Source organism: Aulonocara sp. 'chitande type north' Nkhata Bay, linkage group LG7 (assembly GCF_057382095.1).
Source record: "Aulonocara sp. 'chitande type north' Nkhata Bay isolate Kocher_YH1m ecotype deep benthic linkage group LG7, A_spYH_male_GT1.1, whole genome shotgun sequence".
Classification (NCBI taxonomy): Eukaryota; Metazoa; Chordata; class Actinopteri; order Cichliformes; family Cichlidae; genus Aulonocara; species Aulonocara sp. 'chitande type north' Nkhata Bay.
Genome location: NC_141350.1, coordinates 336,936 through 481,114, shown reverse-complemented (window position 1 = coordinate 481,114; position 144,179 = coordinate 336,936). Strand labels below are relative to the sequence as shown.

Below are 144,179 nucleotides of genomic sequence, written 5' to 3'. Positions count from 1 at the left end.
CCACACAGAAAGACCCCGGCCTGATGGTGGAATTGAACTCAGGAACTTCTTGCTGTGCGGCAACAGTGCTAACCACCGTGCCACCGTGCTGCCACCCTAGTAACTAGTTACTTTGAAAGTAACGAGTGTTACGATTCGGTGTTGTCAGTGTTTTGTTTTAGGCGTGACGGTTGTGTTTCCTGCTTTACTTTGAAAGTCTGTCTTATCTCCGTGTGTTCAGTTTACGCTTCCTTGTCTCGTCAGTTCTGATTTGCCCCAGCTGTGTTTCCCTCCTGTTGTCCATTCCCTGATTGCTCCCTCTATGTATTTAAGCCCTGTGTTTCAGTTTGTCATGGTCGCGATCTTCCCCCCCAGTTGTAAATAGTTTGGTGTTTTGATGCCGGGGTGTAACATAATGGGGGCTCGTCCGGGATCCGCTGGAGGGTCCGAGGGACCGCTCCAGCCTTCATCCGCCTTCGCTGGAGGGTCCAAGGGACCGCCCCAGCCTTCGTCGTCTTCGCTGGGGGGTCCGAGGCACCGCCCCAGCCTTCGTCCGCCTTCGCTGGAGGGTTCGAGGGACCGCTCCAGCCTTCCGTTTCCACTGGGGGATCCAAGGGGCTCGTCCAGCCATCAGCGTCGCCTGCAGAACAGCAGCCGGTGCCGTATGCGCTGGGCATGAATCAAACATTTTCTTTGGGGTTACATGTTTTAAATGTTTGATTTTTGGGTGGGGGGAACTGTTACGATTCGGTGTTGTCAGTGTTTTGTTTTAGGCGTGACTGTTATGTGTTTCCTGTTTTACTTTGAAGGTCTGTCTTATCTCAGTGTGTTCAGTTTACGCTTCCTTGTCTCGTCAGTTCTGATTTGCCCCAGCTGTGTTTCCCTCCTGTTGTCCATTCCCTGATTGCTCCCTCTATGTATTTAAGCCCTGTGTTTCAGTTTGTCATGGTCGCGATCTTCCCCCCCGGTTGTAAATAGTTTGGTGTTTTGATGCCGGGGTGTAACACGAGTAACTTGAAGTAACTGAGTTACTTTAAGTAACTAGTAATGTAACTAAGTTACTAATTTAAAGTAACTTACCGAACACTGCATATACACATTGTGTATTTTTGTCTTTGTGTTTCATTCCTCCATAACTTTTGCTACTAAATTATTTTGTTCATTATTTGTTCATCAGCACATTTAAGTTCTTTTTTTTTCAGTACTTCTCCAAAATCTTCATAGTAGAAAGATGTTGCTGTTGGACACAAATTGTTAAATGTTGTCATTGTGTTACTTAAATTTGTAAGTCTTAGTTCAAGCAGCATGATCAAAGGTCATGTGAGGGTTCTGTTTTCTTGTTTAGTAAGCTTCCTGCTTTTATGACCCTTTTGTGGGCAGGAGTTCACACAAACGCACCCCCAAACACAAACACACACACTCACGTGCACCTACGCACACACATGCAGATGCTCACACATACATGCACACATGCACGTATGTGGAAGCGCAGACCCAACAGTTGCTAACCTTTTTTTTCAAAGATTTAAAAAATTTGTTGTTTTAATTGTCACTTCGCTACATGTAGAGGGCATACAGGAGAATCGTAATGCTGTTTCTCTCTCACATTAGTATAAAAAATAAAAAAAGACAAGGAAATATATAGGGGTAAAATAGTGGTAGTTCACGTTATAAATGAAATAAATAAATAGTGAAATGTACCAAACAAATGACCAACAGCTGCCGGTATGAGAGTGGTGCAAATCATCATCATCATCATCATCATAGTTTATTTATATAGCACTTTAAAAACATACAAGGCTGACCAAAGTGCTGAACAACAGAAATATAAGAAATACAATAAGAATAATAAATCCGATAAAATAATAAACATAATAAAAACAATTTTAAAAAATCACTCTTTCCTTGCAGTTAACGCCATGTCTTCTACCACAAAGACACTGGTAAAGAGCACGGCCACACCCTCAGTGCAGTGTCCACATCTGCAGTTTGCACTCTGTGCATTGACTCTTGGATGCAGCACCCAGTGAATTCATCTCTTTCCCAGCAGATTGTCCCATTACTTCCTCAAAGCACAGTAGCATACAAAACCTTAAGCTATGCTTTCCCTTACTGCCTCTCCTTTCATATATGAGCAGTTTGTAGTGCAGGTGTAGCTGTGTGTGTAGGTGTGATCGGAGTGCAGATCAACCTCCTGAAGTGGAGCGATTCTTGTCGCTTTAAGTTATTAATAACAAACCTTAATCTTGGTGCCATATGTGCGTGCACATATTTATTTGTCTTTATTTGTCTGCCATCTACAGCGTTGGTGAGCATGTACTGTAGGCGTGTGTGTGTGTGTGTGTGTGTGTGTGTGTGTGTGTGTGTGTGTGTGTGTGTGTGTGTGTGTGTGTGTGTGTCTCACTGGCCCCCGGATGTACATAACATCATTAACAATGGAACCGTCATCTCAGTAAAGTGAAGTGGTCCATCTCTGTCAGCTTAGCTTCTCACCTGCTCACACACACACACAGACCCACATGTGCGCAGCGACAGGCACAAAGGACAGCTCAGCTCATAAATGTGGAGCAAGATATGAAAATGAGAACGCAAGGATAAATGAAATGAAACTACGGGACTCGACAGATGCTGTGCTGTCTGGATCTGCGTTTAGTTTTAGCTGCACACATTCAGCTGCTCTTCAGCGCCACATTAAACACACAGTCGTTAGCAGTGCCACAGAATTCTTTGACTATATTTCTACATGCATCTGTTAAACATTAAGTAGTCATTGCTCACTACACTGCAGTGTTTTGTAAATTACAAAAAGAAAATGAAGTGGTTACAGACACAAGTTTAAATTTCACAGATGTCTCTGATTACTAAAGCAACTCATGTGATTTTATTTTCTGTGAGTTTTTTCAGTCTTTGTGTAATGCACATCATAGTCAGTGTAAAAATCACATTCCTAACTTTGTAATTTCTTCCCTACCAGTTGTTCAGTGAAGAATATTGTACAACAGAAACAAAGTCTGCAGGGGTTTAATGAGCTTAATATTGGGACTAGGAAAAAGACTTGAAGCAAATGTGGATTTCATATTCAGAATCCAGGAAAATGAAACTTCCGGGTTGCAAACATCAAGCCACTATCGATGCAAAAAAGAGGCGCATTTGAAAAATGCACACTATTGCACAGTACTGATTTTTGATTACTTAGTGTTATTTGTGGTCTGAGTGAAGATCTCATAGATTTCTGACAAAATGGTTTGTTCTATAAACCAATTCCATTTAGTTGGGATGCTGTGTAAAATGCTCTTTAAATTAAAAAAAAATGCAAATGTTTACAACAGGACATAGAAAAGTGTTTAAACTGGGACATAGAATAGAATAGAATAGAATATTCTTTATTGTCACAAGTACAATGAAATTGAAAGATGTGGACTTCCGGTTTATGTGACTATGGCGTAGGTCGCACCGAGCGTAGCTCCTGCAGAGTCTAGTTATTATCTAGCATTTCCAGGCACATTTTGACGGGTTTTTTCTTTTTGTATAGTTCCGAGACAAGACTGTTTTTGCCTTTTGTGTTTACAATGTCGCGTAAGGTTAATAAGAGCGCAAGCACCTCTCAGCCGAACTTGCGGCCTGCTGCTAACACTGCATCCCCGCCTCGTGGTAAAACTTCGCCACGGCCTGGGTCACCCGACACGCCGCTCGTCGATACGGAAAAATTCACGAAGGCTGAACTCCTCTCTGAACTTCGTGAAGAAATTTCATCACTGTTTAAAAAGGAACTGACGGCAGCGTTTGCGGAGAATCTCACGTCTATCAGGTCCGACATACAGCAACTAAAAACGGACCTTTCCTCAGATATAACTACCATGCGGCAGGAATTCGCTGGCCTCAGGAGCACGGTTACGGGGATGGAGCAGTCTCTCTCCACATGTACAGATGATATTGTCCACCTCCAAGCCAAAGTTGATGCGATGTCAAAGGAGTTGGCCAAATTGGAGAATAAATGCGAGGATTTGGAGTCCAGGTCTCGCCGCAATAATATACGCATTGTTGGTGTGCCAGAGGAGAACGTCCTGTCCGCTACAGATGTGTCCGTGCTGTTGATGGAGGCATTTCAGCTTGGGAAGGAGCCGCTTGTAGACAGAGCCCACCGAACTTTGGCCCCCAAACCTAACACCGGTGAACGTCCCCGTGCTGTGGTTGTGAGGCTGCACTATTACGCGGACTGTGCTAGGATTCTCCAGAAGGCCAGGGAGCTGCAGAGAGTGCAGATAAATAATATGACCATTTCTGTGTTCCCCGACCACACCGCTAAGACAGCGCGGGCCCGTGCGGCTTTCAATGAGGTCCGTCGCCAGCTTCGCGGCATCCAGGGAGTCTGATTTGGGATCCTCTATCCGGCAAGACTACGGATCACTTATCAAGGAATGCAGCGCGACTTCGTCTCGCCAGATGAGGCCAAGGAATATATTAAGACAATAACCACAAGACAAAAGATATAGCAGGACAATGTTTGTCTGTTTGAAATAGCGTATGATCCTAATCCAAACATCATTGTGGTAAGCTAAGTTTGTTACTCTGCCAAACACTTGTTTTGTTTTACCTGTCTAATAGTAAAATATAATTGGGTTATTTTTATTTTATTTGTGCCTTTTAATCTATTGAGAAAAGACTCTGTTGGAGCTTTGGTTTGACACGGTTCGTTTCGTGGTCGGGAGCGTTTTTGTTCAGATTGCTCCGGGTGGGAGCGTGCACTGCCGTCTCCATCGTTTGGGGATGGGGGCTTTTGCTGTGCAGGGGGGAGGCGGGTGGGTGTGTTTGACGTGTTATTATTATTTTTATTCTGAAGCTGTACTTTTGTTGTTGTGGGTTTGCGTTGTGTGTTTGTGTGAGTGTGTTTTTCCCACTTGTTCTTTCTTTGGGGGTGAAGAAATAAGTATTTTCTCTTTTGTCTTTCTGCAATGATCAGCACTTCAGGTCAGTCCTTAGGCAATAGTGGTATTAGATTTTTAACTTGGAATGTCAAAGGTATGAATAGCCCAATTAAACGATCTAAAATATTTACGCATCTTAAACGTTTAAAGAGTGATGTAATGTTTTTGCAAGAGACCCATTTGCGAGATCGGGATCATCTTAGGCTCAGGTGCCCATGGGTGGGTCATACTTTCCATTCAATGTTTAATTCAAAAGCCAGGGGGGTGGCGATCTTAATAAACAGAAGGGTACAGTTTACAGCCTCTGAGATTAAAGCTGACAAAAACGGGAGGTATTTGGTTGTTGTAGGCCCCATGTACAATGTACCCGTCCTCTTAGTCAATGTGTATGCGCCAAATTTTGATAATCCAGGTTTTACAGATGCACTTTTGAGTAGTCTCCCTTCCCTTGATACTCATCTTTTGATATTGGGTGGTGACCTAAACTGTGTTATTGATCCTGCCTTAGATCGTTCGAATCCTCGGACCCTGACCCAATCCTCTATGTCCAAGTCTATTTCTGAGTTTATGTTTCAGAATGGTTTTGTAGATCCCTGGAGGTTTTCTAACCCTACTGCCAGAGCGTACTCTTTCTTTTCTCAGGTACATCAGTCCTTTTCGCGGATTGATTATTTTTTTGTGGACGGTTCCCTTATTCCAAAAGTACTGTCATCTACATATCATCCTATTGTCATTTCCGATCACGCACCACTTAGCGTTGACATCAAGCTCATAGCCCAGTCCTCTTTTTCCTCACCCTGGAGATTTAACTCTTTGTTGCTTTCGGATGAGGGGTTTGTTACCTTTATCAAATCCGCAATTGATGAATTTATGGTGTTTAACGACAGCAATACTGTTACGAGGTCATTGCTTTGGGAATCTCTTAAGGCATATGTGCGTGGGCAAATAATTTCTTTCTCTGCCCATTCCACTAAAAGCCACAAAGCCAAACTTCAAACTTTGACTACACAAATTTGTGACATAGATAGACAGGTTGTTGACAGTCCCACTCCCGATTTGCATAAAAGACGACTTGACTTGCAGACTGAATTTGATTTACTTTCTACGGCAGATGCTGAACGTCTTTTACTTCGTGCGCGTGCGACTTATTATGAATATGGTGATAAGCCCAGAAGGCTTTTGGCCCATCAGTTAAAACGTCAGGCCTCGTCTCGATTAATTTCCCAAATTAAAGATGCGGCAGGCAACTCGGTCTCTGATTCAAAGGAAGTAAACGAGGTGTTTAAGACGTACTATTCCTCCCTATATGAATCTGAATCTGCTGCTGACGCCTCAGAGATGGATTCTTTTTTTAACGGTCTTACAATGCCCACTGTCGATCCTGTTATAGCTGAACAATTAGATGCCCCTCTTAGGCTGGATGAAATTGTGCATGCAATCAAGACCATGCACAATGGTAAGGCACCAGGACCTGACGGGTTTTCAGTTGAATTTTTAAAAACTTTTATAGACAAGTTAGCCCCACTACTTCTTTCAGTGTATAATGAATCTTTTGAACGTGGTCTATTGCCCCCTACATTGTCTCAAGCACTAATTACTGTTCTCTTAAAGAAGGGTAAGGATCCTACGTCTTGCACCTCGTATAGGCCTATTTCACTGCTGAATGTTGATGTTAAAGTCTTGGCTAAAATTTTAGCAATTCGCCTTGAAAAGGTTCTTCCTACTATTATTTCAGATGAACAGAATGGCTTTATTAAAGGCCGCCAGCTGTTCTTTAATGTCCGCACGCTTTTGACTGTCATTCTTTCCCAACACTCAACCACTAATCCAGAAGTAGTTATCTCACTTGATGCTGAGAAAGCTTTCGATCGTGTAGAGTGGAGCTTTCTCTTTGCGGTCTTGCAAAGATTTGGTTTCAAGGACAGATTCATTTCATGGATTCGACTGTTGTACAGGGCACCCCAAGCCAGTGTCTATACAAATGGTGTTTCCTCTGGCTACTTCTCATTGTCACGCGGGACGAGACAGGGTTGCCCCCTGTCCCCCCTACTTTTTGCTATTGTAATTGAACCCCTATCTGTAGCTTTGAAGGCCCTTCCTCATTTTCGTGGTATTTCCCGGTCAGGCCTTGACGTAAAATTGTCTTTATATGCAGATGACCTGCTTCTATATGTTTCTGATCCCTTATCTAGCATACCATCGATTGTGTCTCTACTAAACAAGTTCGGCTCTCTGTCAGGTTACAAAATAAATCTTCTTAAAAGTGAATGTTTCCCCATAAATTCTTTAAGTCTTACACTTAAACAATCTGACATTCCTTTTAGACTTAGCCCTGCTGGCTTTAAATATTTGGGAGTTAACATGACTCGTACTTTGTCTTCTCTATACTCTTCCAATTTCTCCCCTTTAATGACTCAAATTCAATCAGATTTTCAGAGATGGAAATTGCTACCTTTGTCCCTAATTGGTCGGATCAATGCTGTAAAGATGAACATTTTGCCTCGATTGTTATTTCTGTTTCAGAGTATTCCTATATTTTTACCTAAAGCTTTTTTCAAAAAGTTAGACCAGCTAGTTACATCGTTTTTGTGGGGAGGGAAACACCCCAGGGTGAGGAAATCATTATTACAGAGACTGACATTTGATGGTGGTCTTGCCTTGCCTAACTTTTTATTTTACTATTGGTCCTCTCATGTTCACAAATTGACCCATTGGCTTGAATCTCAAGACCTGCTGTGGTGCAAACTGGAACGCCTGTCGTGCACTTCCTCATCCTTAGAAGCTTTATTATTCTCTCCACTACCACTTAAGCCTTCTCATTTCACCCAAAATCCCGTGGTACAGTCTAGTCTAAGGGTCTGGTCACAATTCAGGAGTCATTTTAAGTACATCTCTGCGTCAGTACACATGCCCATCACGCAGAACCATCTGTTTACTCCTGGCCTCATTGATGGTACCTATGTACAGTGGAAGCGTCATGGTATTAATACATTTAAGGATCTCTATAAAGATGGCACTTTCTTAACTTTTTTAGACCTGTGTTCAGAAACAAATCTTCCGGCTACCAATCTATTCCGTTATTTTCAGGCACGGCATTGCACTTCTGCTCTCTTCCCCTCCTACCCTCTTCTCCCAAATGTCCAACCGTGGGAGGAATTCTTATCCCTTAAACCCAATAAGAAGTCAATTATATCTTTAATATATAAACAACTTATGGATTTAAATGTCCATTCCGTTGCTAAAATTAGGGGGGCTTGGGAGCAGGAGTTAGGAATAATTTTTTCGGATCAGCAATGGGAGAAAGCAGTATCCAATGTCCGTTATAGTACGTCCTGTGCCAGGTTACAACTCATCCAGTTCAAGGTGTTGTACAGGGTTTACTATTCAAAGTCTCGTCTGTCTGAGATTTACCCACAAGTGATGGATCAGTGTGAGAGATGTCATGCCACCCCATGTGACCTAGGCCATATGTTCTTTCTGTGCCCAAGACTCCATGGCTTCTGGAGTCAGTATTCAGTTATTCTTTCCAAAGCTCTTGGGACCCAAATCTGCATGGACCCTTTTCTAGCTGTTTTTGGGCTTCCAGTCAACACTGGTCTAACCGACCCTACACACTTCAAAATATTAGCCTTTACATCACTTTTGGCTAGACGTTGCATCTTACTCCTTTGGAAATCTTCAAAGCCACCTTCGGTTTCTTTTTGGTTTAGAGATGTGATGTCATCTCTTAAATTGCAAAAGATAGGCCTTGTGGCGAAGGGCAAATACAGAGAATTTTATTCTATCTGGGGCCCCTTCGTGGACTATTGCAAGTCATTAAACGCTCTACCAGCTGATTAATATCATGTCTCTTCCCCCCCCCCCCCCCCCCTTTTTTTTTTTTTTTTTTTTTTTTCTCCCCCTTTTGGGGTTTGTGTTTGTTTTGGGTTTCTTATTAGGTTTTGTTTTGTTTGTTTACTTAAGCGTGTGTGTAGATGTGCCTGTGTGTGTGTTATTGTGTCTGTTCATGTAAGAAAAACTAAAAAATATGTGAGGGGAACAGATTGTGTTGTCATTGTAAACTACTGTACACTTGTCTCTCAATAAAAATATTAAAAAAAAAAAAAAAAGAAATTGAAAGATGTCTCCGGTCAGTGCAACATCACGAAAGATAAATACTTAAAAACTATAATAGATATGATATAAAAGATAGAAATACATATAAAATACAGTGTTCTCATACAGTAAATACACCCAAGCAATCCAGGCCTAAGGCCCCATACAGACACTCAACATACAACCTAGTTGATATATCACTCAAACAATCAATCACTCAGTCAATTTGTTAGCGCATCCAACAAAACATGTCTGAAAGCATTCCAACATCAAGGGCACAAATGACAACAGGGGCAATGAAAGTCATCTACTTTTAGTAGCATTGAGACATGATATTGCAATTGGGTAGAAACTGTGTTTGAGTCTGTTAGTCCTTGTGTATGTTGTTCTATACCGTTTACCTGAAGGCAGCAGTTCGAACATGGAGTGTCCAGGGTGTGAGGTGTCCTTTATGATGTTATGGGCTCTTTTGAGGCAGCGGGAACTGTGTAGGTCTTTCAGTTTGAGGAGAGGGCAGCCGATTGTCCTTTGGGCAGCGTTGATTACTCCCTGGAGTGCTTTCCTCTGAGCCACTGTGCAGCTAGCGTACCATATGCCTATGCAGTACGTTAGTATGCTTTCGATGGAGGCTCTGTAGAAAGACACCAGCAGTCTCTGTGTGATGTTGTTCTTCCTAAGCACTCTCAGAAAGTACAGTCTCTGTTGTGTCTTTTTCAGTAGCTCAGAGGTATTCACACTCCAGGATAGGTTTCCCTCTATGCTGACTCCCAAGAAGCGGAAGTCTGCCACCCTCTCCACATAGTCGTCGCTGATGATTAGTGGTTGGATTTCTGTCTTGTGTCTTCTGTAGTCAATTATGAGTTCTTTGGTCTTTTTCGTGTTTAGGAGAAGGTTGTTATCCTTGCACCATTAAGACAGCCGCTCCACCTCATCTCTGTAGGCAGATTCATCTCCCCCAGATATGAGCCCCACCACAGTAGTGTCATCTGCGAACTTTACAATGGTGTTGCTCTGGTGGGCGGGGGTGCAGTCGTGTGTATAAAGCGAGTAGAGCAGTGGACTAAGCACGCAGCCCTGTGGCGACCCAGTGCTTAGATTTAGGGCTGGAGATGTGTAACGTCCCACTCTCACTCTCTGTCTGCGGTCGGTGAGGAAGCTATTGATCCACTTACAGGTGCTGTGAGGAAGCCCTAGGTCTTTTAGCTTGGCGTCCAGTTTGTATGGAAGAATGGTATTAAATGCCGAGCTATAATCCACAAAGAGCATACGCACATAGCTTCCTTGCCTCTCCAAATGTGTTAATGCTACATTGAGTGCTGTTGCTATGGCGTCCTCTGTCGATCGGTTTGCTCTGTAGGCAAACTGGTGTGGGTCAAGGCTGCTGGGTAGGGCTGCTGTGATGTGGTAACGCACATTTTGCTAAGTCAGTAAAATATCAGCTCATTTGGAATTTGATGGCAGCAACACATCTACACAAATGTGATGGGGCAACAAAATGCTGGAAATGCGGCACAAAAAGAAACAGCTGGAGGAACATTTTACAACTAATTAGGTTAAGTGGCAACAGTTCTGTAACATGACTGTGTGTAAAAACAGCATCTCAGAGAGGCAGAGTTTCTCCAAAGTAAAGACGGACAGAGGTTCACCACTCTGCAAAAATCTTTCAACATCAACATGGAATCATTTCACTCGCTGGGCCCTCGTCCTCATTTTAGGTTTTGTAGTGTTTCTAGTAGATAAAGGCGAATGGCTTGTGTGGTGTGAATGAGACACGGCGGGTCCAGGGATCATAGGTTTGAGCAATTTTATTCAATATTTGTCACACCACAACACACACCAACCCCTGAGTCCCTGTGTTTCTAGGCGGGTGTGATTAAGGATCCCGTGCAGGTGCGTCCGCCCTCCCTGCACGGCACCGCAGACCACGCCCCACCACAGCTTAATTGAGAAATGAGCTGTGGTTTGGGGAAAACCTCGATGGGGACTGGCGGCGGCTCTCGGACCTGGCAGATTCCTGTGTACTAATGAGAAGAAGGGAGTGAGGGTGGGGCATGGAAATGAGAACGAGCAGCTTGTAGAACTGGGGAGGTCATATATACATAAGATGCAGAAGGGGCGTGTTTGGAAGCATGGCCCCGCTCCTGAAATTCAGATAATTTATCTCCAATTCAGAATAATGTAATGTAGTTTGGTGCAGTGATAATAATGTTGAATCTCTCTTCACCTACAGTACATATTTTCAAAAGGTTCTGGAGAAATGTAAGGGACATGAATGCAGAAACACTGCTGTTTGTGGGCCAAAGCTCATTTAGAATGGATATGAGGAAAACTGTGGAAAACTGTCAGATGAATCCTAATTTGAAATGCCTTTTTTAAAAACATAGACAGTGTGTCCTCGAGACTAATGTGGAGAAGGACAATCTGCTTTCTTATCAGCAATCAATTTAAAAGACTGCATCTCTGGTAGTATGGCAGTGGATTAGAACCTATCGAATTGGCAGTGTGCAAATCTGGAAAGACACCATCAACGCTAAAAGGCATATACAGGTTTAAGAACAACAGCCTAGAAATGTCTTTTTTAGGGAAGGTCTTCCATATTTCAGCAAGACAACACTAAACTACATACTGCCTCTGTTATAACAACATGGCACTGTCCCAACATTTTTGAGATGTGCTGCTGCCATCAAATTCAAAATAAGGGAATATTTTTGTGAAATAGTAAAATGGCTCCCAACATTTTTGACAAAAATGAAATCTGATACCAGAAATTATGCCTTTTTTTTTCTTACACACAACCAGATGGTTAAAACAAAGACAAGAATCTTCAAAAGGTACATGAGCACAACTTTCATCCATTTTTCTTGCTATTAGTACGTCCACAAGTAGACACATAGTAAGGGTTATAAGTCATAAATTCTTAATATGTACAGAAAAACCAGACATCCACAACACACATGCACACCACAGTGCTCTGTAGGTCTTTACTTAATGAGTTTCAAAAGCTGCTCTCCCCTACTGTGCTGAACAGGGAGAGAAAGATGGACGCATTAGAGAGGAGATGAGGAAAGGAGGGGAGCAAAATGGGGAAGGAGGGAAGGGCAGACAGAAAGGAGGTGTAGATGAGGAAAATTGAAGTAGGTGGCACAGAGAGAGAGGGATGTGTCTGGATGAGTTATCACCTTATTTGTATTTGTTGGTCTTTGTGTTGTGCTATTTTGTACTGTTAAAATGATTCTTTCCATTCAGTTTGAACTTCTAACACAAATCTGGATCTAAAAGGGAAGCTCAACATGTACCGTACTCATGTTGCTTTTATTTAAATATAAATAAATACGCATTGTTGAAAACATGCAGTTTCCATCTGGGCTCACACACCCTTTCAATTCAATGTTATTTATACAGCGCCAAATCACAACAAGAGTCGCCTCGAGGCGCTTTATATTGTAGTGTAGATCCTACAATTATGCATACAGAGAACAACCCAACAATCATATGACCCCCTATGAGCAAGCACTTTGGTGACAGTGGGAAGCAAAAACTCCCTTTTAACAGGAAGAAACCTCCAACAGAACCAGGCTCAGGGAGGGGCGGGGCCATCTGCTGTGATTGGTTGGGGTGAGAGAAGGAAGACAGGATAAAGACATGCTGTGGAAGAGAGACAGAGGTTAATAACAGATATGATTCAATGCAGAGAGGTCTGTTAATACATAGTGAGTGAGAAAGGTGACTGGAAAGGAAAAACTCAATGCATCATGGGAATCCCCGGCAGCCTACGTCTATTGCAGCATAACTAAGAACCCTTCACAGGTAGAAGCCAGGTGTAAGTGAGCCAAAGCTAACTGGAAATACCAGTTCACTTCTAATTTGTTAAACACTGTCACCGTGTCACTGGAGTTGGACAATATCTTTCACAGAACATAGATTACACATGTATTGGGAAATGTAGCCAAGTACAGGATAGGGTAGGGGAAATTAAAGTAAGATGGAGAGAATGGGCCAATAGCTAGATTCGTAGGAGGGATAAAGTGAGTTGCGTGGAGAAGAATGACTGGAGCCACAGGTAAAGTTGCTATGAATTGTATTACACTATTTAGCAACAATTTAACAGCATTTCATGAACAGGAATGAAATCATAAAATAAAATACAGTGACAGCAATAATAATAATAACAATCAGAATCCTATCTGAGCTCAGATATGTCAGTCTTGCCGGCTTAACAGTCAGTGTTCAGTCAAGTCAAATTCAATAGGTCAAAAGTTTGTGATTGGTGCGATTTCGTCCTACCGCATTGTTGCAATTGTTCGTGAGAGAAGAGCATCCTGCCCTTCTGGGCCAACTCGGAATGGCTGTGGTTCGGTTCAAAGGGAAAGGCTCGCCATCTTCCTCGTCAGGAAGAGATCCAGGTCTCACGATCCCATAAAAAAAACCTAGCCTGTAAACAACAGGACTATTACTAATTCAGTTCACACTCTAATGATATACATGGCCATATGCAAATAATGTAAGTGCTATAACAAAACAAGCACAAAACATTAATTCTAATTTCTAACTATAGTATATACAGTGCATCTTAATCATGAATGCAATCTTTAAATCACAATCAGCTTATTCTATCATCAATGTGCACATTTCTATCAGAGATCAGAAATAAACCATAAACTATGGTAGATTTTTTTTTTTACAGCATTGCCCTTTAACTGAATTACAGGAGCCTTGCTTTACACTGCACATCAATGAAGCAATATATTATTTACACTCAATGTACAGAATAAAATTACCAAAAGAATATACAAAAACCCACAGGCTATAGTTTTACAGTATGTGGTAACATATCAGCACAGTAAGAATACACACGGACATCTATCCAGTGCCGCTCGAGCATCAAATGTAACAAAATAAAGTAGATTCATGACCTTTAAGATCAACATTAACTTATTCCATCATCTAATTTTAGTGCATTTAATATTCAACAAGTAATACTAGAACATCATCAGCACACAAGCTGAGTGCTCAAAATGGCTGAACTCCGTGAGAAACCCCGTGTGTTCTCCCACAGTGAAAACGTGGTCAGCTACAGCTGCAGCTATGAGCATTAGGCTAGTTAGCTTTTGAATTAGCCTGATTCGCCCAGCCCCAGTTTAACTCACCAGCACACTTCTAATGTTCAACTCTCAGAGAGGATCTTGTCCACTTCATCCGCTCCCGTGCAGATCTACAACATTGAAATTGGGCCATTATATTCCCCGTTAACTTCTTGTTAGCTTTTTAGCTTCAAGGTTAGCTTAACAGCTTCTGACTCACCGCGATGGTTTCAAGGTCCAAAATGTTCACAAATCAGGTCCGTTTCTCCAAGGTCCATGCAGATCTCCGGTATGGATATTTGCTCAATTTATCAAGTTAATAGTTATTTTCCAGCAAAAAGCTTGGCGGTGAAAATCAGCGATGGTCTCGTGCACCTCCGTCTGTCTCTGTGTCTGAGCACATATGATGGTACAGAGCAGGGGAAGGCGGGGATTGTTCCTTCCTAACCAGTAGGGGTGTTAAATATACTCTTTGGGGTTTTATTCTTATATTTATAGTATTTATCTTTTATTATTGATTTATTTTTTGATCAACTCAGTGATTAACAGAGTAATGATAAATCCCAATTAACAATAACATGTTGTAGTCAAAGGAGCTTGCAAAGAAAAGCGTCTGGACTTCTTTAAGTTGCTTGAAGACGTTTCACCTCTCATCCGAGAAGCTTCTTCAGTTCTAAGGTCAAATGGTGGAGAGTCCCAGATATAAACCTAGTGGGAGTAACCCCCCACAGAGGGACAAAAGGACCCCCTGATGATCCTCTAATCGCCTGAGCCAAGGTGTGAAACTGCGCGTGGCACAACACAGAAGAGCCACCTCCACAGGACAAGACTCAGCAGTCCATCTGCATCTTAAGGATAAAGGACACTCTTTCGAGGATGCCAATGTTCACATTTTGGACAGAGAGGACAGATGGAGAGGAGTGAAAGAAGCCATCTATGTCCACTGTAAGCGACCATCTTTGAACAGAGGCGGGGTTTACGACACCAACTCTCTGCCATCTATAATCCAGTTTTGAGATCCTTCCCAGACGCCTTAACGCCCACTCACATCCTGGGCCATCTGACCTCAGGAATTCGCATGATAAGGTGGGGCCAGGTTTCACGATGAACACACCCGATTAGAGGATCATCAGGGGGTCCTTTTGTCCCTCTGTGGGGGGTCACTCCCACTAGGCTTATATCTGGGACTCTCCACCATTTGACCTTAGAACCGAAGAAGCTTCTCGGATGAGAGGTGAAACGTCTTCAAGCAACTTAAAGAAGTCCAGACGCTTTTCTTTGCAAGCTCCTTTTACTACAATGACCTGGATGACTGAGAACCTTCACAGACAACATGTTGTAGTGCATTACTGAGTCGTGTAAACTCACTGGGTTACAGAAACATAATAACTCCTCAGGCACAAACCTTCTGGAACTCACATATAAATATAAAGATCAGTGTCTGATCAATGGGAGACACATTTCAGGCACTTTAAGTGCTCTGAGATTACCATCCCATTGCTAATTGGCACATCAAGCTACCATGCAACATCTGACCATTAAAAGTAACTTTGAGGTTCATAGCACGGAGTCAGACTTGCGGAAGCATAAAGACATATATAAGTTAGGATAATGAACAAAAAATACCTTCCATGGCACTAAAAATGTCTCTTTATGTGGTTTTAAAATGTACGTTAACATTAACATGAGAAAGTTAACTTTTGTAACAACTAATGACAAGTGTATGCTGTTACAGTAGATGTCAATTAATCAAAATTCGGGAGGTTATAAAACCATTAAACTCACATGGATTTACATTTCGCCCTATTTATAAGCAATGTAATTTTTCACATTTGGTAAATGAACTGATTCTTATGTAACGCTTTTCTACTCACTTCTACTTATACAATATGCCACATTCACAAGCGCTTTCTTCTGCGTTTTTCAGTGCTTCCTAACTAACATTCACCCACATCTGCACTCTAATGGATGCTCCAGAGAGCACCATGGGGTTAGTATCCTGCCCAAGGGTACTTGGCATGCAGACTAGGGGAGCCAGTTTCAATCAGTAAGGCAAGGCAAGTTTATTTGTATAGCACAATTCAACAACAAGGTGATTCAAAGTGCTTTACAGAGACATTAGAAACAAAAACAAATAAAAAGGATGATTTAAAATTGATTAAAACAAGCAAACAAACTAACTAATTAACAAACAAACAAAACGGTATATAAAATCAAAACAGATAAAATCAGAACAATAGATAAAATCAGTAGTTAAATGTAAGTTTTGAAATTTAAGCTTAAAAGTGTGGATTTGGTGCTTTATTCAAATGCAGCTGAGAATAGGTGAGTCTTCAACCTGGATTTAAATAAACTGAGTGTTTCAGCTGATCTGAAGCTTTCTGAGAGTTTGTTCCAGATATAAGGAGCATAAAAGCTGAATGCAGCTTCTCCGTGTCTGGTTCTGACTCTGGGAACTGATAAAAGACCGGATCCAGATGACCTGAGGGATCTGGAAGGTTCATACTGGGTCAGGAGGTCACTGATGTATTTTAAAGTCTATCCTCTGACGGACAGGCAGCCAGTGTAAAGACCTCAGAGCTGGACTGATGTGGTCCACTTTTTTGGTCTTAGTGAGGACTCGAGCAGCAGAGTTCTGAATGAGCTGTAGTTGTCTGACTGATTTTTTAGGTAGACCTGTAAAGATGCTGTTACAGTAATCAAGCCTACTAAAGATGAACGCATGGACTAGTTTTTCCAGGCCCTGTTGAGACATCAGATCTTTTATCCTTGAAATATTCTTGAGGTGATAGTAAGCTGACTTTGTTATTGTCTTAATGTGTTTTTCTAAGTTTAGGTCTGCATCCATCACTACACCCAAATTTCTCGCCTGGTTTGTGGTTTTTAGGTGTATAGATTGAAGTTGATTGATTGATTGATTGATTGATTGAATCTTTATTTTGAACATGTTGAAAAAGTATAAAAAAATAGAATTAAAAGAGACAAATGAACAAAGCAAACAAAAGGAAAACGAGCAACCACAACTCCAAATAATGTCCATGTTCAAAAAGGAGCAGGAAGAAGCATAAGCTTATTTAATCCCACCCCTTTTCCACTATCTAGTATCAATAGACTACAGAAATACCTCCTTGCAATTACATTATATGTTATGTGTAATTTTTTTTATTTATTTATTTTTTTTAAATATATACACGTATATGTTTCTATCTATCCATACATACGTATATACACACATACGCACATATACACATTTTCAATAACCCCATTAACACCTCAAGGATACACAGCCTACAATTATATATATATATATATATATATATATATATATATATATATATATATATATATATATATACCCATACCAACAAACCCGTGCATGCGCACACACATGAAAATATTAGACAAGAACACCCTATCAAATCTCTACCTTTTCCCTGTACCCTGTAAAAACCATATCCTTAAACCGCTTTTTAAACTGCGCCATGCTTGGACATTGCTTCATATCTTTACTTAGTCTGTTCCACAGCTTCACTCCACACACAGAGATGCAAAAACTTTTTAATGTTGTACGGATGCGAGGATGTTTTAAATTTAATTCCCCCCTCAAATTGTATCCCCGTTCCCTTTTAGAAAACATTTTTAGAATATTGTCAGGAAGCAGGTTATTTATTGCTTTATATATAATTTGTGCTGTGAGAAAATGAACCAGATCTGTGAATTTTAGAATTTTTGATTTTAAGAATAGTGGATTTGTATGATCTCTGTAACCAGTTTTATGGATTATCCTTATGGCCCTTTTTTGTAATATAAAGATTGATGATAGCGAACATTTGTAAGTATTGCCCCAAACCTCTGCACAGTAATTCAAATACGGTGCAATCAGGGAACAATAGAGAATGTGGAGTGATTTGTGGTCCAGAATGTGTTTTACTTTACTCAAGATTGAGACACTTCTTGAAATTTTGTTATGTATATGATTTATATGAGACTTCCAGTTTAATTTATCATCTATAATCACACCAAGAAACTTATGTTCAAGTACTCTTTCAATTTCCACACCATCTACATGAATCTGCACTTGTGCATTTCTAAGGGAATTCCCAAATAAGATAATTTTAGTTTTACTTAGATTTAGCGATAGTTTGTTCCTGTTAAACCATTTTTTAATTTTGCACATTTCTGAAGTAATTGTATCCAGCAGCTCCTTTAGATTCCCCCCAGAACAAAAAATATTTGTGTCATCTGCAAATAATACTAATTTTAATATATCAGATGCCTTACAAATATCATTTATATAAATAATAAATAATTTTGGACCCAGTACAGAGCCTTGTGGAACACCACAAGCAATGTCCAAGCATGATGAGGAATGGACACCCAGCTTCACAAATTGTTTCCGGTCACTTAAATAATTTTTCACCCATTGCAGTACAACCCCCCTAATCCCATACCGTTCCAGTTTATTAATTAATATGTCATGATTGATTGTGTCGAATGCTTTCTTGAGATCCAGAAATACTCCAGCTGCATACTGTTTCTGATCTATAGCATTCGTAATCTCCTCAATTGATTCGATTAATGCCAGAGATGTTGATCTTTTTGATCTGAATCCATATTGACTGTCAGAGAGTAATTTATATTTATCTAAGAATTTGTCTAATCGTTTATTAAACAGGTTTTCTAGGATTTTGGAGAATTGTGGTAGTAAAGAAACAGGCCTGTAATTTGTGAAGTGGCGTCTATCCCCGGTTTTATACAGCGGCACAACTTTAGCTATTTTCATTTTGTTTGGCACTTTTCCCGTCTGAAATGATAAGTTGCAAATATATGTTAGAGGTCCTACAATTCCTTCAATGACCTTCTTGACGATTTTCATGTCAATATCATTACAATCAGTAGATGTTTTATATTTACACATGTGTACAATGTCAATTATTTCTTTTTCCTCCACTGATGTGAGGAACATTGAGTTAGGGTTCCTATCAATCAGGTTTTCACTACAGTCTACTGATGGCAGTGACTCAGGAATTTGTTCTGCCAGTTTTGGTCCAATATTTACAAAATAATGATTAAAGCTGTTGACCTTATCAGCAGTGTTTTCCATAATATTGCCATTATCGATAAAGTATTGTGGATAACTTTGTTGTCCAGAATTATTTTTAATGATACCGTTTAAAACATCCCATATTCCTTTCATATTATGTTTATTGTTGTTCAATATTTTACTATAATACTCCTTTCTACATACACGTAAAATATTGGTCAACTTATTTTTGTATTTTTTATATTTATTTTCAGCATCTTTTGTTCTTTGTTTTAGGTATTCCCTATAGAGTGTATTTTTCTTTTTACATGTATTTTGTAAACCCTTAGTGAGCCATGGTCTATCTGAATATTTGTGCTTTCTGTTGTATTTTATTGTTGGACAGTTTTTATCGTACAACTCCATGAATATTCTTAAAAATATGCCATATGCAATATCAATATCAGCTTCTTTGTACACATTGTCCCAGTCCTGATTTAATAGATCGTTCTTAAATGCAGTCATAGTTTCTTCTGTCCTTACACGTCTGTATCTCAGTTGTTCTTCATGCTGATTTTTCTTATAATTAGTGTCATAAACTGCAAAAACTGGTAGGTGATCACTGATGTCATTAATTAATATTCCGCTCACAATGTTGTTTTCCATATTGTTAGTGAAAATATTGTCAAGTAAGGTGGCACAATGTGGTGTAATTCTGCTAGGCCTGGTTATTTTAGGATGTAAACTCAAACTGTACATAGTGTTTAGGAATTCGTCGGTCATTTTATGCTTTTTTGGATTCAACAGGTCAATATTAAAATCACCACAGATAAACATAACTTTTTGATTTGTTTTAGAGAATATTTCCTCTATGAAGTCATTAAATACTTGAATACTAGAGCCAGGTGTTCTATATATACAGCTAATTATTACATTTTTTTCTTTTTCCTTATAAATTTCAATTGTTATACATTCTAGTAAATTATCAATTACAGTTGTCATACTTTCTACCACCTTGTAGTTTAGGTTTTTATCCACATACACAGCTACTCCCCCTCCACTCTTGTTCCTTCTATTTACAAAATTCACTTCATATCCCTCCAGTCCAAAGTCCATTCCTTTCTCCGCATTGATCCATGTTTCAGAAATGGCAATAATTCCAAATGGATTTGTCAACTCATTTAGATATTCCTTTATATTGTTGAAGTTGGCATACAGACTTCTGCTATTAAAATGGATTATTGATAATTTATTTTCCGTGTTGATGGTGTGCTTAAACTGTTCATCAGTGAAGTAGCAGCAGTTACAGCTGATGTTGTAGAAGAAATTATTTTCCGGGTCTATATCCTTTTCTAAGTCTAGAACATTATGGTCTGTGTATCGAAATGTTCTCAGTTCCAGATTATCATAAAGAGAATTCCAATGAGTTATGTTGATATTGTTGCCGGATGCAGATGAAGTTCTTTTGGACTGTGCCATGTGTTGTGTTGTGTGTCACGTCACATGTGTATTCATACCTCCAGAGTAAGTTGACCTCAGTATTTGTCCAGCTCTTCCATATTTCTGATGACCAACACTTTGGCTTGTTCCGGTGTTCCATTGAGTTTAATGAATACTTTGCAGTTGGTGGTCCATGTATTTTGAATTTTTCCCTGTTTCTTCAAGTAACGTGCTTTCCTGGCAATGTCCGCATTTCTTTTTATCAGATGTTCGTTCATGAAGACATCGGATCCTTTCAGTTTCTTTCCTTGTTTTAACAGTGCTGTTTTCTGTTTTCTGTTTGCAAATCTCACAATGATGGCTGGTTTGTCACTGTCATTTTTTCGGGGTAGAGGGTGGCAAGCCTCAATGTTGTTATAATCCACTTCCACACCTTTGGACCGTAGAAAGGTAACCACTTGATGCTCCGTGGAGTTGACATCTTCCTCTCCTGGCCCTCCTACATTGTCAGTGGCGACCGCCCGGGCGTATGACCGGGGTTTGATGCGAAGCCCCGTGATGATAACATCGTTCATCCGGGTGTACTGCTCCAAATCCGCCACTCTGTTCTCCAGGTACGCCAGCCGCCGATCCTTCTCAGCGTTCTGGATGCGGAGAGCCTTAACTTCAGCGACCAGGTCCAGGATGGCTTTCTGCTGCAGTTTGACAGTAGAAATCTCCTCTGTCATAAACTCCAGCGACTTCTTAATATCGTCTCCTTCCTCGGCTGACAGAACTTTTTTCGGGCCCATGCTGAGAGACGCTCTTGTAGCTTTGCCGTGACGACCGGCTAGCTAGTTGATGCTAGCGTCCTTCCTCTCACTCACCGCTACGGTTCAAAAACATCAACTTATGAGTTTTCAAGAGGTCGCAAATGACGAGCCACCACAGGTTTAGTACGCTGATCTTCAAAAAAGTCTCGAAAGTTAGAAAGACGTCAAATAGGTGTTGTAAAAATGCTTTATATCTTTCTAGTGCCGAGAGCTCGAAAAAAAAACTCCTCTTCACGTCGCCATGTTATTTTTTTTATTTATGTGGATGTTCTCTGGTGACCTGTAATCGTTTTTCTTTGGTGCCAAAGACTATTACCTCAGTTTTGTTTTTGTTTAGCTGGAGAAAATTGTGGCACAGCCAGTCATTAATTTCCTCAATGCATTTACCAAGAGCCTGTACAGGGCCTCGGTCTCCTGGTGACATTGTGATATATATTTGTGTGTCATCTGCATAGCTGTGGTAGTTTATTTTGTTGTTCTTTATAATCTGTGCCAGTGGGAGCATGTAAATGTTAAACAGAAGGGGTCCCAAGATGGAACCTTGGGGAACTCCACATGTGTTACTTGTCTGCTCAGATGTGAAGTTACCTATTGATACAAAGTATTTCCTGTTTTCTAAGTATGTTTTGAACTAGTTTAGTACAGTTCCTGAAAGACCTGCCCAGTTCTCCAGTCGTTTGAGTAATATGTTGTGGTCAACTGTATCAAATGCTGCACTGAGATCCAGTAAAACTAAGACTGACATTGTTCCACTGTCTGTATTCAGACATATGTCATTGAACACTTTGGTCAGAGCGGTTTCAGTGCTGTGGTTCTGTCTAAAACCTGACTGGAAGGCATCGTAGCAATTATTCTGTTTTAAGAAGTAACTGAGCTGTTGAGAAACTGCTTTTTCAATGATCTTACTTAAAAATGGGAGATTTGAGATCGTAGATGACCTGTTGTACCTCCTGAGCTACAGCCACCCTATTTCACATTATAATGACATTTCAAGTCATTATGGAGATGAAATAAAGAATAAATAAATCTTGTATGAATCAAGTGATCAGTTAAAAATAAATCAGTAAAATAAATACATATTTTGAAACACACTTTAGTGTCATAAACATGTATTTTTTATTAAGCATTTTTCATTAACCAAGATAAATCACAACAGCTTTTTTGATGGTTAGATGTAGAAAAGAAAACAAAGCATTCACCCGAGCTGCTGAGCACATGGAGCATAAAAGCCTTCGATGCTCTCCTGCCTAACTGCAGAGAAGCAAATCTCTACCACTAACATCAGCACAAAAACTACACCTGGAGTTTTTAAGTGTAATATGTAGGTGACCTAGTGCTTCTGTCCCATATTTTGCATTATGACTATTTACTGTGATGTGAACACAGCTTATATATTACCCCTACTAACGCTTAGTCAGAGGTGCTCAGTGATGGTTATTGAAGATGTGTTTGTTTGCTTTCTTGCTGCTGTGATTTTGCTCTTCCAGAAACATCTCTAGCAACGGACTATTGTGTAGCACACCCAGCCTCTTTCCACTTAACATCCCTCTCCTCAATGCTGCATTTTGTGTGAAAAGCACGTTGACACACCCGTGGCAGTCTTGACATGCGTAAATGTTCATGTTGCCAGTGTGTGTCATTACCTCTGTCCCTCTCCTTCTTTCTCTCTTTCTTTTTTTTTTTGTTGTTTTTGCAACTGCCCTCTGTTTTCTTCTGTCTTCCTTTGGCTCTGCATGCACCAACAGACAAACACACACAGACACACTTACGACCCCCCATGTCCCATGTGCTGGTCCTGGCTACAGCTCCAATTACCTGGTGGCTGCAGCAGTAGGCCCCTAAATAGATTGTAGCACCAAACAGGCATGTCTGCAAAGGATCGCTCAGTGGGAGACGAGGAGGAAGAGGGGTTGCTGGGCTAGAAAGAAGCTGGAGGACGAAAAAGCAAGGGGAGAGTAAGCAAGAAAGTTGGGCTACAAACGAGGCGAGAGAGAGAAGAAAAAGAGGTTGTCTAAGCATTTGGACTGAACAGGGAGGAAATGTCCCTCATTGCAAAGTAAGTAAAGATCAAGAAAAGAAGGCACATTTATCTCCATTTTGCTAAATCCACTTGACATGTCATACAAATTTAAAGCCATAACTTGCAGGTACATGTTACATAGTTGATTTGTGAATCCGTTTCTCTCAATCTCTCTGTATTTTATGTCATCGTCATCATTCCCACTCTGTATTTTGCTCTCCCGTCTTTTACCGTAATACCCCTTTTCTCCTCTCATCCCTCCTGTCTCGTTTCAGCTCGTGAAGGATAAGAGGAGAGAATGAGGAGGAGGAGGAGACAGAGGAAAAGGAAAGCTAGCAGAATAAGGGCCACGAGTGGGTGAGAATAAAAGGTGGGTGAGAATGAAAGGAAGCTGTCATTTCCTACAGAGCTTAAGAAATGATCTTACTGAGCCTAATGCACGATACAATTTGTGTGATTTATACAAAATAGAAATAAAAGCAAATTGGCATTATTGATCTATTTTTGTATCCAAAAACAAAACTGCCACATTAAAGCAAAAAACATCATGAAAACCTGCTGGATACATTCAACAGTCTTAATAAAACTGCAGCGAAAGCTTTTTATTTTTATTTAAATCTCTATCTTTAGTAATGTGTTTCAAAAATTAATGGCCAATGTTACTACAATCAGAAGGAGAGTAGCTGTTCTGTCTCTTTATGTTGGCTTGAAATCACATAAAAATAGAAAATAATTCGTTATTGACACAACATTATTTGAACAGCAATACTGTCCTATTAAGCAAAATCAGCCTTGCATTTATTACACAAATGCAGGAACACTTTACTTTGAATCTTTAACATCACACAATCACATTGATAATTGTATATTAATACACATAGTGATATATATCAGTGTAGTGTGTCAACAGTCACACACTTTGTATTGTTATTACATTGTGTTTTTGACTACAAGCCACATTCGCCCATTTGTGTGCTTTCTGTCACACACGCTCGCACTCTAACGGACGCATCAGGGCAGTTTGGGGTTCAGTATCTTACCCACGGTCACCTCGACGTGGGGACTGGTTTAAACCACCAACCATCCTGTGGGAAGACTGCCTGCTTAAAGCCAGACTTCTCCAGCCACCACATTACACGCCATGAAAATTATATCTTTAAATATATTTACATCAATACATCATTAGATATAGTGTAATAATACATAAACATTATGAATATATGAAATGCCACATTAATGTCAACTCCATCCATTTTCTAGCACTCGGGGGAGTAGCAGTCTACAAAGAAATAGACTGGCATCCTCCCACGAGCCACCTCCTCTAGCTGTTCTGGGGGATACCAAGGATTTCCTTAGCTAGCCAATAGTAATAATGTCTTATCATAACTGCACTACTGTATAGCTCTGTGTAAATAATCATTCTGTACATACGATAATTTTTAACCCTACAACTGTTTACAACTTGCATAGTTCCCATTTCTGTATAACTGTATATCTCAGATATACAGTTATACAGTTATTTATTTCATATTCTGTATAGTTTTTCATATTTATATCCTGTTCATAGCCTGTACATAGCTTGTACTCACTACAGCCTGTACATACTTATAGTTATAGAATATTCACAACATACTTCATACCGTGTACATTATAACATACCATAATAGACCCATTTCTGTAATATACTTACATATCTATACTATTGCTAATATATATTGTAATATATCTATATCACTAAAGCACTTCTGGATGGATGCAAACTGCATTTCGTTGCTCTGTACCTGTGCATGTGCAATGACAATAAAGTTGAATTCTATTCTATTCTATTCTATTCTTTTATTGAGCATGCCTCCTAGGTGAAACACCTCACCTAAGAGGCAACCAGGAGGAATCCTAGTCAAATGCCTAATGTATAGGAGCATCTGCTCTACTCTGATCTCCTCTTGAATGACGGAGTTCCTCTCCCTGTCTCTGATGGTGAGCCCAGATACCTAATGCCTTGATTATATTCTGATGGACACAAACAGCTGGAGACCTGACGGGTGAGCAGTCATTCTTCTTTGAAGCCCACTGCCAGAGGCCATTGTGTATAGTCGGTACACTGTTTCTCCGAAGACAAGTCTGCGAGGTTCCAAGAAAACAGGCAGGCACACTGACCTTCCCCGTCTGATGACATAATTGATGTCACTCAAAAAATAGACCCTAGTGGAATCACAAAACATATAATTGAGACTTAATTAGGAAGCTGATTTTCCAAATTCCATTCGCAGTTTTATTCACAATCTGAGAATGTGGGCAAGAATGTTGATGAAGCAGTAAATTCAGCAGCTTTGACACTCACCTTTTTCTTACCACAACAGACTGTGGAGGCTATGCCAACCCATCTGTCAGTTTCCGTTCCAATATTAACCCCACTAGTGAATGAGAACCCAAGATACTTGAAAAACTGAAATATTTTCATTTTCCACTTTTTTCTGAAAACCATGTCCACGTCCTCGTGGTTCTCCTGCCACTACACATTTAGCTGCAGACTGCCCCACATCATTGTTCATTGAAGCTCACGTTGTAGCTTCAAATAAGCCAGAAAAATCAGAGACTTGATGTTAGGAGCACCGTCTGGCTCTTGGCTGTGCCTAGAAATTCTGACCGTAACAGTTATGAAGAGAGCTTGTGATGAAGGGCAACCTATATCTCGATATCCCATACTCCCCAAGCACCTCCAACAGCCCAAAATACACAGTTGAATGACTTCTTCTAGTCCAAAACCACACAAAGAATGGTTTTTGTCCCATGAACCCTCCTGTATCCTCCAGAGGATAAAGATCAAGTGTTTTAGGACCAGGACGAAAACCATAATATTATTCCTGAATTTGAGGTTAGCCTAACAGGCAGACAGTCATCTTCAATATCCTGGCATAGACCTTCTCAAGGTGGGTGCTGTTATCGTGTTAGTCATGTATTATCTGTTGTATAAATACATTAGACATACATTAGAATATCTGTGTGCTCTGATACCTTTATTGATAGCCATATTATGTAATGCTCACACATGTCTGAAACATCCTGATGTTGACAACATCTGGTGTTGAAACTCCTCCTGTAACAAGCATGCTCTTCAGTTAAAGGTCTGTTCCCGTAGCTCCCATGGTCAGTTAAAATTTAGCTGTGACAACCAAAACACACTGAACTCATTCAAAGATTCAAATATTCAATTCGATTCAATTCAAGTTATTTATATAGCGCTCTTCACAGGATAAAATCCACAAAGTGCTTCACAGCAATATAAAAGCAGATATACAAAAAAAAAACAGCACAATCAAGCATTCAGCACAAATCTAATTAAAAGCTAAATAAATGAGTCTTAAACTGCTTTTTAAAAGAATAAATACAATCAAGGCAACATAATGATGGAGGGAGAGCATTCCACAACCTGAGGGCCACCGCTCTAAAGATCTATCTCCTCTGGTCTTAAAACGTGTTCGTGAGACTACCAACAGCCTTTGATGAGATGATCTCAGGCTGCGAGAGGGAGCGCGGGGTTCTAAAAGATCAGAAATGTAGGCAGGGGCATCACAATTCAAAGCTTTAAAAGTCGGTACCAAGATTTTAAAATGAATTCTGAAATGTACTGGAAGCCAGTGTAATGAATGTAAAGCTGGTGTAATGTGCTCTCTTTTTCGTGTCTTAGTTAAAAGCCTTGCAGCAACATTCTGGACTAACTGGAGACGGTCAAGATTCCTTTTGCTCAAACAAAGATGACGACTGTTACAATAATCTAAGCGAGAAGAAATAAAAGCATGAATAACCATTTCTTTCTAACTCGGATTTTTTTTCTCATACTTTACTGTGTCGTTACTCATGAAGCGATGTAGCTTCATGTGCCTTTGTAAGCACTTTGTGTTTAACAGTCAACATTTATTCCCTGTCAGGTCTCACAAAGAGATAGTTGTTCATCTTTGTGGTGGTTTGTCATGTCATACATATATTGTATTTCTACATTTATTTATATAACATATTCTTATGAACTTTATTGTATCTCCTGTCTCCACCCTGAAAAGAATTTGAATGAATAATAAAGTATTATTTACTGGTGTCCTCAGCAGAAACTAGAGCCATATTGCTGTCAGATGTTTCTGTTATAGAATCGATGTTGTTTTGACGGACTCGGTCTTAGAAAATATTGATTTGTGTGTACATGTTTTTTACGTCACTACAATAGAAAGAGTGATATTAGTCCTATAATAACATTTAAGACCTGGAGCTGGACTTGTTTAGCATCAGGGTGTGAAAGAAGTCATTTCTGTTTATACTCCCACTGATGTGTTTTTTCCCCTTTGAACAAGTAAACATATAAGGCAGTGTAATGCTGAATAGATTATATAAAAGAGGATACTATGATTCACAATAATTACACTGTTCAACACTATGAGTCATAATAATTACACCATTCAGCACATTTTGTAGATGAGCAGGCTTCGTAGTGGAAAAGAGTCAGCAACACCTTTGTGGAAGACAAACAGCTCTCTGCCGAACTATTGCTTAAATAGATTACCAGCAAGATGCACAAAATCATACACAACAGCAGATGAAGTTAATACAGTTGTGAGTTTTCACTTGACTCTCTGGCATCTTGTATAAAAATAGCATGTAGATCATCTTTTAGAAGCAATAACTTCTGTGAGATTTTTTATCAGTCTCTAATATCATTGTGGAAACATTATAGTCCACTCTTCTTTACAATATTGCTTTAAGTTCTTGGAGGTTTGCGGACATTCATTCATAAACAGCTCTTGTTTGGGCTCGTGAGTCTATTTCAGTAAGGTTGAAGTCTGGACTTTGACTCGGACATTGCAACACTTCGATTATTTTCTCTTTCAGTCAGTCTGCTATAGACTTGCCGGTGTGCTTGGGATCATTGTCACATTGTGTGCCCCAGTGTCATCCAAGCTTTAGCTGTTGGACAGATGACCTCAGATGAACTCTTCTAGTTTACAGAAGAGTTTAAGGTTGACTCAGTGACTGCAAGGTGCTCAGGTCCTGTGGCTGCAAGCCCAAATCATCACCCCTCCACCACCATGCTTAACAACTGGCATTCAGTGTTTATGCTGATTGGCTGTGTTTGGTTTTCACCAAAGGTGGCTTTTAAGGACTTCCGGGCAAAAGCTCATTCTTTATAAAAAGAACATGGCAGCACAGCTTTGGTTTGCAAGCCATACTTGTTCATGTGTAATTTCTAGCTGAACTTTATCTCATTAGACATGCTTACTGTGGCTCAGAGTACGGGGTGGGGCATTATAACACATTTGATAGACCCAGACCAGCAAACTGCCAGAAGTTCTGCTTTTATAGAGGTGGCCACATGGTCTGATGATCAATAAGTACATTTGCAAAAAAGATGTTATTCAAGTCAAAGTCAAAAACCACATGTACAGATCATACACAGGAATTTGAAGTTGCAATGCTACCACAGCCCTCAGTGTACAATGAACAACTAAAAGATAAACAGATCAAAAATAAAATTAAAAAAAGTGAAAGTGTTAGAAAAATAAAAAGTGTTATTCATGGGTCTGCACAGAGTCATGTGAAAATGTTCTTTTTTGCATGACTGCAGCAGCATTCAGGCTTGACTATGCAAGCAATTTTGAATTCAACATTAAGTGTCTAATAATAAACATTAGATAAACAACTGGAGTTTACAATTTCTAATATAAACCCTAATTAAATGTCATTCATGTTATCCAAGTGTTTACCCAAAGCTGTTCAAATGAGATTAGATGTATATGAATTCCTGGAACTCTTACAACAGAGTAAAAGTTACTATCACTCCATTAAAGTAATAGTACTGCATTTAACAAAGTAAATAAGCTCTTTTTTTCTTCCACTTATAGTTAAAAATAGATTAATTTAATAAGTAAGTTTTACAAATATTACTATACTAAACAGTGTTTGGGCTGCTTGTTAAGACTGCCAGTGTTGATGCATTAACATATTTGCAGAATTTGAATCTTGCTGTAAGTCAAATTAGGGCAGTTTTAATGTGTCTGAGCCATATTTAATATTTTCATTCTATCTTTAGTAGTAGGTGCAACACGAAAAAGATAAAAATGCCCTAGCACACAACGTAAACACGCATTAAAGTGAATATTCATCATTCATTTTTATACATAGCCAGAACACAGTCTGCTTGGCTCAACTTGGCTAAAATAAATCTATATTTCTTTTTTCAGTCATTTTTCTTTAACCTATTAATAATGTGCTTTTTTAGAGTGCTTGCATTATTACTTAATTTGACTGAGATATACATATTTACACAGCACTGTTTGTACTCTACCTGCTGAGTGCAGCATGAATACTCTAAATATTATTATTAGAGTATTAAAGCCAAGATTAAATATCATCATGAGCTGGCACAGAAAACAACAAGGTTATTGAATGAAACTAATGAAAAAAAAAAAACTAGTCAAGTTTGAGCTCGTCTGAAGAAAAGGTAAATCTGGGCATTGAGCTTTTGTTCTTGATAAATGTCCTTTTAATTTTAGGTTTGTTGTGCACAGATGCATTTTTAAAGGTTTAATCCATTACTTCTGGCACTCTGAATAATTTTGAAATTTTAAATAAGAGCTGGGGAAATAAGTAGATGATTAAATAAATTATTTCTCTACCTTTTTCTTATACATATAGCACTTACAGCACCACACTGGCAAAAAATCTACAAGAAATATACAAGTAAATTTAACAGAATAACACAAAACAGTCATAAAATAATAATAGATTTAAATATAACATGTTAATAGATAAAAGGTGTCTTACAGCTCTGTTTAGAGCTCCAACTATAATGTCTTGGACAGTTTGCTCAAGGGACTATTGGCTATGTCCCCCAACAAATAAATAAGTAAAGAGAAAATAAACTCTATGCTTCTTCCTGCCCGTCACCAAACACTGCACACTTTTAACAAAGCATTTAGTAGCTAGTTAGCCAAAATAAGCCTAGTCCATGTCAGCTTTAAAGCTCCACCTGCTGTTTTTCCAGTAGCAGCAGACTTCTGCAGGTAAATCTGTTTATAGATAAGCTCTTGTTTCAATTAGTTTAAAAGCTGTGTGGTCTCCCTCTTTGTCTTGGTAGTGACATCAAATTCCACCAAATTGTTTGCAGCTTCTTTAAACTGAAACAAAGTCAGTGAGTGCAGAACATTTCAGTTGGACTAATGGCTACAAAATCCCAGTATCAGTCACTGGGTCTTCACAGCCCATCAGTGACTTTTACCCGGATTTACTTTTAATGTCAAAGGAAATGTCTCAGCCAGACATTTTTTAGATTTGAGATCAGTTCACAGGTCAAATTCCCTGGTTTACTCATTCACCAGTGTGTTTTGGTAAATGTCTCACCCTCTGTGGTACACAGGTCAACTAGAGAAGCGTGTTATTTATGCCTTTTTGTGGTCTCCATCAACTATACTTCTTCTGACTCTTAAAAGAAAAATGTCCTCTTTTTCTTTCCTCTGTCTTCTTACCCACAACCGAAGGAGCGTGAGCGTGTTTTTCCACATCTCCATATTTTCAGCGAGGATCTGTCGTGTTCTTCTTTAGCACGTGTGGGTGGGTGTCTCTGTCTGTGTGTGTTTGGGTGTGTGTCCAATGCCAGTCCCACATTCTGCATCATCATTCATCTCAATTTAACAGTGTTCAATGTGTGACTCCCTGCCTGTGTGTGTGTGTGTGTGTGTGTGTGTGTGTGTGTGTGTGTGTGTGTGTGTGTGTGTGTGTGTGTGGCCATCGGAGCCTGTAGATGTATAAATCATTGGTCGAGATTACGGCTGTTTTATTATTCATGATGCAGGCCTTTTATTGCCAGCGATATTTATCTCTTTGCTATCTCCCATGACCTGCAAGAGAAGGAGGGAGGAAAAGAGGAAGAGAAGGAAAGAGGGAGGGAAAAACTGTGTGTTTGTAGGGGGTGGGAGGCCTTAGCGAAGCTGTACATAAATACATTTGTTAGGTGGGCGGGTGTGGTTGAGTATTTGTGCGTGCATGTGTGTTTTGTGAGTGTTACCTTCGATTCTCCCACCATGAGGACCAGAAACCTCACACCACAGTCCTACATAGCACGTTTTCCTCTCCTTCCCTTTTCTCAGTCCTTGTTATCACTCTTTTTATTATTGTAATAGTATGTTTTCTAAAGTCATATTAATGAAGCAAAAGATCACCACTTTATGACTTTCTTATTTACATAATGACATAACATCTATATTTTCAGTGACCGCATAGCCCAGGTCAGGAAAAATGTCTGTTTTAGTTTTTCATCTGATGTCAAAGTTTTACTTTTGACAGTTTGGGTGAAAAGTACTTATCGTAAATGTTCGTGATGTGTTGTCCTGAAGGGATATCGCATACCTTTTTTGTTCTAAGTTATGTATTTATGGTTGTATTTTCGTGCATTTCACATTATTACCGCAGCGTAGTGCAGGTAGATGTCCCTGTAATCTGTAATCACTGTAACCAGGTGAGTCATTAAGAATAATTTACAATGATGGGTTGGCAAAAGGCAAAGCTCAGAACAAAATGAGAGAAGCTGCAAAGGAATACCGAGTCAAATGCGGCAGGCCTCGGGAGAACGTCACAAGACACCCATGGGTAAAATACCGCCATCTTCTGGTAAAAGTTTTAGTCTAATTCTGTAGATGGTAATTGCAAAAACTGCATTATAGAGTAGCTTGCAGAGGTGGGACCAAGTCATTGTTTTGCAAGTCTCAAGTAAGTCTCAAGTCTTTATCCTCAAGTCTCAAGTCAAGTCTCAAGTAATGTCAGGCAAGTCAGAGTCGAGTCTCAAGTCACTGGTGTAAAAGTCCGAGTCAAGTCACAAGCCTGAAACTTTGAATTTCAAGTCCTTTCGAGTCTTTAAAAAAAAACAAACGAAAAAATAATGTTGCAGTTATATGCTAAATGTAAATATTAGACCATGTAATTTTAAAATCTGTGTTTTTCTCAACACATGACAAAATAGTGAACTTAGAAAATATACACAAATTGTGAAATTGCACCTCTTTAAAATGCAGCTCAATTAAACCTAGCTCCAAGAATAATTTTCACCGACAGTTCTGAGATAAGCTGCATGTTATTCTTGGATGCGGTTGTAGGACCGGCTTTAAAATCGCATGACAAAAATATCATACACATAAAAAAAAAACTGTATCACCAACGTAGCCTGGACAACATTTGCTAGTTAGATGAAGTCAGCTATCTCATCCTAGCATATTTATATGCATATTTATAATTACACGGTTCTTGGAGTGAGTGCATACACTCATGAAGTTTAGTAACTTCAGGTCACTGCAACAAGCCCAGGTACAGTTTACTGACGGATGGGTGCAGGACCTTGAAATGCACCGTGTAGAACGAAAGACCATCGTACCTATCATAAGTTTACCAGTCTCACAAATTGTCGTCATAAATACACATTCCTTAACCGTTTATTAATAGGACCTTTGAGCTCAATGGTAATTAATTAGTAGTGGAAATAATTTCTGGTACCCATCACAGAAATGTAGCAGTGACAATAATACTGTATGCTGTAATCATACTGGGCAATTAGTGATACAAAAAACCTGTTTTATCCTGTGAATAAAAGTATATGTTTTTGTCAATGTACCATAATAACAGAAGCGAAACGCAATATTGTGTCAGGACAATTCACTATTTATGCACAATAAATAAAGGAGCATAGCGCGACAATTTCTGTTCAGCGCCAGACTTGCTTGTAACCTATATCACCAATTATGTTAAGAAAAATGATGTATTAACTACTACAAAACTCTGACCTTCGTGTAAATGCTTGGAGCAGACTAACCTGTGAGCTGGAGTGTTCTGGGACGTTATATTTGATCTTTGAATGGCTGCAATCCAGGCCATCCGTCGCGTCTTTGTTACTTCGGAAACATGGCTCGAACAATTTCTCTTCAACGACGTAATCCGATAACAACCGATCTCTTTACCCGTCGGCTTCCCGTGGCTGTCATGCGACCGGCTATTGCAGTTAATAATACAAAAGCTTCTTGACATTTTTGTGTTTCTTTTTATCGCTGTATAACTGATTTTAATTGAAAGCCTGCGTGCGCTAGTACCGCTTGCCACGAGTTCCCAGAATCCTTTGCGGTTCTACCCGTGAATGACGTCACATTTTCAATCTCTATATAATATGCATGTTAAATTTTATATTTGGGGTAAAATATCAAGTCTTTTCAAGTAAACCGGTTCAAGTCCAATTCAAGTCCCAAGTCATTGGTGTAAAAGTCCAAGTCAAGTCACAAGTCTTAGAACATTTTTTCAAGTCAAGTCTAAAGTCATAAAATTAATGACTCGAGTCTGACTCGAGTCCAAGTCATGTGACTCGAGTCCACACCTCTGGTAGCTTGCATACATGCCCATCTCCCATCCTCATTCCACACACTGCCTCCCCCTAAATATAGGGAACAATATTGGTAAGGACAAGTTTCCAATATGGACTGAATTTCTGAGGATTCTCAGCCATACTCATCTTCTGGGGAAGCTAATCCACTGCCTTTCTGGCCAGTGTGCCAATGTCCAGTGAACGTGCGAGCCAAGTTTTTTCACTCATCGCTCTTTCCTCTGTTCTCCCATCTTTACTCACTATTTCTATTTCTGTCAGAGCAGCTTGCATCTCTGAAGCATGCATATCACTTGTGAATGTTTGCTAATGGCTGGAGTTCTTGCCAGTTTTTTTTAGAAACTCTTCCAGTCAGAGATGCTCAAATAACTAAGTCTTTGAGGAAGCTCTTAAAAAAGACTGAGCACAGGGAAGGGGAACTAATCCTCCCACAAAGAGCAACCTAATACCTCATGAAAATCTCATTAACTTCTGACCTTGGTGCAATGATGGAAAATTGTATTCTGTGAATCCTCTGTCACCATAGGTGCAGTGGACCACACCCAGAAACGTTTAGACTTTCTGACTGCTGAAAAACTTTAGACAAACACAAAAAATCCTAAAATTACATATATTCAGGCTAAACAGTTCCTGAGTAACCAATGAGTAACTGCCCACTAAAATGCTCCTGCAAGACCTGTATACGTTCTTTCTCTGTGTGCATTTCCAATTCAGTTCACCTCGGTTTTATTTGTATAGTGCCAAATCACAACAACAGTTGCCTCCAGGCACGTGACAGTGTACTGTAAAGCTACAACCCTACAATAAAACACAGAAAACCTCAACAACCGAAACCAAAACTAACATGATGTATGAGCCAGCTAGTAGAAAGCACAGCCAAGCACAAGATGCATCTCACTTTCAAAAGAGGCTTCCTCCAGCAGATTGCAGCTCCTGTTTTAGCTGATGATGTCCTGGTCTTAGGCCAAGTGTAGTATCCAGTAAACCATATCAATTCACATCTGCTTTACTTACCTGATAGACCTATTTCAGCTTCATCACTTTCTCTGTGTGCTGATTCACTGCATACAGATGCCTGAGGAAGAAGCTTGAGAAAAATGCTACAAAACACATTTACATTTTGCTTTGAGATGCCAACGTTATGTCGTTCTGCCTTGGTCAGGTTTGTTTAATAAAGAATCTATTTCTCTGTATTTTTATCAGTTTTGTAGCCCTCTCGTCTCAGTTGTTTTTTGTCTGTTGACAGCGCTGCAACAATGCATACTTAGATTTAGCTCAGTCATCGTGCACACACACCACTCTGCACAAAAAAGGTTTTTTCATAAATTGCCAGGACTATGAAAAAATGCCCCCAAACTTTCAGTTTGATGGGTACTGTTACTGTTTTTTTTATAAAGCGATCAAATTTGCAAATAAGATAAGATAACCTTTATTAGTCCCACACGTGGGAAATTTGTTAATCATGAACGAAAACATACAAATTACCAAGTGCCCATTACACTTCCTGAAATAACGCTGTGCTTTATTTCCTGTTGGGCTCTTTTTCACAAATGTCAGTGTGAAAGGGACATTTGCATGCTAAAATTTCCCCCCAGCTGACATACTGTGCACACAACAAGGACAGGACAGCATGATGTATACTGTAATTAAAGTAAGTGCATCCAGAAGACCTTCATGACCACACTGATCATTAACCCTCTCGAGGCAGGTGCTGCCGATTTGCAACAGTTAAAAACTAACAACCTGATTACCCCACATACATGTTTTATGAGGGTTTTTTTACTCAGAAGTACTACTGCAGGACTTGGTTGTGCATTAGCAACAAAAAGTTTAATTTGAGCCTGAGAGGGTTAATGAACTACAAATGCGTTTGCTAAGAATACTGGAAAAGAGAGACATGATGGGGATGTTGAACTTGACTGCTTCACAGCCACACCTAGTGGACATGAGTGCTGAGCGTTTTTCTCATAACTAGATTCATACACAAGCCTCTGGGCACTCATTAATGCTCCTCTCTTGGGTTATTTCTTGCTTTTTGATTCATTTTCAAGTGCAACCAGAATCCAAGTAATTATTAATAAAGATCTAAGACCTAATTCTGCCTCATAGCCGTTTGCTTGCATCTTCCTTTGGATACTCAGAGCATCACTGCAAAATTCAGCTTGTATGGGTTCTGCTGGGTGTTACACTGCACGTGGGGAGGCCATATTAAATAAAGGTTCCCCATAACGCTGTGGTCTGTCTCTGTTCCTCTCCATCTTTATCACACACACATAAAGTCAGGCAGAACTAAAGACGAGCATGTGTTCCAGGTCAGACTCCCTTTCACCTCACAGGTGGCAGGCGCAGCTGTTCACACACACATTTACACACACCCGCAAGTCTATAACCGGAGTATGGAGCCCCCTGGTGAAGCACCGATGCGTGTCGCAAGGTTTCGATGGCAATACAGTTTTTATATTGTGAGGTTTTATTATTTGCACTGTTTTTATCATTGAAATTTAATAGATTTTGAGGATGTGAAATTTCCTTTACGCCCATTTCCTGATGTATGATGAATCATTACATTTTTGGGGTCATTTTTTGTGTCTACATCTGCAAAGTGGCTGATTAGAGTGTAATGTACTGTGTAACAACCCTTTCACAGACTTCCCACAACACTGCCACTATTACTGGCACCTCGGTCTCATTCTCCACATCTCCCTACATAACACAACACAATGAACTTTAATAAAGACAATATTCTTTTGTTGTGTGCGTGTAGACCTCAAATAATGAAAAATATTGATTTGGAACATCCTTAAGTCGATATTATTCTCTGTCACCAGGGAGCACAGGCAGACGAAAGCTTAGTGTAGAGCTGCCATTATGAAGCTTACATCACCATCTAGTGGCTGTTAGTGAAGCAAGCTCTAAACAAGATGAGTTTGTGGAAAAATAAACCTCTTTTGCTTGTGTTCTTGACTTTGTAGAAATTCATTATTGATTATTCATAATTTAGATAAAGAGCTGAAAATGTCTCAAACCTTAATTCCCCATCAGGCAAAGATCCTTTAGGACTTAAGTGCCACATTAGGCCTTGCAGGGATTTTTAAGGAAGGGAACCCATCCAGTTCAGCTCTTTTAGCTATGTAGGTTTATTAACTGGTCAAAGTACAAAACACCTAATTTTATTACTATACTTATCAACAATTATTTTTAAAATTACAGAAATACTGGCCACTCTATGTTGAACCTTCTTGTAAAACTCGAGGTCACAGAGACAATCTTGCAACCGCAGTCCTTAAGCTGTCATCAGATCACAGGAAACATGGGCAACAATTAATAAAATTTAAAGTTAGAACTATTATTCACACATTAAGAAGCAAATGTCTAAGGACTATGGGAAAATTCTAGAGTGTCTTTATATTAGATTGTTTTACTCTTTTTCCTTTGGGCACACCCAGTAAATAATAAAATAAATCAATAATAAGATTGCAGTAAACAGTATAGTGGTATAAAAAATTATTTCACTATCAGAGGTAATCCATAAAAATAAAATGAATGAAAAACTCATTTTACAAAGGTTTTCATATATAAAGGAAATGAACAATGAACTACAATTTCTACCTAGAGATAGTGACCTGCTATTTACTAGTAAAAGATTTGTGACCCCAATCTATACCCCTTTAATTTGTGTTTAATCCTTTTACCTAAAAATCTTAGCACAAAGTAACAAGTACGTGTATGACACAACAGCATGTATTTTGACTTGATGTTGATGGAAATTGTCATGACAAAAAATGTGAGGGAGAATTCAAAAGGACCTATGAGAGAGAAGTGCAGTGTCAGAAAATCCCACTGCTCTTAAACTAGACACTGGATACTGTGGTGGCTACTGCATAATTCGCTCACCCTCAATGAAAACAAAACAGAAATTATCGTCTTTGGTAGCCACATGCCGTTGAAACAGCTATTGGGGACCTTAGGTTCTTATGCCAGTCACCTATCGTCTACTGTCAGAAATCTTGGAGTAGTGCTGGACAGTTCCCTCAAATTGGATAAGCAAGTGGCTGCAGTGGTAAAAACCAGCTTCTACCAACTACGCCAAATTTCGAAGGCAATGCCTTACCTACGACACAAGGACCTTGAAAGGCTCATTCATGCTTTTATAACCTCTAGACTGGACTATTGTAATTCTCTTTACTTAGGCCTCCAACTCTCCCTCATCCAACGCCTACAATTAGTCCAGAATGCCGCAGCACGCCTTTTAAGCGGCACTAGAAGACAGGATCATATCACTCCTATTCTAGCTAACCTCCACTGGCTTCCTGTCAAATACCGTATTGTTTTTAAAATTCTTCTATACACTTTTAAAATCTTAAATAACTTGGCACCCAGTTATTTGATTGACCTTCTTAATTTATATATCCCTACAAGGGCACTCAGATCCTCTAATCAGGGGCTCCTAATGCAACCAATGTCTCGACTAAAGACGAAGGGGGATCGTGCCTTTGCTTTTGCTGCACCAAAACTCTGGAACAGCCTGCCGGTTGATGTCCGTGCGTCGGAAACTATTCAATCTTTCAAATCACAGTTAAAAACCCATTTGTTTAAGCTCACCTTTCAAACTACTTAGCTTAATTTCTTCCCGGTTCGTGCTTGTTGCAATATTACCATCCTATAACTGTATTTCTTTGTTGTTAATTGTTTTCTTTTGCTGTAAACCTGCAAGTATGGCTCGTCTGTGAAGCACTTTGTTGTACCTGTGACTTTTAAATGTGCTATAGAAATAAAATTGAAATTGAAATTGAAATTGCTGAAATGGGTCCGCTTTGCTTATACTACAGAATCCTGGAAATGGACTACGAAAGCTCAGCTGGTTAACAAAATTTGTTCTTACATGATAAACATGAAAAACCTACTTATAAAATACTACTACTATCGTTTCATTACCAAAAGGACAGTCACACTTGGAAGTGAGGTGCACTGCTGGTCAAATATTATGAAAATAATGCAAAAATAAGAAGACATTTTTAATATATTGGGGGGGTGGGGGTTGGTTTTACAAAAGTTAATTCTTTATTCAGCTCACTAACGTGATGGTTTCACTCCCTCCGTCAAGTTGTCAAACAGCTAACAGATCATCTGCAGAGGTTTATTTGAAGAGTTTCAGTCAGGTTTCAGAGCTCATCACAGCACAGAAACAGCTTTAGTGAAGGTTACAAATGATCTTCTTATGGCCTCTGACAGTGGACTCATCTCTGTGCTTGTCCTGCTAGACCTTAGTGCAGCATTCGATACTGTCGACCATAATATCCTATTAGAGCGATTAGAACATGCTGTAGGTATTACAGGTGCTGTGCTGCAGTGGTTTGTATCATATCTATCTATTCAACTCCAGTTTGTGCGACCGTGGCTCAGGGGGTTGGGAAGCGTATCTGTAACCCAAAGGTCGCCGGTTCGATCCCCGGGCTCTCTGTCCTGGTTGTTGTGTCCTTGGGCAAGACACTTCACCTACCGCCTACTGGTGGTGGCCAGAGGGGCCGATGGCGTGACATGGGAGCCTCGCTTCTGTCAGTCTGCCCCAGGGCAGCTGTGGCTACAACCGTAGCTGCCTCCACCAGTGTGTGAGAGTGAATGAATAGTGGCATTGTAAAGCGCTTTGGGTGCCTTGAAAAGCGCTATATAAATCCAATCCATTATTATTATGTAAATGGAGAGTCCTCTTCACACACTGAGGTTAATTATGGAGTTCCACAGGGTTCAGTGCTAGGACCAATTCTGTTTACATTATACATGCTTTCCTTAGGCAGTATCATTAGAAGACATAGCATACATTTACACTGCTATGCAGATGACACCCAGCTCTATCTGTCCATGAAGCCAGATAACACACACCAATGAGTTAAACTGCAGGAATGTCTTAAAGACATAAAGACCTGGATGGCCGCTAACTTTCTGCTTCTTCATTCAGATCAAACTGAGGTTATTGTACTCGGCCCTGAAAAGCTTAGAAATATGGTATCTAAGCAGATTCTTACTCTGGATGGCATTACCTTGGCCTCCAGTAACGCTGTGAGGAACCTTGGAGTCATTTTTGACCAGGACATGTCCTTCAACGCACATATTAAACAAATATGTAAGACTGCGTTCTTCCATTTGTGCAACATCTCTAAAGTTAGAAATATCCTGTCTCAGAGTGACGCTGAAAAACTAGTTCATGCATTTATTACTTCCAGGCTGGACGACTGTAATTCATTATTATCAGGAAGTCCTAAAAACTCCCTGAAAAGCCTTCAGCTAATCCAAAATGCTACAGCAAGAGTCCTGACAGGGACTAGAAAGAGAGAGCAAATTTCTCCTGTTTTGGCTTCCTGTTAAATCCAGAATTCAAAATCCTGCTCCTCACACACAAGGTCTTAAATAATCAGGCCCCATCTTATCTTAATGACCTTGTAGTACCATATCACCCTATTAGAGCACTTCGCTCTCACACTGCAGGCCTACTTGTTGTTCCTAGAGTATTTAAAAGTAGAATGGGAGGCAGAGCCTTCAGTTTTCAGGCCCCTCTTCTGTGGAACCAGCTTCCAGTTTGGATTCAGGAGACAGACACTATCTCTACTTTCAAGATTAGGCTTCAAACTTTCCTTTTTGCTAAAGCATATAGTTAGGGCTGGACCAGGTGACCCTGAATCCTCCCTTAGTTATGCTGCAATAGACGTAGGCTGCCGGGGGATTCCCATGATACATTGAGTTTTTCCTTTCCAGTCACCTTTCTCACTCACTATGTATTAACAGACCTCTCTGCATTGAATCATATCTGTTATTAACCTCTGTCTCTCTTCCACAGCATGTCTTTATCCTGTCTTCCTTCTCTCACCCCAACCAATCACAGCAGATGGCCCCGCCCCTCCCTGAGCCTGGTTCTGTTGGAGGTTTCTTCCTGTTAAAAGGGAGTTTTTCCTTCCCACACCAAAGTGCTTGCTCATAGGGGGTCATATGATTGTTGGGTTTTTCTCTGTATCTATGAAGCGCCTTGAGGCGACTTTTGTTGTGATTTAACGCTATATAAATAAAATTGAATTGAACTTAAATGAAGAAATTACACAAGATTTATTTTAGAAATGAGAAGTTATGAGAAAGAACACACACTTCCTCAATTCTGCACATTTAGTGGAAAAGATATATATTAGATCCCTATGATGTTTCACAATGTTAGGAAATGTTTGGTAAATACTCCTGTAACCGAAACTGTTGGTCTACTGAGTTTCGTGACCTCATTTTCTCTTTTACCGTCACAGTTCACCATTGACCAACTATAGGCACAGTAACTTCTCTTTAGTGAAGCTAACCCTGCAGCACTAATGCAAGAAACTAAAATCACATTGTTTCTTTGTAGAAGATTTATCACGTTACATTTAATGCCGAAATAATGACTTTTTGTATTTTATATTTTAACACTGAAGGGTACTGATCAAAATTCATGACAATTTGAACGTTAATGATCTTGAACTTGACCTCACAGCCCAGTGTTAGTCAGTTATAAGGTTGGGGAAGCCTGCAGTCAGCTGAGACTGAAGAAGACACCTGGATGAGTGACGAAACGTTTCTCCCACTGAAAACACTACGTCCAGATGAACAGCATCAACTTCCTGGGATTTTCCTATCTGGATGACTGTGCATGTATTAGGCATGGTTTTTATGGTTTACAGCATAGGCGGAGCGGGCGGGGGGGGGGGCTCAAAATGACCCTTAAGCCCGGGTCATTTTTTTCAGAAGCCCAGGGTCTTTTGGAGTACAATTTGTTTCATAGTTAGATCCCTGACTGACAACTGTAAAACAAAAAACGACACACAAAATTCGAAGCACATAGCGCACAGTCGTAAATTCCCCCGTAATTTTGGTATGATCCGAGCTCAGGCACTATAGGCGACTGAGCACAGCGCTTACGCCTGTGAGCGAGGGGGGAGAAGCTGCTGCCTGCGAGTTTGCTGCAGACAGAGGAGAGCTTAAGTTTGACCAGGTACCAAAGCAAATCATTCGTACTGTACAAATAATGTAAATATGGTGGTGTATCACGAAAGATTGATATCAAACTGATCACTTAATCCATATTATGGGTTGTATGGAAGCCCCAAACGCAATTTCATTGTTCTTGACAATGACAATAAATAAATAAATACTAAATACTAAATACTAAAAAAAATTACGATATTTGCTCTTGCTGTTTTATTAGAGAGTCTTAGCTTACATGTGTTTATTTCATATTTTCAGTTGTTACCCTCCACGGCTAAATAAAGCACTCTAAACCAGTTATGTACTGATGAACACAACGATGTACATAAGGGGCTTCCTTCAAAGAAAAAACTCAGGTAGATGTTATTTTATATATTGTGCTTTGTATGTTGTTCAGTATATTTCTATGCAAAACAAGAGGAATTTCAATACACAGCAGTATATTCACAGTTGAAACCAGATATTTACACTTTAGGGGGAAAACACAAGAACTTTTTTTTTTACTGTTGAACATCAATTTAGAGTAAACTTTTTTGTTTTAGATAAATAGATATTGAAATATCTTTTGAATTAGTTAAATGTCAGGATAAAGAGAGACAGAGCTTTCTATTTTTTTTATCACTTTCATCAAATGTAGGAACACATATACTCTAAATTTATTGTTAATTAATAAGAAAACTCCAGACAATTCCATTCTGAGCTGAAGAAGCTTCTGATTGGTTAGTAAAGTCCATGTGAGTAAAGTGGTGGCACAGCTGTGGATGCATATAAGGCAAAACACAGAGCCTGTTTCTTTGAAATGGGAAAATCAAGAGATGTCAACCAAAACACCAGGAAAAGAACTGTGGAGCTCCATAAGTGAATACAATTTGGTGCCATTTACAATTAAGAAATACAGATAGTTTCTCTCTTTACTCTTAAAGTTAACAAATATGTTTTTTATATTTATCAGTCTAAAAAAAATTAACATTTAGTCTGATTTGATGTTTTACAATTAAAAAATTGTTTTTATCTGAAGAGTAAATATCTGGTTTCAACTGTATATTTGATGATGTTGGTGTTTGGCTTGATTGTCAGCACAAAGAGGGAGAGAGAGGAACAGAGAGGGAGATAGAACAAGAGCCAGGTGAGACAGACGTGTTAGTTAAATAGTTGTTTGCCAAAACTCATTAATAACATGTATCTAGTACCTAGTATATCTTTTTAGGTTTGCTATTTTTCAAATTCTATATTTATTAAGTTATGCAGGCTTGTTTGCACAACAAGGCTAAATAGTTATCTAAACTTTTCTGAATCTAAATAGTGTACTTTGGTAGAAAAAATAAGTGTAGTGCAGGTCTGGTTCTGGTTCCATCTTGGTTAAGTCCTAAAGTAGTCTTGATTTTGAACAGTTCTGTTTTAATTCTGGATCAGTTCTGGGTTTGGTTGAATTGGGGTTTAGTCCCCGTGTCTTGATACAGCCCTGATTTTGTTCTGCCTTGCTGCTTAATTAAAAAAGTAGTTTAAGGTGTCCTGTATATATACATTTTTTTCCAACATGAAGTTAAACTTTTTTGAACAGAACTCAAAACACAGCCTAATAAATCTTTCAGTAATTTGTAACCCCCACACACACACACACACCTTACATGCATACTACCCTTTAGGGCTAAGCCCCGGGTGGTATAAAATGTCTGGCTCTGCCTCCGGTTTGCAGTATAGAGTAAACTTCACTGATCAACTGTTGTTGATCTGGAAATAAATAAATCAGCGCATTCAACTTACACAATCCAAGTGTATGCTGAAGTGACTGTAAAGATGTAAGTCCTTTGTCTTCTTAACCAGCTCAAAGTCACACACAGTAACAACAGCCGTCTCCTTGTGTTCTTGTTTTCAGTGTATATTTCCCCTGTCAGTAATTTCCCTTGTGAATAGTGAGGAGCTTTTCTAATGCATTTGTCCTTATCAGATTTATGTCTCCTTTTCACATTGTTTCTCTTCAAATTTGTATTTTGAATGTTTATTGTAATGCAAAAGTGGCACATTGTTGCACAATCTGAGTGTCAGAGGAGAACTAACCTAACCTAACCCTAACCCTAACCTGTAGTTTGTTAAGTTCTTCTTAACTGTGGTCAGATTAATAATGCTGGAAAAGCATGTCACTTATCTAGATGCACAAAAGGAAGGGAGGAGGAAGTGACCAGTAGGTGGAGGGTGATTTACGTGTAGATGCTAAAGAATGACAAAAGGAAAAAGGTCAAGGGTGTGGTAGACAACACTGAGGTGACAAAAACAGGAAACTCTCCAGTTTACATCTGATTAATACGCTGACATGTAAACAGTTAGGTATTATGCTTAGATGTTGTTTCCTTGAGAGTGACGTATTAATTACTTACCACACAATGGGTTCAAAGAATAGCAAGTCTGTCTTGATAATCATCATCAATACACATCACATGTCCAGACTAGTCCCCATCCGAGAATTAGCTAAAGCTGTGTAATCACACCTCACACACCCAAAGTGTTTCAATTTTTTCCACAGGGCCTTTTTTTTCGTATAACAGTTACAATACATTAAAAAAAAACCATTTTAATGGCACATTTTTTGAAAAAATAATACCAAAGACATTTTTGAGTCTGAAAGGTACTTTATTCTTTTTTAAATGTAAAAGTTTTTCTAATATATTATTTTTAAAATTGTAATGACGCTGAACACGGGACAAAAAAAATGTGTAATTTTCAACTATTTTAGATTTTTAACAACTTTTCCACTGTTTTGTAGATATTTGAAAGCACACTTTTATGTGTGTTCCTATTTTGAAACACAAAGGGTAGGGATAGCTCAGTAGGTAGAGTCGTTGCTCCATGATCGGAAGGTCGGGGGTTTGATTCCACTGAACGGCTACCCCAAGGTATCCTTGAGCAAGGTACCGTCCCTACACATTGCTCCCTGGGTAACACATACACATTATTATTAATTGCATTAAGTAATTTCAAGCATGGAAAAACTTACACAAATTTATATCGGATGGCATTTATTACTTACAGTTCTTTTTGTATGTATTTTCTATGCATAATTGAGAGTTCATTAGAAGGCTAACTCCATATGAGTTTACAACACACTGAACAAAATCTTATATTAACACCTTATCTTATTCAAGTTTTATATCAAGAGAAATGAAGTGTAAGAGGATACTGAACAGAATAAACAAATTACTGGTCAGCCTGTACCTATGTGGTAGCTTGCAAAAAGCTGACATTTGACTACAGGTTGCAAGGAACAAGCTGCAAACAAAGAGTGTAGGCAAGGTGGAGGGAGTGGAGATGAGTGTCAGGGGGATTTGACACAGGGAAAAGGAAGGGGAGGTCTAGAAAATGTAGTGGTTAGAAAATGTAGGGCGACCGTGGCTCAGGAGTTGGGAGTAGTTGGGAGTTCGCCTTGTAATTGGAAGGGTGCCGGTTCGAGCCCCGACTCCGACAGTCTCGGTCGTTGTGTCCTTGGGCAAGACACTTCACCCGTTGCCTACTGGTGGTGGTCAGAGGGCCCGGTGGCGCCAGTGTCCGGCAGCCTCGTCTCTGTCAGTGCGCCCCAGGGTGGCTGTGCCTACAATGTAGCTGCCATCACCAATGTGTGTGTGGATGACTGAATGTGTAAAGGGCTTTGGGGTCCTTAGGCTAGTAAAGCGCTATACAAATATAGGCCATTTACCATTTAAACCTGTTGTGATGTATGCTTTGGACATGGTGGCAAAGCTGGACGTGGCAGATTTGAAGATGTTAAGATTCTCATTGCAATGAAATGTACATGAAAGGGAGAGCTTAGGCTGAGTTGTTTGGACTCAAAGCTAGAAGACAAGACAAAAAATAGTCTGAACATGTCCAGAGGTGCTATAGTGTATATATTAGGCAAAGGATGTTGAACATAAATCTGCCTACAACAGGAAAAGAGGAAGACACCAGAGCTTCATAAATGTGGTCAAGGAAGACATGCAGAAGGTTGGTGTGACAGAGGACCCCAGAAGGTGGTAAATGATTTATTATTATTATTATTATTATTATTATTATTATTATTACATGGATTCATTATTTTATTTTATGTTTACATGGCCTCCCTACAAGCCGAGCAATTACGTCTCACGACCACAAGAGGGCAACGTTGGACGTTGGTTCTGCTGTGGCGTTTTTGCTCGTTGGCCTGTGTAGACCCGCAGGTGTGCTGCAAATTACCTAACAAAGCAAAACTCAGCACTGACGGGTGGTGACAGTCTCATCTCACAGGATCTCCATCTACGGTGTGAAAGTCGTAAGGATGTAGGTCACTCTGCGTCTTGTTTTGATATCTCGTTTCAAGCGATAACCATCTTTGAGCTCGCACCATCAAGCACACTTGACTGTCGTGTTTTGATGACGCCATCACTGGGACTTTCCGGATACGTCACTAGGGGCTTCCGAGTTATTTAGCTAGCTCTGCCGCTGTGTTCATGTCGTTTAGCCGTGTAAACGTCGCTGCGTCGGTCTGGAGTACACAGCAAGAAGAACATGAACACCCCGAAGGCTCCTAAGAGCCACAAAGAGTGTGACTGTTGAGACTTCGTCGCCAGGAACGACGGTGTGAGAGAGGCAGAATGTCAACAACGCGGCCCCTCCTCGGAATGAGACGAGTCACCGAGCTAACGTGCCCGGAGCAGCCAGGCAGCAGGCTGCCTGCGTCCGCCGGCAAGCAGCAGCAAGAGAGCCCCACCGTGGACGAGTTTACGGTGCTGGAGGATAAAGAAGATGAGCTTAAATGCGCCAAACCGAGAGTGGAGCAGGTTTTTAAAGTAGCGTTCACCATTATCGGCTTGCTGGACCACACAGGACAGTCGCACGGCAACAAAACATTACGGCAGATATGGCTGCAGCTCAGAGGCAACAGAGAAGACGTGTCGAAGGCAAAGGTAGGATCTTAAAAACGCTTTCGCTTGCATTTCTGTGGCGAAGCCAGCAGACCAGTCTGAGAACAAGGCTGTCATTATTATTTTAAGAGCCGTCAGCTGCTGTCATTATTATTTTTAAATCAAACACAGTTCTGACTGTGCCCCTCAGTGTTGGTGCAGCTCAGAAACACGTCTGAGTTGTACAATCTTATATTTGGCAGATCACATATTAGGGTTTAAATATATTCTTCAGGTGTGCAGATGGATAGGTAGTTTAAAGTCGTAATAGTGAGCGATGTAAAAGACAACATTTATGGCATCTCATCCTTTCATCACAGAAAATATGAATGATGAAATATGACCTATTCATTTTGCCCAGATAGCTAATGAAAGTAACACTACTCATAACGCTCATAAGATGATATCGCAATATTTACGCAGTGGTATCTTGTCAAATGTCATGACATTTGCTTTCATTAGTTTATTGTTGGACTGTGGAGTAGACAGCCACAAGCAGTTGGCCACACTGTCTGTCAGATATGTTAAACAGGCCATCTCGGTTTCACAATGATTTTTAGGTGTGGTTGGATACAATGGTTGTTAACTAGTTGCTATTTGTTTTAACCAAAACAAAGGCTGAAGACTCCCTTTCATGTGTCTGTACAGCCATGAGAAAAAAATACTAAGCTATTACCAAACGTGTTATTAAGGGTGGAGTCTGAAGGTTATATAAAAATACAGTACAATCACAATAGAGTTACTGTACAGGCAAGTGTGTGGGCGTCTACCTTACTACACAACCTGAAGGACAACAGGCAAAATATGTTAGATGTTAATGGGCTGCTGCTGAGAGCTCAAAGGTGTAAGACGGTGTTTTATTTACAAGTCAAACATGAACAGCCACAACTGCAGCAGAATATCATTAGTTTAGCATTTAGTTGTTTAACGCCTGAGGCTGAGTAAACATACATAATAGTTTTTTTTTTCTCCATCACTATTATTATTATTATTATTATTTATTCCTGTAGTTGTATGTCTAGCTTCAGAACTTTAAATATTTATTTTCAAATTGTTGTTAGTTTGAGAGAGAGAGAGATAGATATATATATATATATATATATATATATATATATATATATATATATATATATATATATGCGCAGCTGGATAGCGTAGTGGTTAGACTACACGCCTTTGGAACCCAGGATCGCAAGTTCGATTCCTGCCTGTGCCGACTAGAAAAATCAACCGAGCGTGACCGAAGAGAAAACAGATGATGGTTCCAACGCCGGAGAGATTGTCGAACGGAAGAGCCATAGAAGTTCCGTAGTGTGAAGGTATTTCGGCTATTTCAAGTCTGCCAAGCAAAGACTCACAGCCTTGGCCAGCCGCTTGAGGAGGTACACCAGAGAGATAGAAGGCAGGAGAATAAACCAGCTGTTCTCCACAGAACCAGCAAAGGTGTACTCTCAGTGGCAAGGGAACAATAAGAGAACAGCACCACCAAGGCTGGAGACGGAGCAATACTGGAAGAGCATATGGGAGAAGGATGCAACCCATAACGGCAATGCTCAGTGGCTAGAGGATCTGAGGGCAGACCACAGCGACCTCCCTGAACAGGGTCCAGTAACCATCACAGTGGCAGATATCCAAGAAAGGGTCTCCAGTATGAAGAGTTGGACAGCACCAGGGCCCGACATGGTTCACGCCTACTGGCTGAAGAAGCTGACTGCACTCCACGAGCGTCTGGCAGCACAAATGAACCAGCTGCTAGTTAACGAAAGACACCCGGAATGGCTAACTGAAGGCCGGACGGTCCTGATCCCCAAGGACCCCAAGAAGGGACCGGTCCCCTCCAACTACCGACCAATAACCTGGCTCAGTACTACATGGAAGCTCCTGTCAGGCATCATATCGGCTAAGATGAACAGGCACATGGGTCAATACATGAGCGGGACACAGAAAGGAATTGGCAAGAATACCAGAGGTGCAAAACACCAGCTACTGGTAGACAGAACAATCAGCCGAGACTGCAAGACCAGACTGACCAACCTGTGCACTGCCTGGATTGATTACAAGAAGGCCTATGACTCAATGCCCCACAGCTGGATACTGGAATGCCTAGAATTGTACAAGATCAATGGGACCCTAAGAGCCTTCATCAGGAACTCAATGGGGATGTGGCGTACAACACTAGAGGCCAACTCCAAGCCCATAGCACAAGTCACCATCAAGTGCGGGATCTACCAAGGAGATGCTCTGTCCCCACTGCTGTTCTGCATAGGCCTGAACCCCCTCAGTGAGATCATTAACAAGACTGGCTACGGATACCGACTACGGAACGGAGCAGTTGTCAGCCACCTCCTGTACATGGATGACATCAAGCTGTATGCCAAGAGTGAACGAGACATCGATTCACTGATCCACACTACCAGGCTATACAGCAATGACATTGGAATGTCGTTCGGACTGGAGAAGTGTAGTCGGATGGTAACAAAGAGAGGGAAGGTAGTCAGAACTGAGGGGATTGAACTACCAGAAGGCAACATTGCAGACATAGAGGACAGTTACAAGTACCTGGGGATCCCGCAGGCAAATGGGAACCATGAAGAGGCCGCTAGAAAGGCTGCAACCACCAAGTACCTGCAGAGGGTCAGGCAAGTCCTGAGGAGTCAGCTGAATGGTAAGAACAAGATCCGGGCCATCAACACATACGCCCTGCCCGTGATCAGGTACCCTGCTGGGGTAATAAGCTGGCCAAAGGAGGAGATAGAAGCCACTGACATAAAGACAAGAAAGCTCCTGACCATGCATGGAGGGTTTCACCCCAAGTCCAGCACCCTGAGGCTGTACGCTAAGCGGAAGGAAGGGGGCCGGGGACTGGTGAGTGTCAGCACCACAGTCCAGGATGAGACAAGGAACATCCAAGAATACATTGGGAAGATGGCCCCAACTGACCGAGTGCTCAGTGAATACCTCAGGCAGCAGAAACCCAAGAAAGAGGAGGGAGACGAGGAACCATCATGGAAGGACAGGCCCCTGCACGGTATGTACCACCGGCAGATAGAGGAGGTGGCTGATATCCAGAAATCCTACCAGTGGCTGGACAAAGCTGGACTGAAAGACAGCACAGAGGCACTAATCATGGCAGCACAAGAACAAGCTCTGAGTACAAGATCCATAGAGGCTGGGGTCTATCACACCAGGCAAGACCCCAGGTGCAGGCTGTGTAAAGATGCCCCAGAGACTATCCAGCACATAACAGCAGGGTGCAAGATGCTAGCAGGCAAGGCATACATGGAACGCCATAACCAAGTGGCCGGCATAGTGTACAGGAACATCTGTGCCGAGTATAACCTAGAAGTCCCGAGGTCAAAATGGGAGATGCCCCCAAGGGTGGTGGAGAATGACCGAGCTAAGATCCTGTGGGACTTCCAGATACAGACGGACAAAATGGTGGTGGCTAACCAACCGGACATAGTGGTGGTAGACAAACAGAAGAAGACGGCCGTAGTGATCGATGTAGCGGTTCCCAATGACAGCAATATCAGGAAGAAGGAACACGAGAAGCTGGAGAAATACCAAGGGCTCAGAGAAGAGCTCGAGAGGATGTGGAGGGTGAAGGTAACGGTGGTCCCCGTGGTAATCGGAGCACTAGGTGCGGTGACTCCCAAGCTAGGCGAGTGGCTCCAGCAGATCCCGGGAAAAACATCGGAGATCTCTGTCCAGAAGAGCGCAGTCCTGGGAACAGCTAAGATACTGCGCAGGACCCTCAAGCTCCCAGGCCTCTGGTAGAGGACCCGAGCTTGAAGGATAAACCGCCCGCAGGGGCGTGCTGGGTGTTTTTTGTATGTATGTATATGTATGTATGTATATGTATGTATATGTATATATATGTATATGTATATATGTATATGTATGTATATATATGTATGTGTATGTATATGTATGTATATGTATATATATGTATATGTGTATATGTATATGTATGTGTATATATATATATACACACTAGGGGTGCAACGATACACAAAATTCACGGTTCGGTTCGGTTCGATACTTTGGTGTCACGGTTCGATATTTTTTCGATACAAAAAAATGTTCATGCATTTTTAATTTGTCATTTATTAAAATTATAAATATATATTTTAACTCAAAAGTACAGTTTTTGAATTTAACCCTAACTCTTGTGCGTGTTTTTTATTTTGACAGCGAATGCGCACCTGCGGACCACTTATGTGCAGCCCTGGTTATTTAGCTCGTCATATTGCAGCCACAGAAATTCTTTTGTCCATGAAACCATAAAGCTGCACTTTCTTTTTGCCTCATAGTCTGATTTGTCATAACTTCTCCGTTTTGTGGTAAGCTTTTCTTTGGCTGTCACTTCTTCACCCTGACCTGTCTTATTTGGCTCAGCAGAACTGAAATGCTTTTACACACTCACTCACATAAGCTCAGCGATTCTCTGCACGATCAACCTCTCACATGTTTAAGCTGCGGGAGATTTCACTTGTCATGTTTGCATAGTAAGCTAACGATTAATAAGACGATGTCAGAGGAATTGGTGCACAAATTATCATCACTCACAGATCAGTGCTGTCGCTCTCTATACACAGTTCGCAGGATTGCAAAGTGAAAGCAAAAAAACAAGCGCAAATTCAAACGCGATTTCAATATGTCACATATTGACAGTGGCTCACCGATGCCAATGACATAATTACCCAGCTACATTTCCGAAAGAATGCAAAAGCATTGACATATATTTTTCCTACAATAGCCCGACGGGCAGGGAAGAGATAGATTTTGGTAGCCCGACTGAAAAAATCGCTAGCTCCGGGACGTCGGGCTAGCTAGAGAAATGTCTCTTTCCAAAATAAAAGCTATACTATCCGCTTCTTCTGGGCTATATTCTCAGCAGCATAAGGAGAATCATGTGCTAACAGCTGTCTAAATGACTCGGCTAAAGTTAGTAGCATGCTTGCTTTTTTTGGTCTGCTTCCACTTGTCTTTGCACTACGATGATGTCGGCGTAAATGTGCAGTCATATTCGTTGTGTTCCCGCTAGTGCTTTCAGGTTAATCTAGTTGAAATTACCTTAACGCCACAACACGGCAAATCTCCGTTAACGAGCTACCGCCGATCACTCCGTGCATGGGGCTAGACGGCCAACACGTTAACGAGCTAACTGCGCTAACACACTAGTTCACACCAATGTAATTGAGCATTGCATGGCACATTCAACATACTGTTTTACTTTAGTCCATGACTCGCTTACCTTCAGGGTCATACGTCACATGAAAACCAAAATAATTCCAAACGCCAGATCTGAATGACGTTCAGTTTGCCTGTTGCAAGGAGAGCTTAACTTCTGTCTCGCTAGCTTGCCCTGCGCTCTTCCTTCTGACTATGCTGTCTGTGTTGAGCGCTCAGTGGATCTGCGCTCGACAGTGCAGCCTAGGCGGAGTAGTCGAACACAGATTCACTGAGCGCTCAACACAGACAGCATCGTCAGAAGGAAAATTGATAAAATAAATTACAAATGTTGTATTGTTCGATACATATGCGTACCGAACCGAAAGCACTGTATCGAACGGTTCAATATCGATACGAATATCGTTGCACCCCTAATATATATATATATATATATATATATATATATATATATATATATATATATATATATATATATATATATATATATACATACATTTATCTTTATTGTGATTCTCCTACTTCCAAATACTCCAGTTTTTGGCTAGGCATTGGCATGCCTGGGAATCTCCATAAAGGAAGTTATGTTATTACAGTTTTTTTTTTTAATTCAGCTCCCTAAACAGTTTGCAAAGTTTGAAATTAGCACCTAATAAACTAAGTGCCAGTATAGTCTTTTCCTTAACGAAAAGAGAATAGACGCCTTTATTCTGCATTTGCAAGTATGGTATTTGTAGATATAATTTTAATGAGGCAGACGGCTAAATTAGCAAAACAAAACAAGAAATAACTTGCAAAAACTGGTTAAAGTCATGGATAATAACAGAGTAAAATAGCAGTTTTTAGGTTTCTAAACACTGTACATGTGAAGTTCTTGTGTGCTTGTGGGACCATTGTGATTGTAAAATTGTAATATGTATGTAATGATCTGCTTTTTAAATGACCGTCTCATTAAGTGTCAGCTTTTTTTGGATAAAAATTTAGAGTTTGTTAAAAGTTATTATAAAAAATCAATAATAATAATTGAAAGAGCAGCGCTCTTTAGCACCACTGCTGGAGAGAGATTACTCATTGTGACTGATTTACCTCACCTGAAACCAAAGAGCTTGTTACACAGCCATCAATTTAAAAGTCATGTGATGTGTTTCTAGAGGTTTTACGGTACAATTAGTCATGCAAGGGATCTGTAAACATCTGAATCTTGACCTCAATCAGATCACTTTTTGTGTGATTTCCCGGAGCATCGCTCACACTTCTGCATCTTGTGTCATGCAGCTCTTTCTTTTTGGCACACTGTAACCAGCTGCTCCGAGCTCTGCCAGTCAACCGAGAAATGAATGTGGAAATGGTAATTTCACTGTGAGCCTGTTGAACTCATGATAAGAATGATGTGCAAGTCGTCAGTGGCGTCCCGCTTAACTATATTAGGTTGATGCTGGCATTTCCTCCAGTTTGGGAAATCACTACTGTTTTTCCTATGACTGCATCTCTTTTTTTCCCTTCCATAGTCCAAACATGTGATTCTGACCAGGCGTACTAGAGTCTTAGACGTCTTGTATGATTGACGTAATGTAACACACGATACTTTACCACTACTGAATGTAGAGAAAGTTAGGATCTTGGGCTTATGTTCTCTAGGAATCGACTAAGGAGCGAATGACACACAGCTAAAAGAACAGTAAACATTTATTCAAAAACAAAAACAGTCATTCAACAGTTCACAACAGTTCCAATAGTCCATATTTGTCAGTCTGTGTATTCAGTTTTAGAGTTCAGAGTTCTTTTCAGTCTTTTCAGTTCAGGTGTGTGTGTATAGTGTTAATGTTAGTAGTACTACCCGGGTAGTGTATTGTTCTGAGATTTCATAAGCTTATCTGTCAAGAAGTAACCCAGTTGTCACTTCTAAGTAGGCTGGAAACCTTTCCTGCATCGCAGCTGGGGATCTGGAATCCTGGCTCGCAACTTTAGACTCCAACAAAAAAAAAAAAACAACCTGCACAGGGCAGTGAACATATTTTACATGAATATCATATAACAACTTAATTAACACTAGTGACCAAAGGCCCCTCACTCTTTGTATATAACGACTTAATGCAATCAATAATAAAATTAATCAAAGAACCTTGAAACAATTACTACATCATACAAATTTAACTCAAATCTCATATTTTGTGAACAGCAGTCACATCAATCCAATGAATTGAGAGAATGTACATTACTGATGCACGAGGAAAGTGCAAAACGTGGTCGCAGTACTATTTAGCCAAAGACTGCTCATATTTATCATCTCATTACAATAAATAAAACTTAACTACTAGCTTCCAAAGAAATATTTCCGATTGGTTTAAAACATTCACAAGTGAAGAAATAAAAGGATAATACAGCACTTAAAGGGAACACATGAAATTTACATTACACTAAGCTAATTATTAGCTAACGATTAGCTTGCTATGCTAGCGCAGTTAGTCAGCTCACCGGAAATGAATAAAAACCACAAAAACAGAGGTACATCGGCATCAACAAAAAGTGTTTCCCAACAAGCTGAAGAGTAAAATCCAATTTGTCTTCACACATAACCTTTTTCTTGAGCAAGAATTAAAGAAAAACTCGGTGAGTAGCTCCGACCAACATACGTAGCCTTAGCGCTATTCTCCTTCTCTATCTACTCAAGTTCACAAGCACTAAACAATCTCATAGTGCCAGCTATTGACATTCTTTGGGAACAGCAGTTCATTTTCTTTTTTTTAAATTATATTTTTATTGAAGAAAAAAAAAGGGACTTGTTACAATAAAGTGCATTGACATTATTTAGTCAAAAAAAGAGAAAAGAAAAAAAAAAAACCTTTTTCTTAGTCCTTTTGTTTTACATTCTGATAGCAAAAAAAAATAAAATTAACTCATTGGCTTCACAATATGTTACATAATGCAACATGTTTAACTTATTTACAAAGAATACATTAGGTACATATTATGAAGTTGAGGGTCAACCTGACATGGTACGATACATGGGAGATACACCAAGATACACCAATTCAGGGCTGGTCTTACCTAAATTCAGGGCGGATGGGGGACACAAAGCTAATCCATTTATTCCATATTTTGTAGAATTTGTCTTTCCGAATTTTTAAAAAGAATGCCAATTTTTCCATTTTAAATATTTCGAAAACCACATTAAACCAATCCTCAAGTGTTGGCGGAGTTGGATTTAACCACTTTCTGGTTATTGAGTTTATGCTGGCCGCTAATAGCGCTTGTAAGATTTCTGTGTCCCCTCCCCGGACCGAGCCAGCAACCAAGCCCAAGTACAAATTTATAAAATTGATGTCAAATTTTATCTTAAAAACCTCACACAAAGTTTTATGAATTCCCAGCCAGTAATTTTTTAAGTTAGGGCAGTCCCAAAAGATATGATAATGATGTGGATCAGAAGAGGCACATCTTCTCCAGCATTCTGCTGTCCGATTTTTATATTTAGTTTGATGAGGGGTTTTGAAAAATCTAATAATGTTCTTCCAACAGTGGTCTCTCCAAGAGAGTACCAATGAAAATTACAAATCCTCTCCCAGTTCTCGTTTGTTATACCCATCCCCGATTCCAATTCCCATTTAATCTTAACATTTTGAGTAGTATCCTTCCTTGCTTGAAGGAGCACATCATATAGTTTGGAAATTGCCTTTCTCAGAGAACTATCATATGCTAATTTAACTATCTTAAAAATTTCTGACTCAACCATATTTGGGTTTGGGATATTGCAGTGTTTATTAAAGTAATCCCTTATTTTAAGAAACCTGAAGAAATCTACTTGTCTTAAGCCATTTCTTATTTGTAAAGACTGGAAACTCTGTAGTGTCCCTTTATGTGTGAAGGAATGGAATGTTGTTAGTCCACTCTCTATCCAGGACTGAAATCTATTATCACTTTCATTTGGTTCAAAATCTGTGTCATAAGCACACCATCTAAATACTTTTAGTATTCGTTCACTGCCACATATTTTAGTCACTTTATTCCATATTTTTAAAGTGTGGCTAATCCATGGTCCTTTATCTTCTAAACAGTCTGCCAATTTTTTATCCGCAATTGAGGCTTGTAGTTGGAATTTAGGGGTTGTATTGAATTCTATGGATTTCCACTTAGCTTTCAAGTTCGGGTTACACCATTGCAGCAGGGGGATGACCTGAGATGCATAATAGTAGTATTGTAAGCATGGGAGCATTGCCCCCCCTTTTGCCTTGTTTAACTGTAAAGATCTAAATTTAATTCTTGGTTTTTTCCCATGCCAAATAAAGCGAGAAATCCATTTGTCCCATTCCCCAAACTGTGTTTGACTTACTTCAACAGGCAAAGTTCTAAATAAATAGAGGAGTCTTGGGAGTACGTTCATTTTCACTGCTAATATCCTTGAATTTAAATTTAAGAAAGGCACCAGTGCAGTTCATTTTCATGAGGCAAATTTTAGGTGGCTTACAGTAACTTTTTTTTTTTTTTTTTGTACAGATGCCACATTTTCTCTTTATCTTTGCAATGAGCAGATGGGAATGTTTATTCCACTGTTTGTTTGGACTCTTTCGCTAGTAAAAATATCTATCCTCCAGTACCACCAGGACTGTGGTAACTGGTGTGCATAATTATTAGGCAACGTCCTTTCCTTTGGCAAAATGGGTCAAAAGAAGGACTTGACAGGCTCAGAAAAGTCAAAAATAGTGAGATATCTTGCAGAGGGATGCAGCAGTCTCAAAATTGCAAAGCTTCTGAAGCGTGATCATCGAACAATCAAGCGTTTCATTCAAAATAGTCAACAGGGTCGCAAGAAGCGTGTGGAAAAACCAAGGCGCAAAATAACTGCCCATGAACTGAGAAAAGTCAAGCGTGCAGCTGCCAAGATGCCACTTGCCACCAGTTTGGCCATATTTCAGAGCTGCAACATCACTGGAGTGCCCAAAAGCACAAGGTGTGCAATACTCAGAGACATGGCCAAGGTAAGAAAGGCTGAAAGACGACCACCACTGAACAAGACACACAAGCTGAAACGTCAAGACTGGGCCAAGAAATATCTCAAGACTGGTTTTTCTAAGGTTTTATGGACTGATGAAATGAGAGTGAGTCTTGATGGGCCAGATGGATGGGCCCGTGGCTGGATTGGTAAAGGGCAGAGAGCTCCAGTCCGACTCAGACGCCAGCAAGGTGGAGGTGGAGTACTGGTTTGGGCTGGTATCATCAAAGATGAGCTTGTGGGGCCTTTTCGGGTTGAGGATGGAGTCAAGCTCAACTCCCAGTCCTACTGCCAGTTTCTGGAAGACACCTTCTTCAAGCAGTGGTACAGGAAGAAGTCTGCATCCTTCAAGCAAAACATGATTTTCATGCAGGACAATGCTCCATCACACGCGTCCAAGTACTCCACAGCGTGGCTGGCAAGAACGGGTATAAAAGAAGAAAAACTAATGACATGGCCTCCTTGTTCACCTGATCTGAACCCCATTGAGAACCTGTGGTTCATCATCAAATGTGAGATTTACAAGGAGGGAAAACAGTACACCTCTCTGAACAGTGTCTGGGAGGCTGTGGTTGCTGCTGCACGCAATGTTGATGGTGAACAGATCAAAACACTGACAGAATCCATGGATGGCAGGCTTTTGAGTGTCCTTGCAAAGAAAGGTGGCTATATTGGTCGCTGATTTGTTTTTGTTTTGTTTTTGAATGTCAGAAACGTATATTTGTGAATGTGGAGATGTTATATTGGTGTCACTGGTAAAAATAAATAATTGAAATGGGTATATATTTGTTTTTTGTTAAATTGCCTAATAATTATGCACAGTAATAGTCACCTGCACACACGGATATCCCCCTAAAATAGCTCAAACTAAAAACAAACTAAAAACTACTTCCAAAAACATTCAGCTTTGATATTAATGAGTTTTTTGGGTTCATTGAGAACATGGTTGTTGTTCAATAATAACATTATTCCTCAAAAATACAACTTGCCTAATAATTCCGCACTCCCTGTATAGCATATGCAATAATACTTCATATTTTAAAAGGTTTGTTTGGGTTGGTCACTCATGTTTAGATTCTGTGATTGGGTTACCAGTGGACAGCCTTACTTATTTTGCTTTGGCCAGTTTTGCTTATCTTGTTTTTTTTTTTTGTTTTTTTGTTTTTTGCTTTGGCCCTACCTTCATGTGTTTTAACTACCAGCTGGCCTGGTTCTTATTGTCCTTGACCCTTGTCCTGGATTGCTGTTGACTGATTTCGAGATTTACTCACCGTTGGAGTGCAACTCCAACCAGGACTTAGAGCAGATAGAAAAGTGCTAAAGCTCTCTGAGACTGCAGAACAAGGAGCTGCAGTCCAAGCTTCCTGGAGATGGGGCTTGTATTGATTCATTATGTGTAAACAAAAATACATTAAATAAATAAAAAAAATGCTCAAATCTATGCAGAAACATTTATTTCTTCATTTGAGAAAACGTGCGCTTCCTTACGCAGCACAGGCAAACACTTGTACCCTGACAGTCTCCTTTATAAATACAATCATTATTTCTACTTGTTAAAAATCTAATGTATAAGCAGCAGTGATCTCTCAGCCTGTATAGTTTGTACACAGGGCCAAAGGAAACTCATTTTATTGGTTATTTTATTTTAAGAAGCCACACCCACATATTTATAGCCGTGCTCACGTTCAAATCTCACACCCTTTCTGTCTCTCCCACTGCATCACTGAGTCATCATACATTGCTCGTGCTGAGTCACTTCTTATCGGCAGAGAAACACAAAAAAATGCGAAACACTATCTGTAAGAAAGTTACCGTACCCACCTGCGCTGATTCATCCAAACAGTTGCCACAGCCAGGAGATTCCCTAAAACAGTGAGTAGAGTTTGGTTTCATCACGTGTCACCTTAAATACCTTACAGGTGTGTGGGCACGTCAAGCACGAGACAACACTTACTGTGTGAAATATTTATATTCTTTTTTTTTTTTTTTTTTTAATTTTTTGCTAAATATGTTAAATTAGGTCATTCTGATTGGTTCCTTTTTTTTTTTTTTTTCTTTTTTCTTTCTTTCCTAGATGGATGATATTTTGTGTTCTCCTTGTTGTGCAGGAATATGTTCGAGGACTGTGCGACCCAGAACTGCAGAAAGAAGAGCGGTACCCGGTAGATATGCACTGTATCTTTGCTGGCGCCAGGGGCCTTTTTTTGGACAGGCTCATACGGGACACGAGCGCTGAAGTTCTGGTGCAAGAGCCGGGCTGCCTGCGGCTGTTGGGTCGGGCTGAGCCCGTGGTGATGGCTCAAAGCAGAGTTCAGCAGTTTGTAGCACTGTTCCAAGTACGAGTCTTGTTATCAGACATAGTTTCATTCTGATTCTGTAGTAGTTACGTGACTCCAGGGGGGTCATTTATATTGTGGAAAGCTGATGAATAGTTGTAAATAAAATGTGAAGATTTAACAGTCATTTGAAATTATTTAAGAAGGAGTAGTCTACAGCATGTCATACCACACGCTCAAGTGTTTTTGTGTTTTGTCCAGGAGAAGCGAAGTCTACCATGTGACACAGAACCAACAGTAAAACGAGCATTCAAGTCCTTCGTGGAGGAAAGGGATGACAAGTACACTATGGAGCTCTTGCTGCTTCCCAGTGCGCTGAAGGAGGAGTTGCTGGGACTTGTTCACACCCCTACAAACACAAACACCTCTTCTCTGGTTAGTGTGAACATTTTCTGGCAGCACGTAGAGCATGACCACTGTGACCAAAGAGTTTTTGATGACAACTGCAAATTTCAAAGAGAATAAGCTGCTGTGGGTAGTTGAGATTGTAGCCTTGTGCTATAAGATTTAATACTAAGATTTTAAAAAGTTTTTCTGATGCATGACTGGTATTATTTTGTGTTCAACCACACCTCGACCCAAAAATATACCTCTGCATTCATTGTTTTGGTGTAAGCAGCTTAAGTTTACAAACTGGTCTGAAAGTCAAGGTGGGAAGGTATGGTCAATAAGAAGAAAGTTAACTTTAAGGTCATGTGTAATAAAAGGCGTTTTTATAGTGTTATTATATTTTTATAAACTGTGTAGAATTAGCTGTTAATATCTGCTGACATTCTTCTATGTCCCAGCAACAAGATGCTTCCCAGCTTTACAAGTCAGTAAGAATTTCCCCCCGTTTTTACTTAGAAAACTGGTAAGCTATAGGCATTGAGCTAAAATCAGTCTCACCCCCTCACTGCTCACTTCCATTGTGAGTGTGAAGGGGAGATTTACTAACACAGATGCTAAACATACTGCCAGCCCTGGCTTTGGGTGGGTGGGTTATTCAAAGTGTTTTTGAGGGATAGGATCATTGTGAATCATGCATAGTAGTCCCCCATTAACCATGTCTCTTTGATATGTTTAGAGAGCATAACTGGTGCTCTTAAACTTTCGTGATCATGCTGCAGAATTACAAATTTGGATCTGCCACCAAAATGTTGAATTAGTTATTATTTTATATGAAGCTTGTTTTAGTTTTAAAAAATATGACTTCAGTGTGAATTATTTATTTATCAACAAGTTAAGAGCTTCATTGTACTTTTAGGTATTTAGAAATCATGTTTTACCAACGTATGAAGTAAGAGAGAAGTTGAAGAACAAGTTGAATGTTTTTGAAAGTCACACACTAAGTACAATCGAAGACGTCATTTCTGGCATCGGGAAGAAGAACCACGTAAAGCACACTGGAAAGTACAATAGGAACGTTGGCTATGGCAAGCATTCCAGTTTGAGAGGAACTTTTATTGTAGTTTCCTAACTGAGGCAACAACCACTGTGTTTCCTTCCCCAGACTCAGCTCAACCAGATGCTCCATCCAAGCATGTCGGAGGTTGACCAGGACCGCTCACAGAGCAGCACCCCTGTGACGGAGCTCTCCAACCGCATCCTGGACACTAGTTTTGAGGAGCGAGGGACCACGCCATCATCTCTTGGCGGAGGCAGTAAACCAGCAGGTGGAATCGGTTTAGGTCCCGAGGCAGTCCTGCATAACAGCAATCGGCCCACGCACAAGCGGCGTTCATCAGGCAGTGAGACGCGGGATACAAAGAGACAGTACTCTCTGGAGCGGAGGGAAGAGTCGCCGGAGAGAGCAAGAGAAAGGGAGCGACAGAGGGACAGAGAGGGCCGGGGGGGCGGTAGCAGCTGTAGATCCAAAACCCCCTCTGCTTCGTCGTCCCTCTCCTCCTCAGCGAAGGCAAATACCGTATCTGGGCCCATCATGCTGGACTCTGCTGAGGGTGTCTCGGATGAGGGAGAGGCAGTCAGCCCAGAAACCAACCTCCGCTGCTTGGTCAATTTTTTCAGGTAAAGTTCACACTAGTCAAATGTTTCCAAATGAATTCCTTGGATTTATATTAGAACTGTTTGGAATTATGGTGGTCATCTTTGGGGTCTAAAGACGACCACCATAATTTGAAACGTGGTCAGTTTTTCTTTGTTTTACATTACAGTAAGTCGAATATTACCTGGAATGAAGGATATTGTGATGGTTTTGTTTTATTGATTAAATTAACACACTCGTTGGAAGAATTATTGCTTATGAATATAATAATTAGTTGAAATCTTAATGAAGAATAGATTTTGTATTTGAACAGAGCTCACATATGCTTATGTACATATAAGAGACCTGCTGGTTGTTGTCCTGGTTGATGAAACATTAGGTCATGACCGTACGCATACAGTACAAAAATACATGTGGATGTTCAAATTAAAGTAATACAAAGGTTCAGTGATCCAGTTGAATCAGATCGAGTGGCTAACTGTTGAGTTTCACTGTGCAGTGTTCCTTAGTCATTTGTGGTGAGATCATAATCGACAATGACAATAAATAAATACTTGACTACTTGACTTGATAACAGAACGAGTCAACCTCACGTACCCTTTTCAGACACGCCCCCCTTTTCATTGATCTCTTAATGACTCCTGTCTGAATGTGCAATCCAGTCAGCTTTCCCTTAAAGCCGTGATGACTAGGTGGGACATAACATTTATACGTTACGTTCAACTCCATAATGTTTGAATGAAGAGAGGCAGACAGCATGTCTGGGACGAGGTCACGTTTAATGAGCCAATTTGGAAAGTTGTAGCTGAAAAGTTGATTCTGTTCACCTGGACGTTTTCAGTGGGAGAAACGTTTTGTCATCATCAGGTGACTTCTTCAGTCTCAGCTGACTGCAGGTTCCAATCTTATAAACAGTACATTTGCACAATGGCTGAAACCAGCCCACTGAAGGAACAAAGGGCTGGGAGGTCAGTTCCTTGATCATTAATATGCAAATTCTCATAACCATTGATCAACAACCACTGATCAAAGCTCATCCTGGGTGACTGAGCATGCATCAAGATGTATTACATGGCACTGGATTAGATTCAGGTGGGTAAGTTATCTTACCTCAGTAGACTCAGTAGGGTAGGGTAGAGGTCGGGGGTTCAAATACACCAAACAGCTACCCTGAGGCACCCCTGAGCAAGGTACCATCCCTACACACTGTTCCCTCGGCACTGGATTGGCTGCCCAGTGCTTCACTGAGTGAATGGGTTAAATACAGGGAGTAATTTCCGTACAGGAGATTAATAAAGTATACAAAACAAAAAAAAAAACTCTACTGCTGAGCGGTTCGTCAGTATGAGCTGTGACAAGCATCGACAGAAAGGTGAGCCGTGTCTGAACGACACAATGAACCCAGTAATGTTACTTGATTTGTTTGAGTTTCTCTTGAACTGGAATTGAATGGCTCTCTTTACAGCCATTAAAGACAAGCGGATGCATTATAGCCACCAGTAATGTAACATGCTACAAAATCACATTTTCCCCAGAACCATGGGTTACCAGCAGGAAGTGGTGGAACGTGTTGTCAAGGCAACAGGACAGACGGAAGATACCTTCCTCGTCCTTGAGAAAATTGTGGAGGAAACTAAGCGTTGTGAAGAGAGCTTGAAAGGAGGGGAAAAAGAAAGAAGACTAAACTCTGTGCGTACCTCAGACGCTCGCTCTTCATCGTCATCCGTCTCTACAGCCTCCTGCTTCAGAGAGGAGCTCGAGCTGAGCAGGCTGTCGGCGGACCCAGGGAGATCTAAAGAGAACATCAAGCCCAACCAGTATGGAAGCAGCAGTAATGGGCTTGGGCACAGGAGGCAGTGCAGCGGCAGCGAAACAAGCACTCAGCAGGTACTTGACAACTTACAATAACTCACTTCAGCTTTACTTCTTTGTCTCACAGAATCAGACATAGAGCCAAAGGTCTAGCTGTAGCGTGCGATCCTGTCTTCACATGTACATCTTCTATATTATTCTCTCTGCTTCTTATTATCTTTCATCTTGTTCTCTGATACCTTCACCTGAGATAACCTCTGATATCTTATCAGATACGATGCCTTTTTTAACCGTGGCGAGGCGTTGTACACGTGCTAAACTTTGATTCGAACCTCATTTCAGGCGATCACTATTAAGAGGAGCTCGAGCGCTCAAGGAGGAGCAGGAAACTATGAGGTTATTACCATTGATGACGATGAAGACATCATCCCCACTGATACCAAAGCGGCAGACAGAATGTCTCGGATGATCACGGTGGCGCACCTCAACGCACAGTCGGGTTCCAGAACCGACTATTTGGCACGAGGAGGCGGAGGCATCCCGCAGAGGGACTACTTGTCCCGAGGTGGGACTCAGACTTTGGGGGGATCGGTGAAGGTCGAGACCGTAACGGCACTGCGCAGCACGCCTCAGTGGCTGACTGCCACCACTGCATCCCTGGCTTCAACCACCAGTGTAGGTATTGCCCCAGTGTTCAGTCAAAAATGGTGTGTGTGAAGTTTTCTGTGTAACAGGTGGCACTTTGAGGTAGCATTTTGTGCAGTGTCTGTTGTCTTTTCACACACACGACAAAGCTGGGAATGAGCAGTTATTTTAAACGCAGCACGCGCCCGGACAGCTGCGTCTGGTGGATTTATAACATCAGTGACATCACGGTCTCTTTGTCTCGTCCTCGTCAGTCAGCTCAGCCCATCGCCCGACCCTCAGCCTCTTCCTATCAGACAATCAGCCACACGGGGTTCCACGGGGCAGCAGCACGGACGCCTCCCACAAATGACCCGCCGGCCCCACCAGTAACTGGCTTGGCTCGTTTCCATCAGTCGCTGAGGACTCCCTACAAACTGAACCTGCCAAACGAGCCGGGACGCCCAGACCTCAGACACATCATCATAGACGGCAGCAACGTGGCTATGGCGTGAGTGTAAAAAGAAATTTATACTGAAAAGTCTGGCCTTTTCATACCAAGTAAGATATTCACATTCAGTAAAAACTTTATATAAGAAAACTACTGTTATAGTTTCAGATCCCTCTCATCTGTCGGAGAGTTATTATAAAAGGCACAAAGCTCTTCAGCTAACATTGTTTAAATATAGGTTGTATAAAATGTCTTTTTTTTCCAAGGTTAGTTAACAAATTGGATGTTTTTTATGTGTTGATGCGTACACCTGAGCTCCAAGCGGGGTATTTAAAAAAAACCCACCGTGTCCGTTTTTCACAGGACGCCTCACCATCCTGTGACAAACACGTTTCAGCAGTTTGTAGCTTGTTGTCTTTAGCAGCAGTTCAGCTCAGTCAGGTTTGTGCTCATTTTTTCATGCACCGCTCTCTTAAGGTCCCACAAACAGCCGTTTTCTGGTTCGGCTTTGCTGCTGTGCTTGAGATCAGTGTCCTGTTGCGTGACATTTCAGCAAAGCGTTGGCTGTTGCCCAGATGGCTTCACTCTATATACTTTGGTATATAGAGGAGTTCATGGTCAAGTGCAATAAGGTTTCCAGGTGCTGTGGCAGCAAAGCAAACCTGATTATCAGCCCTCCACCGCTTTTCTTAGCTGTTGCTGTGAGGTGTTTGTGCTAATTTGCAGCTTTTGGTTTTCTCCAAACGTGGTGCTGTGCATCATCTCCACTTTAGTCTCATGTGTCCAATGGACTTTGTTCCTGACATCTTGGTAATCATGTTGGTTCAGCTTAGATGATGCAGAATATGAGCTTGAATATGAAAAAAAGACAAATATACATATTTGTATGCCAGGATTATCCACAAGGTACCATCAAGTACAAAGCTGTGCATGACTCGGGGAATCAGAAGATTTACCAGATGCTTCTTGTTGTAGCTGCAGCATTTTCAGGGCTGTCTGTCTGAATCCCCATCTGCTCCTCTGACCATTATAAATAAGAGATGAGAGCAGAGTGTTAGTCATTTCTTTCAGAGCGAGCATTTCTTAATCATGGCTGTAAGGACAGGATGTTGTAAGTCGCTTGATGACAAATATAATATGTGTTTTGATTGGTGTCACTTCCCGCGCCTGATTTTCTCGTACCACATTTTTCCTTTTTACTAACGAAGCTATCCACCTTCCCATCATCATCATCATCAGTTAAGGTCACACCATCTCTGTCACACAATACCATCTGTTGAAGCGCGTAGGTCGCAGCTACAACTGTTGTGTAGGTGCACCAAAACCTTGCCCACGCAGTCACATACTGTTATTAGTCATCATATTTGCGAGTGATTTCACGTGTGTGTGTGTGATTGACGGAGCGAAAGCACGTGTAACGGCACAATATTGATGATGTGTGGGGGTGAAACCGTGGGGGTGTTTTTGAGAAGAAAGGCCCTTTCTAGTAAAAAATCTGTATGTTTCTTTCTGATTATTGGATAGGACATTCTTTATGTGTGTAACACAAATTATTGTCTTTCCTCTGTGCTCGCACTCTTCCACCCAGATGACCCTCTCCTGCCCTCTCATTTTTGCAGCTACTTCCTTTGATGTTCTTACTTCATCGTCCCTCCTTACCAGAAGTATGTCTAAAGGAAACACACAAGTCAGCACTGTGACTCAGTTTTGATCATTATTGTATCTACACAACGCAAAGTGAGCCAAAATCAATGCAGTCGCTTTCCTGTACAGACACAGGAAGAGATTTTCTTGTATATTTATTGAAATAATAACACCTGCCTTAAATGACTGCAGTAATTTGAGTTTCAGGGATGAAGGCAATGATCCTGAAGGAGGTTATTGGGTTATGTAAAGTTTTGAAATGTGTTCCCTTGTCAGGTTTGCTCGGTGATTTTTAGATTGCATAAGCTCTTCCTGCTGTGTTCTCATTCATCACTTTCTCTATCAGCGGCGAGTGGAACTCCCCCTGACTTTGCACTTTAGGCTCTGACCACAAGCTGAAGTTTATCTTGTTGTGCAGTGTCCGTGTGCGCTCTCTGCCTCGACTCTGTGCATCTGCAAGACGTCTGAGTCGATGGGTTTATCAGCTTTGAGCGTCCGCCCGAGTATGACGAGCCATGTTGTGAAATACGGGGCACTTTCTCACAGCGTTATTACAAGAATGATATTACTGAGATATTAATAAGAATATTATAATGGCACCATTACATTAAGAATTCAGGTAGACATCAAATTTCATAGTGAAAAGTTTTCATTTCACAGTTCTCGTGTTTTAAGGAACTCGCTCTGTGAAGTCTCTACAGTCAAAGATGAATTATCACGTCGATGTTAAAAACAGTTCTGCTTGGTTTTTGGCAGAGTGTATACAGACGGATGTCGTTGCCACTTTCTACCTTTAGCTTGTTGCATCATTATTTTATCTGTTTATTTATTTTTGGTCAGACTTGTGTCACTTTTCCATGTGTGAAGCACTTTAAGGAACTGCTAAGGTTTTAAACGCTGTATGAAGAGTGTGGAGCAGCTGACCAGGATGTGAGCTGGTCATCTCTGCTTTAACTGCAGCACATGTAAGACTAGATTTTTGAACACCATAGTAACTCCGTATACAGGGAAGTAGGCAGGGCAGACAAAACCGGAATTCACATGATGGGGGGAAAAAAAAGAATGAACAGAAGCTTCATTCATAAAGCAGCATTTAATTATTTCCTCAAGAACATCAGCTTTCCAAAACAGAAATCTGCAGTTCCAGTCTAGTTTTCCCTGTTTCGTAGTTTATTAGCTGCCGTTTTAGTTGTACATTCAGTTCTTAGTGAAGAAAAGGGGAACTTGTGCCGGTCTGTTTTTGTATATCAAACAGGGGTCACAGAAGCCTTAAAATCTTACAGTAGTAGTGTATAACATTTCCTCTGAAAATAACCATGTGCACAAGATTTCCCCCAAACATAAAAATCCATTGAAGGGCTGTCAGCGTTGGCGTGTGTGCCGTTTCTCCTGAGGTGGTGATTGTTGAGGTGTATGAATGACGCAGGATTAGATTTCACTCAGAAACCTGAGACCACTGAACAAAGTGCCAATAAGGCCAAATACTTAAAAATACCTCCGTGGCTGATAAGATTTTTGTGTCTGTGGATTTCAGCGAGAGAAGCCAACTTCCTGCTGCTGTCAGGGAGTTTCTCATGTCTGCTGCCGTGCGCTGCTTTTGTTGTTCTGTGGTTTTCTGCGTCCTAGCGACCGATGTTGTATTACAGCTATCTGACGTGCGCATATGGAGGTCGTGCACGTCATCGACAACAATCTGGGTCAGCTGACGTTGCGCCCTGTATCGTGTATTTGTTTGGTTTATTAACGAACTCCCGGGTTTTGCCCACACATCACGTTGAATGTGTTTACATGTGTTCAGTGTTTGTGCTTATTGCCTTATTTTTTGGGGGGGGGTTCTGAAGTGTTTCCAAGGTTCCCGTTCCTTTAGTTGACTCTAGATCCTAGTCCTGTGCACATGTTCACTCTTATTTCTCTCTGTGCTTTCAATCCATTTTTTGAATGCTCGTGGAGGGAACAAGGAGCATCTGTAGTTTAATTTGTGGCACTTCCTCACAAGTGGACAGCCTTATCCCTGAGCCTTATTACTGTCCATTACTTCTGTTTTTATGGGTTTTTAGGAGTTGTCTTCTCCAGTTAACTGTGTCCTCCTTCTTCTCGTCCTCACTTCTGCAGTCATGGCCTTCATCGGTTCTTCTCCTGCCGTGGTATAGCACTAGCAGTGGAGACATTTTGGAAGAGAGGACACAGGGAAATCACAGTCTTTGTCCCCCAGTGGCGTCAAAAGAGGGATCGACTAACAACAGGTACGACAGGTCTATACAGGCCAGTCTTCATATGTGTATTAAAATATTTTAACGGAGTGTCTGTTTGTCTTTCCTTTGGTCCTTTGTTGTCTTGGAGACACAGCCACAAAAAAGCATCAGCAGGCTTGTGATTGTTCCCGTGGGTATTTGATTTATTTACAGTTCATTCACTTGTGATAAATCAATTATTCAAACGGGTTGCTTTAGTATCAATCGCCTCCGCCCTTTGCTCACTCCTCATGCCACTGCCATTCTCGTCCATACTCTTGTTATCTCTCGAATTGATTACTGTAACTCACTATTATTTGGCCTCACACAAAAATCCATTAACAAGCTGCAACGTGTCCTGAATTCTGGTGCCCGTATTATTACTAGGACTTCCTCTACCCACCACATCTCCCCAATCCTGAAGCAGCTTCACTGGCTCCCGGTTAAATTTCGCATCCATTTTAAAATAATCCTCTATACATTTAAGGCTATTCATTCTCTCTCTCCACCATACCTCTCCAATTTAGTACAGATGAACTTCCCATCCCGGTGCCTCAGATCTTCATCTTCTCTTTCTCTCTCTGTTACTTCCTGTCTGATTACAATGGGGGGGCGGGGCTTTTAGTTGCTCTGCCCCTCGACTCTGAAATTCCTTACCCCCTGACCTCAGAAATATTAGTTCATTCCCTCTTTTTAAGTCCACCCTCAAAACTCATCTGTTTAAAATTGCTTATGTTTAAACCTCTGTATGCTCTTAACTTTCATCTGTTGTGTATATTTCCAGTTTTTGTGTTTTTATCTGTTGTACAGTGTCCTTGGGTGCTTTGAAAGGTGCTATTTTTAAATAAAATGTATTATTATTAGTAGTAGTAGAAACACAAACATTTTTTTCTGCTGAAACTCTGTACTTAACACAGCTGAAGGTCATATCAGCAGCAGTACTTCTGGAGCAGCTGTTTGGGTTTTTGTCTTGCGGGTCATTGTGTACGGGAACCAAACAAACCTGTTTAGTACACATGTGTGTGTGTTCACTTTGTCGTCATTGTTTTTACTGACACAGCCGGCGGTGTTTTCTTACAGAGCAACATTTTCTAAACCAGCTAGAAGACCTGAGGCTGCTCTCTTTCACCCCCTCCAGGGAAGTCTGTGGCCAGAGGATATCTTCACACGATGACAGGTACACCCTGAAAACACTTCATATCTAAGGGCACAGAGACTGATGGACAAAGACCGAATAACTGAATCGCTCAGTTGTTGAAGGTTCCCTTGTGTGTGTTCGCTCCCAGACTCACCCTGCTGACCTTCATCTGTACTGTATCTTTCTAATAGATGACTAGAAGATACATATGCAGATATATGATGATTCTATGATGATGTTTTGAAGCCCAGATCATTCATCATAAAACTGACCAGCACCTTCTCCACATACAATATTTTTGAACACGAGGAAAATCCTGAGTGTCCTTTTTTTTTCTCCCCGTCAGATTCATGCTCCACCTAGCAGAAAAAACAGACGGGATCATTGTAACCAATGACAACCTGAGGGATTTCGTCGACACCTCGGACACCTGGCGTAGGATCATTAGAGAGAGGTGATTGTTGTGTATACAGCTCAGTGAGTCATTCACTTACGTGCTGCATTACCTAACATGGCACTGGAAAGTCCACACAGGAGCAATGTTAAGATTGAAGTTCTATTTAAAACCATTTTATTTACAATCAGCGAGTCCTTTATAGGAAAAGGAACCTGAGAATTCATGTGTGTGCAGGAAACTAAACGTGTACAGCATTTTTAAGTGTGTCACCAATCAAAAGATCCAGTTTTGGTGACTAATAGTGAATAATGCATTTTATTACTCCTTAATGAGAATTTCATATTGCTACATCAGTTAAAGCAACATATTTAATTTGGCTAAGAGATGTCTTTAAATGATTTTTGAACACCCACATCGTGTCCTTCACATGTTTTTTGACACGCAGGAGAACCGTTGAAAAAGTATTGAGGAAAATAAATCCGTTGATATCAACCATTCATACTCTGCTGTATCTGCAGGGAGTGTTGTAAACCACTCAGACTTACTTATATGGTGATGAATACAGAAATTACTCTCAGCGCATCTAGTATGCCGATATATTTACAGTTAAGGCTACAATAAAATAAATGCAAACTGAATAAATATATTGAAACTTTATATACATCGCTGATGACAAAGAGTGTTTGTATTGAAAGTAGCTGTGTAACATTTTCCATGACTTCTATCATACGGTGCTCCACCAGAGCCCATATGAAGGGCTAAATGTATGAGACTGTGGGATTGTGTCGCCCCCTGTTGGTCAGTGTCTCGGATAAAGACCCCTTTTGCACAGGAAACCACTGTGCAAGTTGGTCTGACGCCATCCGGTGCTGCTGTCATGGGTTAATTCCTGGTTGTGACTGCTTTACACAGAGAGCGGCGTTCCCCCGTACACAAACTGTTTATTTAAGGCTGCTTTGTTCAGGCTGACTAGTTCAGCCTTCACCAGGGGTAAAATTAGCTTAGCTTATAATTCCATGACAACAATCTCGCATACTGTAAAGTTTTTATTTTTTTTTTATCTCAAACTGGTTTAATAAACATGGTACTGGAGGGAGAGACTCATCACTGACTCTAACCAAATTTCTCATTTCCACATACCTGTAAACATACTGTGACTCAGTGTGGCATATTTCTTCATCAACAAACAACACAGCTCTTAACATTTTTAAATAATTTTCACAGACTAATTCTTTTTAAAACTTTTTTTTTTTATTGGGGGAAAAACAGACATTTGTACCCAAATCAGTAGACTTTCATGGAAAATGCTGTTAATTTGTCAGCAACAATATTAAGTCATTTCTAGGAAGGTTTGAGCAAAGAACCTGAAAGCGTGTCTTCTTTTGTATTGTTCTGCATCGCCTGGATCTCCTGGTGCGTTGATGATCTTAACTCCAGAGTACTTTCCAGCTTTTGTAGTGATGTTAAAATTTCAAGAATAAAATGTAGTTATTCGAAATCAGCAATTGAACATGTAATATGTCAACAGTAAGAATGTAAAAGCCGCAGAAAAAACAACACAGTGTGGGTTCAGAAAGTGCCCACTAGAGTTTAAGAACAGTTGCTTGGACGTTACAGTTTGTGAATTTGTCCACTTTGACCAGCAGATTGCTTCAGTTTACTTTTGTGGAGGACCACTTCATGATCCCCGATGACCCTCTGGGAAAGAACGGACCTCACCTTGACATCTTCCTCCGTAAAGAAAGCTGGTGTGTGATGAAATACTGAGGCCTTGTCGGGTCAGTGTTGGTTATTGTGCTGTGCACTGCTCCTTCTTACACCCTCTCTTTCTCTTCCTGTCAGGAGAGCTCCGGGCACGCCTCCGCCTCTCAGACCCCCGGACCTCCGGCCTCCCTCACAGCAGCAGCCAGTTTACGTGCAAGCTGTTCACTCTGCCCCGCGGACCCCCACCTCCCTGACGGCCCACACCACTGCACACTGGCCCCACTCTGGGCCCCCAGAATGGCACCCACCTCGCCGTTCTCCCTCACCCTCTCCCTCACCTCCGCCCCAGCGGTCACCGGGGGAGACGTCAGAGCTGAAGAGAAAACTGTACGACATCTTCCCCGACCAGAAGCAGCGGATCGACCGCATCCTCAGCGACAACCCGTACATGAGAGACCTGAACGCCCTTTCTGGGTTGCTGCTCGGATAAAGAACTATCTCAGTTAAGACGATCAGCAGATATACACGCAGTGCATACACACGCAAGGATATATATAAAAATAATTTATTTTACCATCTCTTCCAGCTTGGAGGACTTTTTCTTTAATTGTTTTTATTTTTCATCGAGACTGATCGTCAAACTAGCTGCTACTGTTGAAACCCATCGTTTGGGACGATCTACTTTTTCTCTCCTTCACTTTCAGGTCGATAAAGATCGACAGCACCGGTGTCTGCGTCACCAAAATATTAAAAGTTACCACATTCGTCAAACAAGAAAAGTCTCTAGGTAATCATTTCTTTGTTTCTCGACAACAGTCCAGAGATTCCTTGAATGTGGGACCAGCACTGGGCGCGCTCTTTTTGGACCGTGGCACCAGCTCAGCGCACGACCGGTTTCCTCTCCTGAACTTTGCTGACTTCTTAATACAGACTCTCAGCTTGTTCTCCAGCTTTATGTTGAGACACGTGTGACGCTGGCAGGTTTTTGCATGTTTTGAAACTTTCAGCAAAGCATTTTTGTTCTTTTTCCACTGTCAAGCAGTACCAGGCTACAAAACCCAACATCGGTTTGTGCAGTTCGGAGTCGTTCAATATTAACATGGGAAGTTTAAAAGAACACTTTGTTTTCGTTTGCAGTGCATCTGTTGGAATTGCGTTTTAATTGAGACAGCAAGAATTTCAGGAAGCATGATGAGATCAGTCGGATGAAAGTATAAACAGTGAATAGAAATCCCCAAAAGCAGTAGCTGGTCAAAAGTTAAGCAGGAAATTACATCAAAGCTTCTGTTTTGGCAGCTGAGCACATCAAAGAAACACCCTTAGGCGTGCTCGTGGCCAACATTTAGAGGCTGTTGTTCACAAGCCGTTTCTCCGAGTTATGATACGTGTGCATATTCAAGCTGAATTTAAACAACTACCAAAAAACGTTTCTAGTTAATTTAACCAGCCCCTCCCAACTCTACCTTCCCAAACCCAGTTTTAGATGCTTTCCCCCTTCAAAGGTAGACCATTATAAACTGTTTTATGTAATCTCATTGGTGATTTTTCTTTTTCATAGATATTTGCAGAAAGTCCCTTCTCTCATAGTTCTGTGTTCTTTCTCAAAGCTGCACTTTATAAATGATCTCTGAAGAAAACCTGAAGTGACGTTACTTCCCAAACTGACCCGCTCTGGGTTAAAAGTTTCTGTCTGCAGCCGACACGTGTCAGTTGTCTGACCTTGAATGGAAACAAACACTAAAACAGTTTAAACTTACCCTTTGAAAATTAATTTGCATTTAAAATGACGGATCATAAGTTTGCTCACAAAAAAACAGTGTTAAGAAGTTTAAGTTACAGATGTACCGCAATGAAGGCTGCAGCGGTTTCACCCTTACACACCCGGAACATACAAACACTTCATCTTGTGAGAAAAGAATCTCTGCACAAAAACTTCACAAGGTGTCAAAAATAACTTTTGTTTGTACTTGCCATGTTGTTATCGTAAGGATTACTGAAGGATTTCTTTTCTCTTGTATTATAATTCTTTTGTGTATATTGATTTCATTTTTGTAAATATGCACATTTTTGGCTACAGTGCACATATGGTTCTATGTATGTGGAAGAAGAATAAAATGCAGCATTCTCCATAGAAAAATGGGCAAACTCTGTTTTTCATCACGGGTTAAATTAAAGATGAACTCTTATGTCTGCTTACTTTAAATGTCTTAAATATTGTACAAGAAGGCTCATCGCCTCAAACACACTAGGAATGTGAGAGGTTTTTGAGAGATCTCTTTCAGGGTGATAACAGAGCGAAACCTAAACCCAGGTTGAAAATATTGTTTCAGTTGCTTTTAATGTATTTCAATTATGATATTTACGTACTAAGATAAAATTAAAAACGATTCTTTTTCTATAGCAACCACCCTGAGGAGGCACTGATTCTATTGCTTTTAAGACTGGGACAAATACCATATTTTTGTTACCTATCTATTCAGCCAATCATATGGCAACAATTCAATGCATTTAGGTATAGTCAGGATGGCCTGCTGAAGTTCCAACTGAGCATCAGAATGGGGAAGAACTGTGATTTTAAGCTGCTTTGTGGCATGGTTGTTGGTGCTAGACCGCCTGACCTTAATATTTTTCCTGTCTCACTGAGAATCGTCCGTAAGAAGAGAAAATATCCAGTCAGCGGGACAACGTCACACAGGGGGCCACTCTTGTCAGCTAAGAACAGGAAACTGATGAGAGAGAACAGGCCAATTCTGACTTGTATCAGCGGTTCAGGCTGGTGGTGTAATTATTCTTCTTTTGGCTGCTCACTCTAGGAGTCGTCACGTCACAACCCTATTCCTTGTATCATTTTCTGGCTCAGATGTAGTGGGTCGTCTGCCAATTGGAAAATCAGTGATGCGCTCCCCAGCTTCTCCAGTCTGTCAAGATACTGAGTTGCCCTTAAGTGTGAGCTTGTGCTTCTGGGCATGCTCCTGATGAGATGCAGGCTGGTGTTCCCTCCCAGACCTGCATCAGACCATCCTACTCCTACAGTCTTCTGTGCTACTTGACAGCATCCATTGTACCAACAGCTTGTACTCCTGCAGCTGCACAGAACTATTCCTGTTTCTTACTGACCTACCTGTCTGACCTCAAAGGCTGCCCTACATCCACAAACCCACTTAACAATGAGAAACTAAGGAGGAGGCCACCAGATGCATTAAGGGCAGTATCACAGGGCTGTACTAGACCCTTTTTTTTTTTTTTTTTTTTTTTTTTTTTTTTTTTAAATTCCACCACTCATGTTTAAATATCTGAGTGGCAACAGATTTTTTTCTCCATTAAATGGCATTGTGTTTGAAGATCTTGCATTGAATTATAAATCACATCAGTGCATATGTTAAACATGTTACCCTAAGCCCACTGTCATGATCTTCCATTGCCTCCACTGTCTGGCACAAAGCTCCGTGTTTGCTGTAAGCTTTGCATTTCCCTACTTTTCTGGCTAACATCTGTCACAGCTGGTTTACTCCCAGGGGAACAGTGATGCCTGCCTGGGGTGCAGACGTGGCTTGGAGGGCTTTCACGCCAATTGGCCGTCTCTCTCTCTCCAGTAGGTCTTTCTGTTTCACGATTCAGCATCGTGGGGGCGATAGCTAAACAATGTGCTGCCAAGGCTCTTACCTGTATTTCTTCCTGCTTTATGACCACTCCTAACAGTTATGAGACACCTGTAATGACAACATAGACCTGTTACATGTTACAAGATGGCGCGGCCACGTCCAGACGCCTTCCTGACCGCTCCGCTCCGACTATCCACTTTTTTTGTTTTTTACCTATTTTTTGCTCTGGTTTACATCCCAAAATCCTCTAGTCTTATAGTATACGACAGCGGATCACTTGTAAACATCGGTGCCAAGGTTGCACATCTAATCTTGGACACTTTTAAACCTGACCCTTCCTGGCCGCCAGAGATTCCTGGCGCGGAGAACAACAAAGGACGGGCCGCTCATCCGAGGCACAGAACAAAGAAGCGCCGGGGAAAACGCGCTGGTATTAGGAACAGACTGAGACAGCAGGCGCATCGCGCACCACTGCCCAGTATCCTACTGGCCAATGTACAATCCATGGAGAACAAGCTCGATGACCTAAGAGCAAGGGTCACCTTCCAACGTGACATGAGGGACTGCAACATTCTGTGCTTCACGGAGACATGGCTGACCCCCACCGTGCCGGACCAGGCCGTAACTCCGTCGGATTCATTCTTTGTGCTCCGCGCGGACAGAACGGCAGAGTCGAACAAAACCAAAGGTGGGGGAGTGTGTTTCATGATAAACAGAAAGTGGTGTGATGCCAGGAGCATTTCTACTCTCTCCAGCGGCTGCTCGCCACATCTGGAGTTCCTGAGCATTAAGTGCCGCCCTTTCTATCTGCCCCGTGAGTTCACCTCAGTCATCGCCACGGCGGTCTACATCCCACCCCAAGGTATGGCTTTGTCCGAATTACATGATGTGCTGAGCTCGCTTCAAAACAAGGACCCGGGAGCAGCCCTCATTGTAGCAGGAGACTTTAACAAAGCGAACCTCAGACAAGTCATGCCAAACTTTTACCAGCATGTCTCGTGTCCAACGAGAGGGGATCGGATTTTGGATCACTGCTACACGCCATACAAGCAGGGCTACAAAGCTGTCTCACACCCGGCTTTTGGGAAGTCTGACCACAACGCCATCTTCCTCATTCCCCAGTATAAACAAAGCATACGGAGGGAAGACGTGACCACGAGGGAGGTAAAACGGTGGACTGCCCAATCAGAAGCTACGCTACAGGACGCACTCAACGACGTGGACTGGGACATGTTCAGAGCATGCGCAGTCGACATCAACGAGTTTACGGAAGTAGCAGTATGCTTCGTCAATGTCACTACCCGATCCGTACCGGAAACCCGATCGGTACCCCGCATGCGCAAATCTTACGTCACTTCCTCTCTTTGCGACATTCAATATATTTGAATGATGCGGTTAGCGCCCAGTTAGCTCCTAGCATTTCTCAACAGCTCTGCCTTCTGAGGGGGAGAGAAAGATGGCGGAATAAGCGGTTGTACAATCTGCGGGTCTGATTAAGAAACGTGATTTTGATGTCCTGTAAAATACTTTACTGACAAACTGTTACTCCAAAGGAAGTAGAACGCAAGCGAAACCCCCTGGAAGTTACTTTGACAGACCTTCAGGCAGACACAAAGATAAACTTAGAGTGATAAAAATGGCTAACCCCAAGCTAACAGGTAGCCTCTCCGACCATGATTACAACCTTGCTGCTATGCGGGAAGCATGTGAGGATGAAGATATAGAAGAGATGGAACTTCAGAAAGAGATTGGAAGACCCATAGGTGACCACACTCCGTTACCAAGTCCCAATCCCAAAAAAATGAAAAGCAAAATAACTGAGAAGCAGGTGAGCATCGAGAATGTATATGAAGTTTTACTTGGCTTCACAAAGAGATGCGAGGAAAGGTTTGATTCGCTTGAAAAGAAGTTGGAAGCCTTCGAACAACGCATTGAAGTAAATACACAGGCGACCCAAAAAAACAGAGAGGAAATTGACAAGCTGAAGACGAAGGTGGAGTCGCTGATGAAGGAAAACAAAGAATTAAAGGAGAGCTGTCGGGAGAGTGCACGTTACCGCAGAAGATGGGACCTCAGAATTTTGGGTCTGACAGAGAAGGACAACGAGAATACACGTGAAACAGTGATCGGCATTCTAACAAGAGTGGTTCCTGTATCAGTGGAAAAACTGCAGCTCATGGTTGATACAGTACACCGACTGGGGAAGAAAGACAATGCAGTGAGCAACAAGGTGCCAAGACCAATCATCATACAGTTCAGCATGAGGACGGCAAGGGATGAAGTATGGAGGAAATCCAAAGAGGCCAGGGTCTGCAAAGAACTGAACATAAAATTTAAAGAAGACTTCTCCAAAGAAGACCGTGAAGCTCGGATCAAGCTGTGGCCCAAGGTGCAGGAAGCTCGAAACAACGGCAAAAGAGCATTCCTAAAGGAGGGTTATGCAATAATAGACGGTAAAAGGATCGATCTGTGAGATGCACTTGAAGAAGTCACTACAAGTTAACCATAAAATGTGGGTATGTATGTGTGTATATATATATATATGTTTATATATACATATCTGTTAAAAATACACAAATAAAAAATAGGAGAGGGTCAAAAAGCAAAGCCGTAGTTAAACGTGGGCTATCCAGAGCTAAAATTGCCGCATATATAAAGGGGTAGTACTGTGATAGGGTCGGAGTACTGTTATGATTACATAGGTAGGACACTAGGCTTATTCCTGCTTCAAGCACTTTTTTTTTTCTTCTAGTAAGTGCCAAGGAAGCCGTTACTGTTCTTGTTTTGTATTTTGTTCTTGCGTTTTTGTTTTTGTTTTTTCTTTATCTTATAGATGGCTGTTCTATTAAGTTCCTTAAATGTTCGAGGCTTAAAAAACAATGTCAAACGTAAGGCCATGTTCTTATTCTGCAAGGAACTTAAGGCAAACATTTTGTTTTTACAAGAAACACATTCTGGTAAGGAAGAGGAAACATTTTGGAAACATCAATGGGGAGATAGTATTCTTTATTCACATGGTACTACTCACTCAGCAGGAGTTATGATCTTATTCAACAAATTTGCAGGGAGAGTTATTGATCATAAAAGCGACGGAATGGGGCATTGGATCATGGTGTTGGTAGAAGTCTGTGAACAGAAAATTATTCTTATTAACGTGTATGGATACAATAACAGGTCGCTAAATAGAAATATGATGTCTAACTTAAGTAAATTAATTGCAAAGTGGAGTACTACATATGGTTCTACCCGGGTGATAACTGGAGGCGATTTTAACCTGGCTCCTAACTCATGGCTTGACAGACAACCACAAAGAGGAAATCAACCAGAACACGATAGCATTATTTGTGACTTTTGTACGACAACCAATATGATCGATTATTGGAGGATGACAAACCCAAATACGAAGAAATATACTTGGTTTAGTCCATCAAATAAAAACGTATGTTCAAGATTAGATTATTGGCTTGTCTCCCAAACAGTATCATCATATGTTACGAAATGTGAGACCCAGTCAACCCCACTTACTGATCATTGTCTGATAAGTCTCTTATTATCTCTACGTAAACAACAAAGATCTGACAACATATGGAAATTTAACAATAGTTTATTACAAAACGAAGACTTCTGTAAACAAGTTAAAGAACTTAAATCAGAAATTAACAATATGAGCATGACTAATGTCAGTAAATGGGAATGGTTTAAATATAATGTGAAACAATTAGCTATAGAAACGGGAAAGAAAGTGTCTGCCCTACGCGTATGTGAACAGAAAAATCTAATTGAACAAATTCATTTATTATGTGGTAAACCCTGTATGACTGCGGAAGAGTCAGAACGCTTACAAACTTTACAAAATAAGCTAGATGAGGTGTACTTGATTAAAGCTAAAGGAGCATATGTAAGGTCTAGAGCCAAGTGGATTGAGCATGGAGAAAAAAAATTCATCTTATTTCTATAGTCTAGTTGGGGCGATCGTGGCTCAAGAGTTGGGAGTTTGCCTTGTAATTGGAAGGTTGCGGGTTCGAGCCCCGGCTTGGACAGTCTCGGTCGTTGTGTCCTTGGGCAAGACACTTCACCCGTTGCCTACTGGTGGTGGTCAGAGGGCCCGGTGGCGCCAGTGTCCGGCAGCCTCGCCTCTGTCAGTGCGCCCCAGGGTGGCTGTGGCTACAATGTAGCTTGCCATCACCAGTGTGTGAATGTGTGTGTGAATGGGTGGATGACTGGATATGTAAAGCGCTTTGGGGTCCTTAGGGACTAGTAAAGCGCTATATAAATACAGGCCATTTACCATTTACCATAGAGAAGCGTAGACAAACAAAGAAAAAAATAACTAAATTGAGTAAGGATGGTACTATAATTGAGGAACCAAACAAAATAAGTGAGGAAATTAACATGTTCTATAGTAATCTGTATAAATCAAGAACTGAAAAAGAAAATGCAGATATGTTTTTGATATGATTAAAGATCAGGTTAAAAAATTGGAAGAGGATGATAAAACATGGTTAGAAGAAGATTTGAAAATATCCGAATTAGATACAGCTCTAAAACAAATGAAAAATGGAAAATCTCCTGGAATTGATGGTTTAACGATTGAATTTTATAAAACCTTTTGGCAAGACATTAAAGATTTGTTATTTAATGGCTTTTTGGATTGTTTAAAAAATGAAGAACTATCCCCAACAATGAAAACAGGATTAATAACCTTATTACCCAAACCAAACAAAGATTTACAAATGCTAGACAATTGGAGACCCATAACACTTTTATGTAACGACTACAAATTATTAGCCTTAGTATATGCAAATAGGCTTAAAAGCGTCTTAACCAAATTGATTGATGAGTGCCAATCAGCGTTTATTAAAGGAAGGCAGATTCATAATAACATAAGATTAATATTAGATATGATTGACTATCGATCCTTTATTAATTCAGAAAGTTTAATACTATTTATTGACTTTTTTAAAGCATTTGATTCAATAGACCATAATTTTTTATTTAGATCTTTAGAACTTTTTGGATTTGGAAACAAATTTTGCAAAGTGATCAAACTGTTCTACAAGCAAATTTATAGTTATGTTTCGCTCAATCCAGGCATAACATCTAGGATAGACATATTCTGTGGAATTCGACAGGGTTGCCCAATTTCTCCAAAATTATTTATTCTTTGCACTCAATTAATGGCTTACCTCATTGTGAACCATTCAGACATCGAAGGAATAAACATTTTTGATATTGAACTGAAAATAAGTCAGTTTGCAGATGACACAGTAATATTTTTAAAGGATAAATCAATACTCGAGAAAGCATTGAATGTCATTTCAATTTTTTCTAAAGCTTCAGGCTTGTGTCTGAACCTAAAGAAGTGTGAACTTTTGCCACTTTATGATTGTTTGGAAAATAGCATGAGGACGATTCCAGTGAAAAATGAAGTTAAGTATCTAGGCATCTATTTAGACAAAGACATCAACACTAGAGAATCAAAAAACCTAAAAGACAAAATTGATGGCATGTCCAAAACACTAAATCATTGGTTGACGAGAGATATTACAATTTTTGGACGCAATCTATTATCCAAATCAGAGGGCGTCTCAAAGATGGTTTATCCAGCATACTCACTATACATTACCCCGAAAAGCATTAAAAAGATTAACTCTATAATCTATCAATTCATTTGGCGCAATAAAACACATTACATTAAAAAATCACAACTTGTCAAAGATTACGCTAAAGGTGGTATAAAGTCAATTGATTTTCAATCAATGGTTGGAGTATTTAAAATAAACTGGATAAAAGCCTTCCTCTTGAAACCTGACTCCATATGGTTCCATATCCCAAAAAATATTTTCAAAAAGGTGGGAGGGTTGGATTTTCTCCTGAAATGTGATTTTGATATATTGAAGTTGCCTGTGAAACTGTCAGAATATCATAAGCAGGTCTTGTCTTATTGGAAGATGGTGTTTGCCCATAACTTTTCACCACATTGCTCCACCTTGTGGAATAACAGAACAATTACAATTAATAAGAAGTCATTGTTTATTAAAGAGTGGTTTGAAAAAAACATAATCTTTATAACAGACTTACTTGATGAAAGGGGTCAGTTTCTCTCAGTGGGTGTTTTTAATGCGAAGTTTAACATTCAGTGTTCCCTTAGAGAATATGACAAGGTTTGTAAGGCAATCCCCTTACCTCTGTTGAGTTTGATTCAAGGTTATTTGTATTACTCTAAGGCACAAATTAGTCTACCTTCTTTACATCTAAACCAGATTCCTTTGACGGATAAAAACTGTAATAATAAAACCATGAACAAGATATTTAAAAACAAATTATTTCACGACTTTAACAGTAACACAAAACTAAAAGGGAGTAATGTTAAAATAACGAACAAATATACGCACTTTTTAAAATGGCCTATCCCCCCCAAAGTCAAAGAAATGCAATTTAAAATAATTAATGGATATTACCCAGCAGCTGCAATGCTTAAAAAAAGGTTTGGGTTTGAGGTAGAGCCATGTGGATTTTGTTCACAAAATGTGGAAAGTATTGATCATTTGTTTTTTTCCTGCTCAGTAACAACTGACTTTTGGCAAGATCTAGTAGACTGGTTGAGTATAAGAATAGATGGGATGACCCCACTGACTCTAACACAAGTTTTATATAATAATGGTGATCCATCTAAGGAACTGTCCATGCTACACAAGGTGGTGATAATTATGGGCAAATACCACATACACAAATGCAAATGGAAAAGTAAAAGACCTTCCCTAACTGTATTGAAAATTGAATTAAAATCTTTTTTGTCATCTTTAGAATTACTGAGGGATTCATGTAAAGAGGCTGCTTTGATATGCGACAATGGGACTCAATCTCTATCCTTTTAATGATTGTGTTTTTGGTGTACTAAGTAAGCCACATGTATGTTAAAGTGTTCGCAGAAAGGAAACTGTTATATGTCATAAAAATGGCCTTCATATATTTATGTATATGTATATATTAGGGCTGCACGATAAATCGAAAATTTATTGTCATCGCGATATCAGCCTGCGCGATGGGCCCATCGCAAAAGACGGCGTAAACTGCGATAATTGGGTACCTTAAAATGTTTACACACGTGCTGTAAAGAATTTACCAATCAAAGAAATCCATTTACACATTTGACCAGTCGAATAGAGCCCTTCACGGCATTAACCAATCAAATGGATTAGAGGCCCGCCTCCTACGCAGGTCGGGCGCGAACAACGCTGCAGCAACGAGTCAGAGTTGTAATGGCTGAGAGCGAGACGCGTGACGAGAATGCTACTGAACTCGTGGCTAAAAAAAAAAAAAAATAGTACCTCACTTATTTGGAGGTACTTTGGATTTGATAAAGACGACGTTCTCCAAACACAGGTACTCTGCAAAACTTGCCGAACACTCGTGGCAACCACCAGAGGAAACACGACTAATCTCCACCATCATCTTCAATACAACCACAGAGAACTGTTTGAAGAGTTCCAGAAAGATAGGGCTAGCCAAACAAAGGTTGCTAATGTTAAGACAAAGAGCGCAGCAGTCCAACAGCCGTCTCTGTATCAGAGTTTTTCAAGTGGAATTCCTTATGAGAAAACGTCGAAGCGGTACAAAGAAATAACAGAGGCCATTACACATTTTTTGGCTAAAGACATGATGCCTATAAATACAGTTAGCAGAGAGGGCTTCACCAGTCTGATACATAAAGTGGACCAGAGATACCGCATCCCCTCACGAAACTACTTTTCACATGTCGCCATTCCACAAATGTATGAAACATGCCGCAAGACCGTCATGTTTGAACTGAGCCAAGCTGAAAACTACGCAAGCACTACAGACCTATGGTCAAGTCGTACAACGGAACCATATATGAGTTTCACAGTGCACTTCCTCACCGAAGACTTTGAACTGAAAACACGGTGTCTAGAGACTGTGTATTTTCCAGACTCCCACACTAGTGAAAATATAGCCCATGTATTACGTGAGGTGTTAGCCAGCTGGGATCTTAAAGAAGATCGACAAGTGTGCATCACCACAGACAACGGTGCCAATGTTGTGAGAGCCACGGAGCTAAACAACTGGGTCAGACTTCAGTGTTTTGGACACAGGCTGCACCTTGCAATCGGTAAGTTTTATTCAAGGCAGATCTTTTTAGCAATGAAAATGTGCTATACATTATTATCAAATTGATATTGATAAGGATAATGTTACCTTTTTAGACAACTTTAGTTATAAATTTCAATTAGTTTTTTTTTTTTTTAAAAAAAGGTTTTAAACATGACAGTTTTTTTGTTTCCTCTTATTTCTCCAGAAAATTCTATCAAAGATGATGCCCGCATTGCCCGAGCCATTGGACTTTGCAAAAAGTTAGTTGGACATTTTTGCCACAGCTGGAAAGCAAAGATGGCTCTGAAAAAAGCACAGCAGAAGCTCAACCTCCCAGAGCACACACTGATCACAGAATGCCCAACCAGGTGGGGTTCCAGGCAGAAGATGATTGAGAGAGTCCTGGAGCAGCAGCGGGCCATTTCTGATGTCATCTCAGCAGACAAGAAATCAAGACACTTGATTCCTACTTGGCAGGATCTTGAGGTACTGGAGTCTGTCAACCAGGCATTACACCCCCTGCAAGACTTTACAGATGCCCTGTCTGGTGAGAGCTACGTTAGTGTTTCATATGTAAAACCAGTCCTTCATCTGATGAAGACGTCGGTGCTTGCAGAGAAGGAAGAAGACAGTGATTTGACAAAATCAATTAAGAAGAAAATCCTCGAGTACCTGATTACTAAATATGAAAATCCAGCTACCCAGGAACTTATGGACATGGCGTGCTTCATGGATCCCAGATTTAAAGTCAGCTACACCAGCACTGATCGAGTCTCAGACATCAAGACCAGAGTGATGTCAGAAATGGAAGCAGTGGCACAGAAGGTATTCATGCATGCTTATATATATAAAACCTTTCAATTCATATTTAGTCCAAAATGTTTACTTTTCTTATAATCTGCTTTCTGTTCCAGGAGAGAAGCTCCGCTGAACCAGAGGCCCAGACAGATGATCCACCCAGTCGTCCCCTGAAGAAGGCAAAAAAGTCCCTGGGCAGTTTCTTCAAGGCAGCTCCAATCCCTACCTCCTCTTTTATGCATCTCTCACAAGCTGTTGAAGCTGAGCTTAACAGCTACTTGCTATCCACGGCCATAGACAGTGAGGAAGACCCCTTGGCATGGTGGAAACTCCACAAAATGACATTCCCACAGCTAAGCAAGCTTGCAAGGAAGTATCTCTGCATACCTGCAAGTAGCTCACCTTCAGAGAGACTTTTTAGTACATCAGGAAACATAGTAACATGTCAGCGCACATGTTTAAAACCTTGGAGAGTAAACATGTTGGTTTTCCTTAACAAGAACTTGCCATAAAAAACATTCACTCAGGAAGGATGAATGCAAGATAGAGAAACCTTTTTTTTTTTTTCAAAAAATTACAAAAATACACTACCTACATTGTTCTTAATTGTTGATAATATTAGTCTTGGCCAGTACGACCACAAAGGTAGACAATTGTTCTTTGGTGTGTTCCCACAGCAGACAAGTTCTTACCTATAGTTTAATCTAGTAAAGTTTCCACTCCAGTTTTGACTTGCATCATAACTACTTGGTGAGTGGTAAAATGATGAACAACTGCATAGAGATAATTTGCAGTATAATTTAAGTTATGTTTATTTAAAACTAATTATAGAGACCGGGAAGGATGTCTTTCAGAATTCAAGCCTCAGAAATTTTTTTATGGGGGCAATGTTTCAATGTTTGACTGCACTTTGTTGTTACACTGCTAATACAGCAGCTTTCATTAAATAAAACTGTGCAGTAAAACGGAAATTATGTATTTGTTTTTTTTTGTTTTTTTGCTATTTATTTTATCGCAAGTCATATCGTTATCGCAGTATTGATCACAGTTATCGCACATCGCAGGTTTTCCTAATATCGTGCAGCCCTAGTATATATGTGTTTTTTTTTGTTTTGTTTTTTTGTTTGTTTAGTTTTTTTTCGTTTGATTTCTTATTCAACCTTTTCAAGATGTTGTTGCACAAATGTTGTCTCCCAACGAGAGATTGTAATATGTGCATAAAAAAATAAATAAATAAAAAAAAAAGACAGCTCTGCCTTCTTTTCGACTGCCCGGGACATTTAAACAATGGATAATCCGTATACAAAGAAATTCATGCTTTTCTCCTCAACAGAGAGCGTCCCCCGATTGAGCAACAGCGCCGTAAAATAAGAAGAATGGCGCCTAATTACAGAGTTAATAATGCAGACTTTGTAATATCTCACGTGTAGATTCATCAGCCAGATGAAGTGTTTACTGACAATTGACAGTGATGGCGCACATCATCATCACTATTCCAACAATCCTCTCCTCACAGACAAGCATAAACACACTCGACTATCGCTAAATCAGATTTAACACACGTTTGTAATGACGATAAATCAGTTTATAATAGGGTTTATTCGCTCGGTCAGCAGGTGGCGGTATCCTCGTACACTGGGGAGTAACAGAAGAAGAAGAAAACATCTGCACATGCGCGGTACGGATCGGGTAGACCCGATTTGTACGGTCAGACTTTACACATGCGCAGTAAGGATCGGAGAGTCCTGATCCGTATCTTTCTTTTTATTTTTCGTTTTTGTCTACATTGTACTGAAATGCTTCATTATTGCAAACATTTTAAGATATACTTGTTATTCTTAACATCTTAACAGATACTCTGACCCATAACTATCGTAAAACGCTACGACCGGAAGTAGAAACCTTTCGCGCATGCGGGGTACCGATCGGGTTTCCGGTACGGATCGGGTAGTGACAGTTGTCAATATGCTAGCGGAGGAGATTATCCCCACTGCGAGAGTCACCACATTCCCAAACCAGAAACCGTGGATGGACAGATCGATCCGCACTGCAGTAAACGCCAGGACCGCCTCCTACAACGCGGGTCTCGCCACTGGCGATATGAGCGCCTACAAAGCGGCCTCATACGGCGTGCGGCGCGCGGTGAGAGATGCCAAACGCAGGTACCGGGAACGTGTGGAGTCCCGCTTCCACCAGGGCGACACACGGAGTATGTGGCACGGACTACGCACCATTACGGACTACAAAGCCAGGGACACTGCGCCGATCAACGCCGACTCTGCATTCACCAACGAGCTGAATCGGTTCTACGCCCGTTTCGAGGTTAGCCAGGCGGCTAATGCTATCTACCGCCTGACTACCGAGGACAGTGACGTCATCAGCGAGAGACCGGTGACCAGCATCGCGGAGCATGACGTCCGAGCGGCACTGAGGAGAGTGAACACAAGGAAAGCGGCGGGGCCAGACGGCATCACCGGCCGTCTGCTGCGCTGCTGTGCTGACCAGCTAGCAGGTGTGTTCACTTACATCTTCAACGAGTCCGTGGCGAAGTCTGTGGTCCCCACATGCTTCAAAAGATCCACCATCATCCCTGTGCCCAAGAACAGCAACCCCTCATCCCTGAACGATTACCGGCCAGTTGCACTGACCTCGGTAGTAATGAAGGTGTTTGAGAGGCTGCTGAAGAACATCATCTCCTCCTCCATCCCAGACACCACAGATCCGCTGCAGTTCGCCTACAGATCCAACAGATCCACAGAGGATGCCATCGCCCACGTCCTACACACCACTCTCAGCCACGTGGACAAGAAACAGGGTAACTATGTGCGAATGCTGTTTGTTGATTACAGTTCAGCGTTTAACACAATAGTGCCCTGCAGACTGTTCACAAAGCTGAGGGATCTGGGACTTAACAGCCGTCTGTGTGCATGGGTGTTGGACTTCCTCACTGGCAGAACTCAGGTGGTGAGGGTGGGCAGGTGCTTCTCCAACAGCATCACCATCAACACAGGAGCACCTCAGGGATGTGTCCTCTCGCCACTGCTCTACTCCCTCTACACTTCAGACTGTGTGGCCACCCACGGCTCCAACACCATTGTGAAGTTTGCTGACGACACAGTGGTGTTGGGTGCCATCTCCAACAACGATGAGGCGGCCTACATGGATGAAGTGAAGAATCTGGCATCGTGGTGCCAGGACAACCACCTCCAGCTGAACGTCAGCAAGACCAAGGAGCTGGTGGTGGACTTCAGAAGGGGTCAGCACAGAGACTACAAGCCCATCATCATCAATGGAGCTCCAGTGGAGAGGGTGCAGTCCTTCAAGTATCTTGGTGTCCACATCTCCTCAGACCTGACATGGGCTGCCCACATTCAGGTCCAGACCAAAAAGGCTAGGCAGCGCCTGTATCACCTACGACAACTGAGGAAGTTCAGGGTCTCTCCAAAGATCCTCAGGATTTTCTATACAGGCGCTGTGGAGAGCATCCTCACACAGAACATGACATCGTGGTTTGGGAACAGCTGTGTGAAGGACCAAAAAGCTCTCCAGAGAGTGATCCGTACAGCAGAACGCTGCTGCAGGATTGCTCTCCCCCCGCTTCAGGACACCTACACCAGGAGATGCCGGACTAGAGCAGCGCAGATACTGAAGGACCCGTCCCATCCTGGCAACAAACTGTTCCAACTTCTGCAATCTGGTAGAAGGTTCCGCATCTTCCGGGCAAGGACAGAGAGACTCAAGAGGAGCTTCTATCCCCAAGCCATCCGTGCCCTAAACACACACACCCGCCCTCTCACATCATCTATAATTGACTGAGACAGGACTCTTCCAGACACTCTAAACCAAGGCACAACATACATACATACACACACATACATATGTATGTATACACATACATATGTATGTACATATACACATATAGTTCTTCCTCTACACACACACCCCCCCCCCAATTTTTGCACATGTCGAGGAGCGTGTCAGGCTACATTTCACTGTGTGTTATACTTGTATAACTATGCATGTGACAAATAAAGAACCTTGAACTTGAACTAGACATTGTATTTTATGTTGTTCATGTAAAACTGTTCCCTGTAGATCTGAAAAGTTTTTAAATGAACCGACTGTCGGGAAGATCAGCTTTTACTATTACAACGAATTTTATTCCATTTCATGATGGCCACAATCTTTAAAAAAAAAAAAAAAAAAAAAAAAAAAAAAAGTACTTCACCTACCCCCATCATGTTTTAGTGTTTGATCTTCTCCTAATCATAATTCCAATTTTGTTTTAAATGTTTTAAATCTTTTAAACTTGGCTCATTGCTTCATGCCGATATTGAAATATTTTTACCTGAACACCCTTCACAAATCTTAAGCTCAACAACAACCTGGAAAACTGGGAAAGAAAACAAAAGCTTCCAAAAATGCTGAAATGAAGGTTTACAACAGGAAGACCAATCTAATTTAAAAAATAAATAAATAAATAAAAGTCAAACAGGAGGAGCATCCACTGAACTGGATATGTTAGATGTAGAGTTCCTTACATTAATTTCTTTGCTTGTCAAAAACTGAGGTACTGTCAGTTTTACAGTCATCGTGTTGAATCCAAAAGCCTCAGAGAAAAAAAATGAGAAAAAAAAAAAAAAAAGGAAGAAAAAGCACAGAGTATGAAAAAGATAGATTTATTTAATGACAAATTAAAACAGAAGTGGAGGACTTCAGGGAGAGCAGCAACATTACTGAGACTCCACATGAGGAGAAATGGAGAGATGATTGGCTTGAACTCCCTCAATCCTTGAACAAAAAAAACAAAACAAAAAGGGCTCGAGGGGGAAGACTTACCACACAAATGAGAGGACAGCGGGACAAATAAATGAAGAGAAAATAAAATAAAGCAACCCAACTCTGGAAGAAAAGAAACCTTCAATAGAATGACAACTTGTTTTGTTTTTTTTTCTTTAAACTACAAACACTGAAGTTTAGCCACAACTTTTACAATTGCCTTTTAATGTTTGTTTTTAAAATTCAATACAAAAACCGATAATTGTCATAATCTCCATGTAATAATAACAATAGCAACATTGTAACGGTAGAAACTGTCCCTCATTCCTTGTTGGGTGATCAGTCAATCGGTGAGGCAGACACGGGCAGACAGAGAAACGAGGCCGAGCACAAACGAAAGAGACGTGAGAAAATGAGCAGGTTTTCAGCAAAGACAGTGCACACGCGCGCACACAAAAAAACAAAACAAAAAAACCCCACTAATAGTTCCAAAGAAATAGACTTGAGAAATAATTCTTCCAACTGAAATGCAGTGTTTAGGTTTTTTCCTCCTTGTTCTAAAAAACAAAAAGGACCCCTTTGTTCCTAGGTCAATTTATTACACCTGCACACAGAGCCTGTAATGCAAAGAGCAATGTGCGTTTGGCATGTCAGAAAGCCGTTGATGTGTCCACTTTGAAAATAAAACTCCAGGGCTGACGTAGCTGAGGGCCTTCTTACATCCAACCAGTATGACAGCAAAGTTTAATAATTGATGATGACAGTCAACAATTTAATAACAAGCATCCGATGCTCAATCTTTAGCTTTGGGGGGAGGAACCGGTGTGGAGCAGAAGAAAGCAAAACGAGCTCGCGCAGCTGTAGTAATCCCGGGACCCTTTACACAGATCCAAGCTTCTTTTCCTGGACGTTACTTGGGGATTGGGGTGCTACAGCCATTCATGTCTGTGAGTGATGATCCCCAGTCACAGGCGAAGATACATTTTAGATAAAGATTTTTAGGGACTCAGGGTTCCAGTTTGAAATAGTCAATAGCAGCCACAGCCATAGCCCTGCGAGGGTGGGGAGCGTGGGAACTGTTCCAGTCCGAGTGAGGGAAAGTGTGGGGGGACTTGAGGGGTACTGAGGTGGATTACAAACAGGAAGTGCTAGCTGTCTTGCAAGCACTCCAGCACTGACCAGGAGTCCGTTTTGAACTATAGCTTGATCCTTCAAGTCAGGGACTGGAGCCCCTTCCACGTTCCGCTCGGGAAGAGCCGTAGTGTCTGAAATGTGTGTGTGTGAGAGAGAGAGTGCGATGAGAATGAGTTGTGAGAAATCACTCTAAGACAGGGACACGTGGCCAGGAAGGGAGTTTGACAGTTTGTGTCCGCGTTTACGACGAACAGAGGGTGAGGCCCCGCGTGGGTCTCACATAATGTGTTTCCAAGTCTATAGCCGTCACTACACAGTTATGCTATTTTGTTTCATTTCCTCCACTCATCCATCCAAACATTCAGCCATCCATTTCCCCCCCCCCCCCAGGCCTCCATGGCTGCCTAATTAGACAGTCCAAATCCATGTCTGAAGGAGTGAGGCAGAGAGGGGTGGGGCACTGTGAGGTCTAATAAAAAAAAGAAAACAAAGAAAAAAAAAAATGCCCCCTAACAATATGTAACTTGTTTGTTTTTTTTTTTAAATCCTCTTCTCTTCAAAGTTTTTAGCACATGGAGATGGTGACGTTGATTCCCAGGTTGCCGTTCTCAGCAAACAGTTGTGCGATGGATGTGTCGAACACCAGGCAGTCGCTGTTCATGATAGCTGTGGCGATGCCCTCGTGGATGGAGCGTGGCGTGGCCTCCCAGGTCAGACGACGCCGGTGCCCGTTGAGCTCCAGTCGGTAGGCGAAGTTCTCGGCCTGCTTGCGAGTCCCAATGAGCTGCACGATGGCAAAGAACTGCTGGTGTCCGTCGTACTTCTCCTGCTTCTCCAGCACAAGCATGAAGTGGAAGCCGAAGCACGACTGCATCATTACCCAGTCCACCGCACCAGGCAGGTTGATATCTGTGGCCAGGAACACGATGTCCTCCCCCTGGACGGAGACACAAACAGGGTTAATCATCTTTAGTTGTCAGCCTGAAGTTAACACCCAACGCTGCTCACATAAAGATCTTTTACATCATCATGATCTCAAAATAAATACATGTTATAAAACAAGCTGCAAAAGGAACAAGCCGTTTGTTGTTCTCATGTTAAACGCAATTTTCTGGAATAATCTGGCCAGTATTTGACAGGGAGTATGCTCTTGATACCAACCACACCGTTATGAGACCTCGACCACTGGAAAGTTCAAAGGTGTGCCAGACCGCGACTTTCGGACTCGGGAGACTGAGAAACACATTAAAGTTGACATAATGACTTATGCACTTGTCTTTTTGAAAGGGGTTGTGATTTGCACTTGTCATCCGGCTGTCTTGTTGCAGGCTGACTTTTAGCATAACAGTAAAGAACAAGCAGAGACAAGTCTCCATGCAACCCCCACCTTTTGCACAATGGACACGTCGACTCATTGTTAACATCAAACCATCTAAAATTCTCAAGACCAAGTAAGATATGAGCCACTGAGTAATCATTAGTGTTGTCTTGCAGTCCAATCTTACAGCTTTAAAAACAAATTTCTAAGACAATTACGCCAAAAGTCATCCCACGAATTAAAAGGCTAAACCACTTTCAACAAAAAAAACAAAAAAACAAAAAAACAAAAAAAAAAAGAAGTACTGTAGTACTGCTGGCTGCAGTAGCATGCCAACTTTAATACGTCAGTGTTGCCAGATAAGATAACCACCATCATGGATGTTCTCGTTGTAGGGGCAAAGATCCTCCATGGTTTCAGAACAGATCATACAACTATATGTACAAGCCGCTCAGGCTTTGCATGACATCAGTGAGAGATGATTTCCTTATGTGGTGATCTCAGGCAGCTTCAGCTGTGAGCACAAAAGCTCACCTGTTGCCAGAGAAGCTCCGCCCACCTAGCAGTGGTGTAAACTACTGGAGTGTTCCTTCAATTTAAAAGTAATCATGATATTAAAATGAACAAATTCTGCAGGCTATAACAACTCATTTGTAAATTAACACACATTTACACAGTATGTTGTTTCCTTTGCTGTCCAGCAGAGGGCACACTCAAAATTCCCCATCAGCTTAGTGGGATGGAGTATGAAATGTTTTCCATGTTTCCACTTCATTTGAACAAACTCTACGCTGTTTATTCAGACTTTTATTTCTAGTTTATTTCTAAGAGTTTATTTCTAAGTCACAAACTTAATTGCAAACCCTGTACGATCCGTGTTTAAATAGCATCAATTCAGATAGTCTTCAAAGTGTCTCATCCTCACTTAGTAAAAATGGCACACACTTTTAGGAGCATGTTTTGTGGAAGAAACTGAGGAGCTGAGTAACTTCTAACCTGCAGTGTGGTGATGGACTTGTGCTGGTGCATCAGGTGAGGCATGACTGCATCCAATGATCCCTGCCACTTGCAAGAGGCGCCGGGGCAGGGGCAGGAATACGGCCGAAACTCGCAAAGCTCTTCGTGCTCGGTCTTGTCGGTATGAGGCAAGGTGACTTCGCAGCCTGATGAGGCATACTTGCAGGGGAAAAGGACAGAGTTGGCCACCTTCTCCATGGCCAGGTTCCTGATGGAACCCAGGGGACCTCGGCAGGTGGGGCAACAAGTGAGCTTAGGCCGGCAGTTGGAGCACACCTGGGGATGAAGAAAAATAACATTTTTTTTTTTTTTTAATTTATTTATATATACACACACGAGTATGTTCATGACAAGTTTACTAAAATGTTAATCTTCACAATTATGCTTCTGCAAGAAATTTTCCTAGCAACAACAACAAACAGTTCAGGTTCAGTTACAGGCTGGACTGTACACACCAGGTGTCCGGACTGGCACTGGAGGATTGGGGGGAGGACATAGTCGAAGCAGACAGGACACTCAAACAGGCTCGCCAGGTCACTGTTGGAGGCTGTGGTGCCTGAAAGGGTGGGCACACGCTGAGAAGGAGGGCACTTAGATGTTCCTGTGGGCAGCGCGGTGGCAGTCTGGCGACTCATTTCTGACAAGAGAGGAGGATGGTTATGATAAAGCCATAAGCACATCATATTTTACCATACCATTACCAAGCCTTAGTTAAAAGATAAGTATGACTAATTGTCTAGCCCTCCCTTTGTTGGCAGCTCTTACTCTACATCGGAGTCAAAACAGGTCACTGAGGTGGAAGAAACAGACAAGACAACGGACATGAAGGACAAACATCACTGTGTTGATGCTGGTTGCAGAGCATGCAATTTGTTTAAAAACATGTAAATGAAAATATACCAAAATTATAGGGGTGCAACGATACTCGTATGGATATTGAACCGTTCGATACAGTGCTTTCGGTTCGGTACGCACATGTACCAAACAATACAAAATTTTAAATTTTATCAACTTTCCTTCTGATGATGCTTTCTGTGTTGAGCGCTCAGTGGATCTGCGCTCGACAGTGCAGCCTAGGCGGAGTAGTCGAACGCAGATTCACTGAGCGCAGGGCAAGCTAGCGAGACAGAAGCTAAGCTCGTTGCAACATGGCAAACTGAACCTCCCCCACCCTCATTCAGATCTGGCGTTTGGAACTATTTTGGTTTTCATGTGACGTATAACCCTGAAGGTAAGCGCGTCATGGACTAAATCAATCAATCTTTATTTATAAAGCACTTTTCATACAAAAAATGTAGCACAAAGTTAAAAGCAGCCCACCCCACCCTCCAACTCACTCCCCACACTCTCATTAACATAAATGATGTGAATACACACATATATCTCCCCCCCCCACACACACACACACACACACACACTTAAAGAGTAAAAATTGGGCTGGGTTCACATGAGCCAAGTGAGGAAACACTATAACAGGGAGCCGTCTGCACCGGGAGCCGGTCACAGACCGCAGCCTCCAGGCTGGGCACACAGCAGGAGGGAGGCAAAGAAGCCCCCCAGCCAGGCTGAGAGGACCCCCAGAGACCCAGCAGCCACGGTCGATCACAGCCCCGGTGCAGAGAGCCCCCTCCGAGGAAACACTGGAGATATGACACAATAGGATATATACAGGGTAAAATGATAAAATAAATAAGAACGGGATACAATATAAATATAAATAGAGTAAGAAGATTAAAAAAATGAATAAGAATAAAATCAATAAATATTAGGTAAAGCCTAAATTAATAATAAAATAACGGGATAGAATAAATAAGCATAAAATAAATAAACGCTAAGTAAAAGCTAAATTAAAAAGGTGGGTCTTGAGCCTGTTGTTAGAAACATGTACGCTCTCTGCGGCCCTGAGCTCCTCCGGCAGGCTGTTCCACAGACGAGGACCATACCACTGAAAAGCTGCCTCTCCATGAGTATGTGTCCTGACTTTAGGGACAATCAAAAGGCCAGTACCAGAGGACCTCAGGGTCCGCGAGGGTTCATATGGTAAAGGCAGATCTGAGAGATAAGAAGGCCCAAGACCATTAAGACATTTAAAAACCAATAAAAGAACTTTAAAATCGATCCTGAAACACACGGGGAGCCAGTGCAGCAATTCTAAAACCGGTGTAATGTGGGCCCGCCCTCTGGTCTTCGTCAGCACACGAGCTGCCGAGTTTTGCAAAAGTTGTAAAGTTGAAATATTCTTCTTAGGAAGACCAGAGAGCAGGGCAGTAATCAATGCGACTGGTAATAAAAGCATGCATCAACATCTCTGCGTTAGCCCGAGAGAGAATAGGGCGGACTCTGGCTATATTTTTTAGATGATAAAATCCAATTTTGGTTACATGTTTAATATGTGGGATAAAACCAAGCTCAGAGTCAAAAATAACACCCAGGTTTTTCACTTGTAGCGAAGGACATAGTGAAAATGCCTCTAATTTAGACAAGAGTTTCTCTCTCTGAGCCTCAGGACCGACGATTAAAACTTCGGTTTTGTCCTGGTTAAGCTGTAAAAAGTTTTCTGCCATCCAAGATCTTATATCTAAAATACAGTTAAAAAGGGCATCCATTGGTCTGGTGTCATCAGGAGACACGGAGATGTACAGCTGCGTGTCATCAGCGTAACTGTGGAAGTTCACTCCATGCCTCCTGATGACACCGTCAGCATATACAAATTAAAAAGTACAGGGCCTAGAACCGACTCTTGAGGCACACCACATGTCATTTTATGGATCTTAGAGGAACATGTATCCATACTCACCATAAAAGATCTGTCAGAGAGACAGGAAGTGAACCAGTTGTGTACAGCACCAGAGAGGCCCACCATGTATTTCAGTCTGTTTAAAAGAATAGCGTGGTCTACTGTATCAAAGGCTGTGCTTAGATCCAGTAGCACCAGGACAGAGCTTTTGGGCGTCCCAGTTACATCTAAGATCATTTAAAACCTTTAGGAGAGCCGTCTCTGTGCTGTGGTTCACCCTAAATCCAGACTGGAATATCTCCAGGATCTGTCTATCATTTAGAAAATCATTAATCTGAGTAAAAACAAGTTTTTCTAAGATTTTACTTAAAAATGGTGAGTTGGATACAGGTCTGTAGTTATTAAAATTATTACAATCCAAATTGCTCTTCTTCAGAAGGGGTCTCACCACCGCCGTTTTAAAGGCAGCAGGGAAGACACCCAACTGAAGAGCGCAATTCATCACGTATAAAAGCTCAGCCTCAAAAAATCCATAAAGTGTTTTAAAGAGTGAAGAAGGAATTGGATCTAAAAGACATGTGGTGGGTCTCACTGTGGAGAAAACTTTCTGAAGGTTCTCAGCATTAACCAGGACAAAGCTGTCCAGTGTCTCCTCAGGTACAATCGAGCCCTCAGATGTCTTTACAAACATATCGCGATTAGATAAAATATCAGATCTGATGGCGCTGATCTTTCCCCTGAAGTGGTCTGCAAACTGCTCACAGAGCGAGTCTGTGGGGGTTCTTTGGGAGCTGTTAAAATCAGGGTTAAATAAATGATCTATGGTGGAAAAGAGGACCTTGGGATTATTTTTGTTATTACTGATTATTTTGGCGAAGTATGAGTTTCTTGAATTCCTTAATGTATTATTGTACATTTTAAGTTGCTCGCAAAATATTTGATGGTTGATAGTATTTTTATTTTTCCTCCATCTCCTTTCTGCTGCCCTGCAATTTCTTTTGAGTGTTTTGACTTCTTCGTTTCTCCAGGGTGATACATGTTTTACGTTAATCTTTTTGGTGGTGAGTGGAGCAATGGAGTCAAGGCTTTTCTTCAGTTTGCTGTTGAAATGATTAAAAATCAAATTGCAGGGTGCAGGTAGAATCACAGGGGGGCATTCGTCTAAAACCCTGGTAAAATTTGCAGCCACTTCAGAGGTTAGATAGCGCCTCCTCACAGTTCGCACCGAGGTCTCCCGCTGAATAAAACCAGTGATGTTAAAAAAAAAAACAAAAAAAAAAAAACAAAAACACTGAGACAGCCAAGTCAACAACAGAGGACACGCTGGTGGACAGCCCATGGGTGATGACCAGGTCCAGAGTGTGTCCTCTGTTGTGAGTCGGCTGCGTGACGTGCTGGGTAAAATCCAAACAGTGAAGAATGTTTAAGAATTCTTTTGATGCAGAGTCAGAAGGATTATCTATGTGCAGGTTAAAATCACCAGTTAAAATTATATTATATTTTGAATATATGTTTGTTAAAAATTCTGAGAATTCCTTGATAAAAGCAGCGCTGTCTTTAGGTGGTCTATAAATTGTGACAGATAAAACTGGAGGGCTGCTGAAAACAATAGCATGGAATTCAAAAGTGGTAAAATGATCAAATAAAATTTGTTTGGAGGTGAGTGTGTTGTTGGCCAAAGATGCAGTCCCACCACCTCTCTTACCACTTCTAATAGAAAAAGAGAAATTAAAATTTGGTGGGGAGGCCTCAGTGAGAACAACTGGTGCATCCGAACCCAGCCATGTTTCAGTTAAAAATAAACAGTCAAGTTTATTATCTAAAATTAAATCATTAATAATAAAAGACTTGTTCAACAGAGAGCAGACATTTAAAAGTGCCATACTGATTGAGACTGGTGGATTTTTGACAATAGAGTTGAATGGATGTTGATATTTAGGTTATTAATGTTTTTGGAGTTACTGGATTTATGATAATTCTGTTGCTCTGTTTGTGATTATGACGGGTATTGTGTTGACTGTGGGAAAGAGAGGTCCGAGTCCAAAGTTTTGTATATTACTGTTAAAAGTGGAACAAATATAGGAGCTGGGACCAGGGGAACATCAGTCAGTGGCAGACAGATCAGCAGGTAATGTCAATTTGGGGTAGTGACAGGGTGATGTGCGGGAGTGCTGTACGCCAAATGCCAAATTGGTAGACAGCAAACGGCGTCCCCAGGCGTTGAGGTGGAGCCCGTCTGCCCCAAAAAGATGCCTCCTCTCCCAGAAGGCATCAAAATTGTTAAAAAAACCCACGCCGTGGGAGACACAGGCGGAGGAAAGCCAGGTGTTGAGGCTGAGCAGCCGGCTGAAACGGCCTATCCCTCTGCCACAGGTGGGGGTGGGCCCGGAGATAAAAGCACTCACCTGCAACTGACCAAGGAGGCTGAAGAGTTGGAGGAAGTCCAACTTCAGCAGCTCAGATTGCTGTTTGGGGATGTCATTGGTGCCGATGTGGATGATGAGCCGGTTAACCTGTGGGTGGGATGCCAGAATGTTGGGAATTCTGTCCACTATGTCAACAACAGTGGCTCCCGGGAACGACAGCGTGAGCGCCCCCCTCATCCACACGTTCCTGACGATGGAATCCCCGAGGACCAGTGTGGAGAGAGGAGGTGCCACCGGGGGCTGCTGGCCATCTGAGACGCCTGCGCCGCGGCACCGGGGGTGTTCAGATGGAGATGCGCCAGCCGGACTGCGTGAGTGACTCCCAGGTAGCCGCGCCGTGGGTCCTCTTCTCCGAGGAGCCAGGGTAAAGCACAGCTCTCCGCGGTGAGTTTGCACCACAGCGTCGGGTTGCCCACCGCGGCTCCGGGGGCGTAGTGGTGGAGATGGCGCAGACCTCAGCGACACAGCGGGATGGCGAGGGCTAGCGGTCAGAGGAGGAAAGTCCACAGGATCTAGGACATTAAATTTATTCTCCAGTACTACCGCGCCGGAGGGGTGAGGGTGCGAGAGACTGATCCTCCTGCCCCCTCTGCAGCCACCACGCGTCTCAACCACGGTCCATGGCGCTGGTTGGAGTGGAGTGGAGCTGACCAGAGCCTTGGGTCTGGCCCCTAGCTGAAACCAGGAGTTCTCGTCCTTGGCAGAAGCACCAGCGACTCAAATTGAGAGCCTGTGTTGACTGTTGGCGGGATCTTGGGACACAGCAGCTGGATGGTGCACTGTGTCGGCTAGCTCAGCGCTAGTAGTGGTGGTTTGAGCTTTGCCAAGGAGGATCGTGTCAAGTTCGCATTCAGCCCCCTGGATTTGGTATAGCGTGGATATCCTTTGCTCCAGCTTGATCAGTTTTTGACTCAGGTTGATGCAGCTTTCACAGCTGGATGTTGAGGTAAGTGGTGCCATTCCGGAATCTCTTACCGGCGACAGCGTCAAAAACAAAAACAGAAACTACCACTTTAACTTACGTTAGCTAAAAAGTCAGTCGTGACGCAGCAAGAGAAGAGTTTCACTAAAAGTTCACTAAAATGACAGTGAACTTGGATGCCAGTGGATCTAAAAATAAACTCCAGTTTTTGCGCATTCACGCTCAACTAAAACAGTATGTCGGATGTGCCACCAATGCTCAATTACATGAGTGGGAACTACTGCGTTAGCACAGTTTGCTCGTTAACGTGTTGGCCGTCCAGCCCCACACACGGGGCGATCCGCGGTAGCTCGTTAACAGATTTGCCGTGTTGTGGTGTTAACGTCATTTCAGATTAACGCTGACAGCACTAGTGGGAACACAACGAATATGACTGCACATAGGGCTGCTCAATTAATCGAATTTTAATCACAATTACGATCTGGGCTTTCAACGATCATTAAAAATGACTGAGCCGATTATTAGCCCCTCCCTCATTTATCCGCGATACCTTAAAGGCCGGTCCGTGAAAATATTGTCTGGCATAAACCGGTCCGTGGCGCAAAAAAGGTTGGAGACCGCTGATTAAGAGGACCAGAGGGAAGCTCGGAAAGCTAAGCAGAAGTTATTTGGAGAGGAGAGTGACTGCCGTTGGTTGAAAAGAGAGGTTAAAAAAAAAAAAAAAAAAAAAAAAAAAAAAAAAAAAAAAAAAAAAACACCCTTCAGTGGTGTTGCACACCATTTTATATTATTTTTTAAAGTCATTGTTAACCTTTAAAGCCGGTCAGAGCAGCACGCTCCGTGTTGTGTAACTATTTTTAAATCCCTGTAGAACCTGAACCATGTAAGCTAGCGCAATAATTTGTTTTGCATATGAAACCGGAGGAGTTGTACTTACATCTGATGCCATCAGCTTGTCCTCGGTCACGGTTTCCTTCCGCATAAAGCTTTGCAAAAACTGCATAAAAAGCTCTTGCAGGAACAAAAACATAATATTCCAGAAACACGCTTTGCCGATCCGATCAGCTGTTCGTAACACTTCCCACAGTGAAACAGACGTCAGCGCGAACTATCACATGTCCGCCATTTCCTGGCCGAAACCGGAAGTGACGTCATTTTCGCGGAAATTGTAGTTTTTTACTTGTAGGCCTTAAAAGCCTATACTGGTCATGTTTGACTTTTCTGAATAGTTTCTGGGATGCTTAGAACTCGAATTGCACTGCTGGAAATAGTTTATTTTGATGCACCTGCTGTTTTCTTTGCATCATAGGATTGTTTTTTCATTTTTCCTGCAATATATGAAAATTGGTGTATCTCCAAAATAAAACTAAGACACTCAAAATAAGTTTCCTGTTATTGTAAACTATTTTTTGCAACTTTTTTGTATTTAAAGTTTTGAGGGATAAACCTCTTAAATTTCTCCAAATAGAAATATATGTAAAAAAAAAAACCAAAAACGATTTTCAATTTTTTTTGTAGTTTATTGCACTTTTTTGCAATTAATGTAGTTACTATGGACTTAATGCATACATATTATTAAAATATGGGCTATAACAGTTGTATAGCAACTTGAAATGCTCCCACAAATGGCACTACAACATGTAAAAATATAATATAAGTTCTGGCGGACTTTGTTCTATAGTCCGACAGTCCAGTGTAGGTCTTAAAGGGTTAAATAAATATCGTCAAATAATCAAGATCTCAATTTCAGTGAAAATAATCGTGATTATCATTTTTGCCATAATCGAGCAGCCCTAACTGCACATTTACTCCAACAGCATCCTAGTGCAAAGGATGATCAGGAAGAGGAGTACAGAAGTCTGGTGAGGAACTTTGTCGCATGGAGTCACACAAACCACCTGCAACTCAACACCTCAAAGACTAAGGAACTGGTTGTGGACTTCGGGAGGTCTAGAGCAGGTCCACTGCCGGTTCAGATAGAGGGGGAGGAGGTGGAGGTGGTCAACAAGTACAAGTACCTCGGGCTGTGGGTGGACAATAAACTGGACTGGTCATGCAACACAGAGCACCTGTATAAAAAAGCCCAAAGCCGACTGTACTTCCTCAGGAGGCTGAGGTCTTTTAACATCTGCAGGAAGCTCCTGAGGATGTTTTACCAGTCGGTGGTTGCTGGAGTACTTTTCTATGCTGTGGTGTGCTGGGGGAGCAGCACAGCAAAGAAGGACTCATCCAGGCTGGAGAAACTGATCAGGAGGGCTAGCTCTGTGGTCGGCATGAAGCTGGACACTCTGGTGACAGTGGCAGAGAAAAGGACATTAAAGAAACTGATGGACATTATGGACAATGCCAGGCATCCTCTGCACACGGCCATAAACAATCAGAAGAGTCTGTTCAGTGACAGGTTGCTTCTCCCAAAGACAAGAACTAACAGACTTAAAAACTCCTTTGTCCCACACGCCATCAAACTGTTTAACTCCTCTCTGGAGGGGAGAGGGAGGGGAAACAGGAGGACAAAGGAGGGAACAACTAAGCTGTAGTGCCTCTTCACCTCACTGTGCAATACCTTTTGTGCAATACTTTTGTAAATAGTCAACAGTGCAATAGACTCAATACTTGAAATGTGCAATTCACTTGTATTTTTATTTTTATTCCTATTTATTCTATTTATCCCCTTCGTATATTTTATTTATATTGTCTCTGTATTTATATATATATGTGTGTGTGTATAACTCTGTAACTTCTGTCGGTGCTGTGCTTTTTTGGAAATCGAATTTCCCAGAGGAACCCACCCGAGGGATTAATAAAGTTCTCTTATCTTATCTTATCTAAAGACAAGTGGAAGCAGACAAAAACAACAAGCAGGCATGCTACAAACTTTACCCGAGTAATTTAGACAGCCGTTAGCACATGAGTCTCCTTATGGGGACCTGATATGTTTAATATGCTGCTGAGAATACAGCCCAGAAGAAGCGTATAGTATAGCTTTTATTTTGGAAAGAGCCATTTCTCTGTAATAAACTCCCTTTTCCAAAGATGAGTGATTCCTCAATCAGATAGATTTTTTTTCTTTTTTATTACTTTGTTTCAGCAACATTAAATTTAAAAACTGTACTTTTGAGGTAAAATATACATTTATAATTTTAATAAATGACAAATTAAAAAAGCATGAACATTTTTTGTATCGAAAAAACATCGAACCGTGACACCAAAGTATCAAACCGAACCGTGAATTTTGTGTATTGCTGCACCCCTACAAAATTAAAGCATTTTTCCCCCCTTTAACACTTTCTTTTACTGTAAAGTTATCAACATGCTATATGACTGTTATATACACCACAGCATATATGTTGACTGTTGAGTCAAGCTGCGAACGTTGTTCCCAAATTAAGACGTTTACTTTACTGTTATTCAAGGTATAGTTTTTGGTTTTGCTTTAGCGCCATAGTGTACAGTTTACACATTCACACATCACCTGAAATATTCATAGACTCAACACTGGGAGGAGTCAAATCTCTGGGAGGGATAAATCAGGAAGGGCATCTGGTTCTTTTTGTGTGTGTGGTGGGCTTCATGACAAACCTAATGACTGGTAAAATATCAAAAAGGGACGTGTGACGTCTAATTGTCACAGAAGACCTGTTAAATACTTCAACTGATGATGCCCATGCTGTTGTGTCCTAGCAGGACTGATGCAGCTAAAGTGTTAGCTCCAACTGTTCATACACAGGTCAGAGCTATAAGGAAAAACTTAAATGCCGAAGCAAGACCACAAATTGCGCAGGCATTAAGCATTTTCATCAAACAGACAGCCACACAAATCTCCATGTTCATTTGGCTTCATGTGCTTTAGTGCAGTTCAGCTGTCTCTGTTAGCAATTTATATCAATTTGCTTCACAACTACAGCCAAATTCACAAATCTTTTCTCATGTATGCAATTTCATTTCCTGCTGTCACACAACAGAATGACAGAACAGCCCATAAACTACACAGGAGAAATTAAATGCATTCCCCAAGCTGCTTCTCTGCACCAACTGAGTCATTGTTTTTGTAGCTTTGCCTAACTCTTCATTCATACGGATCAAAGACAAAAACTGCGCTGAAAGTTCATGTAGTGCATGTAGAAGTAAAGTCATCACTCAGACCGAGCGTCTCCGTTAGGTCTGTATCAGCAGCTGTGGGGTCTTAGACAACATACTAAATATGCTGTGCGCCTTCTAGCCATCACTCAGTCCTCTACACCAGGCAGACCTTTAATGTTAATCAATACTTTATGATATGCATGTTCATAAGAGGATTGATCTAATGTGTATAGTTTGAGAATTGAAATGCATTACTATACAATTTATATAATAAATGAATAATATTTATATGTACAGCGCGTATGAATATCAATCATCTTTTGGCAATAGATTGATTCCCGTTTGTGTCCAGTCCAGCGTTAGACGGTTCTACTTAGGGCTGTTCGATATAACAATATATATCAGATGACGATATAAAAACGTCTATCGTTTCATTTTACGCTGTCGTTTGTTTCCTGGTGTCGCAAAATAAACTGTTTACAGCAATATTTTTCATTGTTTTGGTGGTCACTGTAGTGGCTATATTAACTTATTAAAGTTCTCTTATATTTTATATAACCACACTACAGACGGACAAGCGCCTGTTTTTATGCGTTGTGCTTAGCAACAACAACAGTAACAGCATCACTTGTCCGCTTGTTTATGTTCCACATAAACCTTTCACAATAAAGCTCAAGATCCTGTTGAGACTTTTCAAAATAAACTGAATCACGTGAAAGAGCAGATTATTTACGGATGAAAAGCAAAAAAGAGCCGCCAGGTGCTAAAAAATAGACCTTAGACTCAAACGTTAGAACAGGCTTTTCCCCGCAGCACGCCGTGTAATAAATACTCAAAGAAAACGGCGCCCTTTACAACTTATGTCTAAAAATGTATCGTTTCATGTATCGGTTAAAACGCTCGACTCCAGCTACATGACGCGCAGCTGGAAACACTTCCTGCAAGACGAGCTGCCCGAGATTCACAGAATTTACAGAAAATGTTACGTTTGATTTATATCATTATCGGGACGATAGAATTCTCATATCGGGATATGAGATTTTGGTCATATCGCACAGCCCTAGTTTTCTACTGACCTGAATCATGTTTGTACGGTCTGGTTGCACAAAAGTAAACAAGCTGTGTGGAAATCAAAAGGATGCTGGAATGCAAACCTCTGGCTATAGCCCGATGGTGATGTAGTTGTTTTATATGGCCACTTCATTTATCAGTGTTTATAAACAAACATCTGTTAACAGGGGTCCGTTCTTCGTACCTCGCTTACTACATCCAAGATCAAATGACACATCCAAGATCAAATCATCGCGCCAACTTTGAGCTCGCTATTCCGGTTCTCCGAACACACCTGTTGTTGACGATTAGTATAGCTGGATGAAGTAATGTGAGATCACTGGGTGGCTTAACAGGGGCTACGCATCAATAGTAGAAACATTGATCTGCAACCCTTTGATTGGTCGGCGAAAATGTCGAAGGAGCGCGCTCAGTATTTTTCGGCAGCAGAGCAAGAACTCTTGATTGAAACTCCTGAAATCCCTCAGAGTTTAATTAAAACGCAAGGGAACACTGCAAAGGCTGCAAAAGCAAGGAGAGAGGGCTGGCAGAAAGTTGCTGACAAATTAAACTCGTAAGTAATTTAATAATAATAATAATAATAATAATAATAATAATAATAATAAATTGGATTTCTATAGCGCTTTTCAAGGCACCCAAAGCGCTTTACAATGCCACTATTCATTCACTCTCACATTCACACACTGGTGGAGGCAGCTACGATTGTAGCCACAGCTGCCCTGGGGCAGACTGACAGAAGCGAGGCTGCCATATCGCGCCATCGGCCCCTCTGGCCAACACCAGTAGGCGGTAGGGTAAATCTATTATGTTATCATACATTATATCATATCCTCTTTCACATTAGAGCCACAACAGGACCCACTAGAACATGGGAACAAGTAAAAGTGAAATATAAGAATATTCTACAGAATGGTAATATTTATCACTCATATTGCTTTTAGTCTCTTGGAAAGAGACCCTGAAATAATCTGTTTGTTTATAACAGCAACCAAGAAAAGGGCAGAGCAAAAAAAGACAGGTGGTGGTCCTGCACCCCCTCGTCAACAAGTTGGTTAAGTAAATAATACCCTCACGGGAAAATCGATATCTCTCTATGAGCACACTGTCGCGCTGAGCTAAAGGATCCTGTCTATCCCGCAATATACGCTGAATTCTGAACACTCTCCTTATCAATCTTGCACCTTCCGCAATGGGCTGCTCGCGTATACGGACAGGACATGGCTGCGACAGGCTTCCCAAATCCACCTTCGCTTTTATAGCCGTGGTCTCTCATCTTGATTACACGAAGTAATTTACTATTACTACTCTAAAATATGAATTACATCTGAAATAATCAAATACATGGAATAGAATGATTAATAGTACATTTCCCTTTTTTTAGGAAATGACCTGTATGTATCTGTATGAAATCAATAACAGAATCAAATACTGCATTAGCTTTAGTTACATTGATAATATTTATTTATGGAAAAACAGTGGTAAAATATCGCTGTTGCTTTCGTATAGATGAAGCGGACATACCTGAGTGGCCGCGATCTAATCCTGTTTACATAAAGTGAGCCTGCTCCCAAGCAGGTTTACGCTTACGGATCTGTTGCTATGACAGCAAGTCCCAGATGAGCTTCGGAGAACAGAACGATCCAAGATCACGCGAAATCGTCAACAATCAAATCCAGCTAACTTACTTAGCGAGGTACGAAGAACGGACCCCAGAATAGGAAATCTTGTCCGGTTAGCGACACCAAAAATAAATAAATAAATAAAAAATAATAATAATAAAAATCAAGAGGAAACTCTGCTTCTTTCCTCCCGTTGCAGCTTGCATGATGATGTGCGGCTACATGCTGGGCTAATCCTTTCTCTCACAGCTAGGCCCAATCCAGCGCTTATTACACTCGCCATACACTTAATGTTTAATCTCCAGAATTACAAACACTTCATAGTTAAACAGTCTGTAGCACACAAACCGTGCCAATACCAGAGAGCTTCATTTCCTCACTGAAATCACGATAACCCACTTGGAGCAATCTCAGGAGACTCGTCATTCTACCACACTTCCTTATTTGTATGACTAATGCAAGCTTTTTGATTATATTTAGAGTGGATGGAATCTTAAGGGGTAATAAATTCATCTTTCTGTGAAAACCAAATCTTATGGTTTCTACCATGCTTTAAAAAAAGCCTACAGTGCAGGAAGAGTATTCTTCAGTATTCTGTCACTGTGGTGTAAAACACTGTCATCGCTGCAACGAGTCAGCTACGCAGATTTTCTGTCACTTTAATTAAATAACAACCAGACAGTAAAGTGGTGTGTGGCACTGATGTTTCCCATGTGCTGTGTAGTTGCCTTGGTAACAGGTTTGTGGATAAGGATGAGATGGCCTGTGAGGCAAAGGAGAGAGGTGGCAGCCAAATGTGACTGGCAGGAAAACAATTGTGTTGAGGAAGAGGAGAATGCACGGAGGCTAATTTACGCAACTGGAAAAGGAAAAAAGAAAAAAGAAAAAAAAAAAAGATTGCATCCATAATCCTAAACTTTGAGTTATGCTTCTCAAAACGTCATTGCTTTGTTACTCGGAAGCAGGAGGTGGATGGCATCAGCTGCCAGTGCTACAGCTGGCAGGCATGAATATGCAAAGTGCTGAGTACTTTCAATGTCATGGGTGGCTGTAGCTCAGGTGGTAGAGCAGGTCATCTACTGATCGGAAGGTTGGTGGTTCGATTCCCGGCTTCCCCTAGTCTGCATGCCAAATATCCTTGGGCAAGATACTAACCCGAAATTGCTCTCCGATGCATCCATCGGAGTATGAATGTGTGTGAATGTCAGTTGTGCTTGTGTGAATGGGTGAATGCACAAGTTGTGTAAAGCGCTTTGAGTGCTCAGAAGAGTGGAAAAGCGCTATATAAGAACCAGTCCATTTACCATTTACCAATGTGGTTTAAGAAATGACGAAATCCTTGCGTTACTCGCCAACATGAATAGCACTTTGTTCGTGTTTACTATACACTGAAAGCTGACTGATGCTGTCCACTACACGATTTTGAGTGAGCTAGTGTCAGGGATATTTTTCCCCATTGGTGGAAACACGCTTCCATCTGAATGAATCAGACATAACCATTTGAGTCAGGAAGGAGGTGGTTTTAAAAAAAAAAAAAAAAAAAAAAAAAAAGAAGGTGGCGTGACGATAGACTGATGGGGTGACACCGCAATGAGGATGCAAGAAGAACAAGAGTGTGCAGAGGGGGGGAAGATGAAAAGAAAAAAAAAAAAAAAAAAGGATGAAGAAGAATATTTCTCAGGTCACATTTTTCAGGTCAGTACAGTAATTTGGGTGGACTACATCATCTACTCCGCTCCTTTTTATAGCCCTACCTACCTACCTACAGACAGAGGCAGCACAGGGAGGGCCGGCACACAGGAATAATATGGAGAAGGGACTGTATGTGTGGGAGGTGAAGACAAGACGAGAATCGGCCAATGAGACATCACAGTGATATGTAGACAGACGAAACAGCTGGGAAATTAACACCACCAGAAAACTGCTGCCAAAGCTTAGGTGAATTGAGCAGTCATGATCAAACTTAGCACAAATTTAACAATTTCAAAAAGAGTAGAAGAAAACATACTCAGCTGCTGCTGTAGCTGAGTCAGAGGCCCTCATAGGTAGTCTTCTGAGGTCTTCCCAGGCAACTTACCTCCATTTAGCAAGTAAATTATGATGTTTGATAAAACATTTGGGTCCTTGTTTTTACAGAAGGGAAGCACTTCCTCTTTCCCTTTGATGGTGATTCAAAGAATTAGCAATAACCAGCAATTTTTGAAGACCTTTAGAAAAACCAAATAAATAAGACTGTCACTTTGAGACCATCCTCCACTAAGGCCGCCGCTGTACTGTGCTATTTTAGAGCCACATAAGTTTGAATACGCTCTCTTTGCACAAGCTCCAGCTCTCCAGAAAGTGTCACAAATTTCAGCTTTTTACACAATTTTTCTGAAAAACACGCAAACAGCACTAAAAACCCATGTTTTAGCAATAATAATTACTTCATTTCCTGCTGACAGTGGAGTCATTTGCCAGATAATAGCGTAAACCTGTAGCCACGAGTGTTGAATGTGATGCTTTTATCTACGCCATCATTACTTGTGTAAGCATCCCTCTTATGTCTAGCTTAGTAGCTGGCAGTGCTACCAGTAGGCAGCACTGCCTTACCTGCTAGGGTAAATCTTGTCTGCATGCTCACATGCACACACTCATGCCATGTGCTGAGGTTAAAAAAATAAATAAATAAAAAATAAATACATAAAAACTGGATCTAATCAGACGCTCTATTAGCTAGTGCTCCCTGTGCCTGCCTGCCTGCCTGCCTGTAAACACATCTGCTGCGATGGAGATACTGCCTTAGCAGCTATTAATAGAAAGTCTTTGCTAGCTAACATGCTAGCAACAGCACCAGGAACAGCGAGACCAAATTAGCTCAGGACTTTCTGCAAAGGCAAGACTGAAATATCCAGCATGTGTTAGCATCACCAGCTTAGCGCTTATGCTTGAAGACAATAGTTTCTTCATAACTGCAGAGTCATTTGTTGTAGATCTATTGAGACCTTTATAAAACTTGTTTACTTGTCAATAATTGGTGTCCACAAAAACACACCGAAATAAAACAGAGCCATATGAATGTAGTCTTAACATGATCATGACAATGTAGAATCTGTTCTGTTCAATCTGACAACTGTGCCATGCACCTCATGCGCTCATGTGAGAGTGGGGAAAGGGAAAAAAGGACAACCGTGAACTTACTACTTTGGTAAATGTGGAGGTCAGCTACCAGCTGTGTTTCTGTGAAAGGACGTCTGTGCGCTTAAGGCGTGGCTTCTGTGCTTCTGTCACACAAGAGTACACTGCAGCACCATCTTATTGAAGAAAACTGGCTGCATTACTGAACAGAACTAATGTATGGCTCAACATACTTTACTGAAATAGATCATCACTGGACCTCAACCAAGGGGCCATGAAAGGGGGAGAAGGGTTTTGTAGTCTAGCAGCTGAGAAGCAGCGCTGCCACACACACACACACACACACACACACACACACTACAAGTGCTGATATTGGGCTATTTTGTGTTGATAGTGGTAATATTATAGAGATTACTATTAACAACAGCTGGAATTTTAGCACAAAATGCCACCAACAAACCAGACTAAAGGATACCGAATTATTCTCCTTTGTAGTTTCCTGGCTTGAACAATACATATGATGAAACAATAAGTAGTTTGCGGCATATAAGGCTATAACAAGCTGCAGAGCTAAATGGAGTGTGGAGGGATAAACATAGCATCACTTGTTTAGCTGACACATGAGAGGCCAAGGGGGTGCTGCTCCCAAGAAAAAGGAAAAGAAAAGACAAGCAGCAAACTTTTGTTGTTAGCAGGTGGCTTAGAAATGACTTCTGCAGCCTGAATTTACTTTATCACCCCTCCAACCACGGAAAAAAAAAAATAAAAAAAAAAAAATATCGAAACACACTGTTGAGTAATTCAGGACAACTCTTCTCCTTTATAGCAAAATTATACATTTCCGAGAAGGGTGCAGCAAAAGGTGTGCGAAGAAGGTAAAAATCATGTGCGCAAAGAGACTGAAGAGACAGGAACAGTGAGTCAGCTAACCAGACAGAGAGAGATACTGCACTGTGTCGAGAGGGTGGACAGGAGGATGACAGAAAGAACAGACAAACAATGACTGTGCACACAGCCTGCTGTGTTCAGGAGAAATAAAAGTCATCTTGCATACCCCTCCATGTGTTACATTAGACAGTGTGTTAGGTGCTGTCCAAGTGAAGTAAATTAAGAGCACCAAAATTCCCAAAACAGGAAACAACTCACCCCGTAGCTAGGACTACAAAAGGAATGAGGACAGATACGGTTAAAAAGCCTGCTGGAAACACTGGTATAAGCACTATAACTGTAGATGAACAGGGGGAAAACTAAAATACACACCTTCGTCCATAAGATTTCCAAATAAGGCTTTCGTCTCCTCTTGAAATGTGGGGACCTCTGGAAAAGAAAAGGGAGCAAAGTAAACAAACACAAGTTAGAAAAGCAAAGCTAGAGGGATACTGGTTCAGACCGATCCCACCGTAACAATGTTCCTACCATATAACAGGAATAATAACCATCAAGTAAAGTACACCAAATTACACACATTTATCACCAGCTAAACATGAAGCCTGGCTTTGTAATTTCTAACAATGTTAAATAACATGCTCAAGTCAGTCCGATAAGCTGGATTTCCATCATGACAGTCTAGTTTTTAAAATGGTGCCAGCTGGCTATAGGAGATCAGGAGGGGCACAGCAGATTTAGTGCACTTCCACGAACTACAACCAGCCTTTCAAGGCATTTAAGCCACTCACTGTGCTGCTAATGCACCATACATTAGCACGAGACTTTATATATTGGAAAAAAAAAAAAAAAAAAAAAAAAAAAAAAAAAAAAAAAAAATTGATTCACACTGTGCCGTCTTGCCTAGGGCTGGGCGATATGACCCAAAATTCATATCTCGATATTTTTTTAGCTGGATGGCGATATAAGATATATATATCTCGATTTTTTTTTTAAAGCCATAAGTTAAGAACAAAAAGAGAGTTCTTAGTCACACTGTGTCCCAGATGTCACACGGGCACTTTTATTTACATACAGCGTAGATGTACATGAAGAAATTACTCAAAAATAAATTATCAGCATTTATTAAATAATCATGGTCCATAAATAAAAGAAAACAATGTTGTTTTTGTGCATAACAAAAAGCTCACAATTGTGCAGTCAAAATGTAAACTAATAGACGCTGAGCATAATAACAAAGAGACAGATTTCACAGCTGCACCACGTCTCTGAACAGGTGCCATTTGTGGTCCTTATACACACACAGTACGTATCACTCCGCGAGGCTCCTCCTCGGTAGCCGTAATCCTCTGGCAATCCATCAAGCGGTGCAGCTCCGTAGCTTAGCAAAGTCATATTAAAACATTTTTTGACAGATTGCTGAGCGCTGTGTACCACATAAAATCGGTTCGCGGTCAGTAAGCACAACCAGAATTCATACATAAGGCGCACTGTCGATTTTTGAGAAAATGAAAGGATTTTAGGCCGTGCAGCCCCTCCGGGCTGCATGTCGTTAGCGCGGTTAGCTCGTTAGCGCGGTTAGCTCGCTAACACGTTGACGCTGTCCAGCCCCACGCACGGTAACTCGCTAACGGAGATTTTCCGCTTTCATCTTGTCATTGCCTGCAGGTGAAGCTATGGGGGAGGCGGAGTTGTGTTCAGTGAAGGAGAGGCGAGGCCGAGTAACGTTGCGTAGAGACAAAAGTGGACGAAAGAGAGGCAAACCTGCGGCTCCACAAGTATAATTATAACGTAACATAGACTATATCGATATAAACGATATTGTCACATCTTATATCTCGTATGAAAATATATCGATATTTTTAAAAAAAACTCGATATATCGCCCAGCCCTAGTCTTGCCCTACTCCACAATGTCCCCAGTATTGTTCAGTCAGTGCCTGTGTTACAACTGACATGTAGCCATTGTGTCTGGGTCATAATAATGTGATCCTCTACAGAGGTGACTGCATGCGGGCTAAACTGTGCACATATGTACATTTCAAAACACAGCTGCCATCTGCCAGAGAAAATTTCATTCTGCCCTTAATATAGTGCACATTTGTCATTGTAATTCGGGGTGGGTGATATCGCCTCAAATTATCATGTCGATATGGCCAGAAATATCATGCCCATTTTACTTCAATATAGAATAATCCAGACAAAAAGCTGGTCACAACATTTTATTGATACTTTCAGCTTGCAGGCAGCACCATTTATAATTGCAACTAAATAAAAGATCATTTTCAATCCTTTTTAAATGAGTCAAATGAACACTACGGCATCACTGAGAGTTACAAACTGTCTAAATCCTTTCACCTTTAATAAAATGATCAATGTGGCCGCTTTACCAGGTGTAACAAATAGGTTTAACATCCAGGCATCCATGAAAACAGAGTTTATGAAGGTTAACAGAGTTAGAAGCAAGCAGGAAGTTGGCTTGCTAGTTTCCACCTAAACATGATATAGCATGTTCTGACTAAGGGGTTTCTGAAAAATTAAGACGTACAGCTCTGCTGTCACTTCCAACATAAATGAAGACAGAAAACTAAACAGCAGTGACGGTTGTAGGGTTACTGAAGTTGGGCTAGCTGGTATATAATAATGTGCTACGTGGTGGGTAGCTACACAGCTACAGTATATTAGCATGATATAAACACATTAGCAGTGAAGCTAACTTTTTTCCCCACTCCACCTTAATAAATGCAGTGTAGTTTGGACCCGGAAGCAGGGTTGATAAATCATCACTCAAAGATCGGATACTGAAGAGGCAATCTTTTGAAACAAGATGCCAGGAGAAGCAGTATTATATCTAGTGACGCAGCACAAAAGTAACCTAGGTGAAATTGTTTCTAGATACTTCAGGTAAAACATATTTGTTTAACAATAACTTCTGTGACTGTTGAGAATGCTCTGGAAGTTATTTTAAACTAAAATAAAGTTTGTACCTCAGATGTTGGGTCAAGCTATTCAAACCAGCTGCTTAACCACAATAAGCACAGTAATAACCACAGTAATTTGCATCCACTGTTTGTTATTCTTGTCATATGAAGCGCAGCTAGTGAGTACTCCTGCCACGCTGGGTGAGTCGTGTGTTTACATTTCGGTCCCAAGTCACCGGCTGCTAGCTTCTCGTCCTTTAAAGTCTGGCTGCACCTTCAGTGTATTTGTGCTGGCTAAAGGTGGAGAAACACTTGTCGTTTACACCTTTAACCTCCTAAGACCCGAACTCTTCCACGGCATGCATTTTAAATTTCTCTATGATATTTGGGCATATTGGGACCCGATGAATGTAAAAACAAAGAATTACCTGATTTTTGTTTCTAAGAAAAATGAGAGCCACATATGAGGATATTTGTTTCAAATTTCGATAGAACAGTGGGAGTATAATGTCCTCGTAAGTGGATATCAGGTCCTTGTAGTGCAAAATTGAGTACTTTGGTCTAAATAACCCAAAATGTGATGTCCACATATGTGGACGCAGGTCGTAGGAGGTTAATCTGGACAGTTTTCTTGTACATGTTGCAAAGTACTGTGTCCTTATTGGAGGTTGTTGAAGTAGCTCTCATCTTCAGTACTAAATGGTGACTCTTGCTCTCAGATATGCCTGGGCTCATCTCATTGTGTACAACAGGGAACAAACTCATGGTTGTTAGTAAATCTAGCCACTGTTAGTTTAATGGATGAGCACACTTCGAAAGCTTTCACCATGCTAAGAAAGAACAATCAATTTAGATAGATTTGTATTTCTACTTATAAAACACTTAACAAGGAACCAAGTCTCATCAACCATTTTAGATTAGAGTGCCTAATTCATTTCTGACTTTCTCAATGGATACCAGATTGACAGGATCTGATATAACGGAAATCACCATGTGGGCATCATGAAAACAACATTTCCTTTAGGTTAATCTGCAGCCTTTTAAAGCCATTTGCTTTAGACAAAACAAACACATACCTTGGAAAAAAACAAAAAAAACAAAACACAACTACATAGCACCTCAGGTACATGTGAAAACAGAAGGACACAAAAAAAAAAAAAAAAAAAAAAAAAAAGGGGGGGGGGGGGGCACTAAGAGAAGCTAAGATATGCTGCACACTGAAGCCAGGAAAAGTTGAAGTATACGGAAAATAAGCACTCGGGGGAATACAAGAATGCAAAGAGATACAAGTGGGAAAAAGACACCATGAGTAGAGGGGGGGGGGGCCAAAAACAAGCTAGGCTTCAACAAAACATGCAGTTCTTTGTTCTTAAGTGGCCCACTCCAAGTTTTCATACACACTATAACAGTGTAATTCACAATGCACGCATGCGGCGCCTGCTGAAAGGCTCCTCTGTATTCACCCACAAAGAAACTATTCAGCACATTTTGTCACAACATACAGAACACACTTTCACCAGCTACGCTCGAGCAACAGAAAGGCCAATCAATTTGTCAGCTTGATGCTAACAAAGCTACAACTAGAATTTACACTACTGTACAACATCTTACCCTGCAGATACACGGACAAATGCATTGAGCTGATGATGAGGGGAGGAGAGGGGGCTTTTTGTGTGCTTTACCGTTTTAAAGTGTAATACCTTTAGTCCTGTGCACACTCCTTGTGGCTACACATGAGAAGAGTCTGAGCAAGGAGTTCCAGGGTGGAGCTTGCAGCGATACACTAGCTGGCTTCGATTTCACTTGTACCACAGACATAGAGGTAAAGCATTTATACGCTCCCTTTGCGCCATATTTCTCTGGCCTTTTCCATGGAAACCACACAGTGTTACTGCTGCCCCAAACACACGACAAAACACAGGATCATGTTTCATCCTCCTGCTCACCCATTTGAGAAGAACAAGTTCATGAGGGTTGGGGTAAGCTGAAATGAAAGAACTGTGTCCAGAGAGGCAAACTGATCCTTAATAGCTGGTAAAATGAGTTCTCAGAGGAGATGGCACAACAGAGTGGCCAAGGCTGGAAAGAGAGAGGGAAAAACGAAACAAAAAAAGTAGGTCACCGATGTTTTCACTGCAATGCTTCGACACAAACCATCAGATTTGTTTTCTGTTAAAATTAAAACCTTGAAAATCAAGTCTGTAAGCAGTCTGTTGGTGTGTGGTCAGTCAGCCACTCCCTTGTTTCTCCCTAATCGGTCAATACAGGAACAGACAGCAAAGCAAGGCAGTTTAGCCAACTCACAGTAGAGTTTCTTCAACACTGGATAATTATCCTTTAGCAAGTTCCACCTTTGTTTCTCCTGGTGCCAAATTTTCAGGAACTGTTTGGCACTACACCACTGCAGCATCTAACAGGTACAAATGCATCCAACAACCACCTTGTGAAATTGTAGGTTTGCTGGGGGGGAGGAACATTTCCCACAGTCAAACAGGGGTGATTTTGATAGAAAAACAAATCCTGTCCAGTGTACTTGAGTTGGAAGGTAGAAAAAATATATATAAAAGTTTGATAGGAAAAAGCTCTGCTTTTTTGGTTTCTTAAGATGATAAGACTTGCGAGAGAAGGAAACAAAGAAAGTGTCCCAAATAAAGTCACTCCCTCACTGAGCGAAGTTCTCTCCGTCCAAGAGTGTGGTTGGTGTCGCTGCTGCTGGGTGCGTTTGTGAGAAAGACAGAGAGCAAAGCTAAGCCGGCATCCAATGTCAGTCCAAACAGCAGCCTCGCTCACACCCTCCCCGCTCTCCCCTGACACTCCCTACCCAAACACATAACCCTCTCTCCTCAAACAGCTGACACTTGACAAATTTTATTTGCACCTGAAAATATACATACAGAAAGTATACAGACAGTGTATGTACACGTCTGTATACTTTCTTGCATTTTTTCCTGCCTCAAGCTCGCGTATTTCGCTCCCCTTCTTAGGTGGACATTCCTTCTCTCGCTCTCCCACTTGTGTTTCTTTCTCTCTGCCCCCTCCGTTCCACTGCCTCTGTGGTTAAGCAAGTCTCAGATTTCAGCCTCATCTGGCTGCAGGCTGTACCACCAGCTGCCCTCACTGACACCATACCTCACTTTCTCACTGCCTTTTCTCTTCATTCTGTTCTATCGACTTTCACCCTCACATTGCTTGCCACAGTGCAGCAGGTCTGTGCATAGCATTAAGCACTCAAACACTAAATCAGCAGATTCAAACAAAATGATGGTCTCTGTAGCTTAAACAAGTCAAACAAGAAACTTTTTTAAATCCAGGTCTGTTAGTCAATTTTCTCCTCCTACAAACAGGACCATATTCTCTTTAAAAAAACAAAAAAAAAAAAAAAAAAAAAAACCACAAACACAAACACATGTGTATAACTGAGCCAACTAAGAAGGGAAGCAAGATTTAAAAAACAAAAAAAACAAAAAAAACCTAAATATTACTGTGAGCTGCAATCTGTCAGCAGGAGAGAAAGTGATAGTTAGCTTAGTGCACAGGGAAACACAGACCCGGTTCACATGCAGCACTCGAGTGCGTCTTGGTGATCTGATCCCATATGGACAGATCTAAACACAGATGTAACTGCCCCCAAACACGATGACTCACGGACTCTGCTTCTGGCCACCATCGTGGCCGACAATAATGCGAGCAATGACGTAGAACGACTGCTGTATAGTGTGTGCTGTGCCTGCAAGTACTGCCAAAAGTGCACGTCTATTTTTGAACTGCAAAATAAATCACAAATGATATTCGGGTTATGAAGAGATTCAAACTTTAATACCTTTTTATAAAACGAACTCTGCTTACAAGAAGACAGTATATGTGATGGATGATGCTTCTGTGTCTGAAAAGTGAAGCAGATGCACAACTTCCTTAAACCTGCGTTCTTTTTATATGTCCACCAACGGAGCAATAACTGCAATTGAAAAGAAACGTCCAGTACAAGTCTGAGAAAACAGCCCTTGCACGTGCCCTCAGTAAAGACTTTCCTGATCAATCTCTGTGCTCAGCCTCTCAAAAGTCCATTTTGCATGTGTATGGTCACTTAAGTTTCACAAAAGAGGATTATCCAGGGTACGCTCACTGTAACAATTTGTGACAAGTCTGAACCACATGCTTCTGGTTTCACAGTCACACCTACCTCATGCCGTCCCTTTCCCAGCCTGTATGTGGACACTAAGCCCTTTCTTCTATACTCTGTGTGACAATGGCAGATAGAATTTAAGGGCACATCTTTGACAGGTCGTGCCAATTCACTTGATTTTTAAGTTACTTGCGTGGTAGTAAAACAAATCGGACTGTAAAAGGAAAGGACAGCGTCATTTCATATGGAAATGTGGGCTTGTGCTTTACTCTATCCTGTCTTACAACCCCTCACCAAGGCATGCCTTTCACATCTCCAACTCACTGATCTTGTTTCAGTTCATTGATATGCTATTGGCATGACAAAATGCAAAAATCTGCACTACTGAAGGATGTTTAAGGTGTAAATAGTTTCTCTTTCCATCCTCTCCTCTGTAGCCCCTGTGGATGTAGGGGATTACATGTTTGGGTCGCCAGTGATGAACTGCTGCCTGGTCCAGATGGCTCATTGTTGTATATATTGCCCTTGCCCCTTTTAATAACACAATTTGGGCATTGGCTACTGTCACTAGCTCTGTTTTACAGCCCACATTGTGCATGCGTGTTACAGCGGTCTCTCTTTGCGCCTGTATTTCTTCTACTGCTGCCAAGTTTCTGACTGTATTCGGTTTATATTGTCTGGCAATAATGCGAACAGATGTGGCGTAACCACTGAGAAAAGATTACAGCAGAGGCAGTACGGTAGCATGCCCCATGTCTCGCTCGTGGTTTAGTCAGTATAGTCAAAAAAAAAAAAGGGTGATTTTTTTTGGGGGGGGGCAGACGAGAAAATTAACACTCAAGTGTGATCAGTTCAGTGACATACTCAACAATAGGTACACTACACTGATCATCATAGAGAGGGGTGGTGAATAGAAAGGAAAATGCCTGTAGGTCCTTTAAAAATGCACTTATTTGAATTTTAGGTCTCTGAAATTGTTTACAAGATATTTGAATATGTCCTACAAGTTGCATTAATATTAGTCTTACTTCCATCTGGGTCTTGGGGAACAATATTAATCACTAATACACATTTTTCGACATCGCAAACTATCAAAAGGATGTCTGTCTAGTAGATAGCAATGTATTGTGAGGTAGCGCCATGCCCTCTTGGGTTTTAAATGCACCTTAGAACACACATGCATCAACACTACATATGAGCGGGCGGAGGGAGGTTTGGAGTCTTCACACACCCCCGTTCTCTGTTGCCTGCTGGAGCGGGGGTCTGGGAGGAAGAGTTGGCCGTCCGATTGGGGTCTGGAATGTGGGGCCTCCTTGCTGCTGCCGCCGAGTCGGGGCGGTCTGCTTCTCTCCACCCCAGGGGAAAGGGTAACACTACCTGGGTCTGGGTGCAGTTTCCCCCTCCAGGGGCAAGGGTACCTAGACCTGCTTGGGTCTAGGTATGCTTGGGGAGTGTGATTGTGTGTACAGGGTTAACATGGCTACTACTTCAACTTTTAACTTTAAAAACCCATTTCTGCATACACTACTTTCATCTATGACAAGTGCAAAATCTGTGAGATCATGACACTGAAAGAACCTGGGGGGACCGTTTGTGGACATTCAGTCCCAGTTTTAAAACCTTTACACATCTGAGTAGCAAACTGCACCAGCATCCATTCTACCTACAAAACAGTCTAAAACTGGAGTTTGTGTCCAAAAAACAAAAAAAAAAAAAAAAAAAAAAAAAAAAAAATTCAGACAAAAATGATTGCACTGATGAACACGCACAGAGCAAAGCAGGCAGTTGGCTAATGGTTCCTTTTAGCCTTTAAACAATGTTCACATAACTTAGTTGATTGTGTGTGCAATTGTTCTAAGATGCTCTCTTGCATAGGTGAACTAACAGCAGGCTGTCACTGTGCATTCCTCGGCTCTGATTTCATAAAAAACATATTTAAAGATTTGCAAGACCCTTTCCACTTCTGTTTACAAACATTGTATTGTCTCTACTGAATGTAAAATTCTCAGAGGTAAAACATTGGCAGACCAAAAGAAAACAGAAAAATGCCACCAAATACAAATTGAAATTACCGTAATTGTCGGGCTATAAGCTGCTACTTTTTGCACAAGCTTTGAACCCTGCGGCTTTTAGTCAGGTGCGACTTTTCTATGGATTGTCCATGATTTTTGTCATATCGTAAGACGATTTGTTTTGTTTGTTCCGCTGTTGTACGGCACTACGTTGCCTGGCGGAAGGGCATGTGATCAGACACACAGTATCTGGGTTCAAGAGTGGTATGTTGGTCACGTTTTCATCCGCCAGGCAACATAGTGCCGTACAAGTAGCGCGAAAAACAAACTTCAAATTAACGCTACGCATTCAGCGGGAGTCGTGGATGACGAGCGGCGATAAACTTGCGAAAAGCAAGTTATGCTCAACTCCACCGGTGGAATCTGACAGCGTGGAAAAGTGTGAAAACATCCATGATCACCAACGGATTTCGAAGGGCTGGACTGCTGCATGATGGAGAGGAGGACACCGCCACGGCCCTTCTGAGGGTGTTTGACTCTGACAACGAGGATTTCTTTGGTTTTGTAAGTGACAACGAAGGAGAGAAGCTGAGAGTGGATGACGTAGCCATCCTGAGCCTGTTCGTATCCGACACTGGAGAAGAGGACTTTGGTGGTTTTAGTGCGCAGGAAGATGGTGGTAAATGACTTGACTTTTCTTCTTGTTAAAGCCGTGTCACTGCACCTGAGCCTAAAAGGTAGTCTGAATCCATTTTTCTGGTGTGTTGTAGGTTATTGTTATGTACTACATTTGTTACTCATTTATGAAGCACAGTACATGTTTCGTACTTGTAATTACCGCTACTTGTACATATACCTAAAAAGTTATGCAAATATGTACCCGTAACTTGTTTTTCAAAATATTAATAAAAGTGATGTCTCCAAACAGCCATCTCTTTCCTGACAATTCCCTTTGTGCATATTCTCTTACATATGATAAGTCAACATTGAAACACCTGCGGCTTTTAGTCAGGTGCGGCTAATGTATGTACAAAACAGGATTTTCCCCTGATTTTAGCTTGTGCGGCTAATATTCAGGTGCGCTTTGTAGTCCGGGAAATACGGTAATTACACAGTAACATTAAGAAGACCCTCTTCATTACGATGCATTATACTTCAATACAAAGGGTCAATCGTTGTTCAAAGTGCACATCCGGACCAAATGTGCGTTTGGCATTTTGAAGGAGAAAGAATATCATGTTGCAACCACACTTTCACTTCAAAAACAAACTACACAGCAAGGCACTTCCACTTCAGTCTGTGAATGCTCACTAAAGAGACGACCTTTGGCATGTTATTTCGATCTTCATCTGCAAATTAAGTGCCACCTACTTCAAAGACAGGGCCAGTCTTAATATACATATTAAAAAGACACAATGTTTAAAAAAAAAAAAAAAAAAAAAAAAAAAAAAAAACAACCACAACCTGAAGTAGAAGCACCACAAATAAACATGCAGGTGTATCTATGCATTTACTGAGGCACCATGCATGATCCTACAGCTCCTATGCTAGAACTTTAAAGCAGGCTCAATTCTCATTCAATCAAGGCAACAGGTTGCATATATGCATAAAACTGTAACCATTAATAATAATAATAATAATAATAACAACAATAATAATAACAATAATATCATCATCATCATCCACCAACTACAGTTTGATTTCATAGTGCTACAGAAATGGAATGGACTGATTTCAAAATCCAGACCCAGTCAACAGTTGGCTCTTTCCCATAGCAGGAAAAACAACTTGGGAACAATGCAGCCTAGCAGCTTGTTACCATGGAGAAGCCACACAGAACAGGGATATCAAGGTGGAGGCAAAACCAACCACACAGACAGACACAGACCCTATCTTGTGTGTTAGCACCTAATATAGAAATACACACAGAGATAAAACAAGCAGGGACTCCCTTTGGCATTAGTAGCAGATCTAGAATTACCTCACTGTTAGTGAGCCGATGACTCACTGCTCTCTTTCTCACATTCACACACCGCCAGTATTAGGTTGGACAAAAACAGCTGTCATGCTTATAATTTTTTTCAACGCCAGCTGCTAAAGTTGTGCCAGCACAGTAGAAGATGCAAAGATCTCCTAAAAAGTTCAGTCACAGACTTGTCTTCACACACATCAACATTTATATTTAAAAAAAATAAAAATAAATCTGTTATTGTCAAATTTCACATGTAATTAGTCAACAAAAGGACAACTTGGTATACATCTCAAGTTCACCCTTGCTGTAAGACTGTCAAAGATAATATTTCTTAAAAATACATTTCTCGTCTCGTGTCATATTAGAGGTGGGCGATATAAACGATATAAATTTGGCCAACGATAGAGCGATATAGTCAAAATCTCTATCGCGATAGCACATGTTGATGATGTCATCAAGCTCCGCCTGCCTGTTTTGGTCGAAAGCATCGCAGCGGCTAAAACCATTATCATCTGCAAATTCTGGCGGGCGACAGTCATAGCAAAGAGATGAAGCACTTTTGAAATATGGGGAAAGCCAAAAACTGCACTTCCTCCACTTCCGTAACATTGATTCATTAATGTTGAATTCTCTCGCAGCTGTTCTATTCCCATGTTGTTGCAGTATATAGAGATTGAAAATGTGACGTCATTCAGGGGTAAAACCGCAAAGGATTCTGGGAACTCGTGGCAAGAGGTACTAGCGCACGCAGGCTTTCAATTGAAATCAGTTACACAGCGATAAAAAGAAAACACAAAAAAAATGGCAAGAAGCTGTTGTATTATTAACTGCAATAGCCGGTCGCATGACAGCCACGGGAAGCCGAGGTGTAAAGAGATCGGTTGTTATCGGATTACGTCGTTGAAGAGAAATTGTTCGAGCCATGTTTCCGAAGTAACAAAGAGGCGACGGATGGCCTGGATTGCAGCTATTCAAAGACCAAATATAACGTCCTAGAACACTCCAGCTCACAGGTTAGTCTGCTCCAAAGCATTTCCACAAAGGTCAGTGTTTTGTAGTAGTTAATGTCATTTTTCATAACATAATTGGTGATATAGGTTACAAGCAAGTCTGGCGCTGAACAGAAATTGTCGCTCCTGTGTTTATTGTGCATAAATAGTGAATTGTCCCGACACAATATTGTGTTTCGCTTCTGTTATTACCATGGTACATTGACAAAAACATACTTTTATTCACAGGATAAAACAGTTGTTTTGTATCACTAATTGACCAGTGCGATTACAACATACAATATTATTGTCACTGCTACATTTCTGTAATGTGAACCAGAAATTATTTCCACTACTAATTAATTACCTTTGAGTAGAGCTGGGCGATAGAACGATAACGATATGTATCGCGATATAACTTTTACTCGATAGAGAAATTAAGCTATCGCGATAGACCTCGCCGCTCTTGTCCTCAAAAAAAAAAAAAAAAAAAAAAGTCAGCCAATCCAAATTAAGTAGCGCAGAGCCGAACCAATCACAGCCGCAGCGTCACGTCGCGTGACTTGTTACGTACAGCACAAGTGCCAAGCCGCACGTGTGTTTGTTTGGGAAGCAGCCAGCGGGTAATGGAGCCAGCGCGTAATGGAGGAAATGAGTGACCGAAGAGAAAACAGATGATGGTTCCAATGCCGGAGAGATTGTCAAACGGAAGAGCCATAGAAGTTCCGTAGTGTGAAGGTATTTCGGCTATTTCAAGTCTGACAAAAAACAGAGTAGCGTGCACTGTAAATTGTGCCGAAAGCAAGTCTGGAAATACAATAAACTGGTGCATGCGTCACACTGTGCGCCACGTTATTGTTTCGGTGAAATGAATTTCTACAATACTGTTACTGTTAATTCTACTCTCTGCAGTGTTTAAATGCTTACATATACACACAGTTACTGTCCCTCCACACATACGACTCTGTTCTGCTTCTATGCCCCAGCTTTGTTTACTTTTTCCCACCGAGGCTTCTAGACTTCTGATTGGCCAACATTTCGGCACGGTTAGGAATCTAGCGCCCCCTGCTGCTTTGGCATGTTCATAGCAGCGTTTTCCTTCATTTCTGCCTTTATGTGTGGACGGGATTATTTTTTAAAACGAAAACTGAAAATCTCCGTTTTCAAAAATACCCGTGTACGCGTGGACGTAGCCTCAGTCTCTGACTGGAAGCGCTAATTCGTCATTCGGCTTTTGTCAGACTAAAGTAACTGTTAAAACTGTTTGAAAAGCTAAGCTATACAACAAGGAGAGATTGAGAATTTCCTTTTAGTTCTCAGTTTATTTGATATTGACAAAAGTTAGTCAGTTTTGTCTGTTCTTCTGTAAAACAAACTAAGATTTATTTTTAGAATTAATATTTTGTTTCTAAGTGGAATTGACAATTTAGTAGTCTGTTTCGTTTGTTCTATTTTGAAACTTAAACGCTTTAAGTTTCAAAATAGAACAAACGAATTTTAGGCAATATCGCCCAGCCCTAAGTCATATGACACTACGCATGCATGCACAAGCACACAGGTAGTCAGGTGACAGCAGGAGCAGCAACAGAAGTAGACAGGCAGCTCTGATGGACCAAATGAATTTTGAATTTCAAATACAAGACGAGTCAGCTAAGCTTTCAAGAAAAAGGGTGGAATGTGATGCTAATTAAACCAACTGGCCAAGAACTAACAGCAAAAAGGGTCTACTGCTGGAAAGAGAAGAGGCACATCAAATGCACACCACCGTTTGAGGTTCAAGCACAGTGTTTCCCAAAAAGACAACACCATGGGGAACCAGGGTCAGTCTTCCCAAGCACAGGAAGCATCATAACATAATACAGCTGACAACAGCATGAAAGCAAAATGAGGTCTGCACACACTTATGTTATTTGGGAAACACTGCAAGTAAAAGTACTGAGGTAAGGCAGTCAGCAGCAATTGACCTTTCAAGTATACTGAGTGCAGGAACGTGCTGGCAAACATACCTGGGAGTGTTACCCGAGGAAAGTCTGTGGGAAACTAGAATTCGCAGTGAAGACAGGTTTAACCATCAGAACAAGCAGTATGTGCCCGTTCAACATTGCCCGTGAGCACACATACGTGGTTACGTTATCCTCAGTTCAGAAGTCAAATACAAAAGACAACTGGCAGAATTAAAAAGGTAATCATTTCTTATGTTGAGCTGAAGCTGAGAGTTGCACACAACGACAATCATCTTCATGTTTGATTACCCAACGTATTGTGGTGGAAACCTGGCACTGCCGTGTCTAAGATGAGTACAATAAAACAAAGCACCAGCATCTGAGAAATTTCTGAGCCAACAAGCAGAACCCTCGCTGGGTAAGCTAAGACAATAGGCTGCAGGTTGTTTCTTTGGTCATCAAAAAAAATAATCCCATAGAGTTTGTAGTCCTTTTCCTCAACAAGCGTGTGTGCATGCGAGGCGGGAGGGATTGGCCGGACATCCACTTCTGTCACCGTTTTAACAATGGCTGGTTGCTGCATAGTGGTCAAATGGTTCAGACATTTCCTGCCTTTAACTCCAAGTGCTATTCCACTGAGAGCAAATACTGCATTAGAGATTTGATAAAAGAAATATTTAACAACATTTTACATTGGTCAGAATAAACAAACCCATTCCAGATGGAACCTCTTAAATACAGTCTGTAAAATGAAAGATGAAAAAGCAAGCTTTTATTTTCTTGCATTTTAATGAGCTTTGGGATTTCACAAGGATGAGTCTTTCCTATCAATGACATAAATCCTTTGATCCTGGCATCTGTCAGCTTTCATCCACATATGAAAACCACCCTGGGGGCTACAATACCAAGTGACTAAGCCTCTCTGAAAGCTATGGAAAACCCTTGGGTCAAAACAAGTTCATCTCTACTGCTGCATTACAGACAACCAACACTTAACTGTGGCAGTCAGCAGAAACCAAGAAGGATCATACATACACGTGTACATGCTGTGTTTCTTTTCCCTGCCAAATGCAGTTAGATGGACTAAAGACATGTTATAGCTGGACAAACTTTATCAACCAGTTAAAACAGCGCAGTGCATACATATGGGTGTGTAAGGTCTCTGAAAGAAAAAGGTTCTCTGATTTTGTGGTCTGCAGCAAAATGAGAAAAATTTCAGTGTGTAAAGAAGTGTTTTTAAGGTACAATGCAGAACTTGTATCTAGCATCTAAGTGCAGCCCAATAACTGGTTTTCAAGGAGAGGGGAGATTAATTATAGTGAACTGAAATCAACCACATCCTGACAGAAGATATTTAAATACAAGTTGCAATTATTAAAACCTGTATTGCAATTCCCAATTACAGTGTAACAGACTCCCACCTCCCAATCAATACCCTGTATCTCTCATGTTTATAACATGCTGAAAAGACCATATTTTTCCAACTGTAGGGCAGATCATGTACTTCCAATAATTTGCATCTCAAGATAATGAGACGCTACACCTGACCAGACCGACATCTGCCGTGTAATCTTACTGTAAAATCTCAAATACTGTTTCAAGCATGACACACAAGTCCAGCACTTCGGAGGTTGGAGGCCTGTTTAGAGAGTATTTAATTTGTCAAAAGCTGAAAGAATTAAACAGTCACATTGGGGGGGGTTTTTGGTAATACAATCCCAGAGTTTTACAACTAGTGCATCCCTTTGTCTAGGTTCATTTAATTACGTTTTATTTGGTCTTACTCTGTGAGGAGCTATGGGCTGCACGTCTGTATGCAAAGTGCTACATAAACAGTGGTATGGCTTTATTATTTGATTGACCTCGGCTTAGATCCATCCAGCCTGAGCAGAGGTTTTGTAAAGTAGGGCAACAACTGTGATCAATATGGAGGTTGCTTTTTTAAGCCAACTTCAGCGAAAGGTCATATTGTGATACCACTGTGCATCTGTCCACAGCCCTAATTCATAACTCATCTACAGGTGTCCACGTAAACGACTACGTGATCGCTCAACTACTGCTCATGCAATGCAAACTGCAGTGAACATGTAACGATGGCGATTAGAGCCCTTTAATAATCAATAACGACCAGGAGCTGACATTAGTCTTATAATAGACAAGTCAAACACGCCGACTCCGACTGTAACCTTTACTTGGAGTAAACATTAGTCATCACTTCCTCTACAGCCGTTATGCCAGCAACAGTGCTACACAAAACAATGCCACGACGAGTTTCTGTTGACCTGGTCTAACCTACTTTGAAAGCAAAATGGCCTTGTCTTTGCAAGGCAGACAACGGCGTATCCTAGCAAACAGTTTCCACTGCAGGCACACAAGGCCTCGTCTTGCCGTAAAGCAGTATCCCACAGCTTACTAGCTAGCTGAGTCGGTGAGTTTGTTAGCTTAGCTGGTGTGTGAACATGCTAAGAAACGGTACCCTTCCATTTCCCCCCACTCACACCAGTTAGTAAACGTTAACAACAACGTTTAGTCGCTACGCGTGTCAACCCGTTAACCACTGCAGGCAAGAGGCGTTTAAAAGATCAGCAAACAAGCCGGACAGTAGGCTAGCTAACCGCCAGCATTATTAGCACTGCGCTAACGAAGGAAGCTAGCGTCTGCTCTGCTAGTCAACGGGGCTGTTGTTTTCACCGACACACACTCCACTCGAAAATCTGATGTTTCACTGTCTGCGGCACACCCGCTTACCTCGAAAGAATTATCCTTCAGTTCACCACGGAGAAACAGGTGAATGTGTGGCACCGGGACAGACACAGGATCCCTCTCTGTCGTCGTTTGCTCGATGTACACATTGGCTCAGCTCCTGGAACAGAGACGAGACGGCAGGCGTTAAGTACCAGCCGCTCAGAGCGCGCACAGTTAAGTTTGCCACGGGAGCGCGCCTTGCACGAATTGCAGGTTGCTCGAAATGGTTCAATTTTATAATAATAACAATAATGCGAAAATAAATATACGCATATATGATTGCATCCCACACAATTTACTGCATATCTTTTGAAGCTGTTTCACATTATGAAAATATTCTCACCGTTTACAAAGAATATTAACGCATGCTCACACTTGTACTATCGCCTTAAAATCAAGGCTCGTCTAGCAGGTTCTCACCTTAGTTTCACTTCATTATACTATTCGCCTGCATCTTGTATCTGTACTGGATTTGATCTCTTGCCTCTCCGCTATAATGTAAGTGAAGGAAACTGCACATATGCTTAAACCAACAAGTCCCACAGATAATCCTTAGAAATTGGACATTTAAATCAGCAGTTTTAATGAAAAAAATAGCAAAGGGTTTTAAAAAGAGACTTTGGACAGGTATAGCGAAGATTGAGGTCAATCTTGATGCTGGACACATGTAACTGGCTGGGATTAAGATTTAGAGGTCGTGTTGTTTCTTTCATAGCAATCTGGACATAAGGGAAGCCATCACCACGCCCCCCCCCCCCCCCCCCTCACACACACACACACACACACACACAGCCATCTACCATCAGGAGGGATGAGGGGTAGGAGGGGGAGCTAAATAGTAATGTGAGGTGGGGGTGGGAGGAGCTGCTGCGCAGGCTGGGATTACAGAGAAGGATTGGTTATGCAAGTGTGTTGTCCCAGTAGGCAAGCTGCAGCAGGAGCAAACAGTAGGCTGAGAGACACTCAGACAGCAAGAATAGTAAGAGAAACAGCAGACCTTTGTAAATATAATCCTGCTGTCCTCCCGTAAACAGTGGCTATAAGCCTTCTACTGTAACCGGGCAGAGTGCAACACATTTTCTTTGTAAATACATGAAGTACACCATCATTGCATGCACACCAGAAACAACTTCTCACATTTAGGGTATCACATGTGCATTTAAATATAACAGCTTACTTTGGACACATATACATCACATGCGCACTTCTTCTCTAAACAAAAAACACAAAAGAGTATCTCTGCTTTTTTGGGTCAGTTACTGTAGAAACAGAACTCAAGAGAAAATACAGAGTACTGGAGAAATATAAAGAGGGTATGACATTTTTATAAGGACACAATAAAAGACAGTGGGATGTCAAATGTCTGAATTCGGTCAATTATGAGGATGTCCCTTTTTTCATCATTTAGCTAGGAAAAAACCAATCTACCAATTGTGAATGCACTGGAGGCACTCATTAAGCCCATTTCTTTATATTAATTAGAGGAATAGAGCAAGCAAATAAAAAGGAATGGAACTACAGAGAGCACCAAGGAGAATGTGGGAGAGGGGCTGGGGAAGGAAGACAAGAGGAAGTGGAGCAATCCAAACCCATGAGAATGTTAAGCTGTGCTGGTATGCTAGAGGAATTTGAATTTCTTGGTCGGACATAACAACATGCACAGTTTTTTTTTTTCCTTTAGCAAAGTGAGAAAGAGAAAAGGGTGGAGGGAAGACGCCAAAAAGAAATGTGGAAGGAAGAGATAGTTTGAAGAGGAGAGGCAGAAAATAGAGTTTAAGAGAAAGGGAGGAAGGAAGTTGTGAGACAAGGATAATGGATGTAATGCAAATGGGAGAAGAGTATGGAGAAAGAGGATGGGAATGGAGGGGTATGTGGGAACGGGGGGAGTGTTAAAAGAAACGAAGGAGGAATTGGGTGAGTGAGAGCTGGCAGAATCATCAGCACATTCCAGACATAATGTTGTTTGGCAGTAGATTGTTATGCTGAAATCAAAGCAAGTTAGTAGCTGTGCATTGGCCAAGATCCTCTCCGAAAAACTTGTTTGCTGCTGTCTGGAAGCCTGGTCAAGTGGAAAACCTTGACCGGGCTGTATGGGCAGAAATCTGTGCCATCAGAAACTGAATTTGAATAAGTTCAATTTGAATTTGAATTGCTCAGATTGAATCTGAATTGTAACTTGAATAAATGCTTTTGAAAACTGAATTTGAATTAGTCTAATTTGAAATTGAATTTATGATTTGAAAGTGATCATCACTAAATTGAAATTGAATTTTATATTTTGAAAATGAATTGTATTGCTTTGAAACTGCATTTTATCCTTTAAAAATTCAGCTCTCGAATAATTTCAGTCTCACTTCTCACCATTCAGTTTCAGTTCTACAATTCAGTTTCAGTTCCAAAATTCAGTTTTTTGGAACTTACATCCGGTTCCGGTTCAAGCGCAGATTAATAGAACTACGTTTTACTAGCGGACCGAAAGTGTTACTGACGGGAATCTACAGCGTCTTGAGCTGAATTAAGACTTCAGAAGTCATTCGTCATGTCGAATGACCAGCGGATAAACTCTCAGGTTGGTAATAAATGTATTACATGTATAAGAACAAGCGTCATGTTAACAAATGATAGCCGTACAGTAACTGTTATGCTTATTGTAGCTGTTAGCTAAAAACGCTAATTTAGCGTAGTTTGCCCTGAATTCAGCTTTGACAACAAATATGATCGACTGTTTCTAGTAGAATTCCAAAGTTGTCATCTTGTACCCTCTCAGAGTACCCCCTCTGTATGCTTGCAGAGACCCCTACAGTAGGGAAACATTTAGCTTTATTTATGTCTTACACAGCATCCCAACTCTTTAGCTAACTTAATAACTTTAGCTAAAGTGAATAGTTAGTCTAATTCATTAGTGCAGCTTTACTGGGTCACCTCTGTTTGAAGTGATACAACTATCACTGTGTTTAACTACCATAATAATTCTTAGGGTACTGAGTGCATGCTTAATTAGATTTTTTTTTTTTTAAACATACTGCTCCATTACTATGTTTGACAGGCTGAAGTTGTTGGGTCACCTCCTAAATCGACCATCTTTTACAGGTGTTTTGTGCCAGAAATGGAGTGTCCACTGAAGACTGAAGATACTGAATCTCTACGCCTTGCCATTGATCCCTCTTGTGCCTTCATCTAGACAAGAGACATTAACTTAACCACTCTCATATGCTCTGTACCTACATCACCTTCCCTGACAGTCGTAGCTTGGCTCATCTGAGGGTGAAATTATAAGAATGTGTTATTTTGCAAAGTGCTCTCTCGGGTTCCTAAATAAAATATGGCATTGAGGTCATTTCTTTTGAATTAATCCCTTCGTCTGAAATATAAGAACCTCTCCTGGTTTTAATGGCACTTTGGATTTCTTTACTTTCTGTTCCACTTCCAAACCCAAATGGATGCTGACAAGCTGCCACAGTAACATGGAAGAGGGAAAGACGTTGGAAAGGACTACTACAAATAAACCTAATGCCTAACAATGAAAAGTGTAAAATAAGAACAATAATAATAATAAAGATAAAAGATGAAGTAACAAGTTTTTAGTTTTTTTGTTTATTCCAAATGATCATCCAGATGTCTGTGACGTGATGACAAACACCATAATGGAAGGCCTTAGTTATCACATGCTTAAACTCATATTTTTGCATATGCTGAACAGGCAGTCAGACATGCTGTAACTGTGTGGTAGAAAACAGCATGAACACCATACGGCAGGGGTCTCAAACTCCAGTCCTCGAGGGCATGGAAAAGTTGCATGACACTTTGACCCTTGAGGACTGGAGTTTGAGACCCCTGTCATATGGAATATGACAGGTGTGGTTGAACTGCATGAAGACTCTGAAGTTTCTCTTCTCTTCTGGCAGGACAGGAATGTGGCCTTGTCCTTTGAGCCACTGTAAGGATGTACTTAGAGTAGAACTGGACTGTCACCGGCCTCAGGCTCTTCACCCTTTTCAAAGACAAAGCAGTCATTTAGATAAAATATTAGGTATTGTTTACCTGTAAATGCACAAAGAGAATTTAGAAATGTAATTATTGTCAAGAGTGAACAAGCACTGATAGTGTAATCTACAGCTGTGGCCAAACGTTTAGAGAATGAGAAGTGTTGTTTGCTTATTTACAAAGTTTGCTGTTTCAGTGATAGTTGTATATCATATTATATCACTTCAAACAGAGGTGACCCAGTAATGCTGCACTAATGAATTAGACTAACTATTCATGTTAGCTAAAGTTATTAAGTTAGCTAAAGAGTTGGGATCCTGTGTAAGACATAAATAAAGCTCAAATACAAAGGTTTGGGCACCGTTTTGCATGTTTCCCTACTGTAGGGGTCTCTGCAAGCATACAGAGGGGGTACTCTGAGAGGGTCCAACATGACAACTTTGGAATTCTACTAGAAACAGTCGATCATATTTGTTGTCAAAGCTGAATTCAGGGCAAACTACGCTAAATTAGCGTTTTTAGCTAACAGCTACAATAAGCATAAAAGTTACCGTACGGCTATCATTTGTTAACATGACGCTTGTTCTTATACATGTAATACATTTATTACCAACCTGAGAGTTTATCCGCTGGTCATTCGACATGACGAATGACTTCTGAAGTCTTAATTCAGCTCAAGACGCTGTAGATTCCCGTCAGTAACGCTTTCGGTCCGCTAGTAAAACGTAGTTCTATTAATCTGCGCTTGAACCGGAACCGGATGTAAGTTCCAAAAAACTGAATTTTGGAACTGAAATTGAATTGTAGAACTGAAACTGAATGGTAAGAAGTGAGACTGAAATTATTCGAGAGCTGAATTTTTAAAGGATAAAATGCAGTTTCAAAGCAAATCAATTCATTTTCAAAATATAAAATTCAATTTCAATTTAGTGATGATCATTTTCAAACCATAAATTCAATTTCAAATTAGACTAATTCAAATTCAGTTTTCAAAAGCATTTATGCAAGTTACAATTCAGATTCAATCTGAGCAATTCAAATTCAAATTGAACTTATTCAAATTCAGTTTCTGATGGCACAGATTTCTGCCCATAGGGCTGGAGTTAAACTCCCATCCTCTAAATTCCAGCTCATGCTGGAATGAGCAAACTAGAAAGTGCAAATACACTGCATATACTGGAAGCACGGATAGTGTTTGAAGCATTGTCTCTTTGATGCTGCTGCTACCCTCGTGCCACCTGTGGTACAAGAACTTTCTCTCTCATCTTCGTCTGAAGATTTAATTGTTTACAATATACCTTCCATGCCTGCTTGTCTAGTTAAACCACTGAAAGGACATCTGGGAGAAATACACGTATTTGTTGGCTTGGCAGGACTTGGATAAGAAGATTAATACCACTCTTACGTCTGTATGGTAAATGTGAAGGGGTGGTGGTTAGAGGTGATGTTGGTTCACAGCAAGGGCATTATAGGATTGAATCTGCCAGCCAGATGGGGCCTTCCTGTGTTGGAGTTTGTATGTTCTTGCTGTTAAAGGACTCAGGTTTCCTCCCACAATCCATAGGCATGCATGTTAGGTTGAGTAGTGATATAAAATTGGGCATAGATATGGATCATAGTGTAAATGAATGTAAAATGTTGAGCTAACAGCAGGCTGAACGTCAAAAAACTCGAAACTCAATTTCAGGTTTGTTTGTTTGTTTTTTTTACTCTCAGCTCTGTGTGATGTCTTTACAAGAGGATAGACTTAATTTAGCCATCTCAGGCACACACCTCTGCAGCCCTCAGCATCCCAAGCCATGTGCTGGTTAAACTTTCTGTGGATTTGCTAATGTTCAAAATGTATCATAAGAAATGTATGTTGCATGTGTATTGATAAGTGAACTGTGACACAGTGAATATTCTATTCTATTCTGAAATCCGACTGTTAAATTATGGTCTACGGGCAAAGATCAAAGCTCAGCTGCAGCACAAATAGCATTGTCTGAGTATTCATAACCATAACTACAGGGTTGTGCATGACATACTGAAGAACAAGAAGTGAGGCAATTAAGGACAGAGTCTGACTCAGAAAAACAAGGAAACAGTGGCACAAACAGGATTATGCATTTGAATGACTTTATTAAGGATAGAAAAACCACAAGTCTATAATGGAAACTTGTATTTCCCCATTTATTGTTCAAGATGACAGTATAAAGTGCAATCACAGTCTGCCCACAAAGAGTCGGCTGCTTTTGTTAATGGAGCATCAGATAGTTTACCAGTTTGGTGACAAAATAAAATGTGAAAAATAAAATGCAATGCACGAGACGAGAAAAGATTTTATTTCATCAAGATGTTTTTTATTTTTTGTCCTCTTCTGCTTAACACTTGGCAGCAGTCGGCAGTTGTAGAAGCAGCCTACAGCCCTTTGACATTGTTTTAAAATAATATTACATTCCACCGGCTTATAGTTTCAGCATTTTTTTAAACAGGTAAGTGGATTTGCTTATGCACAGGTCTGTTAAGGACCTCAGGCTGACACCTGGACTTTTGACTGGATCATTGCAACACCTTGATTCTTTTCTTTTTCAGCCATTGTGCTTTAGATTTACTGCTGTGCTTGGGATCATTGTCCTGTTACATGACCCAATTTCAGCGAAGCTTTAGCTGTTGGATGGATGGTCACACATCTGACTCTAGAATACTTCAGTACACAGAGGAGTTCATGGACAATCCAATGACTGCAAGGTGCCACACCATGCTTCACAGCTGGTATGAGGTGTTTCTGCTGATAGGTTGTGTTTGGTTTTCTTCAAATGTGCTGCTGTGCATTTTGGCCACATATCTCCCCTTCAGTCCCGTCTGTCCAGGGGACATAGTTCCTGAAGTCTTGTAGTGTCTTTGCAAATCTAAGTTGTGCTGGCATGTTTTTTTAAGAGACAAGACCCTTCCAAATAAACAGTCAACCCATCCAAACGAGTCACACGGTCAGAAGACAATCAAACCTGTTTGAAATCCTGGTCACCCCTCGTGAGGGTATCGCACTGTTGAAGCAGTGTCATGAGCACTTAATGCAACCTCTCACACATGCATGTGCAAACACAGAAATGGAAGCGAAAAAGATGGAGTAGCATGGCAGTGCAGCATGTGGTCTGGAGTAAGCGATGGAGGCCCAACTTGTAGAACTTTGGCAAGCTTGTCCGAGCCTTTTCGGTGTGGTCTCACAAAATTATCACGACTGCAACAACTGTGAAAAGAGTTGGATGGACATTGCTGCTTAATTATGTTTTTCATTAGCAATATAGCAAAGTTGATGGTGGTTGTGGATGTGTGTCTGTGTGAGTGAAAGACAGAGAGGGAGAGCGAGACACAGATTTTGTGATATATATTAGCTATATAATGTAAGCTTTGGTAAATGGCCTGTATTTATATAGCGCTTTACTAGTCCCTAAGGACCCCAAAGCGCTTTACACATCCAGTCATGCACACATTCACACACTGGTGATGGCAAGCTACATGTAGCCACAGCTGCCCTGGGGTGCACTGACAGAAGCGAGGCTGCTGAACACTGGCGCCACCAGGCCCTCTGACCACCACCCGTTGCCTACTGGTGAAGTGTTGCCCAAGGACACAACGACCGAGACTGTCCAAGACGGGGCTCGAACTGGCAACCTTCCGATTACAAGGCGAACTCCCAAGTCTTGAGCCACGATTGCCCAACATTTGTAAGCACGGTGTGAGCACTCAGGTCGCATCAGAGCATCGGGTCGTATAATGTGGGAACATGCATCGTGACCTACAAACTTTAACCCCTGCGATTCAGTCGTACACTTTGAGCAAGAGCTGAATAACACAATTGAAAAAGATCACACAGTGTATACCCAAATTTAGAAAGGAAAGAAATACTCAATTAAAACTAACTTCTAGAGTGTAGAATTTGTTGTGTTTCAATTGCTAAAAATTCACTGGGGGATAAAAATATTTGTTGTTTCCTGTAATCTAGAGTTCCTAGGGTCAAAATCATCATGGATTACTGGGAAATTGCTGGGCAACAGTCAAATATTTTACATGAAAAGCCCTCTTGTGGCTACAAGAGTCACCCCTCATCCCAAATTAGATTGGCGGGCTTGTGGGGAATTGTCTTGTTGCTATTTTTGGGGGCTAAAACATACTTTTGTGAACCATCCACTTCACAGTGAGTTTGAGTTGTTGCCTTCCGGCTGCCGTTTTAGAGTACCTCCGAGGAGGACTAAAAGACTCCAGGTCTCTTTTATCCCTACTGCGTCTTGTCTCCTTAATTGCAAATAATTGTCCTTGAATTTTCTATCATTATTATTGTTATTATTGTTTTATAGTATTGTTCTGTTTGTTCTTATCCTCCTGCTGCTAAACTAATTTCCCCTTGTGGGACAATAAAGAAATTGAATTGAATTGAATTGAATTTTATAGTAGAAACACCGGCATTTTCCACCGCAGTCAAGGAATAATTTCTGGGCAGGCTGTCATTGCTGGCAAGTAACCTGAAACGCAAGCCCCATGCATTTGCATAATGACAACAAGGTTGCAAGAAGTATGTGTGTTGCTTATGTAATGTGGCACCTGGCCTGTGTTCCACGACTCTTACTTGTGTCTGTGGGAAGTGGGCCAGACTAATTAACAAATAAAATAAGAGACACACTGATAATATGCATCTACAAGAAGCAGCGTTGACTTTCAGTAAGTAACCTGGCCTGATCCATCCATCTCATCTTATAAATCTCATCTCAGCATGTGTGTATTGTATTCGCTCTTCTATGTGTGTATATAAGGCCAGGACATTATTTTGGGTAAACAATGAAATCACATGCCTGGGGTTTTTACCCAAGACCACGTGTCTGCTCAGCTGGGACCAGGTTGAAGCCATAAACATTTGCATGAAACCAAAGTGATGGAACAAAATGTTCTGTACATGGTAAATTTAACCTTTAACCCAATATGCAAGTACGATCTTTAACGTTTGCAAGGCTTCCCCCTTTCAGCCCTGGTTCATCAGAGCAGGGTGGAGCTCCTACTCTACAGATGTTTAAAAAAAAGGTTGAAGGGTTCCCTGCCTGAACAGGTGCAAAAAACCTAACAGGAGAAATATTGAAATATTTTGAAATATCAAAATGTGTTTTGGTATTAATCTGCACTCTGCTTATACTTTTACACTGTTTTAACTGTACCGAAGGAAAAGATTGGTCTGTCTCAAACAGTTTATAACCTCATCTTTCTTTTTCAAAAATCTCAGAGTTAACTTCCTTGGTTACCCAAGTGTCGTGTACACGAATATATTTTTTAATCAAATGTCGGTCCTGTTTTTGTAATAAATAAAGTTCAGAGTATATACTTTGATATATAAACATTGATTATCTAGTGCTGGAAAACATTGTGTACTGGTTCATGTGGGTTAATATTTGACGTAAAGTAATATCCACCTAAAGATTGTTGCACCTCCTATGGTAATGTCATCTTCTACAGGATAAAGTGCTCCAACCGACTGTATGAACTGCTAAGCATCCATGGGTTCCACTAGAAAGTGTCCCCACCATGCAAACCACCCAAAGGATCCTGGTGCCAGACACCAGAGGACACCCTAAGATGTCCTGTGTTCATGCCCCGGTCTGTCAGATCTACTTTGGTGACTTGAGGTGGAAGCTATGCAAAATGAGGCATTTGTTTTTAAAATTTGTGTGTGATTAGCATAATTACATACAGCCTGGGCTTGGGCAAAAATAAAAACAAACTACACCCTGTATACTATGGAACGCCAGGACTGCCATAATGAATTAATTAAATACACCATTAAATAATTAATTAAATGTGGCAATAATTAATTAAAATCGGAAATAATTAATTACATAAATATTTACGACACATGAAATTAATTAATTATTGACATATTTAATTAATTAATGACACATTTAATTAATTATTTAATGGTGTATTTAATTAATTCATTTTGGCACAGTTGACTCCTTCAGGTCTCACCATGAAATAATTTTATCTGTCAACCTCACCCATCAAACTCAGGGGGCGGGGTTAACGCTGATCGAGTCAAAACCATTGCTTTGGCCTGGTGGCCATTGTTTTTAGCACACAACAACCGGCATGTGGAAACTAACAGAACTGAACTTTGAAAAACCCTGTTTGTGTGTCACCAAATACCGTTTTAATATTTTTTTAGCTGAGAATGTAGTGGTTTAATCTTCATGTGTCTGGTCGGTTTGTCACGATACAGCCTCTTTGCAAAAGTGCTTCGATGATTTCGGAGATGTCTGCCCAGTCTTACGGCAAAGCATGGGATAGACCCGCTCGCCTCGCAAGCAATCGAGCTGTTATTACCACCGACAAAGCGCAGGCCCCGGTACACAGCTGTAATAACCCCCGCTGACTTCTTTTACTGAGGTTATATTTATCAGGGTTTTATTTCCTGATGTTCTTATGTGTCCTACGTGTTTCCGTCGCCAATTCTGAATTATAACTAACATTAAAAACATGTTTAAGGAGGAGAGAGAGCAAATAAATTCCATTAACAGCTGATCTTTGGGTTTTTGTTCAGTAATCAGCGTGACCTGTGTATAAACGCATAAAAGAAATAACGTTGGTGTTTCCGTCATGTAGTAATTGCTGGCTTTAACTGTACAAAGGTTGTTCGACACTGTGAAACACATACAGACTTCATGATGTTCGGCTAATTTTTTTTTTTTTTTTTTTGAAAATATTTTTATTGGCAGGTAGCTCCATGCCCTCTTGGGTTTTAATTGCACCTTAGAACACACATGCATCAACACTACAATGAGCGGGTGGAGGGAGGTTTGGAGTCTTCTCTCACCCCCATTCTCTGCGGCCTGCTGGAGCGGGGGGGCTAGGAGGAGTTGGCCGTCCGACTGTGGTCTGGAGTGTGGGGCCTCCCTGTTGCTACGGAGTCGGGGCGGTCTGCCTCCCCCCACCGCAGGGAAAAGGGTAACACCACCTGGGTCTGGGTGCGGTTCCCCCCTCCAGGGGCAAGGGTACCTAGACCCGGTTCGTAGAGTATGCTTGGGGAGTGTGATCGTGTGTACAGCGTCTCTTTATGTCTGTCTCCACGTTGGTTGAGTGTGGAGTAAGTGCATATGAGAGCATGAGGGTGGGAATGGATGTTTGTGTCTGTGTGTGCCTGTATGTCTGTGTCTATATGTCAGGTTGGGTATCAGACGCCACCTCTCTGGGGACATCTCAGGCCCTCCAAGGTTTGGAGGCCTATCTCCACCCACCACCACTTCCCCTGCCAGTGGCGGACTCCCTCAGGTATCGGTGCGTTGGTGGTTCTTTGTGTCTGGGGATGGGCGTCCGGGTACACACCGGCTCACTCCTTGGCGGCCGCTTATCGGGGCCTGGAGCCTGGGGCTCGCTCGGGCCACTTCGGAGGTGGGGTGCCCCCGGCCTCTCGGCCTGGGGCTCGGTCACTCAGGCACAGCTGGCTGCTGGCGGAGCTCAAGGGCGCGTCACTGCAACTCCCCCTGGCTTCTGCTCCGCGGCTGCTGAGTGAGCCCTCATCTGGGACTCTCCTCAGCTCTTACTGGGACAGTGGCGCGGCTGCCCCTCTGTTGGTCTTCCTTGGTCTCTTGTGTTCTGGGGGCCTCTGGATGTCTGGAGTTTTGATCTCCTCCATACCTGCTTCATACCCTGGAGGACGGGGCTGTGGCTCCCCACACTCCCTAGCAGATCGTTACATGGAGAAACCTTTGGAATACAAGCATGCTGATCCACACAGGTATGCACACAGGTGTACACACAGATATTCACAGACGCGGACTACAGCTTTCTTGGCTGCTGCCTCAAAGCACATTGTGCGCTGTCTATCTTGCGTGCTGCACAATATCGTTTATTATTTAGTATCTACTGATATCTACTGCTAGCTAGTTTATTGTGATGGTGCTGTTTTTTTAATTATGTTGCTCTTTGTTGTTTGCTTTCTCTTCTGTTTTTTTTCTCCATACAGGTGATCCAGGTGTTTTGTTTGGTTTTTTTTTTGGTTTTTTTTCTTTCTTCCCCCCCTTCTCACCGTCTCTTCTCCCCTTTTGTTTTCTTTCTCTCCCTCTCTTTCTTTCATTCTTTCTCCCTGTCCTATCCTCCAGTCATGTCTGTCCCATTTGTAGCAACTGAAAATAAAATAAATTCATAATTATAATAAAGGTCAATCAAATGGACCAATATGGCAAGGCCATGATGATCCGCTTGGTAAAATAAATCCGCTTGGCATCTTTCTTGGCCTTAAGACAACAATTCTGATGGCTAAAGATCCAAACGGGACACAAAAAGAAAAAAAAGAATATATTTTTATTGAAAAAAGAAAACAACAGTACTTGCAGTTACCGAAATACAATCAACCTTTCTTCATTTTCCTAAGTAAACAAACATACACACATATATATATATATATATATATATATATATATATATATATATATATATATATATACATATATACACACACACATACACATATATATACACACACACATACATGTATATATACACATGTACATGTATATACACATGTACATGTATATACACATGTACATGTATATACACACATATATATATATATATATATATATATATATATACACATATATACACATATATATATATATATATATATATATATATATACACACACACACATATATAAAAACACCCAGCACGCCCCTGCGGGCGGTTTATCCTTCAAGCTCGGGTCCTCTACCAGAGGCCTGGGAGCTTGAGGGTCCTGCGCAGTATCTTAGCTGTTCCCAGGACTGCGCTCTTCTGGACAGAGATCTCCGATGTTATTCCCGGGATCTGCTGGAGCCACTTGCCTAGCTTGGGGGTCACCACACCTAGTGCTCCGATTACCACGGGGACCACCGTTACCTTCACCCTCCACATCCTCTCGAGCTCTTCTCTGAGCCCTTGGTATTTCTCCAGCTTCTCGTGTTCCTTCTTCCTGATATTGCTGTCATTCGGAACCGCTACATCGATCACTACGGCCGTCTTCTTCTGTTTGTCTACCACCACTATGTCCGGTTGGTTAGCCACCACCATTTTGTCCGTCTGTATCTGGAAGTCCCACAGGATCTTAGCTCGGTCATTCTCCACCACCCTTGGGGGCATCTCCCATTTTGACCTCGGGACTTCCAGGTTATACTCAGCACAGATGTTCCTGTACACTATGCCGGCCACTTGGTTATGGCGTTCCATGTATGCCTTGCCTGCTAGCATCTTGCACCCTGCTGTTATGTGCTGGATTGTCTCTGGGGCATCTTTACACAGCCTGCACCTGGGGTCTTGCCTGGTGTGATAGACCCCAGCCTCTATGGATCTTGTGCTCAGAGCTTGTTCTTGTGCTGCCATGATTAGTGCCTCTGTGCTGTCTTTCAGTCCAGCTTTGTCCAGCCACTGGTAGGATTTGTGGATATCAGCCACCTCCTCTATCTGCCGGTGGTACATACCATGCAGGGCCCTGTCCTTCCATGATGGTTCCTCGTCTCCCTCCTCTTTCTTGGGTTTCTGCTGCCTGAGGTATTCACTGAGCACTCGGTCAGTTGGGGCCATCTTCCCAATGTATTCTTGGATGTTCGTTGTCTCATCCTGGACTGTGGTGCTGACACTCACCAGTCCCCGGCCCCCTTCCTTCCGCTTAGCGTACAGCCTCAGGGTGCTGGACTTGGGGTGAAACCCTCCATGCATGGTAAGGAGCTTTCTTGTCTTTATGTCAGTGGCTTCTATCTCCTCCTTTGGCCAGCCTATTACCCCAGCAGGGTACCTGATCACGGGCAGGGCGTACGTGTTGATGGCCCGGATCTTGTTCTTACCATTCAGCTGACTCCTCAGGACTTGCCTGACCCTCTGCAGGTACTTGGTGGTTGCAGCTTTTCTAGCGGCCTCTTCATGGTTCCCATTCGCCTGCGGGATCCCCAAGTACTTGTAACTGTCCTCTATGTCTGCAATGTTGCCTTCTGGTAGTTCAATCCCCTCAGTTCTGACTACCTTCCCTCTCTTTGTTACCATCCGACTACACTTCTCCAGTCCGAACGACATTCCAATGTCATTGCTGTATAGCCTGGTAGTGTGGATCAGTGAATCGATGTCTCGTTCACTCTTGGCATACAGGTTGATGTCATCCATGTAGAGGAGGTGGCTGACAACTGCTCCGTTCCGTAGTCGGTATCCGTAGCCAGTCTTGTTAATGATCTCACTGAGGGGGTTCAGGCCTATGCAGAACAGCAGTGGGGACAGAGCATCTCCTTGGTCGATCCCGCACTTGATGGTGACTTGTGCTATGGGCTTGGAGTTGGCCTCTAGTGTTGTACGCCACATCCCCATTGAGTTCCTGATGAAGGCTCTTAGGGTCCCATTGATCTTGTACAATTCTAGGCATTCCAGTATCCAGCTGTGGGGCATTGAGTCATAGGCCTTCTTGTAATCAATCCAGGCAGTGCACAGGTTGGTCAGTCTGGTCTTGCAGTCTCGGCTGATTGTTCTGTCTACCAGTAGCTGGTGTTTTGCGCCTCTGGTATTCTTGCCAATTCCTTTCTGTCCCGCTCATGTATTGACCCATGTGCCTGTTCATCTTAGCCGATATGATGCCTGACAGGAGCTTCCATGTAGTACTGAGGCAGGTTATTGGTCGGTAGTTTGAGTGGACCGGTCCCTTCTTGGGGTCCTTGGGGATCAGGACCGTCCGGCCTTCAGTTAGCCATTCCGGGTGTCTCTCGTTAACTAGCAGCTGGTTCATTTGTGCTGCCAGACGCTCGTGGAGTGCAGTCAGCTTCTTCAGCCAGTAGGCGTGAACTATGTCGGGCCCTGGTGCTGTCCAACTCTTCATACTGGAGACCCTTTCTTGGATATCTGCCACTGTGATGGTTACTGGACCCTGTTCAGGGAGGTCGCTGTGGTCTGCCCTCAGATCCTCTAGCCACTGAGCATTGCCGTTATGGGTTGCATCCTTCTCCCATATGCTCTTCCAGTATTGCTCCGTCTCCAGCCTTGGTGGTGCTGTATATATATATATATATATATATATATATATATATATATATACATACATACAGTGGGGCAAAAAAGTATTTAGTCAGCCACCGATTCTGCAAGTTCCCCCACTTAAAATGATGACAGAGGTCAGTAATTTGCACCAGAGGTACACTTCAACTGTGAGAGACAGAATGTGAAAAAAAAAATCCATGAATTCACATGGTAGGATTTGTAAAGAATTTATACGTAAATTAGGGTGGAAAATAAGTATAGGGTTAGGGGTTAGGAGAAGGTAAGATGGGGTAGGGGAATTGATTCCTCCTACGAGGGTAGAAGGAAGGTGCACGGGCCATCCCACGGGAGAACCCCCGATCCCTGTCTGGGTTCTCAAGGAAGAGACGTTGGCGTCGTCTTCCGTAGCGGACTACTTGCCACTCGTCCGCCATGACGAGTGGTTTTTAATTTACTATTTTAAATATAAATGAAATAAAACAAAATTGTTTTTAAACAACTAAAAGAGAGCCCAAAGGCTTCAAAATCCCTTAAAATAAAACACCGTAAATTCGGTTCCAAACAACTAAAAGAGAGCCCAAAGGCTTAAAAATCCCTGAAACTAAAATACCGTAAATTCGGTCCCAAACAACGAAAAGAGAGCCCGAAGGCTTAAAAATCCCTTAAAAGAAAACCGTGTATTCGGTTGTTTAGTATAAACAAAAATAAAAAATTCTGCAAACAACTAAAAGAGAGCACAGGGGCTTGAAAATCCCTAAAAACAAAAAACCGTGTTTTCCGGTTGAAAAAAATCAAACGTGCCTCAGGCAACGTTTCGACCTTAAAAGGTCTTCCTCAGGCCTGTGAGGCATGAAAGAAAATAAAACCAACAAAAATCCAAGCGCTCAAAACAATGGCTGGCTGCTGTCGAAAGCAGAATGAGCTCTCTCTCCTGCCTGCGCTCCTTTTATACCCTCTGGTCTGTAGTGCGTTTTAAACCGTTCTTTTTAAATGTTTTTCCAGTTTCCCTGTGTCCTTTTAAAATTAGGGCTTGACATTATACTACAATGAATTATACAACATGAACTGAAATTATACACTATTTAAACTTATTTATTTATTTATTTATTAGTGTGAGTACTTACTTAATATTTGAGTGTATAATTTTATATTTATACTTTGACGTTACAATAATGAATTTACTGTCATTAGTTCAACCCCTTTACATAAGATTAAAATATTTAAATATTCCAACCTGAAATTAGGGTTGGACATAAAGCCAATTGGGGTTATTAGGGGAAAGGGGAAAGGTTAGGGAGAGGAAAAGTGTTCCGGTCCCCGAAGGGACGCTGAGGTGCACGGTCCTTCCCCTGGGCCCTCCTGCTACTCCACTGCCTGTTACGGCCACCAGGCGCTAGACGCCGTCCCCGGTACCGTACAGGGATCCAATCCTGGTCCTCATCCAGGCAGACCATTTTGTGTTGTCGTATTGTGTTGTTAGTTTTGTTTTGTCTGTGATGAAGCCTTTGTTATCTAATAAGAAAGTTTTGTGTGGATGATGCAGCCTTTGGTATTATAGTTTAATAAAATTGTTTGTTTGTTATTTATGAATGTAGGTATAAATGATAACGTATCTAATTTGTAGTGCAAAAAAGGAAAATGAAAAAAGAAAAAACTGTTTTTTTAATGTAAAATAAAATAAAATAAAAAAATTAATAAATTCAAAATAGGCCCAATGGTAGTGTGCCCGGGGCAACGTAGGGTTAGGTATTAGGAACGTGAGCTTTTGTTATTCCGTCAATACGGTTCAGGTGCACTGGCAACAGAGGTTCATAGTATTCCACCCATTTATTCCTGTATCCCCTGTACTTGAGGCCTCTATTCTCCATCGGTTCCCTGGTAGGTCTTACTGTATGCCTTATTGCATTATATTTGTAAAAAATAACAAACACATTTAAATATATATATATATGTGTATATATACTAATATGATATCAGTCTTCCTAATGGTATTTACAGTTGACTCATGTTTTGTATTTAAATGCTATTTTCCCACAGATAAGAAAAAAAACACAAGAAAAAATCAGGCTCCAATTGGAGTTCACACCTTCCAGACCTAGATGCCTCTCCTTGGAGGAAATATAGCGGTCAAGGTAAGTATTACAGGTAAGTTTTAAATTTTTTTTTTTTTTTTTTTTTTTTTTTTTTGGGAAATGAGACCAACTGTGATAAGTGACTATAATATCATAACATGGTAAGACCCATACAGGTTATCCTAAAATTGTAATTTAAATAAAGTAAATGCTTAAACACTCCTGGCAACACTACTGCAGTAAAACTATCTTTATTGTCACATTCAAGAACAGAGAATAGCAAGTTAACATTCATTGATGTCATCTGAAGTTTAGCCCAAAAGGAGCTTTGGTGTTTAGTTTTCTGATCCACAGGTCCTCATGTCTCCTCCTCTGTCCCTCCGTCCATGATGCACAGGATTGCAGTCCCAGAATACCCAGGGAGTTTGGTAAGTGGATTTGAAAGTGTTTGACTAAGGGAGTATTCAACCTGTTTATCCTAATGCTATACAAGTGTTGTTTCAATCTGTCCAACAGCGTTTGACCTGTTTCCCCGACATATATTAACAAACACTGTTCACAAATGATACCATAAACTATATTTCTACTATTAGGTGTAAAGTTGTCCAGAATTGGAGCTCCAGCACCACCATGTGGGTTGAACAGGTATCGCCCTGCATTTAAAAAATGCTGGTCTAAGCTTTGTGTTCTTCCCTGTCGGTGGCCTCCAAGTCTGGTTCTAACCAACATATCTTTAAGGTTTTTATTTTTCCTGTTGGCCACTATTATTCTACAGTTTTGGAAGGGGGGTGTATCAGTTAGGACTCTATTAAAGTTCATTTTGAAAGTCCTGTTCAAAGGTAAGTATGAGGTAGAGTACATTGTGATCAGCGGTAAAATTTCCTTATCCTCCTCTGTCCCGCCCTGTCCCTGACTAACTACTTGGGGTGAGAGAATGTCTGCCTCTCTGGAACCCAATTCCAATAAGGTCTTACTTTTAATTGTTCTCAGGAACCTTTTTGAATACCCCCTTCGTCTGAGGCTTTGGAACAAAATCATAATGGACTTCTGGAGGTCTGTTTCACGGGAGGAGATTCTGTAAAATCTAATGATCTGCGATTTCACAATTTCCCTGAATGTATGTTTGGGGTGATAGCTAGCTTTATGAAGAAGTGCATGGGTGTCAGTTGGTTTAAAATATACCCGAGTAAGTATTTTCTTCTGTTGTTCATCTAACTGCTCGAAGAAAACGGTTGTATCTAAGAAGTTGACCTCATTTGCGTCTAATGTATACTTTACTTTAATCGACCCGTGATGATTATTCAACACGCTAATAAACTCATCAAACTCCTCCCTGCTATGTGACCAGGCTCCTATAATATCATCAAGAAACCGAAGATAAAAAAGAGGCTTACATCGGCATTTACTCAACGCACCCGCTTCCCATTCACTCATATAGAGGTTGGCATAAGAGGGAGCATATCTGTGCCCCATTGCAGTTCCTTCCACCTGCAGATATCGATTGCCATTGAACTCAAAGTCATTACACCTCAGGCAAAGTTCTAAAAGTTGTAACACCTCCTCATCCGGTCTCTGAGCATCCGGATTCCTACGAAAGGTG

At 41.3% G+C, this 144,179-nt stretch overlaps 5 protein-coding genes across 9 annotated transcripts; 3 read left to right on the top strand and 2 right to left on the bottom strand.

Annotated features, from left to right (window-relative positions):
• Window positions 1-20,496: 20,496 nt before the first annotated feature.
• LOC147324219 (uncharacterized) lies at window positions 20,497-21,392 on the bottom strand. The gene has a single exon (XM_086297854.1). The coding sequence runs from the start codon at window positions 21,332-21,334 to the stop codon at window positions 20,639-20,641; it is 696 nt and encodes a 231-aa protein (XP_086153980.1). The 5' UTR covers window positions 21,335-21,392; the 3' UTR covers window positions 20,497-20,638.
• Window positions 21,393-45,995: 24,603 nt separating this feature from the next.
• n4bp1 (nedd4 binding protein 1) lies at window positions 45,996-73,530 on the top strand. Of its 3 annotated transcripts, XM_086297852.1 has the most exons (13): window positions 45,996-46,691; window positions 58,980-59,207; window positions 59,409-59,582; window positions 60,700-61,214; window positions 62,727-63,078; window positions 63,346-63,678; window positions 63,903-64,138; window positions 67,835-67,965; window positions 69,034-69,130; window positions 69,438-69,545; window positions 71,132-71,236; window positions 71,331-71,694; window positions 71,779-73,530. In XM_086297852.1, the coding sequence occupies exons 1-12, from the start codon at window positions 46,380-46,382 to the stop codon at window positions 71,680-71,682; spliced, it is 2,943 nt and encodes a 980-aa protein (XP_086153978.1). In that variant the 5' UTR covers window positions 45,996-46,379; the 3' UTR covers window positions 71,683-71,694; window positions 71,779-73,530. The 3 variants fall into 3 exon arrangements, with proteins under 3 accessions (XP_086153978.1, XP_086153977.1, XP_086153979.1); XM_086297851.1 differs by having other exon boundaries at window positions 71,331-73,529; XM_086297853.1 differs by having other exon boundaries at window positions 71,135-71,236; window positions 71,331-73,528.
• A 2,713-nt stretch (window positions 73,531-76,243) lies between these two features.
• Window positions 76,244-78,778, top strand: LOC147324217 (uncharacterized). The gene has a single exon (XM_086297850.1). The coding sequence runs from the start codon at window positions 76,431-76,433 to the stop codon at window positions 77,265-77,267; it is 837 nt and encodes a 278-aa protein (XP_086153976.1). The 5' UTR covers window positions 76,244-76,430; the 3' UTR covers window positions 77,268-78,778.
• A 3,013-nt stretch (window positions 78,779-81,791) lies between these two features.
• LOC147324216 (E3 SUMO-protein ligase ZBED1-like) lies at window positions 81,792-84,930 on the top strand. Its single transcript, XM_086297846.1, has 3 exons — window positions 81,792-82,925; window positions 83,112-83,731; window positions 83,821-84,930. Exons 1-3 carry the CDS (start codon window positions 82,085-82,087, stop codon window positions 84,214-84,216), a joined length of 1,857 nt encoding a protein of 618 aa, XP_086153972.1. The 5' UTR covers window positions 81,792-82,084; the 3' UTR covers window positions 84,217-84,930.
• A 3,436-nt stretch (window positions 84,931-88,366) lies between these two features.
• Window positions 88,367-125,676, bottom strand: siah1 (siah E3 ubiquitin protein ligase 1). Of its 3 annotated transcripts, XM_086297848.1 has the most exons (6): window positions 125,517-125,676; window positions 109,185-109,241; window positions 109,071-109,083; window positions 92,408-92,589; window positions 91,932-92,228; window positions 88,367-90,554 (listed from the first exon to the last, which is right to left on the bottom strand). In XM_086297848.1, exons 4-6 carry the CDS (start codon window positions 92,585-92,587, stop codon window positions 90,183-90,185), a joined length of 849 nt encoding a protein of 282 aa, XP_086153974.1. In that variant the 5' UTR covers window positions 92,588-92,589; window positions 109,071-109,083; window positions 109,185-109,241; window positions 125,517-125,676; the 3' UTR covers window positions 88,367-90,182. The 3 variants fall into 3 exon arrangements, with proteins under 3 accessions (XP_086153974.1, XP_086153973.1, XP_086153975.1); XM_086297847.1 differs by lacking the exon at window positions 109,071-109,083; XM_086297849.1 differs by lacking the exons at window positions 109,071-109,083; window positions 125,517-125,676 and adding an exon at window positions 113,430-114,415.
• Window positions 125,677-144,179: the final 18,503 nt, after the last annotated feature.

What these genes read in the sequence shown, in the direction of transcription:
- LOC147324219 (XM_086297854.1), bottom strand. Translation starts at nt 21,334, where the DNA reads ATGGGCCCGAAAAAAGTTCTGTCAGCCGAGGAAGGAGACGATATTAAG.
- n4bp1 (XM_086297852.1), top strand. Translation starts at nt 46,380, where the DNA reads ATGTCAACAACGCGGCCCCTCCTCGGAATGAGACGAGTCACCGAGCTA. An exon ending in GCGAAACAAGCACTCAGCAG is followed by an intron (nt 63,079 to 63,345) that starts GTACTTGACAAC and finishes ACCTCATTTCAG; the next exon opens with GCGATCACTATTAAGAGGAG. An exon ending in ATATCTTCACACGATGACAG is followed by an intron (nt 69,131 to 69,437) that starts GTACACCCTGAA and finishes TCTCCCCGTCAG; the next exon opens with ATTCATGCTCCACCTAGCAG.
- LOC147324217 (XM_086297850.1), top strand. Translation starts at nt 76,431, where the DNA reads ATGGCTAACCCCAAGCTAACAGGTAGCCTCTCCGACCATGATTACAAC.
- LOC147324216 (XM_086297846.1), top strand. Translation starts at nt 82,085, where the DNA reads ATGCTACTGAACTCGTGGCTAAAAAAAAAAAAAAATAGTACCTCACTT. An exon ending in CAGGCTGCACCTTGCAATCG is followed by an intron (nt 82,926 to 83,111) that starts GTAAGTTTTATT and finishes TTATTTCTCCAG; the next exon opens with AAAATTCTATCAAAGATGAT. An exon ending in TGGAAGCAGTGGCACAGAAG is followed by an intron (nt 83,732 to 83,820) that starts GTATTCATGCAT and finishes TTTCTGTTCCAG; the next exon opens with GAGAGAAGCTCCGCTGAACC.
- siah1 (XM_086297849.1), bottom strand. Translation starts at nt 113,547, where the DNA reads ATGTCTGTGGTACAAGTGAAATCGAAGCCAGCTAGTGTATCGCTGCAA. An exon ending in GAGTGTGCACAGGACTAAAG is followed by an intron (nt 109,242 to 113,429) that starts GTATTACACTTT and finishes TTTCTTTTCCAG; the next exon opens with AGGTCCCCACATTTCAAGAG. An exon ending in AGTGCCAGTCCGGACACCTG is followed by an intron (nt 92,229 to 92,407) that starts GTGTGTACAGTC and finishes CTTCATCCCCAG; the next exon opens with GTGTGCTCCAACTGCCGGCC.